The 137086-nt window shown below is 37.6% G+C and overlaps 19 protein-coding genes, 2 long non-coding RNA genes, 1 other non-coding gene and 2 pseudogenes across 30 annotated transcripts; 14 read left to right on the top strand and 10 right to left on the bottom strand.

Moving 5' to 3' along the window:
- Window positions 1-3410: 3410 nt before the first annotated feature.
- Window positions 3411-3492, top strand: TRNAS-UGA (transfer RNA serine (anticodon UGA)). The gene has a single exon. It is a non-coding gene; the product is annotated as a tRNA-Ser (tRNA).
- Window positions 3493-5569: 2077 nt separating this feature from the next.
- Window positions 5570-26491, top strand: LOC114737097 (probable protein S-acyltransferase 17). The gene is made up of 11 exons (XM_028924998.1): window positions 5570-5575; window positions 21931-22168; window positions 22274-22367; window positions 23381-23475; window positions 23577-23744; window positions 23829-23901; window positions 24005-24057; window positions 24663-24754; window positions 24842-24894; window positions 25032-25157; window positions 25953-26491. The coding sequence occupies exons 2-11, from the start codon at window positions 22020-22022 to the stop codon at window positions 26223-26225; spliced, it is 1176 nt and encodes a 391-aa protein (XP_028780831.1). The 5' UTR covers window positions 5570-5575; window positions 21931-22019; the 3' UTR covers window positions 26226-26491.
- Window positions 8430-11308, top strand: LOC114737094 (receptor-like cytosolic serine/threonine-protein kinase RBK2). Its single transcript, XM_028924993.1, has 9 exons — window positions 8430-8541; window positions 8787-8899; window positions 8978-9328; window positions 9460-9708; window positions 9805-9962; window positions 10383-10462; window positions 10554-10689; window positions 10778-10927; window positions 11030-11308. Exons 2-9 carry the CDS (start codon window positions 8797-8799, stop codon window positions 11201-11203), a joined length of 1401 nt encoding a protein of 466 aa, XP_028780826.1. The 5' UTR covers window positions 8430-8541; window positions 8787-8796; the 3' UTR covers window positions 11204-11308.
- Window positions 13639-14783, top strand: LOC114737100 (histidine-containing phosphotransfer protein 1-like). Its single transcript, XM_028925002.1, has 6 exons — window positions 13639-13750; window positions 13861-13991; window positions 14143-14211; window positions 14302-14373; window positions 14478-14550; window positions 14656-14783. Exons 1-6 carry the CDS (start codon window positions 13688-13690, stop codon window positions 14701-14703), a joined length of 456 nt encoding a protein of 151 aa, XP_028780835.1. The 5' UTR covers window positions 13639-13687; the 3' UTR covers window positions 14704-14783.
- On the top strand, window positions 17492-18372 carry LOC114737101 (histone H2AX). The gene is made up of 2 exons (XM_028925003.1): window positions 17492-17766; window positions 17918-18372. Exons 1-2 carry the CDS (start codon window positions 17566-17568, stop codon window positions 18137-18139), a joined length of 423 nt encoding a protein of 140 aa, XP_028780836.1. The 5' UTR covers window positions 17492-17565; the 3' UTR covers window positions 18140-18372.
- LOC114737098 (uncharacterized) lies at window positions 19016-21620 on the top strand. Its single transcript, XM_028924999.1, has 7 exons — window positions 19016-19318; window positions 19815-20033; window positions 20314-20400; window positions 20478-20624; window positions 20863-20889; window positions 20986-21081; window positions 21173-21620. Exons 1-7 carry the CDS (start codon window positions 19088-19090, stop codon window positions 21371-21373), a joined length of 1008 nt encoding a protein of 335 aa, XP_028780832.1. The 5' UTR covers window positions 19016-19087; the 3' UTR covers window positions 21374-21620.
- Window positions 26492-27994: 1503 nt separating the features above from the next.
- Window positions 27995-31406, top strand: LOC114737095 (cyclin-L1-1). 4 transcript variants are annotated; one of them, XM_028924996.1, is made up of 9 exons: window positions 27995-28183; window positions 28366-28534; window positions 28635-28716; window positions 28955-29095; window positions 29214-29383; window positions 29668-29941; window positions 30169-30601; window positions 30974-31009; window positions 31083-31406. In XM_028924996.1, the coding sequence occupies exons 2-9, from the start codon at window positions 28383-28385 to the stop codon at window positions 31142-31144; spliced, it is 1350 nt and encodes a 449-aa protein (XP_028780829.1). In that variant the 5' UTR covers window positions 27995-28183; window positions 28366-28382; the 3' UTR covers window positions 31145-31406. The 4 variants fall into 4 exon arrangements, with proteins under 4 accessions (XP_028780829.1, XP_028780828.1, XP_028780827.1 ...); XM_028924995.1 differs by having other exon boundaries at window positions 27997-28183; window positions 28374-28534; window positions 30157-30601; XM_028924994.1 differs by having other exon boundaries at window positions 27997-28183; window positions 30157-30601.
- Window positions 31407-33297: 1891 nt separating this feature from the next.
- On the bottom strand, window positions 33298-36182 carry LOC114737099 (trafficking protein particle complex subunit 6B-like). The gene is made up of 3 exons (XM_028925000.1): window positions 35921-36182; window positions 34966-35083; window positions 33298-34888 (listed from the first exon to the last, which is right to left on the bottom strand). Exons 1-3 carry the CDS (start codon window positions 36070-36072, stop codon window positions 34538-34540), a joined length of 621 nt encoding a protein of 206 aa, XP_028780833.1. The 5' UTR covers window positions 36073-36182; the 3' UTR covers window positions 33298-34537.
- Window positions 36183-37497: 1315 nt separating this feature from the next.
- LOC114737122 (vesicle-associated protein 2-2-like) lies at window positions 37498-41422 on the bottom strand. The gene is made up of 8 exons (XM_028925030.1): window positions 40580-41422; window positions 40133-40203; window positions 39939-40020; window positions 39328-39443; window positions 39042-39212; window positions 38464-38787; window positions 37979-38056; window positions 37498-37642 (listed from the first exon to the last, which is right to left on the bottom strand). The coding sequence occupies exons 1-8, from the start codon at window positions 40626-40628 to the stop codon at window positions 37532-37534; spliced, it is 1002 nt and encodes a 333-aa protein (XP_028780863.1). The 5' UTR covers window positions 40629-41422; the 3' UTR covers window positions 37498-37531.
- A 3613-nt stretch (window positions 41423-45035) lies between these two features.
- On the top strand, window positions 45036-47732 carry LOC114737111 (acyl carrier protein 1, chloroplastic). The gene is made up of 4 exons (XM_028925017.1): window positions 45036-45219; window positions 46431-46511; window positions 47172-47294; window positions 47440-47732. The coding sequence occupies exons 1-4, from the start codon at window positions 45148-45150 to the stop codon at window positions 47566-47568; spliced, it is 405 nt and encodes a 134-aa protein (XP_028780850.1). The 5' UTR covers window positions 45036-45147; the 3' UTR covers window positions 47569-47732.
- Window positions 47733-48423: 691 nt separating this feature from the next.
- On the bottom strand, window positions 48424-51377 carry LOC114737110 (transmembrane protein adipocyte-associated 1). The gene is made up of 6 exons (XM_028925016.1): window positions 50962-51377; window positions 49889-50080; window positions 49250-49412; window positions 49069-49171; window positions 48891-48972; window positions 48424-48773 (listed from the first exon to the last, which is right to left on the bottom strand). Exons 1-6 carry the CDS (start codon window positions 51208-51210, stop codon window positions 48696-48698), a joined length of 867 nt encoding a protein of 288 aa, XP_028780849.1. The 5' UTR covers window positions 51211-51377; the 3' UTR covers window positions 48424-48695.
- A 1621-nt stretch (window positions 51378-52998) lies between these two features.
- LOC114737132 (coiled-coil domain-containing protein SCD2-like) lies at window positions 52999-58266 on the top strand. Its single transcript, XM_028925040.1, has 19 exons — window positions 52999-53304; window positions 53420-53473; window positions 53562-53627; window positions 53748-54151; window positions 54469-54553; window positions 54712-54753; window positions 54856-54918; window positions 55136-55201; window positions 55342-55365; window positions 55542-55616; window positions 55746-55856; window positions 55944-56004; window positions 56173-56280; window positions 56414-56529; window positions 56738-56807; window positions 57079-57120; window positions 57411-57451; window positions 57889-58009; window positions 58112-58266. The coding sequence occupies exons 1-19, from the start codon at window positions 52999-53001 to the stop codon at window positions 58231-58233; spliced, it is 1977 nt and encodes a 658-aa protein (XP_028780873.1). The 3' UTR covers window positions 58234-58266.
- Window positions 58267-60232: 1966 nt separating this feature from the next.
- On the top strand, window positions 60233-63016 carry LOC114737125 (superoxide dismutase [Cu-Zn]). The gene is made up of 8 exons (XM_028925033.1): window positions 60233-60319; window positions 61223-61311; window positions 61440-61541; window positions 61648-61743; window positions 61870-61901; window positions 61997-62072; window positions 62430-62483; window positions 62620-63016. The coding sequence occupies exons 2-8, from the start codon at window positions 61236-61238 to the stop codon at window positions 62640-62642; spliced, it is 459 nt and encodes a 152-aa protein (XP_028780866.1). The 5' UTR covers window positions 60233-60319; window positions 61223-61235; the 3' UTR covers window positions 62643-63016.
- Window positions 63017-64085: 1069 nt separating this feature from the next.
- Window positions 64086-70499, bottom strand: LOC114737118 (sodium/hydrogen exchanger 1). The gene is made up of 15 exons (XM_028925026.1): window positions 70080-70499; window positions 69290-69610; window positions 68715-68833; window positions 68022-68119; window positions 67784-67843; window positions 67662-67708; window positions 67389-67583; window positions 67240-67286; window positions 66567-66633; window positions 66213-66313; window positions 65853-65954; window positions 65381-65519; window positions 65233-65295; window positions 65082-65165; window positions 64086-64702 (listed from the first exon to the last, which is right to left on the bottom strand). The coding sequence occupies exons 2-15, from the start codon at window positions 69461-69463 to the stop codon at window positions 64349-64351; spliced, it is 1650 nt and encodes a 549-aa protein (XP_028780859.1). The 5' UTR covers window positions 69464-69610; window positions 70080-70499; the 3' UTR covers window positions 64086-64348.
- A 5543-nt stretch (window positions 70500-76042) lies between these two features.
- Window positions 76043-84664, top strand: LOC114737115 (translation initiation factor eIF-2B subunit epsilon). 3 transcript variants are annotated; one of them, XM_028925022.1, is made up of 16 exons: window positions 76043-76379; window positions 76887-77153; window positions 77238-77468; window positions 77674-77988; window positions 78139-78246; window positions 78938-79127; window positions 79532-79794; window positions 80130-80241; window positions 81192-81271; window positions 81643-81891; window positions 81974-82050; window positions 82394-82485; window positions 83023-83105; window positions 83521-83592; window positions 84063-84188; window positions 84287-84664. In XM_028925022.1, exons 2-16 carry the CDS (start codon window positions 77019-77021, stop codon window positions 84326-84328), a joined length of 2175 nt encoding a protein of 724 aa, XP_028780855.1. In that variant the 5' UTR covers window positions 76043-76379; window positions 76887-77018; the 3' UTR covers window positions 84329-84664. The 3 variants fall into 3 exon arrangements, with proteins under 3 accessions (XP_028780855.1, XP_028780856.1, XP_028780854.1); XM_028925023.1 differs by having other exon boundaries at window positions 76882-77153; window positions 81195-81271; XM_028925021.1 differs by having other exon boundaries at window positions 76882-77153.
- A 276-nt stretch (window positions 84665-84940) lies between these two features.
- On the bottom strand, window positions 84941-86227 carry LOC114737116 (uncharacterized). The gene is made up of 2 exons (XR_003739389.1): window positions 85990-86227; window positions 84941-85897 (listed from the first exon to the last, which is right to left on the bottom strand). It is a non-coding gene; the product is annotated as an uncharacterized LOC114737116 (long non-coding RNA).
- A 2428-nt stretch (window positions 86228-88655) lies between these two features.
- LOC114737121 (uncharacterized) lies at window positions 88656-89608 on the bottom strand. The gene is made up of 2 exons (XR_003739390.1): window positions 89358-89608; window positions 88656-89057 (listed from the first exon to the last, which is right to left on the bottom strand). It is a non-coding gene; the product is annotated as an uncharacterized LOC114737121 (long non-coding RNA).
- Window positions 89609-90268: 660 nt separating this feature from the next.
- LOC114737120 (probable serine/threonine-protein kinase At1g54610) lies at window positions 90269-95091 on the bottom strand. 2 transcript variants are annotated; one of them, XM_028925028.1, is made up of 8 exons: window positions 94935-95091; window positions 94176-94814; window positions 93749-94033; window positions 93321-93638; window positions 92817-93044; window positions 91714-91814; window positions 91362-91476; window positions 90269-90951 (listed from the first exon to the last, which is right to left on the bottom strand). In XM_028925028.1, exons 2-8 carry the CDS (start codon window positions 94536-94538, stop codon window positions 90625-90627), a joined length of 1737 nt encoding a protein of 578 aa, XP_028780861.1. In that variant the 5' UTR covers window positions 94539-94814; window positions 94935-95091; the 3' UTR covers window positions 90269-90624. The 2 variants fall into 2 exon arrangements, with proteins under 2 accessions (XP_028780861.1, XP_028780862.1); XM_028925029.1 differs by having other exon boundaries at window positions 94176-94607.
- Window positions 95092-98340: 3249 nt separating this feature from the next.
- LOC114737128 (uncharacterized) lies at window positions 98341-114707 on the bottom strand. Its single transcript, XM_028925037.1, has 4 exons — window positions 114697-114707; window positions 105176-105180; window positions 98935-99828; window positions 98341-98858 (listed from the first exon to the last, which is right to left on the bottom strand). Exons 3-4 carry the CDS (start codon window positions 99801-99803, stop codon window positions 98780-98782), a joined length of 948 nt encoding a protein of 315 aa, XP_028780870.1. The 5' UTR covers window positions 99804-99828; window positions 105176-105180; window positions 114697-114707; the 3' UTR covers window positions 98341-98779.
- On the bottom strand, window positions 101637-113377 carry LOC114737126 (WD repeat-containing protein 48). Of its 3 annotated transcripts, none has more exons than XM_028925036.1 (19): window positions 113296-113377; window positions 112351-112457; window positions 111785-111943; window positions 110510-110575; window positions 110319-110408; window positions 109808-110113; window positions 109520-109617; window positions 109151-109186; window positions 108918-109038; window positions 108562-108798; window positions 108196-108291; window positions 108007-108072; window positions 107801-107839; window positions 107500-107634; window positions 106476-106834; window positions 105600-105693; window positions 104194-104361; window positions 103462-103579; window positions 101637-102218 (listed from the first exon to the last, which is right to left on the bottom strand). In XM_028925036.1, exons 2-18 carry the CDS (start codon window positions 112447-112449, stop codon window positions 103481-103483), a joined length of 2268 nt encoding a protein of 755 aa, XP_028780869.1. In that variant the 5' UTR covers window positions 112450-112457; window positions 113296-113377; the 3' UTR covers window positions 101637-102218; window positions 103462-103480. The 3 variants fall into 3 exon arrangements, with proteins under 3 accessions (XP_028780869.1, XP_028780868.1, XP_028780867.1); XM_028925035.1 differs by having other exon boundaries at window positions 101637-102201; XM_028925034.1 differs by having other exon boundaries at window positions 101637-102182.
- A 1032-nt stretch (window positions 114708-115739) lies between the features above and the next one.
- Window positions 115740-118024, top strand: LOC114737127 (uncharacterized; annotated as a pseudogene).
- Window positions 118025-119269: 1245 nt separating this feature from the next.
- Window positions 119270-122016, top strand: LOC114737129 (protein translocase subunit SecA 1-like; annotated as a pseudogene).
- A 431-nt stretch (window positions 122017-122447) lies between these two features.
- LOC114737117 (uncharacterized N-acetyltransferase p20-like) lies at window positions 122448-123258 on the top strand. Its single transcript, XM_028925025.1, has 2 exons — window positions 122448-122464; window positions 122721-123258. Exons 1-2 carry the CDS (start codon window positions 122448-122450, stop codon window positions 123256-123258), a joined length of 555 nt encoding a protein of 184 aa, XP_028780858.1.
- Window positions 123259-124226: 968 nt separating this feature from the next.
- LOC114737119 (serine/threonine-protein kinase EDR1-like) lies at window positions 124227-136731 on the bottom strand. The gene is given in 16 exon segments (XM_028925027.1): window positions 124227-124743; window positions 124836-125012; window positions 125279-125328; window positions 125423-125491; window positions 126164-126262; window positions 126347-126425; window positions 126658-126758; window positions 127123-127191; window positions 132911-132951; window positions 133327-134441; window positions 134622-134725; window positions 135226-135653; window positions 136200-136380; window positions 136382-136505; window positions 136507-136576; window positions 136579-136731. Coding segments are annotated over 16 exon segments (2868 nt in total). The 5' UTR covers window positions 136604-136731; the 3' UTR covers window positions 124227-124607.
- Between the last annotated feature and the right edge of the window lie 355 nt (window positions 136732-137086).

Raw genomic sequence — 137086 nt, 5'->3', positions numbered from 1 at the left:
TATGGGGATCCTTGACCGTTAAACAACTGATGTCGAAATAGTTTTAAAAAATATATTTTTAGTATTTAAATTAGCAGAATAAAACTAATTAATAATATAAATATGGAAACACTAATATAAGTCAGAGGCGGCATAATTTTTTAAAAATATAATTATGCACCAGCACACTAAATTAGAAGGTAAATTATAGGGAAAAATGAATGCAAAAGCTATTTAAAAGTAACCTCGCGTTTACTGGTATTTTGATAATCCAGTGGCATGAATTTTTTTCTCATGAACAGAAGATCATGATCCTCGAAAAAAAAAAATGCTATCTCATGTAAAAGGGTGATTTGCAGGTATATTGTTGGCGAGTTGTAAATGATGTTTGGGATATGAGTTTGGTTCTAATGAAGATTAATTATTCTTGAAAACACTTTGTTAATTGGAAATAAAGAAACAAAGGGAGGCTTTAACCAAATATTAATAATAAAAGAATGATGGCAAGCATTGCGTGGCGTGCGAGACGACCAAGTCTGGGGTTTGTTATGGTTTGGTAGCCAAAGCTGCGGGGGGCGTGTGGAGACCCGCGTCATGATTTGATTCGGCTAATCCAGCAGCAACGTTGTGATGCCTTTCACATGGCATCGTATCTAGAGAGGTGGGAATCAGGACCGACCTTTCAGGACTGACGGGTTTAAAAGGACCGGTCCTCTGGGATTACAATTTTAAAAATATCCCAATTTGCTAAGTCCGGCCCTTAAACTATAGGGCTCAAGACCGGCCCGTGGGCTTTTAGCCCGTTTAAGGGGAAAAAATATTTTTTTTATATTTATCATCTTTTTTATAAAACAATAAAAATAAACTAATGAAATTATTAAAAAAAACATAAATATGAATAAAATTAAGTCACAAATATAAAATATCATCATATATAAATATCAACATCCAAGAACATCTAAAACATTCATTAACAAGATAACAACATTCAAAAGTTTTGTCTATAGTGCAATTGTGTAATAAATAAATACTATCATTAATCTTTTGAAACTTCATCATCACTATAATTAATTACTCTTCTTCATAAGTATGCTTTTCTTTCGTAACAAAAATATCAAGTTTTTCTTCTTTATAAGAATTTTACTTTTAAATTTTACAATCTATCTATTATTTTACTTTAATGTGAGAAACATTGTTGTTGAAACTTATAAATTTCTAATTCAAATTATAGAATCACAAGTTATATAAGTATAAAAATACTCTATTATCAAATATATATCTAGTTTAAAAATATCAACGCATATAATAGAAATCAAATTATTATTAAAGTCCAAATTAACTTATTTTTTTAAAATTTAATTGGATAAATTATTGTCTAACACTAAATTTAATTTTAAAATGATAATAATAACTAAATATTTAAAATATTATTAACAATGTAAAAATTTAATAACATTAGAATTATATAAAAAAAATTAAAAAACCAAAAAATTATAAAAGAGCTTAAAATGGCCATATAAAAAAATTTAAAAAAAAAAATATAAAATGGCTTAAAAGGACCGGCCCTTTTAAACCCTCGGCCCTTCAGGGTCAGCCCTCCAGGACTTATTTTCCATTTGAAGGGAAAAATATCAAGTCTGACTCTCATAATTTCAGGATCTAAATGAGTTAGACGGGTTCAACCTGTTTTTCCGGCTCTACTTTCATTTGCATCTGCGCTTTTTTTTTCTTTCCCCTTTCAAATTTAACTTTCCCCGCGTATGGTCCAGTTAAGCGACAGCTAATGCTACTTTAATTACTCGTTTTGCTGGGTTAAAAAGTTATTGGTTTCGTGCGATCGATCACCTGACCCAACCGCAGCCAAAGATCATTGACATCAATGTTTCTCCAGTGGCGAAGAAGTAATATGTTTCAACCTGTAATTGGGTGCGCGCGCGTGATTAAAAAGCACCCAACTTTAGCCATTGCTTTCAACTGAAATCAGATCGCTGCAAACGTAATCCCTTTGAATCCTGAGGTAGAGGATTCTTGCTCTTGGAACCCCGAAAGTAAACGCATCTTCCCAGTTCATTCTGTTCTGCCCACAAGCTGCTCATGAATGATAAGTGGGATGACGTCAATCCTAGGTGGAAGCTTGCTTGGAATTGACCTGGTCCACAGTGTGTAAGAACTTTCCTCTGGCTGGTTCTATAAAACAAAAGTCTTCAAAGGCACGTGGCAAGCAGCGACATCTGTGAAGTCTGTAACAAAGCTAGAGAGGGCATAAACCGTGTTTTAAGATCATGCGAGCTAGCTATTGAATGCCGGAGACTGATCGTTCCAAACTAGCTTCTTCAACTGCTCATTCCAAGATTGGTTTCAGAATGACCTCAAGACCGGAGAAACGAATCGGCAATGGTGCACGACTTTCGGTATCCTATGCGGGAGGCTTCGGGATGCTACGAATAGAAAAATCTTTTGTGATGATTCTCCACATGCGATTCTTATTGTTAACGAAGCGCTGTCCTTAAGCCACCACAGTAGAAGAGCTGTGGAGTTTCGTCAGAGCATGCGAATAGGATAGTTTCTTCTGACGCTGTTCTGTTGTACGCTTCTCTTTTTTAGTTTTTCTTATCTCTGACCTTGTAAATGTTTTTCCCTTCTTTTTTTGTAAGTTATCTGACTCTGCAAATATTTAAGCAATAAAAACTCCCCTTTTCACTTGAAACAAAAAAAACGCCCAACTTTAACTTGAAACTTTTTCATTTTTATCAGTTCATTCGCTTCGAAAGTCAAATTTCTAATTTAATCTTTGAAGCTTGATGAAAATACATTCAAAAATATCAACGAAGAATTTTTTTTCCTCTTGTTTTTTTGATTTTATTGAAATTTATTGCCAGATATTTACGTTAATTTTCCTAAGGTCAGCTAAACATGAAAGAGATATTGATTATCACTTTAATGTTATATTTTATCAACAGATGTTTGTATACGAAAAGTTGACAGTTTTTGCCGGCTCTATCGTCTCTTTAATGTGAAAAGTTAGATGACTAATTTAAATAGGTTAAAAAAATTTATTCAGTTGATTATTTTTAATAAATAGCTAAAACTACTATTTGATAGAATATTTAATATGCGTAACTACTATAAGGACTATTTTAAAAAATAAATAAATATAATAAATAAGATAAGTTAAGATATTATATTTAAGGCTAAATTAAAAATTAAATTAACTCTAATAATAACCAAAGGTAATATGGTACATTAACGAAAACGTGCATTTTTTTTTTTGAATTAAAACTAGACAACACCCCTCAAGACAGGAAATAACATCAGGTTCCCTTGTCACTGTCGGCCTCTGAGCACAAAGGGTGGAGGTACACGAAAGATATAAAAAGAAATGCGGATATATTATGCGGAAAGCTGGAGGTACACGAAACATCAGCAACCCAGTCGATATGTCCGAGTGGTTAAGGAGACAGACTTGAAATCTGTTGGGCTTCGCCCGCGCAGGTTCGAACCCTGCTGTCGACGCATTACCTTTTATCCAACTATGCATGCAGGCCCCCAGCGCGCGGCCAGCGGTATTTAAGATTCCCAAGTTTTCGTTTCCTTTTTTTTTTCCCCCAAAAAGAATCTCAACTCAAAACCATAACTGGATCATGCCAGAACAATGCTGTGCTGCTGTCCGAAAGTGGACCTGGCTGGGAATTGAAAAGATTTATTTGAAGAGATTTAGAGCAGACGATGGGTGAGTGATGCATGGATTTGCTCCAAACTTCGACCCTTGGACTCCGGCACCAACATTGTGAAGAACAGAAGCAGTGAACCGCAAAAACTGGTGTATATGAAGAACTTCCCTGCCAATCAGACAACCACCTTGTTGATGCAACAGAGGGTGCTCGCAGGTTTCTTACGAGGAAAAGGATGTGGTAAGGCTACCTGTTGGCTCCGTTCCACCATAAAATAGGTCAACGTTAACGACTTCCCGCTAAAGCTTTTTTTATTTATATAGGATATATGAAAACCACAGCCATCATCGTCTCCTAATCGCGATCGGCTTATATATGCATGTATGTAGTCAGGATCTCTAGTCGACTCAAATAATGGTTCCACCTCACCTCGTCTTATAAACTATAAACAATATCTTATAATTAGGATCGAAAGTAATATTGAAAATAAAAGATAGGAACTGTGATTACCATTAAGAAAAATCATTAAAAAAGTGTTTAGCATAAATCATTATTTATTATATGAGATAAGGTAAACTCATAAATTAAAGGTGGGATTGGAGATTACCACCTCTGCCCATTCTCCTATGGTATTCTTCTATTCTCCAATCACACATACATGAATTTGTTTGATCTCATGTAATAAACAATCTTTTATACTAAACATTTTTTCAACAGATTTTCTTAATTTTGATCACACTGTCTACTTTTTATTTTTAATGTTCCATACCAAACGGGATCTATATATGCACTTGAGTAATGGCAACTGCTATTGTTCCAGTGCTGCTTGAGAATCCTATATAACAGAGGCATGGGCAAAGGCTTCAGACATGGTTTATTGATTCTTCAACATTACTATATGTGTCGTTACGTTGTGTGACATATATAGTTTTAATTTTACCAGTAGCCTCAAATATTGAGCTAACGTAATAGGAAAATGCTCTGGCCCCTCCAAATTGTTGCAGGCAAAGCAATCCAATTCCTACCTGAATCATATTAATTACAATACATTTGAGGATGACCCAAGAGCATACCACATCTAATTAGCTTTGAATGATGTAGTGATTTAGGCATACGATCAGTGACTGGGCATATCTTGTCTGAAACATTTCCCAAAATGTGGATTTTGAATGTTGTTCCACAGTTTCTGTAAAATCCTTTTTTTTTTTTAAAAAAAAAAAGGGACATGCCATTCGTGATTATATCAGAAAAGGCCATAAATGAATCAGGGATCATTTCATTACTTCAAACCTGTTAAACAAAAAATAGTCAATAATTAATTAAAATGAAGAAATGGGAACATGGTTACTCTCAGCTGCTTCTAGACTTACATATATCTGCAGTCTTTCCACTAAGCCGGTGAAGGAATGCTTCAAAATCATGTTTTTCACCAAACTTAGCCTGAGTGCAATTTGTTGTGGTATCGGAGTATTACAGAAAGATATATCTTGGACACTAGCCAGCAATTAAACCCTCATAAAGCATATAAAGCATTTCACTCATTTTTAAAGATTTGAAAATCACCACCCATCTAGGAGACTCTGGGGTGAACAGCAATCCCAGGGCTTACAATACATAAGGAATGACACCATTGAGAACTAATAAATTAAAAGAAGAGTAGGTAGGCCGGAGATTAGAATGTTGAAAAACTTAGTGAATAGGAGACTTAATAATGTCCTCCTCTGGTCCTATTTATAAGGTACTTCTAGCATGTTTTATACAGATTAAGAAAAACCTTAAATTTCATTAACTCTCATTTAAAATTTAATAACTTTTCAACTTTATTCCTATTCAGTATATATCATACTCCACATAAATAAAGTCAACACAATAATAAATGAGGAGTAAAATTATATATTCATACAAAAAATTTCTCTCAGTGTCTTGTGAATATGACCAAAAAAATGTCTTCTCTCTCTGCCCTGCAAATAGGACCAAGGGAGTACCTATTAGAGTCGGATAAGAGCCTTCCCAGGTTCAGCCCCCAGGAATCCTGTACACGCAGCAGAAACTGTGTGCGCGCATATAAATGATCAAATCTAGTAATAAACAGCAATTTAGAGATCCATCTGGAGAACCTTGGCGAAAGCTATTGCTAGCCAGCCTGCTGCCCTGCTGTGCTGAGAATATCAGCGAACCGCGTGGCCGGCTCTTCACGCAACAAAGTAACATTAATCATATGTACAAAAATATGTATAACTGATGAAGCGGAAGATCCACTTACACCTCTCCGCCCAAATAAATCCGCAACAGTGAACCGAACATCGAGTACTGCAGCAGATATGGAAGTTGGAACTGTACGCACGTGGTGAAGTGGAACAAGCTAAGATGGGAGATGGGAATACATATACTGAATCGCCTGTGTTTGATATAAGTCCTAAATCTTGCATGAGATTCTATGGGCGACGAGAATCCCGCCTGCAATACATAATTAAAGGAGCATCGATCACACACCCACATATACATATCATAATGCATATATATATATATATATATATGCGCATGAAGAGACGGTGGCACCCACGGCATAGCAGACGGAGAGGGAAGCCACGGAGGAGAGGGCGAGAAGAGGAGTTAGAGTGGACTTGACGGCATTGTTCAGATTTTTTTCCTCACCATTAATTAGAAACTCCCTCGCTTCTCCTGATTCCATGACTCTGTCCGTACGCATCTGTGAGCCTTTCGTCTTGCTTGTGCTAGCTCCTTTTAGCCAGTCTGTCATCTGTTTCTTCTATTACAAGAATCTCGTTATCGATCGTATTGTGCACATAGCATGCACACACATACATTAACTGGCCGTCGCATCCTAAATCTCGTAATAGTCATCCATCCTCGTGCGTCTTCCCCACTTGCTTTATTATATCTCCATTTATCCATCCATGCGTGCTGCCTCATAATATACATAAAAACCACCAAATGTTATAATTTATATTTCATTTCGTGTTTTGTTTACGAGTTGTACAAGTTAAATTAATTCACTTCGAATGGAAAATATCAGCACCCGATGGAAGACTTAGGTTGCTAATCTCGTAAATTCCTAAAAACCAATAATAAGTTGTCCAATAATATATCGCTTGTATATTGGGTGGCGAGGGCAACAATGGAATGATCGACTGGATTAGTCGGCTACGGGGGCTCTTTTTGGACATTAATTCCACAATGCCCAAAAATCGGTTGTCTATCAATTTAACTTTTAAACTGATTGCATCCATTTACAGTTCCTCTTTGAGAATTTACTCCCGAACTTATAAAAGAAATCCTGAACATACTATTGTTAGTCTGGGCTAAACAGTGGGACAGCGGCGGCCTCTTGCGGGCCTAATATTGTCCAATGATTGATTACTAATTCCCCAGATAAGCGACAGCACAGAATTATTTAATATTGCTTCACAACCGTACACGGCAACAGAACGTTATAGTTGCTTTGACTGACTGGAATTTGTTCAATCACAATTTGCTATTTTTGTTAAATTAGTTATTATTTTAGAATATGAGAAGTAATTTCGATATGCCCCTCAAAGTATTTTAGATAAAAATAATTATTAATTGCTTCTAGAATTTTTACTAATAATGTCTCTTTTTTTTGTTGTAAATAAACGTTTATGTGAATTGGATCTCAGGAACTTATAGGACTAGGACAAACATTTATAGATATAGTTATAGATCATTCACTAATAAAACTCTCATATCAGAATTAGAATTTGAACTTACGATCTTATAGATTATAAGCCGATCCTTAACAACGGGGTCAGCTCTTGTTATTAGTAATCGTGTCTTATATGTGGGTGACAAATTGTTCATATGCCCAAAGGAAAAAAGGGCCAAGGCCCAAAACTGAAATTGTCGTGACTACGGATGATGTCATGGTAGAAAACCCACGTTTCGATTTCTGACACCAAGAGGAGAAAGGAGGAGAAGAAGAGGAGAAAAACAACGCTGCCTCATGGCTGACACGTTACCTCGTGAAACGTCCTTACTTTCTGCGGAGGGCTCAAATATGGGAGGAGAAATCGCAGCCCAGACATTATTATTAGCTCCTCCCCGGAGCTCTGTTGATCACAGCAGCGATTCTTACGGACCCTTGCAACACAGGCAGAAATACCCCAAAAAAATAAAATCCTCTTGAAATTTTTCTCAGGCCAGCGGCAGCAGGTGCGTGTCAAAGACATGCTAAAGCTTTTTTGCGTTCAGCATCCCTGGTTTTGCAATCATTTGATTTCGTAGCTCATAAAAATCGATAGCTTTACCAGAAGAAGATTTGAAAAGAAAAAACGACACCTTTACCGTTGAGGCCAAGATAGCGCGACCGTTCTATCCGTAGGCTTTCTCTACCACATTGACCTCCTTCTTTGTTTTACTTATTGTGCAAGTTGTGAGCTTTCATGGCCAATGATGGTGACATGTGACCATAATTTTGGGTGCTTGTGGTATGACTCTGTCTTTCGACTCCGTTACGTTCCATTGTTTGGTTTTGTCTTATTAATGGGGGAAAACTTACATGCACCTCTTTCCTCTTTTATTTCTTTCTTCCCTGATGTTGATATGATTGGTGCGATATCGCGGATTGTGCAGATATATAACCCAGGAGTTATGAATCTGCAAGTTCTCGTTAATGCTACTTATGATTCGAAAGTATGAAGTTTTGCGTGTTTTTGAAGCAAATCTTTATCAAAACCTGGCAAGTTACCGAGTCTTAGCTTCGGGCTGCCGGTTTATGGTATTCGCATGATAGCCAAATGCCAAAGGGAATTGAAGAATCTGAAGCACGTTATTTTTCTCTGGTTTCTGTGCAATTCATAATTTCTAAACACACTCTATCACTCCCATAATTCTCAGCTTCATAATTTCAAAGGTACATTTTGCATTTACATGATTGAGTTTTTGCTAGTATTTTCTACGTTTTTGGCTAGTTAGTATGATCAGTTGCACGCAGGTGTGTGTAATGGAGCGAATTATGTTTCAAGTTTTGTTTTGTTATATTTTTACACTTCTTCAATCCTCCGCTCTATGGACAAGAAGGCAACAAATGCGCGTAAACAACTACAGGGATAGGTTGTTTTCCTTTGCTAAAGCTTTGAGATTGTATTCTTTATGCAGGAACAATAAAATGGATTCCGTCAACCAAACAAAGGTAGTCCCAGCGGATGACGCTCCTTTAGTCAAACATAAAAAACGAAGCTCTCTGTTTCGTTCCTCCACTTCTGCCCAAGGTTCTTGCACCCCTAAGATTAAACTACTCTTTTTTTTTTTTTTTGTCCGCCTCTAATACCATTTCAATCCTCTGTCAGACTTGAGACATTTTGAACTGGAGAAAGAGAAAGAAGATGTTTCATCTCCTAGAGGAGTGTTAGAAGCCTGCATTCGTGATTTTGATTCTTGTCTACAATCATCCGAAATGGAGAACGGTTGTTCAAGGTCCAAGGCACAAATTAGTTGGAGCAAATATTTCAAAAATTTGAAAAAGAGATCAATGAAGCGTCTAGCTTCCTTCCCTCCTCTTGGTGTGCCAACGATACCAAAAGGGAAAAGCAAAAGCAGTGGAGAAAATCCTGTTTTGACTAATGTATACAACTTCAGATCTTCGTTGGTGAATTTCACACTCTCTGAATTGAGAAATTCAACCAACAATTTTAGTAATGGTCCGTAGTCTGTTCTTGGAATTAAGCCCTTTATTTTTTACCCTACTCAAGTCAAGTATAGCATAATTTGATTGGAAAAGTACTCATTTGGAAATCTGTGCTACCTATCTAAATGATTTTAATTTTTGCAGAAAATTTGATTGGAAGTGGTGGCTATTCTGAAGTTTACTGGGGTCGTCTCCAAGACGGGAGTCTAGTAGCTATCAAGAGTCTGACTAAAGGGACTCCAGACGAGAGGACGGCAAGCTTTCTATCCGAACTAGGCATTATTGCTCATGTTGACCACCCCAATATTGCAAAGCTTATTGGATGTGATGTAGGAGGAATGCACCTTGTGTTCCAACTTTCTCGTCTGGGAAGCTTAGGATCTCTCCTTCATGGTTTGTAGCTAGTCTGCATTTTCCCTGTGGGTGAACTATTGCTGTTTAGGTGGATTTAATCAATTACTTCTTATATTCCTTGCTGACCTATTTCAGGTCCAAGTAAAAACAAGTTAGATTGGAGTAAAAGATATAAGATTGCTCTGGGCGTAGCCAATGGCCTCCTGTACCTTCACGAGAGTTGTCACAGGCGAATCATTCATAGAGATATTAAGTCAGATAATATCCTGCTCACTGAAAGCTTCGAGCCACAGGTAGTTTTCGTGTTTTCTTGGATGGAATGATGAAATAAATTTTATGCATTGATTGTTACCTTGGTACCTCAGGTTCAAAAGGCTACACATATTCATTCTTTGGCCTCCTTTGCCTTCACGAGAATTGTCACATGAAAATCATTCATAGAGATATATTAAATCATGAACATCATGCTCTTACGATTTCACATAAATCCATAGTTGTTTTGTAGCCAGTCGTATGAATTATAATCCTACCAAGGGGCTATCTTTCAAATTAGTGACTTTTTGGTTGGTGGTATTTTTATCTGTTTTTTTTATGAGTTTTCAATATCCAATGTTAAGAATAGTTCTCAAACAGTTACATCATCAAGGTAGCAACATGAACCATCTCTCTTTTATCTAATTTATCAGATCATGATTAGATGAGATTTTCCCCAGATTTGTGATTTTGGGCTGGCAAAATGGTTACCCAGACAATGCACCCACCATAATGTATCGAAATTTGAAGGCACATTTGGGTATGCAGCAAAATTTTAAAAAACAATTTACTCCAGAGTTTGAGGTTGTAATAAATGATATGATATCCTCCTCTCTCTATCTGCCTGGCAGGTACCTTGCTCCTGAATATTTCATGCATGGTATGGTGGACGAGAAAACTGATGTTTATTCTTTTGGGGTTATACTGTTGGAGCTTATAACTGGGCGTCCAGCTGTGGATCAAAATCAGCTTAGTGTTGTATTATGGGTAAATCATTTTCTCTAAAGATTGTCTTATGTTGCATCATCTTATTGTCCTTACATGAGAAACTTTGACTCATGGTGATTCCTTGTAGGCAAAGCCTTTGGTTGAGGATAATAATATTAAGGACCTTGTTGATCCTTGTCTTCACAACAACTTTGACCGTGAGCAGATGGATCGGGTCATTTTGACCGCATCTTTGTGTATCGAGCACTCTCCTGTCTTACGTCCCTGCATGAGTCAGGCAAGTGCATAACCTAGAAAGTTGAATTTCTACAACTGCTTGATTCAAATTCAGATCCTGCTCAATGACATTGTCATGAACTCATGTTTTATGTTGGGGGAGCAGGCTGCAATACTGCTAAGGGATGATGACTTTGTGAGGCAACCTACAAATGCAAGCCGGAGGCGGTCTTTCCTTAGAACATACTCACAAGAGCTTCTGGATGCACAAGAGTACAACTCAACCAAGTATCTAAATGATCTCAATCAACACAAGAAGATTGCCCTGGGATCTTGAGAGCTGTGATTGTTAGTACTCAGATGACGTACATAAATCTGGAGCGAGTCAGCTATTGGTAGTTTCTTACGAGAGTAAAGACTGGCTTTTTATAGTGTTTGTGCATTGAAAATGAAGTGAATTGTACATGACAGTATGAATATGCTACTCACATAACTGCTGCATCGAAACCTCTGCAGTAATATGTGGGTAGCGCATAACTCAGTTATGTAAAGTTTGGTTAATTATTGAAAAAGGTGGTTCCTTCTCCTGAATTTCAAATCCAGCGTCCAGCCCGTAATCTTTATTAGCGCCATTTTTCCATGCACAGTTGGTATTGACCAATTTCATTTTGCATCCAGAAACTGAGGATTTTCTTGCCCAAAGTTCAAAACGCGTCAATTTTGAGTGCATAAAATTCTTGAAAATTTGAACAGTTGGAAAACGATGTTCCAGTTGCCTTGATTCAGCTGATGCAGTGCTGTGGAGTCGGATAAATGCTTCATGTTCTACAGCAAAGTCGATGTATATGAATGAAAATGTATATTGCCTAAACTCTGGCGGGAAATAATGTGGGGATGTAGGAAATAATTTTGAAACATGAACGAGGTCTGAATAAATGGTGTTGCAGAAACAGTCATTGGCACATTAACATTCTTGCGGTACCCCACCGTTGAAAAATGTCACCTTTGAAAGCGAAAGCAATCAAGTGATTTGATTGGGGGCAACCGATGCTCCATTTTAACTTATTCCAATCGATATCAGCATCCTTATTTGAAATTCTGGTGGCAACAGCTAAGATCACACTTTGTGATACAGTGCCATTTTCTTTGTGGCTCCAAGAGACGCCCGCCCAAGACTTACTACTGTTTGCTCTTGTTCTTGCCTTTGGACAGCATAAAAAGAAGAATATGAATGAGATTGAAATAGATGAAATATTTTTGTATTTTTACGTTTGGTAGAGTGCTGATAATAATACAAAAATAAAAATAAACGTGCCCAGATGACTTTCGCGAGGCGACCGTCAATGATTAGTGATAACATGTTAGTTCATCAGGTCTTCTATCTTTTTATCATTGAGATTGTATTCCTCCCTTCCTCAATCTGGCATTTGAACTCATCAAACAAGATTTTTAGTTATTTTCATCTCACTCTCTTTTTATGAAAATCTTCCTTTCAACGTTGTCGATATTATAATTATATCATTTGTTTCCAGAGAATAAATTTTAAGTGTCGTTGTCCCCCCCCCCCCCCAACTAAAAATCATTTCGCATTTGACTTGGGTATAAATGCAACAGTTACGTCTAAGCGACCTCTATCTCCCGTGGTGCTCAGAGAGACAACTCGTGCATACTTAGAGCACGAGTACCTTCTTACTGTTCACAGATTGCTCCTACTGAAACGTCTAAGCTGGTGACACGTGTGTAAAAGCACCTCCAGGCCCCCTCCAGGAGATTTTCACTCCGATTCCCCAATAATTTGATTCCCGCCCCCAAAGAGAAAAACAATATGCAGCCACCAAGAAAGAAACGAGACACAATAAAGACACACACACACACACACATCTGCTTTTAACTATGGTAAATTGTTTCTCGTTTTCAAGAGATGAACCAGTCAAACGTGGACAGGTGCAAAAACTACAACAAAAGCGTCAGCGGTAATCTTAGAAATGATAGAAAAGCACAGGGGCGTGAGATAAAATGGGACAGCAATAAAAAAAGCGACAGCAGGTAACACAAGGTAATAACTCGACATGCTCTTGAATAACCTTGAGGCAATCTTGTACCACGCCTAGTTGCTGTTGTTGATAGAAGGATTTACCACGTTCTTTTTAACTCACTCTCCACTGTCCTAGCATTTCATTTGTCTCTTTACAAAGACGCAAAAATCGAAGGAAAATATCTTGGGATACTCGATGTAACAGTAATGGATGTCGTTTTTGGGTTATTTCCTGTTGAAGTTTAGCTCCATGACAATGGAGTTATTTGGCCTCTCTCGAAGGAGCAATGAAGCAAGTGCAGTGAGTTGGCACGAGAACAAACATGACTGTCACACCATAATTGACGGCTTCAATTTGTCGTCCGGGGGCCAATCTCAAGATCATCTCCAAGATTTTGTAAATTGTTTATATTTATTCGTTTTACCTCTATAACTGCACTGGAATAAGAAGCAATAATTACTGAATGAAAATGACCCAAGATAAGATGGTACGTGACATCGAGTCTTGGATCCTGCATTCCCAAATATTAGGTATAGGGTTGAAGTTCCTCGTAAATAATATTTGAGGAACAGAAACACCACAAAACACTTGGTTTTAAACTCAATTTTCGTATAAAACACCCCATCAGAGGTTAGCACATTTGGTCATTTACCAAGTCTCTATCTCGGAATCAGTAATTACCAGTCCAGAGAATAGAACTCGCAGTATATAAACTTGGGCGCGGAAAAAGGAAGAATTGATTGTCCAAGATCTAAAGTCAGGGGTTCAACACAGAGAGGGCAGCAATGGAAGGTGCGGTTAAGTTGCAGAGGCAGCTAGTTGATTATACCGCCTCCCTATTTCAAGAGGTAAGTATGATGTCCTGCTCAGTTAAATACCACAACACTATCTGGGAAGCATAATGGCGAGTTTATAATCTGTTTGTTGTGCTTTTCCATCTGTTTTCTGCTTTGAAAAGGGCTATCTAGATGAACAATTTATCCAGCTCCAGCAACTTCAGGATGAAAGCAACCCACAGTTTGTAGTAGAAGTGGTATCTCTCTTCTTTGAAGAAGCTGAGAGGCTGCTTGATGAACTGGCAAAGGGACTGTACGAACCCATACACTATTCTGACACCACAATTCCTTGTTTTTATGCTTTTGAATCAAATGCTGCTTCTTTTCTTTTTTTTTTTTTTTTTCTCTGTTCTTCTATGTATCGTCCTTAACTTGCTCGTTCAATATTAATTACTATAAAACAGAAGCCAGGAAAACACTGATTTTAAAAGACTGGATGCCCAAGTTCACCAGTTGAAAGGCAGTAGCTCCAGGTATTTTGTTCATGTGGCAAATTTGTCTCTTGCTGTAATGGTTGTTTAAATCACTGGACTGATGATTGGGTTTGATCTGAAATAACACAGCATTGGAGCACAGCGAGTTGGGAGAATTTGCATTACTTTCAGAAACTACTGCGAGATGCAGAACGTAGAAGGGTGAGAGCTTCTTGACCATCCCATGTTCGAACATAATACGAATTCCGTGAAATAACATGCATGTGGCGTAACGTAATTTTGCTGACTAGAAAAGCCTTTCTCAGGTGTCTGAACTGCTTGCAACAAGCAAAACAAGAGTATTCCTCGGTGAAGGGCAGGCTTGAGACTCTGTTCAAGGTAAAGGGGGTTTGGGCCTAGGAGTGTGTCACAGGCAAAGTTAATGTATTTCATTTCTGCATTTGAATTCAAGTGATATTATTTCTCTGCTTATCTTAATCGCAGATGCAGCAGCGACTTTCAGCCACCGGCGGATCGGTTTCTACACCTTGAAACTGACGAATGGTCACTGTGAGTACCCAGGACAAGTCCCGCCCCTTCTGTTTTTCATTTTCTCCTTTGGTTCCCCTTGAGATGGGTTTATCAACTGTGTCGGAGATTTGTTGTCGTCTTGCACTTTCATCTATTTTCAAGATGGTTTCGTTTTCTTAGCAATTTTCTTAGACCCCAATTTGCTCCAGATTTAGTGTGCCCAGGCACTGCACGAATTGATTTTCCTTGATAAAAACGCATATATCGAGATGCAGGACTTGAAAAGACCCAACAAAAAAAAGACTCTGATTTTCAGAGATAAGCTCGGATTTTTCTTCTTATTTTCTCTGGTTGCCAGCCATTAAAAAAAACAAAAGACCTTGGAATTTTCAGTTAAAAATGGCCATTTAAAAACAGTTCTTATTGCCGAAAAGGTATACTGGACGGGATGACCGGAAGATTTTCCAGTTCTTGCCTGACGCTGATGGTACTATTTTTGAAAGGGAAAAAAAAAGGATGATAACCTTCCTTTCTTTCGACATTAATTGCCCATTATTAGTTGAATTAATCAGCATCACATTAGAGGAACAAACTAAATTGTGGCGTAAATAGCAATACGTCTGATAAACTGTGTCATGCATCTATGATGCGGATGTCAGTTCCATTTTATGTTATTCGTTTGCTTCTATTTATATGGAAGAAATAAAGAACATTTTTTATGTTCTATTTATAAGGCAGCAGGAAATTTTTTTTATATACATATATAATTTTATCTTTTATTTATTATTATGTTGATTTTATTTATATAAAATATAATGTATATCAAATAAGAATAAAATTAAAGAGTTATGAATTTTAAATAAGAGTTGATAAAATCTAAAATTTTTATTGATGAGTATGAAATATATTGAAAATGACTTATATTTATAGATAGAAAAATAAAGTATTTTAAAGATAAAAAAAATAAGTTTGTCTGTGATCAGTCATCCTTGTTGTGTAGCGGTATATTCTTAAAAAAAAAAAAACAAGCACTAAATAGCTCCGCACGGTCCCTGACAGTTTGGTTCAACACTGCTTGTTTCCTATCGGTTTAAAATCTTGAATGCGAGAGAAAGGCGTCGCTTGCCCAGTTTTTTGTCTTTATAGTTTAACTTAATTGAAATTTTAATCTGTCAGACTAATGCAATTTCAATAAAGTAGTCACTGTTATTGAAGAAAAATGTGGCATACGAACCAATCAAAATTTCATAATATACAGGGCCATTTAAAATACCTCATAAGCAGTTTTTAATCGCAGTTTACAGACGAGTAAGTATAAGAAAATTTTTTATCTCCACTTATATTAAACATGCTTATAGTCAACAACCAAAACGAGCTCGTAGTCTTCTCTTGAGCTTTGAGGAGAATCGCTGTTAGTAACTTATTAATCATCATGAATATAAAATACCCAAAACATCTTTGACATACGTATAGGTGTGTTTGGATTAGTGTGTCTTGGGTAACTTTTTTTTTTCAATCTGAAGTTAGATTAGATAAAAATTAGATATGTAATGTAATTTATATTTGAATTGATTTTTATAAAAAATTATTTTGAAAAAATATAATTTATTTAAATGATTAATAAAAAATAAATTTAGATATAAAATGACAGAAAAGAATATAAATTTTATTAAGCAGAGTAATACATATTTAATATTATATGCATATAATGTGATAATTGTAAAAAAATATTAAAAATAAAAATAATTTATTATTTGAAATAAATTAAAAAAATACTAAAAATACTTAATTAAATATATTTAATGAATAAATATATATCAGAAATCATACAAACATGGTATTTTTAAAATAAATACCAAAAGCTTTTGGCTGTTTACTCATCCGTTTATTCCCTCAATTTCGTCTTTTCTGGCAAAATCCAAACTGCACCGTTATTCTCCCAGCGTTAAAAGCGAGATTCATGAGTTTCATTGCATTTTGCGTGTTTAGGTAAAAACCAAACTATGATTTTAGAAGTGATTTTATAGTATAGGAAGTAAATATGTGGAGGAGTTTATTTTGATTTGTGAAAAAATATCTTTTAAAAACACTTCTCATGCTATCCAAATCCATTTGAAACCCAAACATCAGATTGTAGAAATGTTAAATCAAAAGGCCTCCAAACATGATCCCAGGCACAGCCGAACGAAGTTTGTTGGAATTTGGTAACTTCAGAAATTGCATCCACCCAGAAGCAGTGGAACCAATCGTTCGTTTGCCTTCTTCAAAGTTGAAACTGGCCCACATGTCAAATTCAAAAAATATGTAATTTTTCATTTTCTACCTAAAATTTTCACTCTGCCGAATAGGTGCTTAAGCTTTTAATATAATTTTGCCGCTAACTGGGCAGAGAAAAAGGTTGAGGGAGGATTGAGGCCTTTTCTATGCCATAGACAAAACCACATTTCTTTTACTTAATTCTTTTTAATTCTAAATATAAAATTTATTTTATAGTATAATCAAAATAGTAATAAAAGTGTCTGTAGACCGAGAGCATTAAAGTTATTAGGGCATCGGTGATTTTTTTTTTCCTTATTACGTGAAAAATGAAAAAAAAAGAAAAAAGGCCAGTGCTTCGGTCGGTTCGGTGGTGTGGGCGGCGCATTCCCGGTTCCTGAACAGGCAGAACATAATGGCTCGCAAATTTTCGAAAACGAAAACGCAATTTCCCGCGAATCTCAAAATAGATGCCAGGCTGGCAATCCGGGTGGTTCACCATCGACCAATCAGCGCCCAGTCTCGGGGCCTATACAAACCCATTCCACGAGCTCCCTGCAATTGCGCTCTGGATTCCAGACGTTCTACTCTTCAAACTCTAGGGTTAGGGTTCGATCGGAGTGAGACATGAGTTCCGCCGGTGGTACGACTAAGGGTGGCAGGGGCAAACCTAAGGCTTCTAAGTCGGTATCAAGGTCGCAGAAGGCCGGCCTTCAGTTCCCTGTAGGGAGGATCGCTCGCTTCCTCAAGGCTGGCAAGTACGCTGAGCGTGTCGGTGCCGGGGCTCCTGTCTATCTCTCTGCTGTCCTCGAGTATCTTGCTGCTGAGGTTTGTTTAAAGATTATTATTTGGCTTAGGCACCTATGATCCAATTTTTTTGTTATCCGTTCCTTTAGTTTTAGTTCGTGGGTTTCTCTAGGAAGCGGGCTCTATTTGATAAGACTGGGGTTTGGTTGCTGATAATGGTGTGAATGTTCAGGTACTAGAGCTCGCTGGAAACGCTGCCAGAGACAATAAGAAGAACCGTATTGTTCCGAGGCACATTCAGCTTGCAGTGAGGAATGACGAGGAGCTTAGCAAGCTTTTGGGGTCTGTGACCATTGCCAATGGAGGCGTCTTACCTAATATTCACCAGACTTTGCTTCCTAAGAAGATGGGTCAAGGGAAGGGCGATATTGGATCTGCATCTCAAGAATTTTAAGAGTTTCCTAGCCCTCCCTCCATTTTGTTGTAGTTATAAAGCACATGTTTGTTTTGCTTTTCTTTCTTACAATACTTAGCCTCTAGTAAATTTAAGCTCAATTAATAGGATGATCCTTTTGCAAAGTCTATGATTTTCAACTTCTCTTTGCGTGTGCCCAATGCGATGCTCTCTGATGCGGTTCTCCATGTTGTAAGCTTCTTAGCATAACAAAGGCCGATGTAAATTCGAAATGGGCTCATCAGTAACGTTTCTAACTTCGGCCGGTTGTCCAATCAGGCGCTGGGAAGTGCGCCTTGGAGAAAGGCGGCTACAGTGTGACATCTTTGCGGTACCATGAGTGTAAATGAAGCCTGATAAATCATCATCAAAAACTTAAATGGCAATTGCATAGATAAAATTCGCTGTACCGAGTCAAGGGAAAATGGGAGTTCAAAGTGAATGGTTCATTTTATGGGGCCGAAATGTTGTAATCGTTCAAGCCCATGGGTTTTGATGCAAATACGCATGTTCATTAGCTGTCGAATTGGGTAGAAATGTTTTAAAAATAATAATTTTAAGTATGTGAAAATTGTCTTAATTAATTAACATAAAAAAATTCTTTAGAAGCAATTTTTGGAACCAACTCGCGAACATCCCCCGCCAATGAGTAATTACAGGCAAATGACTGCTCTAAAACGATGTCGTTTGTTTGCTTTGGATCGCGTGATCATCCTTCGTCAATATTATTTCTGTATTTTGTCTAAAATGTGATGACTCTATCGGTATTTTTTAGTCAAAAAATAGTCTGTATTTTTTTAATTTTCCTGGATGAGGCGGACAGTTGGTGATCTTTATTCTGTGGATAAGACAGAATGCTATAAATACTGGCCTCCAACCTTTTCCGGAGAAAACACTCCGATGTTGGACATGAGACAGTAATTTCCTCGTAAATAAGCTTTTCATCAAATGGGTACTCTGCAGTATGTGGGTGTGACCTTGTCATGTCCCAAGCGACTGAAACTAAAGGCCTTTGCATCAAGGGCAAGATGCTCCGCTGAAGTTGGGGTTTCGCGGCGACAATTACTCCAGCAATTAGACAAGGAACTTGCAAATGGGGATGATAGAGCTGCACTCGCACTTGTCAAGGATTTGCAGGGCAAGCCTGGTGGGCTTCGATGTTTCGGTGCAGCAAGGCAGGTTTTGTGCTTTCTGAATCTCTTCAAGTTTCTTTTGAGGTTTAATTGATCTTTCTCCTACGCTTGATGCTACCTCCTGTCAACTTAGTTGAAACGGTTTAAATCAAAACTCAGAAGGGATGCTGTGTTGTCTAAAAATTTCTTTTTTCCTTGCCCTATTGGCATTTGAAAACAGCAGTCATCTGCAGTTTGGAAGAAGTCCTAATTAATGGCTTTGATATTGTTCGTTCTATTTTATAGTTTCTGTCATTTTCTTTCTTTGCCTTTTGTTTGGTAGTCTTCGGCATCTTGCAAAAACGGAGGCGGGGTTAGGTGATATGCAGATTTATCTAAGGGAGCTTCTCATAGCTCTTTATGTGCTAAATAACTTGGTTCTAACAACATCCGGTCCTCTGTCCATTTGTAAAATTTCCCTAACATAGCGCCAAATGTCAAACCTTGAAAATATTGTCAGGACAGATTGAGGTCTGCGTCATGCGTTGAGTATCTGAATGCAGGTGCCTCAAAGACTTTACACCTTGGATGAATTGAGGTTGAATGGAATAGAAGCACCGTCTCTATTATCACCGGTGGATGCAACTCTTGGTTCTATAGAAAGAAATCTACAGATTGCTGCTATTTTGGGAGGGCTTGCTGCATGGAATGCCATTGGACTTACCCCGCAAGAAGTCTTCTATGCTGCGCTGGGTTTGCTATTTCTTTGGACCCTAGACTCGGTAATAAACTTACAATTCGAACGAAATTGATTCATTTCCCCTTGTAATTTGGCGGGACAAATCAAATGAATATGGATTTCCCTTATTTGAGATAATATAGCCCCATTGACCTAACTTGTGTGATCAAAATGGGGACAATGCATTATATCCGTCATTCATCAAATAATTGTTCCTCAGACATTACATTCATGCTGGTTAACTCACATGTGTCAACTCACAATGGAAAGATTCTCTCGTTCTCGACCATGCTACAGTCATATCAATTTGGTTGTTTATGTAGGTCTCTTTCTACGGAGGACTTGGAAACTTGCTTCTTGATACAGTTGGTCACACCTTCAGTCAGAAGTACCACAACAGGGTCATTCAAGTCAGACTCGTCCCATCTCATCCTGTAGAATAGTACTTATGAGCATTGGATAATCCTCAAAATAATTAATTATGCAGCATGAAGCCGGTCATTTCTTAATCGCCTATCTGGTAGGAATTCTTCCCAAGGGATATACACTTACTAGCTTGGATGCTCTGAAGAAGGAGGGATCTCTCAATGTTCAAGCAGGGACTGCCTTTGTGGATTTGGAGTTTGTTGAAGAAGTAGGTTGCTTTATTTATTCTTCTAATTCCCCATCTGCTTGCTTTAGAAGTCGCCAAGAAAGTGAGGAGGCGGGAAATGATTAACTGATTAGGGAACGGCCATTAGCCCATTAGTAGTCCTACACATCTGGCTTTTGGTCATTCGTTTATTTGTTTGTCCTGCGTTCTGTATTCCTACGAACTGAATTGAGTTAACAACCATCTGTTATTAATTATAAGTTCCTTTCATGTCATGCAGGTTAATACGGGAAAAGTATCTGCTACTGTATGTTACTGTCATATTGACATCTAAACTTTCACTGCTAATTAGTTTGCTTCTACTTGGCAGTTAACATACATTTTGACGGTTTTATATTGTCAGACATTAAACAGATTTTCATGTATAGCCCTGGCTGGTGTTGCAACCGAGTATCTTATATATGGAATCGCTGAAGGAGGTCTGGATGACATAAGAAAGGTTTATTCAGTCATGAACTACTACTTAATGAGCTGACCAAAGAAAGGGCATTAACACCACTAATAGGACTTTTTATTTTTAATGATGCTAGTTGGATTCATTGCTTAAAAGTCTGGGCTTCACACAGAAGAAAGCAGATTCTGAAGTCAGATGGTCTGTCCTAAATACGGTCCTGCTCTTGCGTCGACATGAAGGAGCTCGTGCTAAGCTTGCTGAGGCCATGTCCTCGGGAAAATCTGTAGGGTCCTGCATTGAAGTCATAGAGAATTCCATTGATGTCTCAGATATGTGATTGAAATTGTGTCTGTATGTAGTTGCAGCTGAAGGCAATTTCATTCAATTCAGTTACTTCTGTTGCAAGGTCTTATGTATGGATGGATCGCTCAGGGGGGAGGGTAGGCGATCGGATAGGCACAACACAATAGTGAATAGATAGCAGACTACATAAAATAGTTTCCATTTTGCATACTCAACCAGAAATGTAGATTTTCCTTTTTTTGGAATAAAAAGCTTACAAGATTTGAAGGAACAAGTTAAAATCATGTAAAATAAAACGAAACAAATCCAATCATGTGAATAATAAATGATAAAAAAAATGCATTGGTTCAACTATTTAATTTCGAATCTGCATCAAATTAATCGAAGGTGCCGTCAAGAGAAATAAATTATTATCCTTTTCGGTTTAATTGAAGAAATCATAACATTATACGAGCATTTTGACATTTGATCCATCACCCCCCGGACCAAACAAAAAGGAATATCTTTATTCTGATAATTTCATTTAAGTTCTTTTGCTCTTCTTACTCCCATCCACTAATTTTTAATTGATCTCCGTCGTGAGACGGCAAGGCAGGCGTCGGAAGACATACAGAGAACTCTGGAGACGCATACTTTAGTTGAAGAAGGAGTGGACTTGTGAGCCGACCAATCTGTGCGCGATGGCCGTGCAGTGGTTATTAATATGCTATGTGCTGGTGACTCTGCTCGTTGTCGTCTCCTTCCTCTGCGGTCAATGGCCCATCTTTCAGGGCACCTTCATCGAGCGCATGCACTTCTTCCTTACTTTCGGCGCTTACGATTACTTCCTGTACTCTCTTCTTTTCCCACTCCTTCCGCCCTGTTTCATTTTTTTTCCCGCCACACCTCTCTTTATTTTACTTCATATTTACTTGGTTTGCAACATCCTTTGCAGCCGCTTCGTTGGGGCCGTTTTCGGTTCCAAGTGCTCGAATGCTGTTCTTTCTGTGGAATATTATTGTTGCGATAGACCCAACCCTATCTTGCAGGTTGGTAAACCAATTGTCACCTGAGCGTGTCTGCATAATTTTGTATGACCCGAAGTTTGAAACGATCGGCTTCTTCTTCTTCTTGCTTGAAGGGTCATTATTATTGTGGTTCGGGGTCTGGACTCGTACGGTGGAGTAAGGGTTACCACTTACAATTATTTTGTTCAACTTTTTGGTGGTATTATATTTCGAGGAACTTGGATATTTGCGGATCGACGAAATTTTTTCTTAATTTAGCTGTTGTGTCATAGCATTGTCTTGGGAACAAATCCTTCCTTCTTTGTGGTAGGGAGTTTTATAGAAAGATCCGATTATCTCCCCTTGCGTGCGTCCAGAGGGCCCCGAGGAGCAGAAGAAACATGAATAAGTTTTATAAGTTTTATAGAGGATATAAATTTTTCTCGCCTGCAGGTCCGAGTTTGGTTTTGTTAGAAATTCGTAGTAAGACATTTGGCGCTTTAACTTTTTATTGTAATACGTTAGATATATAGGGCTCCGATGTGGTAAAATTGTGGAGCTGCGAATCCATTATAGACTATCTGGTGAGCAACTTCCTTTTGGCTGAATTCTGCGAAAGAAACACTGCTGGGTCTGGGTATAAGTGTCGATCCCACATAGCATCTCTATAATTGCTAAACTTCCCATTTTGCTGAGACTCTATGTGAGATGGAAATCAAGAAGAATTTACATGGAAATGGCACAATAATAAAACATTGAATGGCAGGAAGGGTTGATACTATCAAAGCAACTGTTACGAATTCAATAAGTTCAATCATAGTACCATCGTAACCAACTCTTCCCGCATGTGATAGGTCCCTGGTGTCTTCTCACTTTTCTTAATGGAAAATGTATTGAAATAGCATTAATATTCGGTTAGCTAGTTGACTGACCGTGCTTCTTTTACTCCCTCCTTCCCTCACTCCTTTTTGTTCGAAGCCCTGATCTTTTTTTCGCCTCTTAATTTGGTGATCATGACTATGTTAATTATCTTAACAAATTTCTGTTTGTTGCAGATTTTATATTTTGGGATAATCGGCATAACGTATTATTTTATTGTCAAATCATCCTTTGCCTATATTCCTGGCTACTATTTAAGTGAAATTCACAGGTATTTCATCAAAGAGCCAATAATGTTATTTTAACTCTTATGATTATCTCAGCATTATTCATTCTATCATGAATTTTGTTAGACATTATATGTTCTTTTAGGTACACGAGCTTGTTGGCAGTTGCTGTTGGAATTCTGCTCTTTCTTTTGACCAGCTTTTCTGATCCAGGAACAATAAATTCTGACAATGTTTCTCAATATCTCTTTGCATACCCCTATGATAACATCATCTATGCTGAGAAAGAATGTTCAACCTGTAAAATTCAGAAGTGAGTGTTATTTCCCTTCTGTTGTAAAATCTTTGCTGGCCTCTGATCAAGTATATCTATAAAAGGATCTTAATCTTGATGTAGACCAGCTAGGTCTAAGCACTGCAGCATATGTGACCGCTGTGTGGCACGCTTTGACCATCATTGTGGATGGATGGTTGGTAATCTAGAAATCCTCCCACTTGAAGATTACTGATGTCTCTCATTGTAAAGCATCCTCTATTGTGTTTTTGTTGTACTAAAGGTTGTTTTGCTTGCAGAATAATTGCATAGGGGAGAGAAACACCCGGTATTTTATGGCTTTTCTTTTATGGTAAGTGTTATGCTTAGTTCATTAGAATCATCTGTATGTTATAATAAGTGACATTTATTCTTACATCACTCTGATCAACTCAAGGCTCTTATAATAGTTTGGGAGGTTCGCATGAGTGGCAAGGAGAGATAACATTGTAACTACGTCACATGGGTCATGAACAACCCCCGGTGGGGGTGTCAGTTGGGAAATATTGGTGAGTGATGGTTCATTGAGGGCCAAGGGGTTAAAAAAATTGAGTGTTGTGGGAGAGACTCTAGAGTCTAGCCTCTCAAAGGCTACAGGAAGGTGTTTTTTTCTCTTATCATGTGTTTCTGTGTTCTTGATTATTTTCTGTATTTTAAGCTGCTTAGACCTCTACTCTGGCAGATTCTTGTTTATTTGAATTCGATCTGGGGCTTTCAGTTCCCTCAATCTATAATCTGGCTCAGGCTTTTGTGCTGCCTGAGTTACTTAAATGACTTAAAGAGGTTCCTTGATGCTTCCTGTCTCCTGCTGCTTCTATTAGTTACTTTGCTGACTTTAGCTTAACCATATACGGTAAAGTTTATGCATTTTTCATCTCTAGTTCTATTTATCTTATGCGATTCTTTGGTGTCTTGTAGGCATTTCCTTCTATGCTTGTATGGAACCGTTGCCATTGGATTGGTTTTAGTTGGAAGAATAAAAGAATTAAGAGTTTTATATATTCTTACAGGTGAAGCTGTCTTGAATGTTAGATCAATCATATGAATAAGTTGGTTCTTATATTAATATTGAGGTTTATCTCTTGTTTATTTTGCAGTATACTATGGAATAGAAAATTCTTTTCTGGGGTTAGCTCCGCATATTGCTCAGGTGAGGGATTTGTTTTTACGTCTTGCACTTTCTAATTGTTGACATGTTGACTCTTATGTGTCAAATTACACGTATGTGTTTCTATTTTACCTCCTACTCTCTTTTTTAATGTCTAGTGGTCTTTTGCTTTCACACAGTGGTTGTTAGGATCGCACCATACGCTGATCCTACTTGCGGTGTTCCTTGCAATTGTTGGAATGCTATTGTCTGGATTTTTTGGTTACCATGCAAAGCTTTGCCTCAGCAATACCACCACCAATGAGGTCCTCTCTGCCTCTTCTCTCAACTATCTTTCTCCATGTGCAATGATACCTTTATAAAAGAATGGATTGGATCATTTTCATAAGATGAGCTAAAGATGCATAATGCTGTTTAGACTCATTTAGGCTGTTGGAACAATTTTGAACTTTGTCATAAAAATACCCGAATGTGTGTTTTAATTGACATGATCAGATTAATTCCACTTCAGCCTATGGGGTTGTATGTCTTGTAAGATGAACCTGATTAGGTAGGGCTAAAGCTTGAAGCCTCTAGAATTGTATAACATGCTTTTGGGAAGTTCACTGGTTTCATGCAAACTTTCTGATGGGACGAGGATTTAGAGCCTACTTCTACTATACCATGGTGAATGTGGCTAGGTGGTCTTGTCAGTTTTCGCTGATCCATTGGTCGTTCTCCTTCTATTTGTGTTTGTTTCTGCTTCCTTGTCTTTGTTTTACATTTAAGATTATATTATTGATCAGTACAAGCCAAATCTGATAGTGAGGCTTTGACACTCTGACCTTTTCATAGAGTATTGGCTATTGACTGGGGTATGGTACTCAATACTTGCATTTACTCAGGTTTCATGTGAATTTTATTCGAAAATAAATGAAGTGGAGCCATATATACTGTTTGTGCTGGTTTTGTGATTGCGTGAGTGTGCAAATATTCCACAATATTTTATCATCAGTCAAATGTCTGGCAATCTGTTTGTCTGGAAAACCTCGTGCATTTATTTGTGCCACTGAGTTTAAGAAAGCTCGAATGAACTCATTGGTTTCTATTGTGGATCACAGACCTTCAAGTGGCAGGAGTACATGAGCTGGCAGAGGAAGCTAAATGAAGCAAAAGCCAGTGCTGCAGCCCTAAGAGCTAGTATAAGTGGGATGAGCGACAGGAAGCCCTTGCTGAGCAAATGGAGAGCCTTCTTACGAAGGTCGCCATTGGAGGACGTGGAAGTTGTCCAAAATAATGTTTATGATAAAGGATTCATTCACAATGTTCTGGAGGTTGTATACCCCCTTTCTTCAAGGCCATCATTTACACGAACCAAATTGAAGCCGACCTGAGAGTGCTCCTTGACGCACTTGTCTTTCTGAACACTGGAATTCCGGAGACGTGCAGGAGTCGGTAAATAGTTGCAGCATGAGAGGCTAAATGACAAGAGATAGTGAGATACAATAATCCTAAAGCAACTTCTGAGAGGGGAAAAATAAAATGGTACAGAGCGCTAGATTTGGGTGCTCATAGAGTGGATGTTGTGTGACTTCCGGATACGTGTACGACTTTTATAGTTCAACATGATTAAGGGCTATTTTGGATTGGAAATAGAAAAGGTAGCTTATTTTTAATTTGATTTTTAGAAAAAAATAGGAGTGGGTAAAAGTTAAATTAGATAAAGTAAATTGTGTTTGGATTGGAGTTTAAAAAAGTTAATTTATAAAATTGAGATTAGTTAAAGGTTATTTAGATTATGATTGAGTAAAAGTGAGTTTGTTTGAGTAAAAAAAATGAGACTCACATTTTGTTTCCCTCTCTTCACTTTTCTAACACTACAAGTTGTAATTTTTAGCTTTGGTTTAAGTATGTGATTTTGGTGTAAGCTCTTAATTTTTTAAACTCTTCTAAACGCACTCAAACATATTAAGAGTACTTTTAATCCTAAAAGCTATTTAAAAGCCACTTAAATGTGGCTCCAAACAGGCACTAAGTGGGTCCTTTGAATAATTTTACGCTTTTTTATTAAAATATCCTAATACCATAATCAAATTACCAACTATAGACAATTATATAAATATGTTAACTTCTTGATAGTAGTATATTGACTTAATCGGTTAAACTAATTAAACAAAAAGGGATAAATTTAATAAAATGAGAAATTGAAACTAAACAGGATATAAAATAAGTAATATATAATTTTATTTTGAAGAGTGAATATAATTCAATTTATTAACCGCTGAAATTTGATTATAAAAATATATTCATTTGAGTATGATTTTTTGGCCAACCATTTGAATATGATTTAGATTGTGGGCAAACAAATTGAGATGATTTAAATAAATTGAAATAAAAATATTCAGGCAAAAAAAAAATCATGAATTACAATCCGGCCTCAAACCAAGCAGGTCAAAATTTTGTTAAATTACTTGATATTCCTCCTATAGTTAATATGAGGCCTAAACATATTAGTTAAATTAGTCAATTTAAATCAATTAAAAATGCTAGTTAAATTAGTTAATATAATATGTTTTTTTAAATGCTCTAAGCATTTTTTTAATTTTTTCCTTGTCCTATTTGATTATTATTGGAAAAATATCAATGGATTAATTTAAAAAAATTGATAAACATATAAAATAAGTTTTATAAATAGAATTAATAAATTTTATATTAAGAAATAGAGGAGTAATTGAATTGTGACTTGATTTGGTTTATTTTGTTCAAGAGTCGAACCAAACGAACGAAACAGCTAAACCTTACTAGCTAAATTTTCCAAGTTGGCACATGTCACCGGAGATAATAAAGGAAGATGAGGGTATGTGAGTCATTTCATTTCTTGTTCATCCTTTTAGTCTAAAGTATACTTTTAGTCTTTTAATTTTACATAAGATTTTATTCTGATCTCTTAACTTTAAAAAGTAAACTTTTTGTTTTTTAACTCTAAAACTATTAATAAAAAATGATAATATTCTGTTCTTAAATATTGATAAAATATTAAATATTAACATATTAAATTTAAATTTTTTTAAGATTAAAAAACTAAAAAGTACTTAATCTGTCATTTTCAAAGGACTCTGGACTAAATAACTCTCTGTAGTGGTCTTTCAGACTAATATTCCCTAAATTTGCCCTCCCTCTCGACATCAAGACCTCCTCTATCGTAGGCTTCATCGTTCCTGGTCGCCCAGGACACTTCGGCGCCGCCGTCACAGACGCTCCTAGCCGTCTTCTACGTCGGTAATACAGTTGGTCTCCCTTTCATCGGCTCCGTGGACCATTGCGAGCCGCTCGTCGATTCCATCCACTTTAGGTGGCCCCTTTGCTTTCAATTTACTATTCAATACCATCGCGATAATTCATTAATAATCTTACATCATGTTTTTATTTTATGGCAAAGAGTTCAATATCATGTTAAATCATCAATGATATACATTTATCGGTGCTTTGGAAGTATAACTAGGGTTTTTGTGTATTTCTTCGGTTTTGTTGAAGGTACGCAGGTATAAAGCATGATCTACACTGCAATTGACACATTCTACCTCACTGATGAGCAGCTAAAGAATTCACCTTCTCGGAAAGATGGCATAGATGAAGCCACTGAAACAACCCTTAGAATCTATGGTTGTGATCTCATCCAAGAAAGTGGCATTTTGCTTCGGCTGTATCCTTTTTTTGGTATTCAATCTTCTTCACAATGGTGTCTGTCTAGTCTAATATTCATTTAGTTTAGAATTCAATTTGTTTCCTTAGTTTTCTGGCAGACCACAAGCAGTCATGGCCACTGGGCAGGTTCTATTTCATCGTTTTTACTGCAAGAAGTCATTTGCGCGGTTCAATGTGAAGGTTATTATCATCATCTAATAATATATACACTGTTTCCCCTTGTTATTTTTTTAATTCCAAGCTACTATCGAAACTGAAAATTTTAACCGGTTTTTCTCTGGTATTTTAATCTTGTCCTTAAAACTAATTCTTTAAAACTTTTAGATCCTTTGTGTACTAATGTTCTATTATTGTCTTCATCATTGATATTTTTTACTATTTTTCAATGGGATCTGATAGGCTTTTTTTTTTTTTTCAGAAAGTTGCTGCAAGCTGTGTGTGGCTTGCTTCAAAACTGGAAGAAAGTCCCAGAAAGGCGAGACAAGTAATTATTGTTTTTCACAGAATGGAATGTAGGAGGGAGAAATTGCCTATAGAGCATTTAGACTTGTATTCCAAGGTTAGAAGCTTTTCTTCTGTTAGCGTTTATATGTGTGTTTCTAGCATATATAATTCTTATTCTTCTTGCTAATTGATAAGTAATAACTTAATTGGAAATTTTTCTTTCCCATTAACAGAAATATGTAGACTTGAAGATGGAGTTGAGTAGAACAGAGAGACATATTTTGAAAGAAATGGGATTTATTTGTCATGTCGAACATCCTCATAAATTTATATCAAATTACCTTGCAACTCTCGAAACTCCCGAAGAATTGAGGCAGGAAGCTTGGAATCTGGCTAATGACAGGTAAGCAACTGCATGTATTACTATGGTTGTTCATCTTACCATAAACACTCCCTGTATTGTCTTGAGCTCTGCACTTTATCACCTTTGAGGATCCTCTTGATAAAGACTGCTCCAACTGAAAAGCATAAACAGTTAGTCGACGAGCCATGAGTATTTCTATTATAATCTCAAAGGATCATGAATGGGAAGGATATAAGGAGAGTGTGGTCGAGAAAATGCCATGGAGGAGTTCATAGATAAAATGATGTCATATACTGATCCTCTCTTAACTTGTTATGATGCAGCTTGCGCACTACACTGTGTGTTCGATTTAAGAGTGAGGTTGTGGCTTGTGGAGTTGTATATGCAGCTGCTCGCAGATTCCAAGTACCCCTTCCTGAGAGCCCTCCATGGTGGAAGGCATTTGATGCTGAGAAATCTGGGATTGATGAAGTCTGTAGGGTTTTAGCTCACCTGTATAGCCTTCCGAAGGCACAATACCTAGCAGTCTGCAAGGATGGTGACTCATTTACATTCTCCAATAAATCATCAGAATCACAATCTAAGGCTGTATCAAAGGTAATGTTTACCCTGAGCTCTATTGGACTATGACGCACTTCACTTTACAACATGTTTTTTCATGGTGCAAGAACCGCGTTAGTTGGCTGTGATGAGACAAAAGCATGTGACAGAGTTGTTGGAAACGCTTTTCTTTTTTCTACTTGAAGGTTTTTTATCTAACATATACCAAGCTTGAAGGTTTTTTATCTAACATATGCCAAGCTTAATTGTAGGACATTCCGCAGAGTAGCCCGCCGGCAGACACTAACACCTCTGTTTCAAAGGGAGCTTCAGCAGAATCTAATAATGAAGCTGGCAGTAGCAAGGGTGCATTGGTAAAACAAGCCATTGATAAGATGAAAGAGTCCAAGATTGATGATGATTCGAAGAGCATGGCTACAGAGGGAGAGGCAAGAGATGAACCCACACTCAAATCCAAATCTGATCGTAAAGCAGAGACCACTGGAGAGACACGCAGGGAAAGGGAAAGGGAAAGGGAACGAGACAGAGATAGGGAAAGGGAACGGGACAGGACAAAAGCTCGAGATCGTGATCGGGGAAGAGATTCTGACAGGGAAAGGGGAAGGGATTCTGACAGGGAAAGAGATCGAGAGGAAGCAGATAGGGATAAACTCAAGGATCGAGGTCACCGTTCTAGAGATAGAACAAAGGATTCAGGTATGGTTTTGATTTTAATTTTGTCAAACTGAAATTCCATTGTGATACCTTATGGATGGAGGAATTATCAATTTGGTGATTGGTTTTTAATTTAGTCTAACAAATAAAATCGTTAGCTGCACCATTCATTTGTCAACGTACCGTTAACAAGACTCTCTGCTCATCACATTTTATGTAGTAGTGGGTGGTAACTTGACCAAAAAAGATTGATAAGAGGACGTGAACAGAGTTTTATTTTGGGATAACTAGGGACCAGCTTGAGAAATATTTCGTTTGTGAATCACTTGAGATTTTGGTCTTTGTTTAAGGTTTGGCTGGTTATCTCTCGTTGAGTGTTTTTAATGTTGAAGGTTTTTTTCTTCCTCCATGCAGGACATTCTGAGAAATCGAAGTATCACTCATCACGAGGTATGAAACTGCTCGTAAGTTTGACCTTCATCTTAGTTATACGTATCCGTTTGCTAACATATTTGAATTTCAGATCGCGACAGTTATGGCACCTCGTACTCTTCAAGGGAGAAGGACCGACACAGACACCATTGACTTGTAGTGGCGAGTTATTAAGGATGACTGGTGGATATCTGAAAGCAGTGGGCTAAACTTGTAATGCTCCACAAATCGAACTGCCGAGTGCCGACCTCAGAGATTGTATTTCCATTTCTATAGGTTATTTTATGTAGAATGCGGCTCTACTTGTTCAACAAATTGTGGCTGGGCAATCTAGTGCGTTAAAGAGAAAGATTGCCACCTTCGCATTATCATTTGAAAAAATAAAAATAGGCAACAGAATACCTTTCAGCTTCAATTTGGTTCCTTTAAAAAGGCATATTTTTAATCTTTTAAATCTCAAAATTGTTGAAATTGAATTATGATTTATATAACAATTTAATTGTTTCAAAGATAACTTATTAACATCTAAGATTTTAATATCATTATTATTTGTTATTTTAAAATTAAAAAATTAATATATTTTTCAAAGTTAAGAATTAATTAAAGACTACATATAAAGTTAAAGAAATAAAAATAATAATAAAGTAAAAGTACGCTTTTCAGTAGACAACATGCTCCACCGCCAATGGAGATCGTAGTCAAATATCCACCACCAATGGGTAGGGGTGTTCAAATTGTCCCGTCCCGATCCCGGTCACTTCGGGACAGGACGGGATAAAAAAATTTTCGGGACGGGACAATTCCGGGACGGGACAAAACACTGTGCGGGACAGGACACGGGACTGGGTTGTCCCGTCCCGGGTATATAATTTAAAAAAAAAATTTGCAAATATAGAAAATATTAAGGAAAAACAAATATGCCCTTTTCTAAACCATCGGCCATTCCTATCTTCTTGAGTCCATCTCCCTCTCGGTGCCCTCTCGCAGTCTCCAGCCTCCATAGCTTGTCATAGTCCGAAATCATGTTCTCTACTTTTTCCTTTCTACTCTCCAGTTCTCCTCTTCTCCTTAGCATCTGTGCGTGACGGCGTCGACCGGTGGCTCCTCTCTCAATGTCGACGATCAACTCTTCTGGCTTGCGATTTGCATCTCTCTACAAATCGCCATCCACCACACTCCCCATTCCAGATCTAGTCATTCCACTCGGTAAGGTAAGTTTCTACTTTTCTGTGAAAGCCCTCCTAAATTTCTCCCCGCGATACACGTGTTTGCCGATCCCTCTCCCCTTGCCGTTGCGTCTGCTTATAATCTTTCTTGCGGATACACTCTGCTATCTAACTCTGATTGCGTCACCGTGAATGTCTCTCCCCATAATCCAACTCTGAACTCCCCATGAGCCCATCGCCGTGCCCGTGAACTTCTTGCCTCCGCTCTGAACTATCCCCATTTGGGTTCGACCTGGTAGCTTCCTTCCGTCTTTGATTTGATTTAATTTTAAATGAAGAATTATTAATGTGTAGGGAATTCTTCAGGAAGAACAGATGCTTACACTTTTTGTTTTTATTTTCAAAGCTGATAGTTGATAGTTCTGGGAACCAGGGGCGCATTTTATTCTGCAGAATTAGAATTGATGATCTGAAAGTGACTATTTGTAAAATTGTTGTCTTTTTTTTTTTTGTTAAATTGGAGCTGAAAAAGTGTTGTTTATTTTCAAAGGTCGAAATTCTAAAATAATCATAGTTTTGGAATCCAAATAATCTATCTAGGCCCAAAAAAAAACAAGAAGAAATTTAGAAAGCCCAAAATTTCGAAAGGCAAAAAAAAAAAAAGAGGGACGGGACACGGAACAAAAGTCCTGTCCCGTCCCTATTCACCGGGACGGGCCTGTCCCGGTCCCGTCCCGTGAACACCCCTACCAATGGGTACCTCTCCCAATATTTTTGTGATCCAAAGACCCAAATTTTTTCGCGCTTAAGGACGTGTTGGGAGTACTTGGAAAAACATTGAAAAATATATTTAAATTAGCTTTTTAGAAGTTATTTTAAATATGTCAGAAGAATTGCCTCGACTTTTGTAAGAATATTTTTTAAGTGCTTATGCACAGACAACCTTAAGCACTTGGGGAAAAAAAAATTCACGTAAATCAGGACACATAATTGTCTCACCCGTAAAATTACTTTTTGAAAAGGTGACCCAAAGCCATGATGCATAGTTAGAGTTTGGATGCTAATCGAAACCACGGATAAAATACCCCCCCTAGCGATTGTCCTGTAGCGACAAAATTATCAGAAATTACCTGTAGGACACGCATAATGTAGCATTTTGCGAAACATAAACCTGTTGTCACTTGTCACTCGCCATTTTCCCCTTTACTTCCCATGCCCTAGTAGCAACTTGACACGCGCATTCAACGAATCTCCTCACGGTGAATCTACCTTCTAAAGACAAAATACAAACTCACTTTCGAAAACTTCAAAGGAAGAAAGGTTCAAACAAATTGGCGGTCAAAGAAGATCCGAAGGATACACATTGAGAACAGCACTCAGTTCCATAGAATCCGAGTACTTGGCATCATAATGAGACTCAACATTCTTTCATATTATGACACATAATTCATGAGGAATCAATATATCACCGTGAGCTTGAACAAAACCTGCATTGGAAAGAACGAGTCCCCGGTGGTTCCTTGGAAGCCCTTCCCGTTCAACGAGTCATCAATATTCTACAATCCAGAAAACTCAAGGATACCAAAGCATTGTTTCAGAAGATGTAAATACTTCCAGGCTGTGCAAATGGATAGCAACATAGCTATAAGCTGTTCAAACTTTTATGCGGACCACAAATGAACCTGCTCAATGACACGAGATGATTAAAGCAAATCATGCTATTAATTGATCTTATCAATTGAAATTCATGAACGATGCCAAATTTCAAAAACTAGCTGAATCCTTAAGGTAGCGACTCAAGTTCAAGGTCTAAAGGATTGATTTAAAACAGGGTAGTCGGGCTAAAGACAGACAACTAAAACGAAGGCACCCCTGATGAAGCAAGTCACTAGGATTTTTAATTTCCTAGTTTATCCTTTGACTGTCTTATAACACTTGGGCTCGGCTTCTAAATTGCCCTTCTGTTCAAGCCATCCCACTAGGCATCTCAGGTGCCCGGCTAAATTGACGCCAAAAGTTCCAAAGGCACTGCTAGGCAAGCACTTGGCTAAAGCAAATGCTACTCATGACCCTTTGGTGCCTCAACCAATCGCCTTTAACTACACAGATTAAGGCACCTAAATGTTGGAAGCAAAACATGCAATCTGAATATCATCTAGCTGAACCTTCACCATTCTAAGGGTAATCAGTCACAGTTAAAGAATGATTCATCCAGTGGCAAAAGCATATAGGAAAGCTTGGAAGGAATCTAATAAAACAAACAAACACAAAGACGCAAGGCTTGATCCATTTCATCACATGCCATATAAAAACCTATAAAAATAAAAACCCCTCATAATGATCAAAGGATATAAATTGAACATCTAGAGAAGACACTTCATCAAAATGAGAGTCGTTCTTGACTAATTCTCTCTCTCTCTCTCTCTCTCTCTCTCAGAGACACACACAGATGCACGCATGGAGTGAGAGACTGAAAAATAAAATAATGAAGGATATCCATACATGCTGGAAGGCTAGATATATCTGCAGAAACTGCACAAGGGATTCCTAAATTTGAGAGAGCTCCTCTAATGATCCCACACGGGAAATAAAGATGCATGCTCATTGCTTGTGCTGCCTTGTTTTCAGCTGAAATCACAGAATTATCTTCAATTGAACTTCCATCAACGGATGGATCAATTGACATGTGTGCAAGCCAGCGAAATTTATTATCTTGCAACACAAAGGTACCCTGAGGCAAAACCACATATTGTCAATCTGCCAGTCATAATATATATAGCTCCGTTGATTTTAGCTCTGTCGACTCACCCTGTGATTAGTTTTCAAGTTGTCAATCTGCTTCTTAAAGAGCTCAGACCAGAAGTCCTTGCAGATGAATTTGATAGCCTCCAGATGATCACTGAAACGAGGCCGCTCCATGGTATACCTATACACAATTTTCTCAATTTAAATAAATTACAACAAAAGTAATTAACCTACCAACTAGTCAATATCACAAGATGATTTTGAAAGTTGCTTTTCACATTTGAAATTTATGATTGCATCATCCTTGTATTTGTTTTACGTTAGAGCTTTGATTTTCTTTCTTTCTTCCTTTCCTTTTAGGAAAATAGTTGTATCACCGCGTAACCTTTAGTTTTGGTGATGCTTGTAATAACAGAAATTCCATGACAAGAATCGCAGAAAAGCCTGATCAGGGTATTGAATCGGTCAAGATTTATCTCTAAAGAGAGATTTAAAACCATAACTATGGTTAAGGTACATGAACTTTTTAAGAATCTAGAATCATACAAATCAACTACAAAAGCCTTGCATCCAATTGAAACTGTATACCAAATACCCATAGCACAAGAGACTAGATCCGATAAAAGAATTAGATCCATGAAACAGAAATTAACAGAACGATCACTGACAAAAAAACCTAACACGACGCATACCAAAATTTTAATAAGAGTAATTTAATTCGACTACGCTTGGCAACAGTTAGAAACGTTGTGTGCCTATTCTTAACCTCGTTTTCATGAACGACTGATGCAGTTGCGAACTTCTGACTCAACATGAGACAAATCTAATTTGGGGGACTAATGTGTATTTAAAAAACAACTAATACCGGCTTGCTGCAAATTTTCTCAGATAATACAGGTTCATCCAAATGAACCTCTAGAATCTATGAAACAGAAAGCGGATATATTATTGAGAAACAAAATGAGCTCGCAATGAAGAAAAGCAGAGAAAGGAGAAGATAATGAAAATAGGGTTAGACCTTTCAGAGAGCTGGTGACCAACTTGATACCCAATGGCCTCGATCCTGCGGGCGGCGAGCTCAGGTTTATTGGCGTAGAACCGATTGCAATAGGATGCCACCATCTCCGTCAGTAGACTGTCCACGCAACTCTCCGACACTTCCCTTCCCATTTTCTCTCCTTTCTATGCCCCTGATTAGTTAATCCGACTACTCTCGCCTCTCCCGATCCAAGTCCAAACTCACCTGCGCCGGGGAAGGGAAATTTTCTTGTTCCTTGTCCTGTTGAAATTGACCCTGATGGTGCTTGGCGTTCGTACTACGTAATGCCTATTGCAGCACAAAAGGCCCAAGATCCCCATCCAACTGGGCTGCTTCGGCCCAAAATATTTTTTAAACCAGAACAGAGTTAATATCCCCAAAATGCTCACTCAAAAAAAATATCACCAAAATGCCTTAAATCTTTTTTTCCCAACGAAATTTTATTATAGTATATTGTGTTATAACATGATATAAATTTTTTAAATATATAAATAATAAGTTACAATGACGCGACAATGTAATTTATTCTTAATTATATATATGAATATATATAATATTTTAAAAGAAAAAAGAATGAAATGTGGGTTTTCTGTAAAATAATTATTAACATTTTCATCCTTCTAAACAAATAATAAGCTGACTGTTTCCCTTCTCCCCCACAATAAATCTAATCGTTTCTTTATGGAAGAATTATAATGAGATTTCAAAAAAGAAAAATAATCACCAAATAAATTTCAGAAGTTGTTATTTCTTACTCTGAAACTTATCATTACATGCTATTTTATTGAAACTTTTTAGTGATTATTTTTCTTTTTTGAGACCTCGTTATAATGCTCTCTTTCTTTACTCTTTTGGGTCCCAGAAGCAAACTGTTTCTTTAGTACCTCACTTTTGCAGATGCGTTTTTTTTTTTTTTTTGAAAAAGAGCTCTCTCGTAACAAAACCTTATTTCGTCACTGACATTGTAAAAAGGCATACGAAAGTCTGTTTGGGCCTTTGGGGTCGGAAAATATAGATATGATTATGTAATCACTGGGTGGCAGTTAGCAGTTACTTAAAAAAAACATCAGAAGGAAGGATTCTTTTTTTTTGGGGGGGGGGGGCTAGAAAAGGAAGAAGCTATGAAAGGAAACTTACATTTGCTGGAAAAATATACGAAAAACGTAATTGGTAGGAAGATTTCAGTCCCGAGATGAAACGTGAACTAAGTCAGTAAATCTGTGAAAGGAAAATAAATAAATGCAAAAAGCCACTCAAGGTGTGTTGCCAGATCTCGTGGCTCAAAGCAATTTCCTCTAGTCGCAGGAACCATGTGCCTGATTGATTGCTATTTATCTATGTGTCCTTTACAAATATTTTCATGCGCGTAATTTCGCATATACACAAACTATGACATTGATAACGTTGGACTAGATCGGTCAATCGCTCCCCTAGTGTACAAGGCTCAAATCCTCTTGAATACATAAAAATAGGGTATAACAATTTCTGAGCCTCATGTAAACCTGGAACATTTCTAAGCTTTTGCTACCAACAAACTCGAAGCTAAATCAAAAACGTTAGCAGCTGCATATACATTATGCTGAGCAAGTATCAAGAGTGAGAACGGTATCCAAGGAAAAGAGAGACAAGTGCCACCATACAGACGTATAGAAGGGGGAATCCGATTTGAACTTTCCTTGAACCTCTCTTACTCAATGCTGCCTGCACATATAAAACAAGCGAGTTTAACAATAAGTAAATGAAATATACAGGATTCCTACGCTAAAGATGGGATACAGGCAACCCTTCCCAACATCTCTTCTCACCAAAAAACAAAGAACAAGAAAGGAGAAATAGAGAAATTTATCCAAGTTCAGGCATATCAGAGTAGAGAGGAACTCTCAGTAGTTCAAAAAACACAATCTACCTTTTCGTCAGAGCAACATATAACGGCAGTTAGGGCTGGAAGACATAACTCCCTTGTGTACCTCCCACTATTTTTTTTTAATTTCTAAGAAAAAAATTTTGCCAAACGGAAGACAATATTGTTAGGCTTACTATTTTTTCCTGCAAGGCCTTAGTCTCTAGATTGCCTAGCCTGCTCTCCTCCGTTAGCTTTGATATCGTTGCTCCAGCCTACAAAAAGACATACTTGATCATTGATGTGGGTCGGATCGAGTTCAAGTATCAGCACGCAGTTGAATATGACTTAAGAATTGCAAACATCCATTCAAATTTCAGAACTTAAAAGTAAGAAACAGGTAGGACGGGAGCTCCAACCACTTGTGTACCATCTGTTCCGAAGAAACGGAGGGAGAAATCAAATTACATTAGGATCAATGAACATAATAAATCCATAATCATGCCAGAGTCTATGAAAGAAAATGCCATGATGAGGACAAGATGCCAAAAAGATGCAATGATGAGGCATTGATAATAAGCAAATTCTTATTATAACTGCTGGACGCCTAGTGCTTCGACATACCGTAAAAGCACATGGGGGTAGATAAAATATTTACAAATAAAAACGTGGAATGCCTGACCTCATTCAGCTTTGACTCAAGTTTATCAAGTTTAAACTTTATCTCTTCAATAGCTTCCATTAATTTTAGCTCCTCCGCACTCTTTGACACATTTAGCATGGCCACTTTTTCTGCCTTCGATTCCTGTGCATCCTCCGTTACATTGTAGAACTCCACATCTTTCGGCACTTTTAATTCTGCTGTTTCTGGTTTGAGTTCCTCCGCATCCATCATAGTCTTTGACCTTTCATCTTCTTCTGCATTCAACTCATTGTCTTTTACATCGTTTTTTTTTCCATCGTTTAATTCCTCATTAACTATCTCGTGCTCAACATTCTGGACCACCTAACATGCCCATGATAATAATGGCACTGTCAAGGAGTAAGCTAAAAACATACTCCACTAGAACGAATAAACCCAAAAAAAAAGATCAACAGATTGAAATGATTGAATTAAAAAAGTAAACCACATGATTATTGGCAAACTCTTGCGCAATTAACAAAATGAATGAGTTTCTAAAGAATTTAAAATGTTAAAATGAAAGCGACAAAAACGAAGGGGTTAAACAAAGTAGACAGGTCAATGAACTTATCTCTAACCATGGGTTCTTGGGAAACGATTTCCTCTCTGCCAAATATCTGATTCTTTTCATAAGCAAGACCACTATTGAAGTTTCCATTGATGGGAGAGAGTTCTGGTGAAGAGATAGGGCTGATCAGGGTCACTTTCAGCTTGTTTTCTTCAACACGTCTGTCATTATCCTTGGCAAACTGTCAAATGCCAAAAATAGACAAATAAATATATAAAATAAAAGCTACAGATGTAAATAAATATAGACGTTCACAATAAAAGCTCTCAGGGCAGAAAACCTCAACTTAAACATACCAAGCTGGAAGAAATATCTTCACTGGTTGTTCCAACAGGAACAATTATGCTCTGGATTAAAAACTTGTCCTTGCACGCCATGTCTGCTGGGGCTTCCTTTGGAGCTTGCATTGTCACTGTATGATGCAAATAGTAAAAGTATCGAAGATTAAACTTAGAGAGGGGGTAAAAAGAAAGAACCTCTGCAATTAGAAGGAATATTATGATATTAATTTAAGATTAAGTGTGTGGAATTATCTCCTATTGTAGTTAATGGACAACTGATACTCCTGATTGCCCTGAAGACAAGAATCAATACCCAAATAACTTTGAGATGAAACTTTTCATCGGGAAATCGCACCCTCAGTTTTGGTTGAGTTTGACCCACGCCTATTTACGATTGAAAAGACACGCAACGTAATTAAAAAAAATTCCTAAACATCAATCAACACTGTGCCAGTTCTGTCCGAAAATCAACCCAACCCTACTCAAAAACAATGAACCACGAATACCTCTTCCTAATATAAACCAGAACTGAATCTAAAACTAAAACCTAATTCGTCACTGTTCAGATGTTACCAAAGAATAACAATTAATAACAACAACACAACCAATGAATGATATAGGTATACCTACGAATTTACAAGCAGAATTTGGCATAAGAACTCCAACATTTGGTCGCACTGAATATTTTTTAGGTGCTGTCGTCTTGACCTGCTAACATTATATCTGTTTAGCTATGGAGCACAATAGTTTTTGATAAAAAGAAATTCCTGGTCTACAATTAGAATCTCAACGAGTGAAGATTGAAGCAAGCTGCTTGGACCTTGAAAGCGACATGATAATCGGTTATATTGGCCAGCTGAATGGAGCATGAACTTTGCTTCTTTAGTTGAACTACAGAGGCAAGCAAAATATTGAGGTATGTCAATAGGTTGGTCGTATAATTAGAAATTACAAATGAATGACTGAAAAGACAAAGTCATTATGAACAAGGAAATTACTTGCCTAAACTAAAGATTTCAATTTTAAAAAATATATAAATAAGAAGTAAAAGAAAATCACAGAGGCCATGATCAGGAACTAACAACAGCCAAGACTTGAGAGCGCGTGCTGGAATGTGTAAGGTAGAATCTAAATATTTTTATTCAAACTCCTCTCGGGAACAACTTCGTAAACAAGAGAACATATCATTTCAATCGTACAAATCTGATAAGTAAAAACGAACAAATCCAGAAGAATGACCATGGACAGTTTATAATCATATACTCACACAAAAATTTCAGTTCCTTGGGTTCGATTTCGAGAAGTTGATTGTTCATGATTGCTGCTCAGAAAAATCCAAAGTGGAGATATATCCGGTCAGCATCCAAAGCTAATGATTGATTCCCCCGCCTTTGAACCAGCATATCATAAAGAATGAGGTAAATGCAATGAAGACCTGACTAGCCAAACATGTAAACCTTCCTACTGAAATTATGTTCTTCTATAATCAACAGACTGACACCGCAATTTAACTTCTCTATTGAGTGAGTGAATGGAGCAGATTTTCAAGAGAGGAAGGGGACAGAGAAAATGATCCTAAAGATGAGCAACGCCTAAAACAACAGAATTCTCGGAGAGGCAAAAGACTTCGAGAGGGAAGAAGTTTGGAACGAGTCAGGTCGCCCCAAGCTGCACGAGTCAACTTGAGAGACTCGCACGCTTAAGGAGCCAAAAGCGAATCAGAGATCGCTGGTGAGGGCCTCAAATTCAGCGACACTATAATATATATATATAATATAGTTACTCTATATATCAACAAACTCGGTTTTCGACTCGCTTCCCAAGGCGGGAATCATCGAGAGACTCCCAGATGAAAGCAATTACGACAGCATTTAAACTTCATAGAACTCACCGGTACTCTCGCTGAGAAACGGGAGTGGAAGCGAATGATTACGGAGCATGTGTGGAAGTAAAAAAGAAAAGGAACTGGAGGGGCAAATGTGAATGACCCGGAGAAGAAGAAGAAGAAGTAACAGAAAAAGGGTGGCAGTCTGAGAGGGAAAGTAATTAATGTGAGGATTAATGGCGAGGGAAGGAAGAAACTAAGGGAAGACGGACGAAGGAAAAATTGGGTAGAAAGTAGCGGAAAATAGAACGCAAACTTAAAAGGGATGCTTTACCGGTTACTTTGCGAGGGGTAGCGTAGGCGTTGCGTTTCTTTATTTCAATTTTCAATTACGATTTCGCCCCTCAACGAGCACCACGCAACCCATGAAAGCGACGTGCGGATCACATTGATTGTACCGAATACCGGCCTCGTACCGACACGAAGCCGGCTTTGTTTCGTTTCACGGCTCGCCGGGCCGCTGAGGGCCTCTTAGCACGAACTTTTTTACGGGACCATACCATTGTTTTTTGTGAGCGCTAGCCAAGCTGTTGGCGCGGCTGGGAGGGGACGGCGCCTGACGGACGTGTGCCGCTGTGGATTTAAAATATCATTAATTTAGTACTGTTACTAATAGATTACTATAAGTTAAGGATTAAAAAAATTAGAGAGTTGATTAAGGCCGAGTTTTGGTGATGATTGAAAGCGATGCATGATTAACGCCCAGGCAATCTTCCGTCGATTTTGACTTCACATTGCAATTACATTCATCCCAACCTTTTCGCCTCCGGAAATTTAACTTTGACTTGCAGCTTCATCTGCGTCATCACCTTGACACACGCACACGCGCTTTCTCCACTGTTTAATTTATTTAATTCTGCCTGAGATATGCTCAGTGAAATACAGTCACTGCGTTGGTTTGTGATGTGGCCGGCCCGCACTCCATGCCTCCGATGACTAAATTATGCAGTTTACAAATTAATTAAAAATAATAAATAGTAAAAATTAAATATTTTTTCCAGATATATCCTTGTTTTATAAGAAAACAAATAAGAGAGAGAGAGAAAAATAACAATTATAGGATAAACAACGAAAAAATTAATTAACAATATAATTGATAAAAATATATTTAATATTCAGACAATCCTTCATAAGTTTTTATAAAAAAGTCTAAACCAATTTAAATTTTGAGATCTTAGATAACATTAAATTCCCATTTCTGGACATGCGTTTGTTTATTTCCTGTCCACCCCTGATATCCTATTAACGTTTATGCTCTGAATGCACAACCACGCGCCATGGAGCCTGGTTTATAGTAAGTTAGCTGAGGTGTTTGCTTTAAGTGATTTTTTTTTTTATAGTTAATATTCTTACTCCATCCGGTCTTAGTTATACAAGTCACCTGAGGTGTTTGCTTTAATCACATGCATAAGATTTTAACCAGTTCTGGCTTCGAGTTATATAAAATTTTCCTCAAGTTATTCATGTTGGTTGGTTGCAAATATAAAATTGGGTTTTCATCAATAAATTATCAATTAGATAGAATATTTTAAAAAAAACAACACGTATTATTTTAAAAAAATCAACATATATTATTATAGATAACTAATTTGATTAACTTTCTTAAAATCTGTAAATTAACTATCTAATTTCTATATTCATAATTAGAAAAAAGAATTTAATATTTAGATGCACACAATACTACCTCTAACTTTTAATATAAGAGTTCTATAAATAATTTACGAATATTAAAAAAATTAGTTAAATTAATTAATTGTTCATAATTAACAGGCAATCACCATGTATATTGGAAGTATTGTTTGATAAAAACTCTGTAACATGTATCATGATCACCAAAATTATTTATACCGATGATTATCAACTTTAGAGCGAGATGAATTCTCTTAAAGGGAGAGAACTTTTGGGCATGGAAACTGGAAAGGGCAAGATGCCACTGCCACCTTATTAAAAACAAATTCCTTGGTCCACTTCAACTCTGCACGGTATGCCCACGCCCACATAATCATGTCATTTGCGCTCTGGCAACAATGACTTCAAAAAGAGACGAGAGACCCGAGACCAGCACCTTTTACTAAAAAGATGGCAATTTTTTTTCCCCTTCCTTCAACCAGTATAAGTTTAGATATAAATTATTGACGATCCTTCATGTTTGTTACCTTGTGATTCTTTTTTTTTTATTTTAACGGGATGAGAGGTTGCATGTGGAAAAAAATACGTAAGGATAAATTAAGATTTTTCCTTCTTTTCTAGACGATATCAATAACTTAATCCCGGAAAAAATTTTAGTAACCTGACCAACTATTTTTAATTTTGGTGACGTGGTTAACTCGTACATAGGATTGAAAAAGGCATGAAATTAAGTTTTTACTCTCTTGGAGGTCATGCGCGTGCATCTCACTCTCACGTTTACGCATTACCATTCCCACCAACCCCCCCCCAAAAAAACGGAAAATTATAAGTCCTCCTCTCTTTAATTATGCGATTTTTTTCTAATTTTAATGTGGATTTTGAAAACTTGAGTGGTCTTTATAGGCACTGCTGTATTTTACCCTCTTTTTTTTAATCGGCCCAACATTGGAATATGACATTGCCGGCCTTATCATTGACGCGCACCCCAAAAAAAAAAAAGATCATTAGGGTTTGAGGCTTTGAGCGATAAAGTCTGTCCTAATCTTTGTACCAAAAAAAAAAAAGTCTATCTTAATCTCTATATCTGCATAATGATTGAGTCTGTCTGATTTGTTAACAATCATCATACATATGATTTAATCTCTTCCTCCGCAGCCGAAATTCTTGCCACGTTTTAATTAAACAGATCAAAGTTAGTAAGCTATAGACTTTGGCCCTATTTGTTATCATGTTTAAAATTATTTATAAACACATTTTAAGAAAAATGACAAAAAAATTGTCAAAATAGAAAAATTACAAATAAAAACCCATGATAACAATATCATGGATTTTGACAATAATTCTTGTAAACCGGTCCTGTATGTAATTTTACCATTTTGATGGTTTTTTTTTGTCATTTTCCCTCCATTTTACATGAGCTAAAACAAAATTTTTATCACATATTTACCTCTTATTTTATAAATAAACCATTTTAAATTGAATCTATAGTAATGATTGCTTTTTCAATATGGAAATCTTTTTGGGTGCAATACATAAATCACAGGGATTACGAACACATAAGATAATCAGATGAAAATGAAAGAAACCCCAACTGAAAAGGAAAGCTGAGATTTAAAGCCAACAAGGTGAGAGCCGCAAAGAAAACCACTTGCGACCTCTCAATCTTTAACCAACGGCAACTTTCAATAAGCCAGCCCTTTTTTCACTAAAAGAAAAAAAAAGAAAAAAGAAAAACGGATGCTCCGCAACTACCGCCACGTGAGACATCCCTCACATTAATTGCTGATGCCGATGCGCCATTTAATGGAAATAACGGTGGAGCCAAGAACATGCGTCGGTTTCAATAATCCTTGCTTATAGAAATTCTCTAGAAAGAATTTATACGCAATCAGCAGTATTGTTTTAAATACTCTAGGGTGAACTGCTGGTAAAAAATAAAAATAAAAACTCTAGGGTGAACGCACAACACACATCATCAGTAGCGACACTATTATTGTACTGAATTATTTTCCAAAAAATAAAGGGACCGAAATTTTACAGCAAAAGATTCATTTGGTAGAAAGCTGGGATTGAATATTTTTGGTGAGAAGTCTCCTTTCATGGTAGATTCGGGTCGTATCAAGAAGGGCTATTCAAGCCTATTTGGATTTCTGCCGAAACAGAAAAGCCCAGTTCAACATCACTTTTAGTCGGCCAATTACCATCACAAGTACACGTCGTCCTCGTTTTCCGCACTACGTCTGCGCTGCGCGTTCTCCGTCCCTTTCTCTCGCTTTCTTTCCTCTACACTTCTGCGTCTCTGGCGCCTCTGGAGCAGCACGATGGCGGCAAATTCACTTACGGGAGCATCAATCTCCATGCGTTCTCGCTTTCCACAGTCGAATCAGAGTCTGGTTCGTTCTATTTTCCATTTCGATCACGTCATACTGTGCACTTCGTTTTCCTTCCACACCCCATCTGCTTATGACACGTTTAGCTGGCCCCATCTCCTATTTTTTAGGCAGTGTTTGTTTGAAAGGAGGGGTGGGGCAGGTTTTAATGATCTTCAGTGAATCAGTTGGCATGGAAGACAAGGGGAATAATTTTAATAACTCTCGATGCAGGAGGAGGATAAACAAATAAATGTCCCTGTATTATTTCAATTCTAGCTATTTATAGCGGATTTTTTTAATCGCAAAATCTTATAACTCACTTATATCGATGATATATTCTTTAACATGCATGTTTTGATTAATTTTAACGTATTATCTTACTAAACAAACTTTACTTCAATGAAGAAAACAATTTTTTTTTTCACATTATAAAAGTCAATTTTATTATAGACGCCAGATGGGAATCATGCGAAAGGAAGAGAGCAGATAGGCAAGGACAGTATTTGGTAACAAAATTTTAACCTTCCCTCAAAAAAAAAAAAAAAACATTTTGAAGGGGAGAGGAGCTCCAAATAAACAACCTCCCTCCCCTTCTCCAAACACTGCCTTATTTGTCTCTATATTGTGGTTTTCCATACTTAGGCCTATGTTATTCTGTGAATTCTGGATGAGTTGTGTAAAATTTTTGTCTGATGCAATGGAGATAACATTTTCTAATGATGTATGTTATTTGCTTTTACCTTGATGTTTCATCTGTCACATTTAGAGCTATGTGGTAAACGAAGGAGAGGAGTTTGACTTGCTATATGGACACAATACATGTTTCAATAAACCCGCCCATCCTCATTCTTCCACTTTCCGGCGTTCTGTATTCTCTCATACCAAGTACATTGCATGGCTCATAGCATTGCGTAGATATGTCCATCCTGCAGCAAACTTCCCATTTTCTCTACATTCAGAGATTGATAAATCACGAATTCAAATAATAATTAGTTCCTTCTGCTTTATATTGTCTCCTTCTTGGTGAATGGTGCCATACTTCAAATTGAATTGAAACACTATATATTTCTTCATATTGAGTCGTGTGTCATGTTTGTATACTCATCTCTACTTCTTAACAACACTGGCCTCATTAACAGTATTCACTGTCTAGCATCTTGTTACTGTGTTTTCTTGTTTCATTTTGTTGATTATTCTATTATGAGGTTCTTATGAATGCATATGTTGAATAGGTATTGGATTCAGTTTCCGGGAGAAACAACGTTTCCTTTAGTTGGCAGCCGCTCTCAACTCGCCTTAGAGTCATCTGTGCTGTATGTAGTTCTTTAGCTTTCTTCTAATTCTAAAGATTGTAACTTCAGCTTTACATGGACACTGAATCATTTGATGTATCCTTCTTAAAACTACAGTTTAATAAGACTCTTATTTGCATTGCATGCTACAAGACGCAATTTATAACAAAGAGTTTGAAATCTACCAGTTTGAAGCAAAGATAATGATCGGTTGACGGAATTTGTGGAGTGAAAGATAACATGGTAAACATGTCAATCCCGACTCATGTCTCACTCAACAATTACTTGCTGGTCATAACGTGGAGGCCATAGTGGAGTTTATATGTACTGCTGTTAGATTTATGCAGAACGCTATCCGAGAATGGCTATAACCTTTGAATCAGAATATGCACATTAAATTTTCTGCATTCTGATTCCCTGTTTTGTGTAAAATTCTTGAGAGAATAAATATGATAGGTTGTGGACATCAGAGGTTGTGGACATTGTAATCCGAAACAAACATTTCATCTATCTACATAGATAGAGATGATTGATTTTATCCAGCAGCATCAGTCAACTTCAGGATTTCTGGTTGAATATACACTCTGCTATGTGCATGGGCGCCTGCATGCATGTGGCCTGCGAGTGCGTGCGCGCAAATGTGCGCTTGTTTATAATGCTTATGTTTAATTTCTTGAGCAGGCCAAACCAGAGACGGTAGAAAAGGTTTGCAAGATAGTGAAAAAGCAGCTAGCTCTGCCAGATGATTCGAATGTCACTGGCGAGTCAAAATTTGCTGCTCTGGGAGCCGATTCCCTTGACACGGTATTCACTACCCAACAATTGCAGTACTATGTGAATATTTAACATGCTCTTATTTAGTGATGGGACACTTCCTAGTTCGGTATGAATTGATGACTGTAACGGAATATAATGACATAAACTACGCTTACATCTTGTTGTTCTTTAGGTTGAGATCGTGATGGGACTGGAGGAGGAATTTGGCATTAGCGTCGAAGAGGATAGTGCACAGAACATCACAACAGTTCAGGAAGCTGCTGATCTTATTGAGGCGATCATTGAGAAACAAAGTCCTTAGACTGATCCATAGTTCATAATGTGGGACGATGTGAAGTCCCTCAGTGTGCTAGTTGTGAATTTTGACGTTGCTTGTTTCTTGAAGAACAAATTTATAATGAACAAGCCTTGTGCAGATGGAACTTTTTTGTGCTTAAGGAAAGGGATTCTATAGATTTTGGTTGAGTCGTGGCGGCTTTATTGACCAGAGAACTGGCCATTGAGGGAATTGATGCCTTAGAGTGACCACAGAACCTGGATATAACATGAACCGGATAACAAGAGTCAATTAGTACCGACCGATGCGATACACACTACACAGGTGACAACGAGTTGAAATATTATGGAACGGAATTCAAAATTATCCGCGAATAAATAACAGAATTTTTAAAAATTGTCAACTAGTATAAGTTTTGTTACGTGTAAGCAGTTGTGTTTTTTTGCTGGTCTTTTGAACTGGAGAAAGTGAATCAACTCCAGTCGGTGGAGGCATTTAAGAAAATCCGATGGCAATAATAAGGTGGCAGGCGACTAAAATGAAGTGCCATCCTTGTTTTCCAAAAATCTAAGAAAAATAAAAAAGTCAAAGGCTATAGTGAAGGTAAACTCGAAATCATTGGCAGAAAAATGCCAAGTACACGAAAGTAATGTCCTTGGATCTTATTTGTGAAAACCTATCCATTCATCTCAATGCAAGAAATTCTACAAAATTTAATGAAATATTTATGATCCATTTTCAAAAATTCCTTTTTTCCACCATTAGCTTTTCCATCATTCCCGTCTTTCTTTTCCAATTAGCCATACCAATCAAAGGGCCGTTTTGGAGACATTTCAACCCCCCCCCCCCCAAAAAAAAAAGTAAAAAAAGAGCAAGAAAAAAGAGCTCGAAAGGGAACAAGCCTCGAGCCAACGAGTAATATGATAATGAATGGCAGCCAACAAGATACATCCGTCATTTTCCCTCAAGGCCGTGGTCTCAGAGAAGGGCAGTCAGTTGACACATGACACCCAACAACAACTGACATGCTGACGAAAAGCTGAAAACTTGAAATCTCAAAATCTGATGTCTCACTGCCTATTCACTATTATGTACATGATGTCTTGCTATTAACATTGGTGCGGCATTAATTCAAAATAGTTGATAATACATCATTCCCAATCTGAATTCGAGAAACCAGCATCTTTCATCTCAGAGTAATACGAATTCTCCAAATGTAAATCATCCTCCTATGAAAATGGCCAAAGAATCAACCAGTCAGACAAACAAAACACAGCTTGTCTTTGATTAAAAATGGTATAAGCTTGAAAGTTAAGAACCCAAGGTCACCAAGTAAAGAACGGAACCTGGAAAAAGTCTGCTAGGAATGTTATATACAGAAGAGGAAGATAAAAGGCGTGGTAACAGACAACAGTGGCCTCGTACAACCTGTGAACAAGAAATAAACACAAAGCTTCAGCAGGATAAGCCATTGAGAAAAGCTCTTAAAAATTGTTTTTCTACTCGAAGTTGCAAGACTCTAACCAGAAACCAAAATCGGCACCAGTTCCAGTCAGGCCACAAGCAAACAGTGAAATTGCATTCAAGATGAACATGACGGTCACATACTTGTAAAATGCAGGTCTCGCTGCAGAAAAGGAAAGCAAATTAAGCAATCATGATGCTAAGCACCTGAATGACGTACCAATTCATACAGGTAACTCACCTGGTAACCTTTCCCTCCATCTGGAATGATACATGAATAATATGAAGGCATATACAGTAGTGAGCAAAACCTTATGGACGACCCACAAGTTCCATTTCACAGGACGGATTTGATCATTACTGTCGATGAATAAAGGAATCCCAAATCCAAATAGATAAACAGCCTGAAAAGGAAACAGGTGCAATGGATTCTCTTTAACACAATGCAAACCACTAATTTTGTAATTCCAATAGGAAAATTAAAAATGCTGGCCAAAAATAGGAAAATTAAAAGCAGGTAGAAATCCTCAATCTTTTTCAGAGACTTGTACTTTGAAAAAGAAAAAGGAATGAATGTGAAGAACTCGTGGCATTCTTAATTTCTGTTGCTGTGAGGAGCACATACATGGAAAGTACTTTTCTGAGAAACGAAGCTTGACAAAAAGAGTAAAAGCAATTCGGCTCAAAGCCTCACGTGAAAACACTTTTCTTTATAAACCAAACACCATATGAAATAGCAAAAAGAAAGCACCTAAACACAGGGTCTAAGCTGAGAGGAGAGAGAGAGAGAGAGAGAGAGAGAGAGATTGAATTTTATTTCTCGGTGAAATATTAAATTACAAGGAGAACAAGAGGGCTTCCGATAAAATGAATGAATTACCTTTAACACTATATCCAGACCAACAATAACACCGGAGATACCAAAAGTCCGTGTCAATGCTTCTAAGCCACTTACATTATTTCCCTGAAGTAAAAAGGCCAGCAAGCTTACTTCCAGGAATAGCATAGCAGAAGTAGTAAACAAGGACAACAAGTTCCATGCCATTTGTTTCCGAGGAGTGCATTCCCATGCCTAACACAAGAAATATTGAGGCGAATTTACTCTGTGTCGTGGTAATACCAAAATTCACAAATACTAGAACAAAATGAAATGAAGGTGCTCCAGCAATCATAACCAAAAAAAAAAAAAGTGCTCCAGTAATGATCTGTATGCGCTAAAACAACGCAAGCATCTAAACTAAGGTAAAAAAGATGTTAGAACAAGAAGAAATCAAACAATACACACACACACACACACACACACACACACACACACAAACCCACTTAGCTGGGAAAATAACACCATGATTTACCAGCACCTATCAAAGCATGCAAGAAATGAAGTCTACAGTAGCATCTAAAGATTGTTATGCAGTTAAAGTCACAATTTTTATTCCCAGTGTTTTGTATAGCTATGAACTTGTGACTTGTTCGTTTTAGGGGGAGAAAAACACGGAAATTTGATTCATAGCTAGACACGATTTTTTTAGATGGTTGTGTAGGTTAAAAGGCAAGAAGCGTGCTTTTTATTCTCGTAGATAGGGCGTTTGACACCAATTCTATGTCGCCGAGATTAAAGGCCGCCTTGTAAAGTTCACAAGCAGCGTATACGCACAGTAACAGAAAATTCATCAGTGGTTCTCATAAAGTAACAGCTCAGCCACAGAAAATCTAACAACAATCTATTCAAGTGCACTAGCCCTGTACATCACTATTGGCCAGGCCAAGCAAATCAGTGAAACATCGAAGTGATCTCTATATTATAACAGAACCTAAACAAAACTCTTATTGTTCATTCAAAAAGAATTGCATCAAACTTTGCACGAGCCGCTCTGTCCTATAACGCCCACTGACCATTCATTGTAATCCAGAAAGAAAACAGACCATGTAACCAATGAAAGTTAAAGAACGAACCTGAAAAAAACACCAAAAAAGATTGAGCACGCTGGCAAGCCAAAGGCATACGTAATACGATATAATAACATAAGAGCGGCCATGCGAGAGCTTTACAAAGCTCTGCTTGGCTTGAAAAGCCAAGTACAAGACGAAAACAAATGAGGCTATAACGGAACCCGCATTATGCCAGACGCCATGGCACTCAAGAAGCCAATCGAAAAATCTGTGATCAGAATTCTCTTGCGTTAGCACAGACCGTGAAATCATCGCTCGGAAAGCTCGCCCTTCGATCAAAGACTCAAAAGGATGCTGGCGCGCATAGAAATGAAACTATGGAGCGGAAATCACTCCATCAGGAACACAGTGGAAAACCCTAATCTAATTCGAACTGAAGACAACTGCGGAAAAAGGAACCGGAGACGAGCGAATATAACATAAGTAGGATCGATTTCTAGCAGGGACGTATCGAGGAATGCATTCTATGCGGAAGGTGGACTGGTAGTTGGGCAAAAATTACTAAATTATTGCATGCCGATTGCCCGTATGAGTTGATCACTATTTAAATTTTAAAATATAAGCAATTTATATATTTTAAATTATTAATTGTTAATTTTTAATTCATGCAAAATAACTTTAAAATGTATGGTTTTTCATATTAATATTTTCACTTAAAATTTTTTATCACAATTTATTAGCCTTTGTTCAATTTTCTTAAAAATTATATTGTTAAGCGATTCAATTAACAAATAATATTCTAATGTATGAATAATTGAACATTTTTAGTAGTGTTATTTACCCTTTTTGTTTACAGAAAACACATTGAAATACTGGTGTAATTCTTTCCTGACAGCCTAATAAGTGATTTACTGTGTTGTTCAAGTAATGGAAGTTGTATTCTGCCAAGGTGATTAGCCTTAATTTGGAAAAGAGGCAAGTGTTACTGTTGTTATTATCTTTTGCCAGAAAAGACGTAGTGTCTAAATGAACAGACGAAGTCCGCTTTTTGTTAGTTGGGTGGTACATGGAATGAGTGAATCAGCTGATCTAGATCTTGTCTTAGAATGATCACAGGATTAAGCTGAGTGGTATTTGGGAGTGAGATTAAAGTTAGAATAAGCCGAGCTCGCTTTCTTCTATCAAATACTACCTCCGGCCTCTAGTTTGTGGTACAATTTTAGGACCGAGCATGAAGCTCTGATAATGCAGCGCGCGCGCATATATAGGGGGATAAACTAAAGTGACTTTTAGTGCGTTCGTACTTTTACGATTACAATCTTCGATCAATCATTTTGTTTAAAGAAGCAGACCAAATCGCAGGACAATTAGGAATTAACTCTGTCAGTCTCAGAGGGAAGTTAAAATCTGGCATCAAAAGAAAACCAAGGAGGCAATTGGACAGCGGTCAGACTTGGCTATATTATATGATAATTTTTTCCTTGCTCTGGATTCAAAATTCTAAAAATGAAGTAGCTGATTGATTTGTTAATCATCACAACAAGCAAAATATAACTCTTAAAGAGTGGGGTTTTAACCCGTCCTCTTTCTGTTTATGAGCAATGGTGCTTTCGTTTGTAGGTTGATTCAGTGCTGTTGTAATGTTCATATTTGAGCGCGCCTTGGCTAGAAAGAAAATAAGAGAAACAAAATAAGGGCTTTTGCTCGGTCGATACAAATACGAAAAAGACTAGGCCCATGAATCACACAAAGTTCGGAGACCGTTAATTTTTTAAGAACAATTCGCGGTCCTGTCCCCGTCGCAACCTTCGACTTCGTGTTCTGTTCTTTCCCTCCCCTGCCCCCATGCCTCAACGAACGGATCCTTCGAGACTCCACCAATGCAGGGCACCACGAAACTCCCTTATCACCATTTCACTGTTCCGCAAATGATTTGAATCTAAATCACAATTTCGGGTTTAAAAAAATTTGAAGCAACCCTTTCTTAATCAGTAACCGGTATGTTCCGCCAACTTTTCATTTTTCTCCTCTTCTTTCGTAATAAATATTACTTATCTTCTACTTGATGCGTTGCCTGAGATCGCTGTTTTTGTCTCGTAGATGGAGCGGACGAGGATGAACGATAGGCAGCGGAACAGCACAGGGTCGCCGAGAGCGCCTGCGTCCCCGACGACGTCTCCAATGAACCGCCATGCTCAGACAGGTTCCGCTGCGGCGTTCAATATGCGGAGAGGGCCGAACAATGCGGCCAAAGCTGCCGCTCAGAGGCTGGCACAGGTCATGGCAAACTCAACCGACGAGGATGACGAGGAGGACGACCTTGCTCTTGATTATGCTGCGATTAGTGGCAGTGGAAGCATTGGACTTGGAGGCACCGGAAGAGCAACGCCTGCGCGTGCTTCCATGGTAATTGCATTCATGTCTCTCCAAGTGATTACATTTACTTCAGACTGCTCACTGTATTCCCTTTGAATGTGAAGAAACTACTTGAAACCTGAAGCTTCAATGTTGCTTTTGTTAGGCTGTTCGGCCTATTCAAGAACAACCGACATCTACAAGAACGCGCGTCCCAGTGGTAACTGACTTCTTCGTATTCGAGATAATTGGATTTCCCTTTAACGTGTAAGCTAATTCGGGCACTTTGATGATGCTGCTTCTTGTAGTCATTTCGGTCTGCTCAGAATAACAATGAACAAAATCCAGTTGCTGCAAGACCACGGTCCCCAGTGGTAATTGCCTTAATTTCTTCCCATGGCCTTTAAGATAATTTTGGCTTCTCTTTGAATTATAAGACGACCTACTCATGCATGCTTTCATGAAAGCTGAAATGTTAATGTTGTTTTCGTCAGACGGTCCGTACCACTGCGGCTCAAGAACAGCAACCTCCATCTGCAAAAGCCATATCAGGCGGTCGATCATCTTTCTCAGCTGTGAATAGTAGTGTTGAGCAACCGTTACCTCCGATAGCCACATCGGTGCGATCAGCCATTCCTGGCCATATGGCCGAGCAAGCAGGCACTACTCAAACAGTACCAGGGAACCGAACTCTGGAATTGTCTCCCTCTGCTCGTACGATAATAGTCACTCGGTCACCGCAACTCGGTACGTCGAATGATCAATCGCCGTCTGCTCGTGCTGCCTCCGCCCGTCCTAACCTGGGACCTAAGGCTTCTTCCGTTATACCTACGACACTCAGACAAACGGCTTCGGGTATTCCTTCAGAGGCCGCTCAGGAAATTAAAAGAGACAAGAGGTATGCTAGTTTTCCCTCCCTCGTATGCAACTTTCTCTGAGCATCGTTTTTATCTGTTTAATTCACATTCCTACTCGACTGAAAGCTGATAAAGAGAGAGCTTTTTAATTGCTCTCTCGTTTGTCTTTGTTCTGCTTTCTAACCTGCAAGTTTTAAACTCCCCCCCAAAAGAAAATAGCATTCCTACAATTCAGTATCCAAGTATTCACTGAAATTGGATCTTTTCGAATTTCGAGTTAGGAATGATTGAGATTCAGCAATTTGTTTCAATTTGTCTGCTCTGTATCTAATCCTCTGCACTACTGGTGAATACATAGATTGTCACTGGATCTCGGGAGCATGAACTTGAGAGACGGTGCGACCAATCGACGCCCTTCTTCTTCTACTGCTCTTGAGGATGAGGTATGGACTCTCAAGTAAAATGATGTTCACACTCGCGATAGCTTAGCACTTCTTGGTCACCTTGTTTAAATGTCACTCCCTCGTAAATCAACATTATTATGCCCTTGTGCTTCTCCTTCCTAGAAGAATTTACTAACCAGATGTAAACTTCATTGCAGCTTGATATGCTACAAGAAGAAAATGAAAGTTTGCTTGAAAAGGTGATGCAATATGTTCCACCGAGTGATATATTCTCCTTGATTTTGAGATCCCAGATGAGTTATTTTTTCACGGACACTTGTTTTTGATATGTGCATCTCCAGCTTCGACTTGCTGAGGAGAGGTGTGAGGAAGTTGAATCAAGAGCTCGGCAGTTAGAGCAACAGGTAATTTATCTTGTGCGGATATGTAGTGTGAATCAAATCATGTTTGTTTATTGATAGTGGAACAAATTAAAAATTGTCAAGGCATGATCAGGATAAAATAAAACATTAAGGTGAGCACGGGCCCGTTCCCTGCGGCTATTCTAGTGGAAATAACTTGGAGAAGGTGAGATCGGAAAACACCTGGTGTAACGGTCTCTTTTCATATGCTTTCCTGCAGATTGCTAATTTGGGAGATAATCTTGGAGAGGGTGTAAGTTTAGAGGCCCGCCTATTAAGCAGGCAAGTTTAATCTTTGTACGCATAGGTTTATCTGGAGTATATAAATCATGTTTGGATTAAAAAGATTATAGGAGCAATATAAATTTGATCACACCCCTGTTTTTCCAATTCTAACATATGTGGTTTGTTTTATTCTTCAGAAAGGAGGCAGCGCTGCAGCAAAGAGAGGTTTCTCTCCTGTTCTCCTTTTATTTTTTTCATCCTTTTGGTGCCACTTTCTACAGTCCGCTGTAGTTGTACTATGTTGAATCCTTCTTGAGATAACAAAGAGCTCTGGAAAAAAGAAAAAGTTTCTCAGAAATTGTGATTATGATTAAACCATGGTTAGTTATTTCTTTTATCAGGCTGCTCTGAGAGTTGCGGCACAAGCTCAGGGAGGTACAGCTCCGGACGTTGCGGCCCTTCGGGCGGAAGCTGAGGTATCTAGCAAGCACCTTTAGCTTGTACGTTTTATAGAGCTCTCACAAAATCCTTGCACATTTTAATTCACTGTCACATGTTGTTTACGTAATGTACGTAATTTACTTATATTATGGACTATGGGTTAGATTGCGAGGGAGGAGGCAACATCCGCACTAGAACAGCTACAAGAAACCGAGAGTGAATTAAAATCAATCCGCCTTTTGACTCAACGAATGATACTTACCCCGGAAGAAATGGTTAGCCCTTTAACTTTGATGATTGACATTTCATTTCTATTTCTTCTATCACCCAAGCCTGTGATTTTGATTTTCCGCCCTTCTTAGGAGGAAGTTATTTTAAAGAGGTGCTGGCTTGCTCGTTATTGGGGTTTATGTGTACGCCATGGTAAAGGCATCTTTTTTTTTTTTGTTTAGATCTTGAATTATGCTTTATCAATTGGCTGATGGGATTAATTTGAAGCTATACTTGCAACTTTAATTAACAAATGATTTTTTAAAATAGATTAATATTCAATATTCACATCCATTTTGAGGGCACTGAAATATTTAGCAGGTGTTTATGGCGACATTGCTGAAGCAAGATTCAAATTCTGGTCTTCATTTGCCCCGGATCCTATTGAAGTGGTATTAGCCGCTGGACAGAAAGCTAAAATGGAGCCAGGTATTTTTGCTTCGTAGGATTCACTTTTCCTCTCTTTTTATTATTCAATTTTCCCATCTTTCTGATACGTAGTTATTATTTTTATGTACCTTTGGAGGATAACTATCTTCGGCTTTTTTGTATTATACTGTAGACAATGATCTAGAGGTAAAAGATAATCCCCGCGACCTGAATGAACTATCTGGAGAGGGAAATATTGAGAATATGCTTTTTGTAGAGCAAGGTTTGCGGGAATTGGCATCATTGAGAGTATGTTTCGGAACTAGTCCTATTAAAATTCAATTGAATTTTAGGGACGAATCTTTTTCTTTTCCAAGTATGCTCGTTTCTCAAATCGTTAATTGTGAGAATATCAAACTGAAGACCCATGGTGTTTGAGCAGATTTTTCGTTATTTTTGTCAGTAGTTGTTGGTCATTAGAGTTTTCGTCATTTGCTTTCTTTTTGTGATTTTTAAGGTAGAAGAAGCATTGGGATTTATGATGGCGCAGCATAGGCGACCAAATTTACTGAAATCTGGCTTTTCAGGTACGAAGTAATGTAATTTGTGTAAATGATATGAATGTGTGGTCTTTAGTCTTGATTGAGCACTTGACCAATAGATCCTGAACTGATCACTGACCAAGGAAAAAGCAACGTACTATGAAGAAATTTGACTTTAAGTGAGTCAATTTCTTGTCTTTCTGGAAGAAATCATGCTTCGTCACTTGCATGTTTCTCTTCTTTGTACCTACTATGTTTTAGGTAGCTTGTGTGGCTGGATCTTGACTATTTTCTTCTTTCTTGATCTTTGGTGTAGATGTCGCAAAGCTACCAATTGAAGGGCATTTTGATGCATATGGTAAGTTTATTACATTTTGGCATCGCACTTATTTTCATATTGACGTGTTAAAATTGAAAGTAAGACACTGATAATGGTTTCAATATTACCTGTTTGTCTGATATTGACAAGTTCGTCGTGTTGCCTTCATTTTGTAGCTTCGTCACACTTTTTTACACCTTTAATCTTTTTTAACTTGTCTTAAACTAGCCTTTTTTAGGCGTTTTGATGCCACTTTAAGGAAACGATTTTCTTCTGTACGATTGATGAAGTGCATGTATGCCATTTACAAAGAAATCGTTTGCTTTCAGAACTTGGGCAAGACGAGGCTGAAGACGTGTCTTTTAAGCAGGTAAAGAAAGACAATAACCTCGGCAGATTATTAATTCTTTAGACAAAATATTATATCACTGCTCTTTCTTGGATTAGTAACTTGTTCAAGCTTCTCGTTTTAACGATTATACTCAAATTAAGGCCACTACTAGAAGACTTGAGCGTTTTACAGCATCTTTTAGGGAGTATTTGGATAAAAACCAAACCATGGTTTCAGAAGTGTTTTTACGGATTACGAAGTAAATATGTGGAGGAGGTTACCTCGTTTTGCGAAAAAGTGCTTCTGAAACCACGGTTTTGGAGCACCCAAACAGAGCCTTAGTCTTCCTTTTCTAGGAGTTTGGTTAATAGTGTCTAAGAAAGATGTTAACTATGGGTATTTAGGAAACTTGCTGGAGAGTTTTTGTTGGTCTCATTCACATCATCGTCCAATTCTGGTATATTATGTTTTCGCAGGCTTGGCTCACATACATTTGGAGGAGAGCTAAAAAGCATGGGATAGAACCGGACATAGCAGATGAGCGTTTGCAGTACTGGATTGATAACAAGGCGAATACTTCACATGATGCAGTCAATGGTACACTCCCTCTCTTCCGTTTCTGCCAATTTCGAGCATGCAAGTTTGTCACCATTGATTTATGGGCGACGATGAACTTGAAGTGATTCATGCATCGTGCAGTTGAACGTGGCCTGGCAGAGCTCAAGAGGCTGGGCATTGAAACTCAGTTGTGGGAAGAATCTCGCAAGGAGCTGGAAGAAATCATTGACGGTTCCAAGAGATTAAGCCGCTCTGACTTCTGATTTATATTGTCAAATTGACTGGCCGTTGCTTAGATGCCCCCTTTTATTAGCAAACTATTCCATTCATTCAATGTGATTCAAGCTGATGCGTGGTTATATATGCATATGACTCGAGGAGAATGACTAATGCGCAGATGTTGGAAATTCACATTAAAATAAAAACGTTGATCATTCAATGAAGACGTGTGGTGCACAATATTAGGAAGATGTGATTTCAAAGGAAACGAATATTGTTCTGACACAGAAATATAATAATTTATTTTATAGAGAAAATCAAGGAAAAAAACCGGATTGAACCGGCCGATTTAATCGGAAAACCGGTGAACCGGTCTCCAGTCTGGGTTGGTTTAAGGAAAAAACCAATCACCTATAGAATCGATAATTAACGGGTCAAGCCGATATTAAACCGGTCAACCATCCGATTTGGGTGGTTGATCAGTTTAATTTTTTCCCTACCCAATGCCTAAACGACATCGTCCAAGTTTTTTAAAAGAAAAAAATTTGCAAGCCCGGTTCAATTCCCTTCGTCCCTGTCTCCTCTCTTGGCCAGAATCCCCTTTCCATCTTTGATGAGCTTGACCGTTCTCCTTGCCCCAAATCCCTTGCATCACTGTCAAGTTACCTTGGAGAGTGGAGATAGCAGCGCGACAATCGACTTATAATGGAGACAGAGGCACGGTGGTTGACCAAGATTCCCATTCCCTTCTTCACTGAGTTCGTTCTAGTTGACCGCTCTCCCTGCCCCAAATCCCTTGCAGTGCCCTCGAGTTGCAGTGGAGACAGCGACGCGATGGTCGACTTGTAGTGGAGATGGAGGCACGGTGGTTGATCTATCGTGCATCGTGGAGAGTCGAGACAGAGGAGGCATGGTGGTTGCCTCTACAAATCTTGGATTTTCCTGCTCGCATGGTTCAAATTCAATCAATCATACCGGTTTTGGCGCATTGGGTAAGCTCGAAAAACATTCCCTTCCCTTTTAGCTAGGTTGTGATTTTAGGAATAAATTGACAAATATCTTTGATTTCTGCCTTTCTTCGCTGCCAAGAGGTTTGGGAAATGGGAAGTGAGGGGAGATAAAAATCTCTAGTTGAATACTTGAAGCCACTTGAGATGAGAGTTTTGCCTTTCTACTTTGTTTTTTGCCTTTCGAGTTGCTTCACTGGCCAAGAGGTTTGGTTATTTGAGTACTTGTAGTGGAGACGGAGGCACAGTGTTAGATGTTAGAGTTGCGTTTGATTGATTGTTTTTTGCTTTATCTGCTCTATTGCTGTTTAGGTAATAATCAAAAGTGATAGAAATTAAAATGATGATTTGATAATTGAATTAAATTTTATTATTTTAACATGACCTATCCGACCCTGATCAGACTAATGACCCTTAACCCACTATCTCGACCAATTTAGTCTTTGGTCCAGTTTTTTGTTCCTTGGAGAAAATTGGGGTAAACTTCATTAAAAGTTTTATAGGTAAAAATATAAAATATGTAAAGTACTAATATTTCTAGTGTATAAAAATTTATCATATTTTTATTATTAATAAAATTGTTAATCGGGGACTTTCTCGCAATTTTTCACCTGAATAATCATTAGAGTTTGCTAACTTTATTTTTTTAAAAAAATAGCTGGCACAAAAATTATTATTAAAAAAATTAAGGATTAACGATTAGTGGGAGCTGTGTTTGGTTTTTTGACCAGGGGGCGTTGTGTTTGGTTGGCATCAATTATGGATTACAAATATTATTTCTCCTGGAAAGTCATAAGTTATTATCATCGTTTTAATTCAAATTTCTTCGCCATCGAATTTAAAAATTATTTTTAAATTTAGTAATTTAATTTAATGTAATTAATTGATAGTCACATAACAACACGTGGCTCTGGCTAGTCGCATGTATGTGCAGCGTGGGTCTCCCAGATCTGATGTTACCATTTTACCCTCCGGCCCAGACCAGATGGCAAGAACTGTGCCGGTCACACTTGCGCGCTTATATATGGAGCCCATCCGCCTCTTAACTCGTGCTTCTAGGTTGTTCCTTGCCTGTGCTCTTCGTCTTCACTCTCTCTGGTTTTTCATTTAGGGGTGGACTGAGGTAAGTTCGCTGCTTCTTTTCTTTGTTTCGAATCTCTAAAGAGTAAATATGGTCTGGTTTAGCTTTCGATCTGATTTCCTCTGATTTGAACGCCTCAAAGCAGCATCAAGTTCACCCCTAGCTTTTACCAGTCTGTTTCGTGTTAAGTTTCTCTTCTCGTCACGAATACCTATCTTATGATTCTGTGTGGTAAAACCAACTGGAACGTTCTTGATCGCTGATGGAGTCAGATCGTGAAAATTCCATGCTCAGGGTCTTCTCATCTTGGTTACTGTCACTGAGCTTACCATTCGTCTTTTACTCCGATCGTTAATTCTATATTTTTATTTGGTTATTACTTCGGACTGGACACTTACAGAGGAAATGATGTGAAAACTTGAAAACAACAGGGAATAATTGGTCAACGGCTGACAGTTGAATTCCTTTTATGTTCACTAAGATGCTGGTGAAGGAAATTTTACTTTAGGGCTGTTGATAGCTGAAAACTTTGGGCTGACCATTCTTTTTTATTCATATTCTATGTTTCATGAACATTATCAAGTGAACTGCCATCTTCTTAGCGTCTTGGAGTTTTTACAGCATGCAAACCGCGTTGTCTTGTAACTAAACAATTTGTTATAAGAGTGGCCTTATTGTGCATATACTAATGCGCAGCTGTGAACTGGAAGTATGGGCTGATATTTATTAGTTAATTGATTCATAATCTGGATTGATGAAATTTAGAGAGTTTGCGCGGTCTACCGTTTGTGTTCCTTTGGTGATAGATACCATATAAGGAACGTGCATTTGATTGACGTTTTCTTATTATTTTAGTCAATTTTCTATCTTTCCCCTTCCGAGGTGCTTGCTCACATTGTCCTCTGTATTTGTTCTAAATGGCTGTTCGACTGTTCTACTCTTCAGATCACATAAAACAATGGTGAAGGCTGTGGCAGTTCTCAGCAGCAGTGAGGGTGTCACTGGAACTATTAACTTCAGCCAGGAAGGGGATGGTAATTTAAATTGGCACTAGATCTTCCTGAAGATCACTTTTTATTTCTTTCTTTACTTCCTTTTTTTGGGGGAAAAAAATTTCCCTGTATTAATCAAATAACGAATATTTATATTGTGAGTTGTCCAGGTCCAACCACTGTAACTGGAACTCTTGCTGGCCTTAAGCCTGGTTTTCATGGATTCCATGTCCATGCTCTTGGAGACACCACAAACGGATGCATGTCAACTGGTATAATTTATCGATAATTATTTGTATCCTTTTTTCGCCTTAATACAAGTCTGAACCCAGTAAATGGATGGCATTTTGTTAATGTTAATGCGGATGGTTATGTTAGGACCGCATTTTAATCCTGCTGGCAAGGAGCATGGCGCCCCTGAGGATGAGAACCGTCATGCTGGTGATCTGGGAAATGTCAATGTCGGTGATGATGGTATGGCCTTGTTCCAGTTATCCTTACCCCTTTTTTAACATCCCCAGGGAAGTCATTGATTTTGCCCATGTGACAGTATGGCTGTATGGTCCTTATTGTTTTTATTGATCTCATTGTGTAATTCAGGAACTGTTAGCTTCACTATTATTGACAATCAGGTTTGTGATCTGTCTTCTTAACATCTTTGACGGTTTATTCTTTCATTACAATATAATCTTAGTTAAATCTTGATTGTTCTGGTTTATGTCTACAGATTCCTCTCAGTGGGCCAAATTCTATCATTGGAAGAGCTGTTGTTGTTCATGCAGATCCTGATGATCTTGGGAAAGGTACTTGACAATGCTTGTTTATAATATGGTGGGCCTTTGATTATTAGAATGAGCCATTAATATTTCTTCTTAATTCTGATTGAATTAGGAAGAATCAGTAACTTCATCTATTTTGCCTCCTTGAAGATTCTTGCTCTTTCAGAATAAGAGACATTTGTCCCTAAGTATTTAAGATCTTTGTGATTTGTAGCTAGTTTTATGCCGGCAGGGATTTAACTTAAGGATGTTCGTTTTGAGGCACATGATTTTGTCTTTTGTTTAACGACCTGTGTGTATCGGAGCTGCTATTCATTCCGTCTGAAACTATTCTGTTGCATTTATGTTTCTTACTCTTTTTATTCTGCGTTCTGTATACAGGTGGCCATGAGCTCAGCAAATCTACTGGAAATGCTGGCGGCCGAGTCGCTTGTGGTGAGTCTAATGATCCAAACCAACCAGTAATTAGTTGTTAAGCTAGTAGATTTTTTTTGTCCAAATGTATTCTAGTTTCTCGTGTTACCTGGTCCTGTTGACTGAAACGCTTGTTCCTTTGGCTTTATCCGCTTAGGTATTATTGGACTGCAAGGATGAACGACTCTAAAGCCTCGAACCTTGGATGACATGAAGTTGTGTGTATGCGCGTGATGCTTTGGAACTCTGAGGAATAAATTTGAACTAGTGTTATGCTCTTGTGGAAATCTAATTCTTAGTTAAGCTGTTACTTTTGACGCTTGAGTCTTGGTTCGTTGGCTTGTGGTATCGATGTATGATGCATCTTCTGGAGAGACAAAAGGGGATATTTATATGGTACATCGTGACCCCAGTATATAACCGTGTCTCTTCAGCGTGTGAAAATATTTCGTTGGGGGCAGCTGCAAGAGGTCTCCCTTGTGCGTTACTTCCAAATTTCCGAGTGTTCCATCCATTCGTTTTATCGTCGATCAACTATTTGAAAAGCCCTGAAACACAGCTAACATGCAGTCGTTGCTATATTATGTTAACTCGGGATGCTCGTTAATCGTCATTAATCAGTTAATATAGGGCAGTACTAGCACCGTAGGACGTCATAGAATGGCGTGTGCGCCCTAGGCGTTTCACATCAAATTTCCCATTCATGCTTCATTGTTCGGTTCACAACCTACATTGCTTGAACTCCGCGGAACTAGCCGACCTCTTGTGGGGGTTGTGTCTATAAATTAGGAATCGATCATGTCAGGTATTTATTCTGATGATTAGATTCTGGTGGTCGATTTCTGTAGTATTTGTTGATTTGATGCAGTACTACCATGTGCTCGTGCCAATATTCAGTATTGTAGTACTTTAGTTCTTAATATTGTATGACGTTCAGGCCGGTATTACACTTAACTTTAAAGAATTTCATTTATTTTAATGAAACGTTATCCGATTTGTAAGTCTATTTTTTGTATAGATCCATAAAAAATTGTGCCCTTTTAAATAAAATTAGTAGTCGTATCTGAATATATTTTTTGCTGGTCATATCTAAATATTTAATGAGAAGCAAATTCTCCCTGGTCATATTTTGGGTATGGCCATTCAATATTCGCCGCTTAATGATTGTGAGGCGGCGCTAACCCTACTCCTTCCTTCCCCCCCCCCCCCAAAAGTTTGTTTTGGGAAATGTTTTATTTTGTTGATACAACGGAAAGAATTGTTCTACGAAGTGTTAACTTCTGGTTAATGGAGAGTACATTTGAATGGAATCACAAATAATACGAGTAAATATTCAAAAAGATTAATGGATGAGCGGTGATCCGTCGACGTTTAAATTGCTGATTGGGTGCCATGTTCCCCGCTGCGGTTTCACGAACATGCCATGCTACCTTGAATATCCCGTAAGGATGTATTACGAAACAAGCACGAGTTCAACTGCTATTTGGCGTGAGAAACATCGATTCGATTTTTCCTTTTTCTTAAAAGCATCACCCTCTTCCATAGAAAACTGAGACTGCGTAACACGGCATGTACGCTACCTGTTGGCTTATTCTGAATAGCGGGATTTTATCATGTGTTCAATGGCATTTGAACCAGGCAGGCTGGAATTTCACCTTTATCTCACAAGAAGCACGAGCAACACATTGTAATGTGGCGTGTACAAACCACAGATTTCGCCAATTTATGATAATATGTAATAACAGTAAAAGAAATATAAGCTCAGCTTAACGGGATTTACAGAGAGGACTATGGTCCCCTATCCCTAATATATTCACATCAAAATTCCTATTCGTGGTTCAGAACATGCATTGCTTGAACTCCAAGGAATTTACAGAACTTACCTTTTAGATGTTCCTTTGGTTATCTTCCCCATGCCAGTGATAAGGACCCTTGCTTTCAGTTGGTGAACCCGGCTCCACAGGAACAAAGCCCCTCCCACCAAAAACTGGACGCATGAATGCATCATCAAACTTTCGCCAGTAACGATGAACAGTGTGTGTTGGGGTGCTTAATAGTGCACGAATGCTGCTTGGACGATGAATATGGCCATCAAGATCAGCTTCAGAATCTTGGGGAGCTCCAAGCAACGGCGCAGTAACTGATTTTGGATTAGATGGATCTGCCCTTGTCATGCTGGCAGTATGCTTGGGATGAGGCAGCAAAAACCTTATGAGTGGCTTAGTCAGCAAACCGAACAACTGAAAATTTAACTAGAATGTATCGGTGCCATGACTAAACAAATTTTGATGTGACACTACATCATATACCTCATTTGTACAAGATCTGAATAATGATTAGTAGTCACGAGGCAAATATGCAAATATTCATGGACTCATGCAGATTGACATAACAGGGCGATTTATTTGGACCATAGGTGCAAACAATACACCAATGCCTTCGCTGCCACTAATGTTAGACGTATATAAGCAGACCCATACACTTAACAAAATCTGGCCAAAGTTGATGTGCTGGTACGAGATATTATGTTTGACCTCAACAGTTTATCCATCATAACAAAGTAGAGATCAGGGGCATGAAATTTGTGTAGGATGCCCAGAAAATTAGTAAACGTCTTACCCCAGTGCTGAAAAGCACAACAGTAATGGTGCTGGTGATCATGATTGCATTGGCCCGCTGTTGAGTATGACCAGACATGGTGAACTGCATTTTAGAAGTGTATTAGTTTTTTGCAATAGTCATACTTTCAAACAAGCCAAGTTTTCCCTACCTGATTATAGGCAAGTGCCATTGAAACGGCACCCCTCATAAGACCGGCCCACCAAATGATCACCTACAATAGGAAACTGTCAACATAATTTCGTTGCCGAGGACATCTAGAAAAATGATATTCAAAGGTTACAGGAGTGAAGCCATACTTGCTGCCGGAAGGAAATTTTCTCATTTGGTGACTTTTTAGCCAAATTGGATAAGAAGGATAATGGAAAAACAAAAGCTGCTCTCCCAGCAAGTACCAGACCCAGCAATATCGAACTAACTGCTACTGATGTGCCAGGGCTGCAGAGAAAATAAACCAAGTGGGGTACATATTTTGTTCCTTTCTAAAAGACAAGGAAGTTTTGTTGAGAGAAAAGAAAACTTAAAGCGTGAATGATGAGATGTCCATAAATATAAGAAGAAACTCGAAGAAGAGGACAAAGCAGGCCGAAGATCTCTTTGAACAAAACTTTGGATGATCTCAACGTCAAGTAATATCCACTAATTATAGCATCGGTTGTTTCACTATAGCAGCTACATAGTTACATATTTCAACAGTTTTTTTTTTTTTTCCTAGAGAGAAATGACTGATAAGAAGATGACACATTGATTATGAAAGATCATAGAACATACCTATCACTGACGAATCTCCACTTTTCAATGTCCAAGGCATCCATACCAACATAAAGAAATAAGAAAGTCTCAGCAACAAACGACAATGTTGCAAAAGCATGCCTGTGATAGCCAGTGAAAAATATTCAGTAAGAGGTATATAAATTGACTCATGACTGCAGGGCCCTCCTACTAGAAAGGAAGACATGTAATAATTAATTATAGAAAGACCAAAAAAGTTATGTTGGTCTTTCCTCACATTACTGTTATATCACACGACAAGATCCAAATTCATAGCAAGACATTCACATACATAATTGAACTGTCCTACCACCCCAAATAAATTCATATAATTCAGGAAAATTAGTTAAGAATACATACTTTGTAGTGACTCTCGAGCTTTCAGTCACATTATGCCAGGTATAATGTGACATCACAATCCCACAAAAGAATACAGTGAGGATGCCACTCAGATAGCACAACTGCAGAAAACCTATATGTATCAGCATCATGCACATGAGTGATACCGAGAATAAAAATTACATAGACTTAAAGGCCAATGAAGACACGCTCCATCCTCCAGCTAAACATTCTTAAAACTCATGAAATCTTACTTCAGCAAGCATGTATGAAAGGTATGCCATTAGCATCATAAGAAAATTACATAGACTTAAAGACCGATGAAGACAGGCTCCACCCTCCAACTAAAAATTCTTAAAACTCATGAAATCTTACTTCAGCAAGCATGTATGAAAGGTATGCCATTAGCATCATAAGAGCCACCTCACGATCCGTTGAGTGCCTAAAATTTAGAGAGAAATTTCATGAACCTCGGTAAAAAGACTGTCATATGCCCTCATGATTAATATGCATGTAGGAACAAACACACACACACACTATGAGTGATAGCAAAAGACAAGTCATGGCTAACAAACAGAGGAACATGAGGCACGAGTCATGTACATGTCACCCGCAAGTGGCCCTTGACCCATGCCCTTTGGTAGCTACATACTTCTCATTCCTATCATTAACCCCAAAGAATTTAGAGACAATAATGAACTATAAAGTGTTTATTTATTAAACTAGATACCCATAGTTTAAAAATCCCATTGCTAACAAAACCATGCTATTTCATCTTTAACTAAAATGTTTTCACGCATATAACTGTTTAAATCTGTTCCTTTCATGTGGTATGAAATAATTTAAAGCGGAAAAAAATTATATCCAGAACCAGTTAATTAATCAAACCCCTGACACTGGCCTCACGCCAGAATGGACCTGTTAAGCAATCAAATTAGGTGCTGTTTTATCCTCTTCAGCCGTAGACTTGGCGTATACAAATACAAGAAATGATACCATTGTCATAAATGGATAGCACATAATGGCAACAATCCTGTCACAAAGATACCTGCCAATATACAGCTTTTTGATAACGTACGCACTAAGCAGACCAGCCTGCAAGGTGATAGGGATATATTAGACCATACTCACCGAAACACACACATACACACAAACAAAATGAACACTGTGAATGCATGAGAGGAATTCAGGGGTTACCAAAACCCCAAGCATTGTGCTTGCAGCAAACAGATACAAGAAATTGCCCAAAAAACGCAGTGCAGTTCTGAGGTCAATATGATTGAGGTCAAAGCCGTGGATTGCATTGAAAAGCACCACTGACGTAGCATCATTAACAACTCCCTCCCCAAATACAAGACTGTAGAGTAAAGGAGTCTCATCTTGATTTAGCACCTGCATCATTATTGAGTTCAAAATTAGCATGGCAGCCTTAGTTGCTAGAAAGACCACAGGTAACACATTGCTCCTAACCTGCAGCGTGCACACAGAATCTGTAGCAGCAAATATTGCACCAATTGCTGAAAATTTTTCAAACATAGAGTCAGAAAAGGAATGATGAGTTGCAGAATAGAGTAGAAGGGAAAATATAATACCAAGATATTCCCCTATATCCATTGAGCCAATATTCATCCATTTAAAAGCTTCCGTAACACCTACAACAACGCATTAAAATCAAGTCAGAACAAGAGGACTCTTGCACGGCCAGTTTACTTAAAGTGATTATTATTCTATCTCTGTGGAGGGATTTTTACCGTCAAAAGCCTAAATCTAACAAATACAGTTAGAATCAAACTAAAAATTGTTCAGGCTGGAAAAATATTCTGGACATACCCAATGTTATGACGGTACAAGATATCAAAGTACCAACAGCACCAAACAACACGATGGTGATAAAGTTTTTAAAGAACTGCTTCTTTTTCACCTGAAACCTGGCATAGAATGCAGAGAAGTTTGTAATAAAACATACTAGAATATAATGTAAAACACAACTTTACCTTTTTTGTAATCATTCAACCACTTGAAGATATATATCAGAAAGGATTATATAATCCCAGTAATCCAAAAGCAAGATTCAAGAAGACCAAGTTGAATTAAAGTTATATCTTGTATATCTTTCAATATTGTAGAGACTGGAAAAGCAATGAAATCCACCAACTAAAGATGTAATAATCCTATCTTACTTGTTCTTAAGTCAGTACTTACAAACAAGTGAATAGAGTACCAGCCAGTTTTCAAACATCTTGACTCAAAGGATGCCATACATTTCTAAATACTCTGCTAAAAGACATTTCTTCTGAGATACAAAGCCAGAATGTACATCACTCATTAAATACACAATAATATAAGTGCATGTGAGGGTCTATAGACTAATGTAATATTACCGCATTGGACTGTCTTGAGTACAAATCTTCATTTTATCAATTAATGATGAATAGTTCACAAGAAGCTAGGTCATCATAATGACAATTACAGTGTCAAATATGGATTACTAATTTGTATAAATCAATGGCACAAAATGCTTACCCGGCATTGAATATAATAGGTGGCAGAATGTATATGAAGAAAAGATCTTCACTGAAAACAAGAAGATGTGAGCTTTTGCCACCACTAATCAGCAAAATTACTACACCAGTGCCAAGACCCTGAAATACATATGAAATTCAGTGCTTGTCCAGTAAAAAGTAAGCAAGGAAGAGGAAAGGCTACATCCATTATAGCTCAGCCTAGGCATTTTTAATGCATATACAATATTGCCTCTTCAAAGTGAAATTTTCTGGGTGTGATGGATCTATAACAATATAGGGTTTAGAAGTCAGTTCCTTCATAATAAATGTATTGCCAATGGCATCAATATAGGGTTTAGAAGTCAGTTCCTTCATAATAAATGTATTGCCAATGGCATCATAAGCCTCTCAAAGAGGCAGGTTGCAAGTTCTAACCCTAGGTGGGTATACCCTTTTGCGGGAGTGCGGTATGTGTTTTTCCTTCATTATGGCGGTAGGTTGTAATGGGTTGGGGGGTGTGTGTAATTCTCCCTTCCCAACCAAAATAAATAAATAAATGTATTGCAAACAAGCTATAGAGAGGCCAACACTTACAATTAAAAGTGCAGTGATGGACTCATTCATCCACCGGTTCTCCTCAAGAAGATGGCCAATCACGATGCAAGCACAGAGCAGTGCCACGAATAGGTTCATGGAGACGACGGAGGCATGATCAGATGTGGATACCATTTGCAAATTTGAGAGTACTGAACTCAAATCATAGGCCATTATGTTCACCTCAAGAACAATCAATTACAGAACCAGAGATTATGAACACGATTATGGTTTAGTTGCTAAGCTCAAAATCACTTGAGAACTTTCTGCCTCCAAGTGGCACGTACAATTAACCTTCCGATGTTAATAACGAGGAAGTCTCTGCAAGAGCAAGAAATATGAAAATTAAATGGGCAAAAACCAAGAGAAGTACTAAAACCCAGGACCCACTTTGGACCATATTTTCCTTCGAAATCAGAATAAGAATCGTTGCAGGATGGAAGCAGGAAAAATTCGAAATGGGCGAAGAGTTTTTCGAAAGTGCACAAACGCTGGTATGCCAACGTTTATTTTTCAGTAGAGAAAATGGATCACGAGTCGCATTGAAACCAAGTATACGGGAACGGATCAAGGTAAATGTTTGCTTGAGATCGAAGCATAGAAAGCAAAATTAGTAACGAGAGGAAACGACGAAACAAAGATTCACAGTTTCAGCAAGATTCACTCGCCTTATGATTATATGCTACGACCATGGAAACTTAAATTCCGCTTCGTATGTCAAAACAAGCGGGGAAAAAGGTTGTGACCAAATAATTCATCTACGTATCTGCATAAAATACAGCAAACTCACCAAAAGGGGCTCCTGCTGGCATGCAGAAGAAGGAAATTTCAAAAAACCTTCGAAATTCTTCACTTTTATTATTCTTTCGTGACGAATTTCTTCACTTTGTTTCCGGAAACAAGAAGCCGAAGTCAACAGAATTGGGACAGAGAAAGCTAACTGATGAGTCTCTATCTATTTTGCGCGATTCCGCAAACTCCGGTAAGCGACGGAGAGGGACAGAAAGGAACAGCGTCCGGTTAGGATTCAATGTGCAGCACAAAGGAGGCGGTTGGAAAATCAAAGAACAAACGAGAAGGTGAAGGGTGTGTTCTTTAATTACAAGATACTTGTGTGTCAAATAAATTAGGCGTATTTGGATGTTGAAATCTCTGGAAATAATAGAAATATAATGGAGGGCAATTGATATAAAGGACGGCAATAGTTGAGAAGAAGAAGTGAGAAAACCGTGGGATGCTGGGCAGGGGACGAAGACAGCTGAGAAAGCGAACAGTCAATTAATCATTTCCGTTCATCTGGATGTTTGTCGTCTTTCGTCTTTTCTTAGAGTCCGATCATACCCCACGTATTCCCTTCCGACTCGACTTACCGTGCCCCTAAAAATTTATTCAAAGGTCAGATAAAGTATTCAGATATTAAAAATTCTTAACGTTATCCTGCTGAATAAACTCTATCATCATTAATTTTCTGCCTGAATTCCATAAAAAAAAATTTAAAATTATTAAATTTTAAATCAAATTTAGTACAATACTTTAATTTAATTTAATTTAATGGGTTTTGATAATACTAGATTTACAAATAATAATACATTTTTGTAAATAAAAAAATTTGTTCAGGATATAGTAATTTGAAACTTTTTGCGAGTTCTCCCATTGTGTTTATGTCATTATTTTCAACATAGAACATATATGAAACAAAATAAAAATTAATATTTCACAAAGAATTTTTCTTTTTTTTTTGTTCTTTTGGTAAAGATTTTTTTTTTATGAGTTTCTGTGAGATAGGGTAAAGCGCTTTTTTTTTTTTTTCAATGACTGTTTTTGCTTTTGGTGTTTTTATTTGTTTGAGAATTTTTTATTCATAGAATAGATTTTGTTTTGGCCAAAATAAAAAATATATACTACTTTGATTCTAAATATTACCTCCGGTCTTTAATATAAAATCTCGTTTGATTTTTATTTTAGTCATAAATATAATATCCCAATCCACTTTGTCTATCATATTTATGCATTTTTTCTCAAGATAGTCCTTCTAACAATGATAATTCTAACTAATACACTTGATTAGTAAGGATATTTTAAAAAACAATATTTATTTATCACAAATAATTAACTTAACTTATTTTATTAATCTCCTCAAATTAGTCAATTAGCTTTTATAATTAGGACCAGAGGTAGTATAAGATCTATTTTGTAGTGTAAAAAAACTCATTTCGTAGTATAATTTATATTACGAAATGAGTCTTATATTTAGAACTGTGGGAATAAGATTGAAGTCAAAGGTGGTTATTGATTAATACTCATTACATTTTTACTTTTCATTTAAAAACTTTTAGTTAATGGTTAATATACGGAGTTAAATAGGTATTATGTCCAAATATAAACACATAAATTTTGTTATAATTTATAAACGATTGATGGAATTTTTATTATTGACATTTCCTTTGAGTTTTATCCGTCATTGGATATCTATCTATCTATCTATCTATCTTTTTAGGATCTGTTTTGAATTATTTATGAGTAGTTTTTTCAATCATGATTCACGTAATATGAGGTAAGTATGTGAGATGAGTTTTTGTTTCAACTTATGTGAAACATATTTAGGACTTGTTTGGATTTGCGGTCATAAACATTTATTATAAGCATGTTTCACGCAAATCAAGATAATATTCTTTTTACATATTTACTTTGTGTTTTAAAAAGTAATTTATAAACTACTCTAAACGATTTTTTATAAATGATTTCAAATGCAAGACCATAATATTCTTAATATATAATTTGAATTGACCTTACCAGGTTTTAATATAAAGTTTTAGGTGAACACTAATAGTATAAAAAGAGTGTTTGGATGTAGACCAAACCATAATTTCAGAAGTAATTTTACCTACAAAATAAATATATAGAAGAGTTTATTTCGATTTGTCCCGAGTCTTTGTTCATATTGTTTACTGTAAAGCAAACGTATAAAAATAAAATAGCAATAAAACAAACAATTGAACAGTGTATACATCATCCAGTGGACGAATGTTTGTTGTGGGATGGGCCGAGCAAAGAATCCGCAGGTGGGGGCGAGATAACATCTGCGAAGCCGAGCTAGCAGAAAGAAGGCAGACAGTAGTACCTCAGAAAGAAGGTAGATAATAAGAGAGGTAAGATATTATTTGATTTTTATTTTAGTTTTAAATATAAAATTTTAATATATTTTATTTTTTATATTTATATTTTTTTAAAGTAATCTTTCTAACAATGATAGTTATAACCAACACATTTAACTAGTAATAATATTTTAAGAAAAATAATACCTATTTATAATAAATAACTAATTTAACTTTTTTTAATTAGTTAATTAGTTTTTATAATTATGACTAAGATAGTATTAAATAAAATATCCCAAAATTCAACCTCTTTTAATGAACACATATGTTACAGAAAAAATGAGTGAAGTCAGTGGTTAGGCTCATAAATGAAATGACCCGTGAGTCAACCAAAAGAGGTCGAATCGTGAGGGGAAAGGCAGAGAAGCTGTGCCCAACATTAAAGTCAGATGCACAAATAAATAAATAAAATGAGAAAGATGTTACTCTTTTTATTTTTAATTTATCATATTTATCAATTTTTTTAAATTATCTCTATAGATATTCTTTTAATTATAATTAAGTAGAAGAGGAAGAATGGATATTGAGAAATATGATTATGGTATTTTAGGAAAAACATGTCATATTTTTTATAATTAACCAAATTACCTAACTTTTTAAATATAATCAAATAAATTAAATAGGTCTTATATTAAAAATTGAAGTACTGTTTTTAAAGAAAATTTTTATCTCACAAAATAGACCGGTAAAAAGCCACGTCAGTTTTTTTTTGGGCATTTTTTTAACCAGCAGTTTTTTGTATTTAATTAATAGAAGCGGACGATAGATGAGATATGAGGAACGTCAGATTAAATATTATCACGGCAAGTGGCATGAGATCATTAGTTTGATAATCTTTGGCGGCGAAGAAAATGACATTATTATCGTGAGATTTATTATTAATTATTAAACCTCAAGACTAAAGAATTAAAATTTGACGTCGTCACAAAAATCAGAGCTACTTTTCCTAATAATATAATAATAATAATATTTGCATCCTCGGAAAATAGATATTCAATCCACATACAACATGCACGCTATCATCGTCGTCGCGATTGCAAAAAAAGTGCATGATCGGGTGCTAACCAACCGACATCTCGTAAATTATCCGCATTCCCTTTAAATGATCTCGGAGCGTCTAAGATTAAATACATAAAAATAATTTTATTTTATAAAATGAAACAAGTACTTGACCTTCCAGCTTCCAAGCAACCCCGATTTCCCTCACTCTCATTGCCGTCATGTGCCTCCAAACCTGTCAGGTTTGTTAGACGCGGCAGCGAAAAAGGAATCTGCACCTTTTTGGCTTGTTTTTAATTCCGGAGGAAAGGGATCTCTACTTTTTCTAATGGCTCCAGACTCCGAAACTGCGTGGTATGGCCTGAGCACAGCTTGTTCTTGTTTTTCTCTCGTAAATCATCCCAGCGGGAAAACCAATTCACGTTTAGGCGTTTAGCTACACCTTTTTGATTTTTCCAAATAAACACTAGTACGTAGTATAATTTTACTCTTTTGGCATAACTAGTTTTTGCATAAAAACTAATGGTATTAATAGAGTAAAGTTACATAAGATAACGTTGCTAACAGAATAAGATTAGAATATTTAATCAAGAGAAAAAACAACGCAGATATCAAATTAAAAATTGAGGAAAATTATATTACTCCTCCCTTATTATGAGATTTTTTAACTAAATTACACGATTTAAAAAACAGTTAAAATTAATTAAAAACAATTAATATCCAGCAAATGCAGTTTTTTTTACAAATATACCTCTATACATAAATGAATAAATGTGATAGAGTAATAGTAAAATAAATAAAGAAAGAAAATGTGTTAAATATATTAAATTAGAGATAAAATGGGTAATACTGCAATAAATGTTTAGACAAACTTAAAGAGGATCTTATAAAAAGGGATAAACTCATTCAAAAAATTGAATCTTATAATAAGAGACGGAGGAAGTAGGTATCTACGAAACAATTTTTCTTATCCCTTTTCCCTATATATTTTTAACACTCACAATTTATTGTGTTTATATAATTCAAACATATAGCCAAATTATTGAAATTCAATCAGTCGTTTGTTAAATTCAATAATTAATAGGGCAATTTATTTGCTGGTAAAAAATGGCAAACTTATTTGAAATCTCAGGATCTTAAATGCGTTCTATCCGCGAAGGTAAAAGAGATGAGATTACAAATAACAGATAAATATTATTGACGTGTGAAAAAATATAGAGAAACGGTGATGAAAATAATCAATTAACTATCTCTTTTTAAACCTTGAAAGAATAATCAACTCGAAACGCAAGCAGATTTGAAAAGTTAATTCCAAAAGTTAAAATTCTGGATCAAATAATTTTTTTGAATGAATAGGTGCTGCTATAAAAGGAAAATCGGTTCATGGCAAGGGAAAAAATTTTAGTAAAAGAACGGAGTGGTAAAATTGAACGCAAAAAATGGTCATCGGTAGTGTCAAATAATGATAATGATGACAGGAGTTTAGCAAAAATTGCATACCTCAAATTTCATGTAATGAAGCATGATTCCATCCTTAGGTGCTTATGGAAGATGTGAGCTGTGAGATAATTAGATCAAGAGCTGTTTTGTTCGAAACATTTGCAACGTGTAAAGTAAATATATTAAAAAAAAAAGTTTGTCACGATTTACATAAAAATATTTTTTAAAATGATTTTACTCGATGCCAAATATCTCATAACAATCACAGTCAAGGATCATGTCTAATGCAGTCAAGATCTTGACGTGGGCGCACGCATAAACGTGTTGTTTTCTGAGGATGAGATGAACATCAGGATGAGGGCCCCGTTTGGGATGATTGAATCTAATATTTTAAATTTATTTATTTATTTTTTCTGGTCATTCAGAGGGAATTAAAACTTTCTTGGTCAACAACAGAGAACTACTGTTGAAAACACGTGCGGGGAGGTTCAAAGTCATTAAAGGAAACAACTGAATGAACTTCTTCTTTTTTTTTTAAAATCAGCAGAAATGAATGAACTTTTTGATGATGACCGTGGTGGAAAATTATAAAAAGTGATTAAAACTGAAGTAATCTAGGGGAGTGTTTGGATAGAAACCAAACTATGGTTTCAGAAGTGCTTTTACGGATTACGAAGTAAATATGTGGAGGATGTTACCTCGTTTTGCGGAAAAGTGCTTCTGAAACCACGGTTTTGGAGCACCCAAATAGGCCTTAGATGATTGATCTTTGGCCAAAAAAGATGATTGATCCAACTGTCCCACAAAAAAAAAAAAAGATTTGAGGTGGCCCATATACTTATGAATTCAGGAAAGGCCCGTTAGAGGCAGCGGGGAAGTCGTGTTTTACAGGCCAGGGTAACGGTGATTAATCCAGGATATGAGCTGGCCCTTGCTGGCAAAAACACAAAAGATATGAGCTGGGCCTTATAATTATGAGTTCAGGAAAGGCCCGTTAACTGCAGCCGGAAAGCCCTGTTTAACAGGCCAGGGTAATGATGATTGATCCAAGATATGAGCTGGCCCTTGCTGGCAAAAACAACGGAAATTAAAGCTGGCCCATGTAATTATGAAATATGAATTCAGGACAGGCCTGTTGGAGGGGCATGGGAAGTGCCCCCTCCTTCCTCGCCTCACCTCACTAGCTCTCATTGTCATCTCCATTCTCCAATCCCGCCATCTGCTTCTTTCTCCGAATCTCATCTTTGGAGTCTGATTGAAGCTCCGTCGACCTTTCTCGCTCTTGAAGACTCCAACTTTCGCCGTTGTGAGTTGTGACTTGCCTAATCTCTGACCTCGATTTCAGTTCTCACGTTCCCGTTCTCCGTCTAAGGCGAGGTGTGAGGCAAGCGAAGCTGGGTCTACATAATCTTGCTGTCTCGCCGTCTCAATCTCAGTCTCTGCGTTTGTATGCTTAATCTCGCCGTGGTCGCGTCACAGTCTCGGCCTCAGCTAAGGTATGGTCTAAAATTCATTAAAGGTGTAGCACACGCTGCTGCTGAGTGCTGAATTTGTTTCGTTGAACTCTGGGTTTCTACCCATAGTCTTTGCCTCTACTGTCAAAATAAACGGGACTTGCTGCGGATTCGGCATCATTTTCATTCCTTTTTGTTTCATTAATTTATGACTTGAAGGTCTCTTACTGATCATATTTGAATTATCGTGGTGATTATTATTTGATGCATAACTTTTATCTTTGATTAAACGTCAAGTAGTTTTATGATTAAGCATTTTCTTTTCAAAAGGCAATGCACCATGAACCCGCGGGGCTAACTTTTTGTGACTGTTGGCAGCACCTCTGTCTGTGTTTGTAATTTGCAATTTTATTGTTTCATTTTCATCTTTTTTTAAAAAAAATGTGAAAAATATTTTTCTTTTTTGCGGCCGGTATCTGCGAGGGCCTATTATATATCAACAACAACGATATATCGAGTTTACTGTGCTTGTTCCCCATCACAGCCCAGAAGCCGGCGCACAGCAGCGCCCCGCCATTGGACCTATCAATTCCTTCGGGTTTCAGTTTTTTGCTATTGTTGCTGCTGAATTTTCCTGAAATTTCGTTGGGAGTGGCTTTGAGGAAGAGTCGGGAGAAGAAGATGGGTGCACCTAAGAAAAGCGGCGTTAAGATTTCGGAGGACGCCGAGGAATTGGCTCGCGTCCCTTTGCAAGCAATTCTTTTGGCTGATAGTTTTACTACCAAGTTCAGACCTATCACCCTTGAACGTCCAAAAGTACTTTCTTCTCTTAATTGGACTTCAAGATTGTCGCTGAAGTGTTTGTAATCTTACTCGATAGTTTGTTCTTTTTCTTCATAGGTTCTATTACCACTTGTAAATGTTCCCATGATAAATTACACGTTGTCGTGGCTTGAATCTGCTGGCGTTGAAGAGGTTTTTGTTTTCTGTTGCGCTCATTCGAAGCAAGTGACTTCCTATTTGAAGAAATCTGAGTGGCTCTCCCAACCAAATTTTACCGTCTCAATGATAGAGTCGCATCATTCCGTTAGTGCTGGAGATGCTTTGCGCCTAATATACGAGCGCAATGTGGTATGCCTTCTCTTTACATCCTTTCCTGCTTTCTCATTGGCACCACTCAATAGTGTTTCCGCATGCGCTGTTTTGTATATCATTCGGAGGATAAGCAGAAGTTCAGAAACTTATGATTGATCGTTGACGTATTCTTTATTAGGGCCCAGAGTTGAGACCTAGTTTAATAGAGTAACATTTTTTCACATGTTTTGATGTTTTCAAGATACATGGAGATTTTGTCCTGATCAGTGGAGATACCGTAAGCAACATGTCACTTACTCAGGCTCTTCAAGAGCACAAGGAAAGAAGAAAGAAAGATAACGATGCAATAATGACCATGGTCATTAAGCGATCAAAACCTCATCCAGCCACTCATCAATCTCGGCTTGGGACTGATGAACTTTTTATGGCCATTGATCCCGCTACCAAGCAACTTTTGTATTATGAGGATAAGGCAGACTATTCCAAAGGGATTCTACATCTCGATAAATCCTTGCTTCTTGATAATCCTTCCATCTCTCTGCACCATGACAAGCAGGTTCAAGCGTTACTTCAGTATATTTATGGTTTATTTTGAGATTTATTAAAAGAGCTATTAAATTTCTGACACTAATCCCAAAAAAACCATTTTAAGGTACTGCTTTTTAACTAATAATTGTTCCTGCGATCAATAATATCTTCTCTGCAGGATTGTTACATTGACATCTGCTCACCGGAGGTTCTTAGCCTATTTACAGACAATTTTGACTATCAACATTTACGGCGACATTTTGTTAAGGGGTTGCTTGTTGATGATGTATTTTCTCATCCTTATTCTAGCTTAGGTCATTTTATTTTATGTTACTCTAATTTTGATTATTTGTATTTCCTGTTCCTAACTCCTTGGGTTTGCATGCCTACTTATCTCTATGAAGTTCTTACTTTAATTGAAGAAATGGGCTATGTTGCTATAATCACATATGCAGCTTCAATAGTTCTTTCGAGGCTTCTATTGATATTAATGGTATCTGTATTTTTGAATGGTTTGATGAGCATTATGTACAGATCTTTTGTGCCTGGAAAGCTTCAGTTCCTTGGTCTGGGGCTCGCTGGATAAGTCTACAGAACTTTACATATGTATAAGAAAAGGTTGATAACATGTGTTGGTTGTAAAAGTTGTCTGAACTGAAAGGGGAGGGATGGAGATATAGATCTGCCTCACACATATGAAATATATTAATCTTTCGGAACATTGATTATCTTCGTTTTTTTATTTTAAATTTAAACCTTTATCATGTATTTAAATCATATTGTACTGGATTTCCCTGAATTTCTTGATGTTGGCATGAAAAAAGCATCTGAATTGGTTATCATCCTGTTGGTCATCCATCACATTTGTCATGCTAGCTGGCCTTTGCATATTTGTGTATTTTCTTCTTTGGCCCATATGCTCTTGGTTTTGCATTCTATAGCACATTCCTTCTAAGATAACTGTGTCTATCTTTCAGATTATGGGATATAAGATATTTACTCATGAAATTCACTCAAGCTATGCTGCTAGAATTGATAATTTCCGCAGCTATGACACTGTCAGCAAGGATATCATTCATAGATGGACATATCCATTGGTGCCAGATGTGAAGTTTTTTGGCAATGCTGCAACAAAACTTGAACGACAGGGAATGTATCGTGCATCAGGTAAAAGGATGAGAGTTTCTGTGGTCATGATAATACGTCATTAGTATTGATATCTCCCCCAAGCATTAGCCACGTTAGTCTTTTTAGCTCCAGATCAGAAGCTGAATTCATTTGACCACCTAAGATAACGCGTACTTCCAAATCATATGTAGTCAACTTGAACAATGTGTGGTTAATTTTACTAGGGTTAACATGGATTCATATTCGATTGAGCAAAATAGATTTAGAAACACTCAGAGCTGTATCAACACAGCATGGGGTATTGGTGGTGTTTAGGTGTGATAAAGATTGTTGGCTCGTAGCTTGTGATTTTTACTTCAACTTTCCTTATTATATTAATTCGCTGCACTTATTTTCTCAAATAATAACCTTTTGATTTGCTGATTTCTTTTTTCCCTTTCCAGAAATATCACAATCACATTCAGCAGTTGTTGGCCCATTTACAGTCATAGGATTTGGCACCAAAATTGGGGATAACACCAAAATTTCGAATTCAGTTATTGGAGAAGGATGTACAATTGGCTCAAATGTTCAGATAGAGGGATCCTATATATGGGACAATGTCACCATTGAAGATGGTTGTGAACTTAGGCATGCCATTGCATGTGATGGGGTGACTATCAGGTCAGGAGCTGTTCTGGAACCTGGTGTGGTTTTATCTTTCAAGGTTTGCATCTTTGAACCATCTATACCAAGTTTGAGGGGCAGGGGGAAGAGAGATTTGGTGGTGGCTTTTGCCTGAGTATGAGTGTATAACCAAAGCCCTTAATTTTTTAGTATGATTATGTGCTTTATTTTTATATTTGCTATGCATTACATATATTAAAGTTCAGTAATAATTGCATTTATCCAGGTCCATTAACTTGTTAAAGAATTCTAAAATTCAATTTCCTATTTATTTATTACTTCATCTAGCGATTCCTATAAATGATTATGGAGGATTCGTCTTTTGTCATGTCAATTATACAACTGTTGATGGTTTCAGGAATTTTATACTTCCAGGTTGTAATCGGGCCAGAGTTTGTTGTTCCTCCATACTCAAAAGTATCTTTATTTCAGCAGCCAATTGAGGAAGACAGTGATGAAGAGCTGGAATATGCTGACAGTACTGGTGGTATTGTTAACTTTTCATGAAACTTCTGACTTCCCAGTGTGGTTCTTTATCTTTTTAGTTTCTAATCCTATCGTAATTGCGTGACATGAAATCTGTAATTGAGAAACCAGTGTGAAGTAATAATTTTGTCTCTCATTTTAAATAACTAGCATGCCAAGGTAGTATTAGACTTATTGCTGAAAATCTACATTGATAAGATAGTAGTTTGAAACATGTGATGTTAGGCATTCAAATTCATGTTAGTGGCTGTGATGAGCACCAGGTGCTCTCTGCAGAAAACGATGCTGTTATGAATTTCAGCAAATGGGGAATAACATATTAAAAAATGGGAGAAGATTTGGAAAAGATGAGAATAATGGGGAATAACAAACGGCCAGGATTTGATTTTACTTGAATGGGTTCAGATAGCACCGTGATCTGGAAAACGACGCTGTTTTAGTGACAAGCACTTTGTGCCCACTCTCGCTGAGCATGGAATATGAGCGAGGAAGATTGAAATATTTTCTTGATTCTTATTGATCAATATTGGGTACAATAGATACACCAAGCAGCGCACCAATAAAATCCTACCTCTGATTATTTACTCATTTGTGAGGAGAAGGATAAAGGAAATAAATAAAATCACATTAATGCTAATTAATCTGGAGATTTCCACTGAACTGAATCTTCTTTAGCCTTAGATGTATATTTTAGAGATCTAAATTTGAATGCAATTTCATTTGATGTCTATTCTTTGTAAAGCACGGGCATCGTTGCAGTAGTGACTTTTCAAGAAACATTGATTTCTATATTCCTTGTGGGCCTGAACAATTCAGCTTTTTTAGGGATTAGCTAGATTAACTTCTCTAGGTCAATCGTTTTCATCTCAAAGTTCTTGACAAATCTTGATCATATTACTCTCTCTATTTTCTAATTGCGTTTTTACTTCAGCATTAGTTATTTGTATGCAGCAATGAATAGCTTAGTGGATAAGTATGGTGCAGAGGCTGCATCGCAAGCATTGGAGACACAATCCCCTTCTGCATCGGAGGTTGGTTCCTAGAGATTTTTTGATATACTGCACCCATCAATTGTGTTAAGTATGACTTGACTTTTTGACAGGTCGTGAAGATTTAGCTCAGATGCATGCAGTTATCTTAAAGTGTTATTAGAATATTTGACAAATTAGGTCTAAGGATTTGCTTGAGAATTAATTTTCTTGTCTTAATATGTATTTTCAGCACATTAGTGCCTAATGCTTTCCTACTAACAAATTTTGTCCATTCTTTCCACTTCTGCAAATCAGCACCATCTGCAATTTATGACCACTAAATCCCGCAGCTATATAGTTGAAATTTTAGGTTTTGTTACAAAAGATTTGGATCTAATGTTTTCTTATCGTCATGCTCTTTTGCTGACCAGTTAGGTGTGGGTGGGGCTGGTCATGTTTGGTCAAAATGTGATGGAGGCCACGAAGAAGAGTGGAGGCATTCAGTGGCTCCTATTCCTGCAGATAAAATTTCTGAGGCAGTGGAAATTTTGGAAGGTGATCTGGATTTGGCTCATGATGGCAGTATTCTTCCACCTTCTGGAGAGCTGAAACCAGATTCTAATGAATCAGATATTGATGATATTGAATATTCCAGAGATGATTCATACTTTGAGAAAGAGGTGAGATTTGAACTATTAACATGTGCTTATAATTCAATCATTTTGCAGATAGCCCATTTTAAGTAATTTGTTGGAGCTGCAGGTCGAAGCAACTTTTCTCAGGGCTGTGCACGAGAACATAAAAGAAGACCATGTTATTTTGGAAGTAAACTCCCTCAAGTATGTTTTACACGTACACACACATATATTCTTCTTGAACCATAGGTTGTGCGTGTTTATATTCCTCTTGAACCACATGTAAAACCGAAGTAGTCCGGAAAGTTGTGCATGAATGTTAAACAAAGGAGCAAGTCTAGTAGTTTTGCATTCCCCGTAAAGAAAGATGGGAAAGTGTGCATATATACCATGCAACCAGACTGGTTTAATTCTCCAAATCTGTAAAATATATGCGTGACTGTTGGGACCTTGGTTCTCAACATATGCTTGGATTTTATCTAGTTTTATGATGTTTTGCTATGTAGTTCAGTTTGCATTATTGCTGTTAGCTTTCTTTGCATTGCAGGTTGTCATACAATAAGTTAGCCGCTGATTGTGCTGGAGCTATTTTCCATGCCATGATGAAATACGCTTTGGAGATCCCCCATAGTTCAGCTGGTGAGTGTTATCTATTGCTATTCCTTTTTTATAAATATTTTCCAATTAATTTTATAAGCCATCACTTTCTTGATGAATAATTTGTTTAGATTTATAATTGCAATTGTACTTAGAAGACATGCGACCTTATCTTGTTCTAGAATCTGAATAACATTATCTGCATAGTTATAAGGAATCCCAGAATATGCTAAGCTATTCTGGGCCTCTGCGGTTTACAGCCTTGCTTTTTAATTGCAAGGTTCGGGAGCCAGCTTCCAAAAAAAAAAAAAAAGCAGGGCCAATAATTGTTAGCATTGTTTTGGTATTGAGTTCTGCATTTGGAAACATGGAAGAATAAGCTGATGTGTTTCTCTCCAGTCCCATGAGCGATACTCTTGATTTTTGCCTTGTTTTCTTTATTAGGTGCAATGACTGGACGGTGACTCAATTGATAGTATTTTAGTAGCTGATATTGCTTTTATTGACATTTGCAGGAGAATAGTCATGTGCTATAAAGTCCATAATTAAATATTTGTTGTTTTTATTTTCTGTGTCCAGGTAACTTGGTTCAGAACGTTGACAGTATAATAACGACATGGAGAAAACTTCTAACGTCCTACCTTGCTGACATTGATGAGCAGGTTTGTGTCTGCTGGCCGCCACCACAGTCCCCCTTTCAAAAAGTTCTTCTAAGCTGCATTGAAGAGTTTGCAGTTTTCACTTCTGTTTTCATTATTGTTACAATGCCAATTGCGCCTCATGAAACAGACTTTTTCGTTGATGGTTATAACTCATGATTAAAGACCTTCCAATATGGCTATAATATAAGCAACATGAACATCCTTCTTTTTAGAGCTTTCTAAAGCACATCTCTTGGCACCGGTTCATAAGTTTTCTCTAGGTGAATAAAAATCATGTATTAGCCTTTTCTTTTGTTTTGGTACTTCTCTGTCAACCTTTTTAAGATATGGATAGCCTCCGTTGTTTGGTATGATACAGTTATGCGTCAGATGCCCTCATGGTCTGTCATTGACTCATTCGTTATTTTCACTTCAGATTGAAGTGATACTGAAGTTTGAAGAAATGTGCCTGGAATCTGCTAAAGAGTATGCTCCATTGTTCACAAAGGTATGGTTATCCTCCTTAAGTTTGGATTTGTATTTGTGTCTCTGTTTGCATGCACCTCGGAGAAGATGGTTCTCTGAACTTTGGTAACGACGTGTATATTCTTTTAATTTACTTTGGTTTCATGAATTGTAATTTATAAAGGCTGTTACTGAAAAAAGCCGTTTGATATAAAAATTTTGCACCGCCATCCTTTCTAAATCTGTTGCGTTAATAATATGCTGAGATGGGTTTTAACACATGAGGAAAGGTTACTGGAATTTCAAATTTTTCTTCTTGGGCGTTTGTCTAGCTCTTTCGTTGGCAATGAACCAACCCGAGATTCTGGGTTTGAGAACGTTCTTGATGCTAGCTTCTTGTCCTGCTTACATTCAATATAGTTGTAGTTAACTGTTCGATGTGCTCTCACCATATGTTCCTATTTTTGTTCCCCCCTATTATGACATCTTATTTTTAAATAATTCTTTATACAGATTTTGAGTATTATGTATGACAAAGATATCATACGAGAAGATGCCGTTTTAAGTTGGGAAGACGAGAAGAGAGAGGCAGATGAGACGGATAAAGTTTTCGTTAAGCAGGCCCAGACTTTTATTCAAGTTAGTATCATTATTACTTTAGCCGCGCATGTTCACAACCTGTGGTTAGCTTTACTTTTTTTCTGAAAAAAATGCAATATCTGTTCTTTTTGGTCCAGTGGTTACGAGAGGCTCCTGAAGAAGACGATGATGAAGAATAGAAAACCATATGGCGAAGTCTTGTTTGGGCATGGCTCTTGGACGTTGTAACATTTTAGAACATTGAACTTTTGTCAGACATCCCTGGCCCTAGAGGTGAATTTGTGCTTTCATCCACCCTGGCAATGAAATTAGTAGATACGCTGAAATCTAAATGTCACACCAGTCATAGCATAGGTTCTCAAATTTATACGTTTATGATTTCTTAATTTTATCCACTGCGGTAGTGCTTGTGCGAAATTTTTTACGCCAACGGTCTCAGCCGGTCACATGGCCTTGAATGTAGATTGAATATAATTTTTAAATCTCAAAATAAGTATCCTACTGCGATGAACACACGTGTTGCCTTGTTTCATGGAGGTAAGAAAGGGATTTAAAACTTGGCACGTATTGTAAATTGTGATAGAAATTAGGTTAGAATGATAAATGGCTTGCAGAGAACTGTTGATGAATTGAACTCGAAGGCCTGTCTGGTTCGCTGGAATTTGGCTATAGGAAACGGAAATAGAAGCTGAAATCCCTTTTTTCCGTTGTATGGTTTAAGCTCTTAGGAAATGAATTTCCATGAAAAATCAGGAAATTGGGTTCCCACCTCCCCTAGTGGGAATTCCATATTTTCCCATGAAAATAATTTTGCCAGCCAAAACAATAATGCCCTCTATCATTTTTCAAATTTTCAAGATCACTCGAGAGCTGGGTTCAGCATGGTAACGGCCACTGGATTGACAGCGACTATGATTGGATTGAATGGTCTTGTCCTTCATCCGAGCTCTCTTCCTTCCATCCTTTCTCAGGTGGTTGAGCACCCCAGTGGCGACGGCGACCATGTTTAATGATTCCAATTCATGCTTGGATCCGGGTTGAATGGGTTGCAGTGATGGGAGGCGTTCTTCCACTTGGATCTCTGAACCTTCCTCTCCACGTAACCTTTTTCAATGCTTGATAAAGAACAAAGCTGAGCTCAACCCTGTGACGGCTCCCAATATCTTAAACGCGACAGCTTTCAATATTGTGGGTGGATGGATCTCCTCGTCCTTGTATTCATCCCAGATTTGAATCTCCTCAGATCTGTTGGGTTTTCATCGGTTGTATGCTTAGACGGGGGGTCATTCTCATATCCAATTTCATATTCAAAGGTCATAAATATGAGTAGCTTCTATTTTATGGGGACATTTTGATCTTTTTATATGATTAATTTCCTGATCCACCTTTTAATTCGTATTTACCAAACAAAAGCCATCTCAATGCTTTAGGAAAATTTTCTATCAGCCTGTCTGCAAACATCTTCCTTACAAATGGCGTTGTTAGTCTGTCCGTCTACGCTTAACGCAATTACAAGACTTATAAGGCTGCCATTTGAAGGGGGATTATAAAGTATTATTATGAAGAAATATTACAGTCAACTCACATGGCGGACCAAACTCTTAAGTAGTTGCACAGATAGAATACACAAGTGTTACAAATCATATTCGGATCAGAAGGGCGGTCCGGGGGGTCCAGGCGGAGGACGTCCACCGAACAATGGTCCACAGCAGCTCTCGAAGAGGCAGCAGCAGCACAGAATATAGAAGCTGGCAAATCATATTTGAGTTGAAACATTAGCACCCATCTTTAACTCTCCTAAAATATGTTTTTAATTCGTAAGAAGAAAAATTGCACTCACCAAGAAGAGAAAAGGTTGCAGATGCCATCACAGAGACCCCCGCAGCATCCGGATGGTCCCGGCGGGCCTGGTGGCGGTGGACCCCATGGCGGCGGCATTTCTTCCTTTCAGTTGCTCAGCTTCCCTGTTTCTTGTTTCTCTGTGAACGCAGCCTGCCTGTTCTCATATATACATATATAGACACAAACACACTGTTTGACGTAGCCAGAAAACTTAATCCACAAGAATTCGTGAAGCTTCTTGGACCCCTTTTGACTGGTAAGTGAAGCATCTTTTGACTGGTAAGTGAAACATCTTATCTTATTGACGTTCTGGTATTCTTATCATCATCATCTGCCATTCTTCCAACCTAAAGTTCAACCAATAAACCGCCCAAGAGCACCACTGCCCTATCTATCTGATGCTGTACCAGCTCAGATTCCCTTTTCCCCATTTTCTCCTCTCCTTTTTCAAGTTTATTTAAAGGTCTTTTCTTTTCCTCTTTTTTTTTTTTTGTGGGGCCAGTGAATTCATAAAGCAACTCAATTTTCGGTGAGCTGAGGGTCTTTCATTTCGTGCGCCAATCAGTTGCTCGGAGAATGAAGAAACCAAGCCTCACTTTCAGGTGGTACTTTTCAACGGATATATGATTCTTAATTCTCTTATTTTATATCCGTTGCTGCTTTTTTTTTTTTTACCAGCAATATCCGTTGCTGCTTTGCTACAGCAAATTTGGATAGGACAGATTAAATTTGGATTTACATATAAGTATTTTAGACCATTTTATTTTGTTTTGTTTTTGTAAGAAACATTACATAAAACAAAAATAATGCTTTAATTATAAATTTTCAAAAAAATCAAAAAAAATCAAAAAAAAATGGGAAAATTGCAAAAAAAGACCTTGAAATTGTAAAAACGCAGATAGGGACCTTGACAACTTCACTTTAGGTTTTGACAAGAATAATATGCCCTGAAGTTGTCAAAACCCAAAGTGAAGTTGTCAAGGGTCCCTATCTGCGTTTTTGCAATTCCAAGATCTTTTTTTGCAATTTCCCCAAAAAAAATCGTTTAGCTTCAATATTGACAGACGGTTCGGAAAACAAATAACATCTAAATAAATCTAAATTATTAATCATTAATTTGTTTCTGCCACTTCAGAATAATTCAAAGTGATAAGATGGGATGGTATGTTCGCATGGTTAATAGAGAATCATCGATCACTTATTAATCGGCGGCTTCGATATTTTCCTGAGATGAAGCTATTCATCTCAGAAAAATATAACTTTATTTTTGGGTTAACATAAATTTATTTATATTTAAAAAACATTCATATAATAATGTGAAATTGGTAACCAAAACTTATCGCTAGAACTAAAATTCAAGATTACATAATGAAACCGAGCTGGAATTTGATCTATGGGTTGGAGTCGTTGGTGAAAAATATAAATGTGGAAATGATATACTCCTCCGATCCTTATTATAAGACCCAATTTGACTTTTTATTTGGTCCTAATTATAAGACCCAATCCATTTTGTCTCTTATTTATGCATTTTTTTCCAAGATAATCCTTCTAATAATGATAGTTTTAGCCAATATACTTAATTAGCAAGGATATTTTAGGAATGACAACACTTATTTATTATAAATAACCAACTTAACTTACTTCCTTAATCTCCTCAAATAAGTCAATTGGGTCTTATAATTAGGACCGGAGGAGTATTAGCGAAGATTGGACAGAAACGTGCAGGATCAAACACTGGGGATAAGGTAATGGAGGGGATAGAAGATATCCTCCATGTGCTTTGTCATTATCTTTCAGGATGGTTTTGCAGTGCTGGCTTTCAGATGGAATTTTTTTTTAACATAAAAAAGTTTAGATGAGTTGTTTCTAAATTTAAAGAGCTTTTACAAGGTATTTACAAATTATTCACCAACAAGGTCCCTTGTATTGGCAATGGGATTCAACTCATAATCTTGTAAGTTATGAACTAGTCCTTTACCAATTAGATCAACTCCTGTTAATAACTCAAATGGAATCTTAAAACACACTGAGAATGATTAGGTTATTTTGCACGTACCACTCCGTTGGCTTATACGGATTTTTGAAGGCAAGCACGCTACTAGTGAAGGAATCATGTCCCAAACTCTAGGAATCAATTGGGACAGTCGTCCGCCCTGTGCTTCGGGGACAATGGGAGGTCAAAATGACTCCTACAACTAGGAACCACCAGCTATATGACGGAGGATTTCTTGCCTCCCGTTTGATACAAACCATTGAAAATAAAGAAGAGAGACTAAGGTTGTAATTAAAAAAAATCACTAAAAAATATTTAGCGAGAATAATAGTTTGTTATATAAGATTAGATAAACTCATGAAGATGGGATTGAGAAATATTATTTTTTTCTATGGTATTTCTCAATCTCGCACACATGGGTTTGTTTAATTTCATATAATAAGTAATCTCTCATGGTAAACTTTTTTTTAATAAACTTTTTCAATTCTAATCATAATCCCTACCCCTCATTTTTAATATTTCATGCCAAATGGGACCTCTCTTCCCCGCTTATTTCTTTTGCTTCCCTATGATTGTAATGTAATAATCCTAATCAGTTCCTGGGCTGATTCCATTCTTGTTTATAATAAATAAATAAAAAATAAAACTTGCATTGACTGAACAACTTGCGATTGATGTAAATGTGGATAGATTTTGAATTGCGCCTGGAGGATGGCGTCCTTGAAGCAAGAGTGCAAAACAAATTTTTTTTTTTTTTGGGGTTAATAATGCAGAGGGCAGAAAGCCCTAAAAGACAACTAGCCCGAGTGGCGATTGAACCCCATACAATCATTATTGGAATACAACGTCCTCAGGTGAGACAGATTTAAAGAAATACAAGCGAATCAAACTGTCTAAAGAACATGAAAATCATTACAAACCAAGAGGCACAAAGGGGCAGAGCCCTAATTAATGTTACAGACCGCAGTCCCAGTTTGGGAACTTGGAAAAAAGGGGCTTATGGAGGACCAGGTGGACCGGATGCACCTCCGAAGCAGTCTTCTAGTAACCAGCAGCAGCACAAAAAGCTCAGGCTGTCAACAAATACCATGAAAGCATAAGGATCAGAAGTAGCATTCACAGTGCTAAACAAAATCAAGGAATAACGAATGTCCATGAAAAGAAAAAAAGTGTCTTTTTCTTCTTCATCTGGGTTGTTATTTTCGAAGCATCGATTAAAAGATATCCCACCTTTATTTCAGCTTTTTCTTTGTCTAACAAGTTTTAGGCCAATTGCATCGTCTAGCAATTCAAATGCTATATATCGTGGTGAAAATTGGCAAAAATAGTGGTAAAAAATAAAAAGAGTCAATGGTGGTTTGGAATCTACTTACCAAGCACCGATAGCATCAAAAAGGCCACCGCAAAGCCCCGATTCTTGCTGGGGCGGTCCCCAACCAGGCGGCCCTCCTGGATCCATTACTATTTAATTTATCTCCAAAGGAAGCAAAATCTCTGCAGCTACAAGATGAAGTATGGAACACAAATGTGAGAGATGGTTCCTCCGTTGCTTCTGAATTTATAGAATGCCTAGAGGGTTTTTCCTAGACTTGAAGCATCTATTTCTCTGCGTGATCATACCCTCTTCCCTCACCTGCTCTTCCGGTGCAATCTACCCTTCAAAGCAGTCCTTGCTCGGAAAAAAAAATTTTTGCCCTCCCTCTTCAAGTATGCTCAAATCTTATCCATAGGGAGTAGAGTAAATTCACCGGTCAAAGTTTTGGCGCGCGTTAAAACTCGAGACAAAATTCATACATATACATATTACGACTCAGCTTTCGTTTCTAATTAAGATTCAATGTCGTTCTTTCATGATATGCAAGATTATGATACTGACTTTTGACATTGGCTCCTTACAAGATCTGAAAGCAACCAAATAATTGGACAACAGGGTCAACAATGACAGAGAATAGGTGGCAAACATTGGCTCATCGACCTGCGGCTACCTAGAATATTAATGTCCAATGATTTTATACCGAGCACCAATAGTTCACAAAACAACTCGAATTCGTGAACGCCAGAAACCATTTTTAACTTGAATCATGAAATCCACAGAGCGTAGCGACTGAAGGCAACGGTCATGGCTTGGCAAATCGTCGCTCTTCATTTGAGGAAGCTTAGTTGCCACTCTTCTTTTTTCCCCTATTTTTAATTTCCTTTTTGGTGTGTCACATCTACATTTTTCACTCTCAGGAACCAGGGCAGAACAGCTCGAAAACTTACAATTTTCAACAAATTAGAAAGATTCCAGATATTGACACAAGGGTCTCATAAAAGAACCGAAAATAAAGTCACAATATACATTGTTGAGTAGATTCTTTAATCCTTGGAACAAATTGGGCACAAGAATGTCATATATCCTTCTAGAGAGATCAATACATAAAAAATTATAAAAAGTGAAGGAGATCAAAAAAATTGTCTTTAAAAAAAAAAAAAAAATCCTTGCACTTTAACGAAGCAATGTACTTCACACTCAGGGGCAGCCAGCAAGGCAGGCAGTTAAAAGATGACTTCACAGCAGTTGACCGCCGTGGATGATGTGGCAGAGGCATCGGAATTACTTGAATATATTTTCTCTATATGAATGAATGTAGTAAATAGCTAGGCTTTGATTTTCTTTCCTTTAACCTTATCCTTTGTGCAAACTCTGTGTGATTTTGATAAATCCAACGTATCAGCTGCTGTGTGTTTCTTCTTCTTCTTTGGTGCATCAATGGCAGCAGTATTACCTATGGGACCTGACCAAGCTTGGAATGGTTCCTTTGAATAAGTAAATGAAGTTGAACTGAAAGCGACATCAGGAGGAACAATGTCAGGATCTATATGATTCGAAGCTCCCAAAGGATACCCAAGTTGTCCATCTTGATGTGGCGGAGGAAACTTTTCACTCTTGCTCTTGGCATTCGCGTGGCTGATTAGACGCCTTCTCTGTTATTCAGAAACATAATAAATTATGATTAACAGTATTCATAAGCATGCGGATACATGTTTTCTCTTTTCAAATTTACTTATGAAAGATGGGACTCCCGTACACGCTTAAGATTATTAATCTACTCTCACTTGTACTTCCTAAGACGAAGTAGTGCAAAAAGCTTAACAATCTAATGTTAAAACCCATCATTATTGCTCAGTCAACAATCCTCCATGAGAAACGTCAGTAAAGTAGAGTTGCCAAACCCTAGCATTTTTTCCAATTTAATTTCAGACGCTTTACTTAATTATGCATTCTTGGAGGATATAATATCCTCAGCTTCTGCCTATGAATTGACTACATAATATAAGCATCAAACACATAACCCAGGAAATGAAAAAGTACTTATATGAACAATTGAACATACGTCAATATTAGACTGAAGCTCAGCATTGGCTTCAGGGGCAGGAATAGCTTTAGCACGTTCACGTGTTCGTGGTTTCTTTGCACCATCGATCTGAGCTTTGCTTGCAGCTCTCAATCTGAACATCCATGTCAAAGATTCATTCAAGAGTTGGTCAAAAACAATACAATGACTACATTATAACTAGCAGAGACAGTGACCCCAAGAAATTGGGTGGGTGTGGATGAATGTAAGACAAAGTGAGCACCCCGTTATCCACTCACCAACTCAAGTAGTGCACACAGCCATAAGCTTACAGCATAAGAAAAATGTAGTTAACCATATAAAAAGCAATCAAATTTAAGAGAATGAATACCTCCTTGCTTCATCATCTCGTCGTTTAGCATCCATTTCCTTGCTTGGGGGATATTTTGGAAGACTAGGAGGATCACAAGCAAATGGTTCTGTTGTGAAGAACTGCAAGACAATAGGAAAAACAAGTAAAAAGAAGCAAACTCATCAAGGATAATATTTTAAGCCAGATTCAAGACACTTTACTATTTCATACAATTGTAACGTGCCATCCATACGTGTAAGCACTATATCAACTTTTACACCCAATGAATACACAACAAAACATATTCACTTCAATGGCAATCCAAACACCCACCATGTTAGTACTGGGTAGAATAAGCTAATCCTGTTCAACACGCAATTCATTTTTCACCATAGGCATGGCTTAAAATTTGAAAGGCTGGTACAGAATGAAAATAACTATTCCCTTTGAAACAGCATGATCTGATTATTCTCAACCATCCTGTTTGAACACCTACGTTCATGGTTTGTAAATTACTCTCTTTTATTTTAACTTGTAAATAACTTACTTTAAGATACAAAAAATATAACTTTTTTATAAATTACTCTTTCCTCCTCGAGATGTTTAAATTATGCAATCCATTACTCTAACATAAAAATACACACAAATTCTTTGAGATTAAAATATAACTAAAATACCCTCAAGCATAATATTGATTAGTTATATGAAAAATATAATTTCGTAGAAAAATACTTGTGAATTTAAAAAAATTCATTTTTTTTAAATTGGTCAAATACATATTAATCACCCATTATATTTATATAAATAATAGGCATAAAAGTATTTTGGGCACATATTTTGGTCACAATGGATGTAATGTAATTGTAGCTTATCTTTTGCCAAAAGGTCAGTGCAGCACGCTTTTTTGATTCAAGGGAGGGAAGAGTATTTTTTGAAATAGAGGAAGGGCCTTGCAAATTAGACGCCTCTAGGAGAGAAGAGTAAATTATAAAATTATCCTCTTTTTCCCCCTGATGCACCAACAATTTCAAGTTGAACAAATATTCAAATTTCATTTATATGGAGCTGAAAAACAACATTGGCAAAGCAACACAAATTGAGAATTCCACACTGGGTTTTCATTGACAAGAGGATCAACCCACCTCACTTTTTAACGCATCTGAGGCTGTCTTCCTTTCTGCTGGATCAATAGCAAGAAGAGTATCAATAAGGGGCAGAGCAGACGGTGGAAAATCCTTAAATGTCTCCCTTATGCATCTCTTGTATGGCTCACGAGGTTTAAATAAGGTAGCATGAGGCAACTTTGACTTCTTCCAATACTCATCAGACGGGGAGCCACATAATCTGTATATTTTATGCAGTTGCTCTACCTATTTAAGTATTCAAGAAAGGATATGAAAAATGACCATTAATCCCAAAGAGACACTAAGATAATCAGAAATGTAGTAAACATCAAAATTATTAAGCGATATATTATTTATTAGTCCACATTCGCTAACTAAACAACTGAAGGCAATGAAATTTTTCTACCCGCTTCATCAATAATACCTCCTATTCTTCATTAGCAAATGCTGACTATAAAGAAGTGATAAACATTGCAATTAGCATTTGCTTTCCATCTAATATGACAAAAGGTTTCTGGTTACCTCTGTACGACCAGGCATAATTGGCTTCCTGGCCAATAACTCCCCTAAAATACAACCTGCACTCCAGAGGTCAATACCCACACCATAATCCGTGGCACCAAGAAGCAACTCAGGAGGCCGATACCAAAGTGTAACTACACGACTAGTCATGGGGTGTTTGTGGTTTGGATCAAAGAAAGAAGCCAGTCCAAAATCAGCAATCTTAAGTACTCCACCATCATCAATAAGAAGATTTGATCCTTTAATATCGCGGTGAAGTATGTGCCGTTCATGACAATGCTCAAGTCCAGAAAGTAGTTGATGCATGTAACATTTGACCTGCAACAAGAGCCACACGGTATTATAAAACAGTGAGTGTCACCACTCCAAAAGAATGCACACTGACCGAAATCCATCATCTCAAAATTGCAAGGCAAACCTGATCTAACCTGAGGCTCTGTGAACTTGATTCCTGGGCTTGCAGCAAGTCCAGCCAAATCATGCACCATGTAATCAAATACCAGATACAAACTACATGACATCCTTGATGTAACTAAACCTTCCAACTTTACAACATTGGGATGATCCAATCTTCTGAGAATAAGAATCTCTCTAGCCATGAACTTTACACTCTCAGGCTCTAAATTGTCGAATCGAACCTTCTTAAGAGCGACAATTTTACCCGTTAACATATCTTTAGCCTTGTACACATTGCTATACGTTCCTTGGCCAATCTAGCATGAAAGGAAAACGATTAAGAGAGAGTATGAGAACAGAAATAATTAAAAGCATATGAGGATCACAAATTGAACAGTAATACATACTGAGTTTTGATAATACCATTCTCATATCAATAAAAGGCGAAAACAAGCCTACCTTGTCAATTTTCTCAAATGTGTCAGCCTTTCGGGGAATCCATCCACTAAGCGCTTCACCACAAACAGCCGTAAGCCAGGGCGGCCATCCAGCTGCTACTTGCTCTCCTCGCACATGTTTGGGAGGATTACTTAGCCTTGGATTTGGCTTTGATCTTCTCCTTTCACCCCTTGGCCGTTGGGCCTGGATCCCTTCATCACCACCACCCTTCTCTTCTTTTTGTTTCCCACCGTTCTGAGCCTCTACCACGTTCTGAGAAGAGGTTTCATCTACCTTCCTCCTCGAATCGCTACTCAAATTCTTCTCCTCTTTCACCTCAGAGATTATTCCCGATGACACTTCTCGACTAATCACACACCCCATTTCTTGAATCTAAGCGTCATTTCTTGACATGGTCTATCTTTCGGTTTCTTGCAATTATCAATAAGGGCGCTACAATACGATCAGAAACGCAAGCACAAAAAAGTAGATAAATACTTATTTACTTCATCCTCGAAGATGCATCATGTGATGCGCAGAGTTCGAAATCGGAAAGTAAACTTCCAAGGTTTAAAGATTAATGAGCCACGAAGCAGACCACGAACCGAGGAATTTCAAATTGAGTCAAAGGAAGCAAGATTCAGTAGTTGCGAGAGTGATCTGAATTGATAGGAAGTGAAAACGAAAGATTCTTGGATAAGGAATTGGACGGGTTTAGACAGAAAAAGTTACCCAAAAAACAAAAAAAAGGTTGTGCTGTATCAAAGATGGAAGTCTTACAGTAATAGAAACAGAATATGGGTTAGTCGGGATTGTTGTCGCTAGTACTTGTGAGCTGCGTTTGTTGCTGTCTGGTCCTTGTACTGTTTGGCCTTTTGCCGTCTTTTCTGGGTGTGAGACTAGGGAAGCAGTAGTCACGCAGGGGGAGGATCGGATCTTCCCATTTTCTCATAAAGTCAAAGCCCCAGATCTCTGCTTTTACATGTCATGATCAGATCGCATTCCTATTCGCTAAATTGACGGCCATTTTATTACTTACTGTCTCCAAAGGCACGGGTAATAATATATCCCATGAGTCCATGACTGATTTTCAGAATCTCTATGGCTATTTCCTCCATTAAAAAAAATAGAAGAAAATATTATTTTTCATAGTCTTTCTAATATTTCCTTCCATTGAAACCAAACCTTGAGAAAAATTAACACCCAACTTCAAGAACTTGTTTGATTTTTCTCAGTCATAGAATCCTCCTTTCATTCTTTTTAAGCCTTCTCGCTTAATTTACGTAACAGCTTTAATCAGGACTTACTTTCAAATGTAATTTGATCAATGTCATAAAATGTTCATGCAGTTTTTTTGGGCTTATACTTGTTGAGCTGCAAATTTTTTCAAAAGTGATTTACAAACTGGGAACCATGTTGTTGGGTCGGTCAAAGTTTTAGAATCATCCAACTCTGTAATTTGTCGTTTTCTGTTAGTTTCCATGTGCAATCTACTTAGATTATTGTCTGCAGTTTATTCATAAATATTGACTGAATCCCTTTATTTCATCACTATGTGTAAATGGAGTCGTTTATCAACCGACGGTTCATAATGACAACAAACTTACAAAATTTTATCCGTCATATGACGCCAAGTTTTTCAATGGGCTGCCAACATTTTTCTGGGAGCAGTGTCAGAAAGTATAATTTCAATTTTCAAAATTTCAACAGGACTTTGGCTCTCTGTATTTGGCGAGAAATAAGTCTATTCTTCCGGGAGAAACAGATACTTTTGTTTTAGTCTAAAATTTGTTTATTGATGTTGAATGCTAATCACATTAGATATTTGTCCCATTCAAATCGGTAACCCTTTTTTTGGGTGAATCAAGTCAGTAACCTATATTTAAGTATATGGTTGTGTAGGCAAATCCATTAAGAGTGTTTAGAAGTAATATGCGTACACAAGAAGTAAATTATCCTTTTTATGTCAACTTTTTAACAATAAGATAAACATAAATAATAATTATAAAATATTATAGACGTCGAAGAGAAATTCTCCAACTTGTAATGCCAACTTCAAGCGAACGTGTCCTAAGAGCCAGTTTGGTATGGTGGAATTTTGGGGGTGGATATGAAAATAGAATTGATTTCTACCACAAAATTTGTTTGGTACAGAAAATGGATCATGGAATTGGATTCCATGTGAAAGCCAGTCCCCTCAAAATTGATGGAATTGGCTTCCATCAGGTAACCCACGGAATTCTAGTTTTGCCCCTCATCCTTCATTTTGTTTAGATTTCTATCACTTCATCACTAACCTATAGCCTACCATGACGTTGACGGCAAACCACAACGGTGATCTCCGGCCACCCTGACGACGACTCATCTTCTTCCCATATCTCTGACGAGGCAACAAGATAAACACCTCCTTCGGAGATCTCTGCCTCCTATATATCCCCGCCTTGTCTTCGACTTCTTTAGCTCTATCACCATCATCGATGGCGAGATTGACGGATCTGCAACGTTCTAATCTAGATCTTCAATTCTTCCCGACCTTCGACTTCTCTACCTTCTTCATCTTCTCTGCCTTTGACTTCTCGAGATCTTTAATTGTTCGTATGTTTTTTTTTGCATTTGATTTGATATTGCTGAGTTTGATTAGATCTAGATTGATTTTCCGAGAAAGGTGATGATGTTTGGATAGTTAGTGGAGTTTCGTCTTCTTCTCCACACATATTTGAAACTTAATCTGGAACAAAATAAGAAAATCCATGCTAAAAAAGGAAAGAGTAACAAAGCAGAAGAGGAATAAGAGATGAAGGAGAAGGTTGATAGTGGTGGCAGAAATCCATGATAGTGGTTGAAGCTCAACAGTAACTCATTCCAAAGCATCACGATGGCCAAATCTGTCTTCCCCACTTTGTCTTTATTCATCACCAAGTCATCTTTTATTTTGTTCTTCAATTTCAAGCAAGACGTTTTCGTTTAATTTGATTCTACACATGTTTATGAATGGATCTTTTGTGTTTGATTGGATATTGGGTTTGGTTTTTTAACGAGGATGACGATAATGTCAAGGGTGGTTTCGATATTTGGGTACTGTTAGGATTTTTCTCGACAAGGACATCCTAGTACTTTCACATTTTAAAATATAATATTTAATAAAAATAATATCCGAATTCCATGTGATACCAAACATGATTTTAAACCTCATTCCCATATCCATTTCCATGTCCATGTCTATATCCATTTCCATCAAAATCAATTCAGTGTATCAAACGGGCCCTGAATCTCATTCAATCGTCCATTTCAAACAAAGCTTTCAGTTTTGACTGATAATCGAGGAAACAAGTGTGTGACAAGCGATAGAAGAAACTGACACCGACCTGATGTCAAGCAAGGGTCCATAATTATCCAGTCGAAACGTCGCACGCAAAGTTGGCCCTTCACCATCATTAAGAGTCAAAACAGCCAAGTGGGATATAACTATCACTTACCATTATCATTTATCGTAACTCTATGAACATTGAATTGGCCTCTTTCCTGATACATGTGCGTGTATAAAAGGAAAAATTGTAAAAAAAGACTTTAAAATTAGAAAATTACATGCAGGATCTATTTTACAAAATTATTGCCATTTGCTTATCAATCTTATCAATTATTTCTGCTACTCCATTGAAGGGCCCCCATAGTCTGCTCTATATTATATTTGTACTATCAAATTCACAGCTGAGAATGGTATTTTGAAAGTTTATGTTGTGTAACCTTTTTTGATTTTGTCAGGAGAAGTCAAGTTTTGAGACGAAAAAACGCCTTTCAATTGTGAGACCTCCGATCCAACGTATCCAATAATATGGAGACACAAGTTTCAGAAATTGATTTTGAAATTACTAAGTGGGTCACCTTATAAAATAGCCCAGGCCATTTCATAGGCGTGTGTTTGAATTATTATTTTAGATTCCTTGTTCGTCTATTGTTATTATGTTCTCGCATGGATTGATTATTTATCCATAAGTTCCTCATGCGTTCTGGCAGGCAGAGTAATATTGTGTAATCTGTCTCAAGTTTTATGTGGAAAAAAACCACGACTTCGGATTCTGGTTTAGAGCAACACTACTTCCCCTAACTTGATATGCGTCAGAGACAAATTTAACCGGCCTCCTAAATTTCCCATTTGTTTGAAAAAATAAAAAAATCTCTCGCCAGCTAGGTAAAGAAGATAGTATAGATGTTTTGACATACTATAATAATTGATTTATTTAAATGGCCATACTCATCACCGTCTTATAGAATCACTGACGTAAGAGGCTGGCTCTTGTTCATAGTTGATGCAGCTATCCTCTGTCACCTCAGTTGGTTTCATGCACCAACGGTGACAAAACCTAAAGAAATCACCAGATACAGACTAAGAGATAAGCCTAAAAGACAACCACACAGAGGAATTCCTGTGTGCGTATGTGGTGTATCTGAATGTAACACTCCAAATGTAAGAGACTAGAGATTTGGGTCATTACACGTACACAAGAAATATTAGACCACTTATTCGAATTAAGAGGATCCGACCTGGAAGATTAGACTGGCACGCAATAGTATTTGTTGGCTAGTAGTAATTAACTAATAAACTCATATCTGCATGGAATTGATTATCAGATGCTGGCCCCGTTGTACTTCCTCTGAGCCTGCCAGTTGTCGATGTTGTTTCCATAGCGCCTTTGATCCTCCCACCTGTTAATAGTTCCTATTATTAAAAACTGAGGGTAGTGAAGTGCGTGTTCGTGATTTAAGGTTCAAGTTTCCATACCGCCTTGCATGGTCTGTGGTGTCCACGGGCTCTCTGTAGTGGTAGTCATCCTTGTGCTGCTTTTTTGGCTCACCCAGAAGCTTATTCTTCAGAGACTTCAGCCTGTCAGCTTCCTTCACCAGCTCCCTCGCCTTTCCCACTTTACTCGGCTCGCGATTATGAGAACCGCCGTTACCGGGTGGCTCAGCCCATATTGACGGGTTTGGCCTGTCCGACCCGTAGTAGCTCTCGTCCTTTGGCCTTCCTCTGTTGCCGTAGTCACCATAGGCGGGGGATGACACCTTTGCAGCTTCCTTCAATAACCCCAGGGCTTTTCCGATATCACTGGTTGGCTCACTCAGTTGGGTCCCGTTTCTGGGTGGTGGAGTCCAACCTGAAGGAGGCCTGGACCACCCATTGGCAGAGTTTCTGTGTGGTTCGTAGGAACTGTAGGCGTCTGCAGGCTGATACCTATCGTAGCTGTCGTTTGGAGGGTAGCTTCCGATTGGCTTGCGGCGTCCGCCGTCGTTGTAGCCATCATAGTTGCCATAGCCACCACCGTGCCTGTAATAGTTGTCGTTTCGAACGGGACTTCCATGTGCAGAGGGTCGGCTACCTTCATTATGGACGTGGATCAGGAACTCGTCGACTTTCTGCTTTTGTAAATAATCATCATCGTCTCTGATGGAGTGACCTTTGGTTGGAGAGCCATGTGTGTAGTAGTCATCACCATATGGTCTGGTAGCCACTGGTACGACTGTTTTCCTACTCACATAGCCTTCTGGGTCACGGTTGGAGTTGGGAACAAAAGGAACAAAGGGCCTTCTTGTTGCAGAACCATAGGGTTCATCTGTCTTGTAGGGGGAGTAGTTCTGGTACGAGTATTCCATGGCGGCTTATCTCACACCTTGCCCTCTTCTGAATAGTGGAGGAGTTGTTAATTTAAAGCCTCTCACGAGTTCCTCTTATATAGAAAAAGACTCTGCCTTCGGACTCTCTTTCTCCCCTCCCTTCAGGGAGAGGCATAAAGACGAAGATTCAAACAGGAACGTTGCTTTGGAGAACCGTATGCTAACAACTTTATGTGAAATCTGAACAGATATGGATTCTGTTCATGTTCTCACGTTGATAGAAATAGAGAATCAAATTCCGCCCACGAGTTGCATGCTTGTGGGCTTGCGAGGGCTCCTTCGTTGATGTTGGAACCCGAAGAATCCATACACGTGTGATAGGACGCCGGAGCAACAGTGGGGGGAATATGGCAACCAATGGCGATGTTTCCATCTGTGATTCTCCGCGGACGAGTATGAATTCATTCTCCCCCTTTGTCCTGTGATCCACCGAAGTTCGTTCTTTCAACTCTCATATTCTGCTTAGTGACAGCGATCCCCATTTCTTCCACAACCACGTAAATCTCTCCCTTGTCACTTTTTTATGTTCGAATTTCTTATCTTTTTTCCCTTTTCTCGTCTCCCATTCAGTGTTGGCCAAATAAAAACCGGAATACCTTCCTTATTTGCCAGCAATCTCTCGAAACAGAGGATCGTCTCCAATGGTTATGATGACGTTAGCATGACTATGTTCACCATTTATCAGGGGGTTTAAAGCTGGAGATTCATAAGGATAAATAGCCTGATACTACTTAATATCAATCAATTTTGATTTGTTCTCGATTTCAGACTCGCCCTACTGGTTCTGTGCTGCATCGTCTCTGTCATTTGGCATCTTAATTATTTGATTATTTTGAATATGTAATTGCTCATTTTGCGCTGTCATTATAAAATATGTACTGTGAACAAGAATTCGTAACACTAAATTTGTGAAAAAATCCCTTCAGTTCACATCCCTGAAATGCGATTTTCCATTGATTAATTTTTAGACCTGAAATTTGCCCGAATCACATCACTTGTGAAATATGCCAACCGACCTTTTCCTCAGAAATGACTCATCGAGACTGAGTATGAACGGGCATTCCGCCATAATGAAAATGAGGCAGAGGGAACTAACAAATCATTAATACCATCGGTCATGGCACCTTCACAAACGATTTTATTGCCGTACAATACCTGACGAGAAGCATATAAACCTGCCGGTAACAACTGAGAGGGAGACCTAATTATATACACCCGGCTTCAATTTGGATCCTGATTCACACTTAGGGCCTGTCTAGTCGTTAGAGTCTAGGTTAAAAGAATGAAAATGAAGTCTCTATTTTAGGATGATGAGTGAGTTGTGCATTTACCACGACACCATCCTTCTCATGAATAGAAAACTAAATAACACATACAAGGAAATCACCACAACTTCCACAAACCTCATCTATCCTGATTTTCGGGGGATGGAATTTGAAAAAAACGTAAGTGAGATTAGCCATGAATAGTATCCTCGTGCCCCCGGTGTGCGCGAGCAGAGACTTCAGGCGCAGTGGCACCTGTGGCCTTCTGACCCCTCCCGAGACTTGTGTCAACCGGTTCACAGGTCGCGCTTTCACTTTGGCATCAACAATGATCCTTCCGCAGGTTCACCTATGGAAACCTTGTTACGACTTCTCATAAGCTAAATTACCCTCTCCCTCACGAAGTTGACATATCTCCCCTCCATATTTTAATTATTTCATTAGTTTTTTATTTCTTCAATCCATTCCATTCTAATCCTTCCCAGCAACCAAACGGCCTCTTCGGCACTAAATGAAATTGAACATGAAGAACAAGAGCCAAGAAAAGAGGGTCAACGAAAAGAGTGTAGATTGGAAGTCTGTAATTTGAAACAAATGTGAACATATATTATTTGCAATCTACAAGATATTAAAATAGCAAGATCAAAAAAAGTAGAGCGATGACTATGAAGATCCATCTAGAGAAAAGTTCCTATACCTTAGATATTGAAGGCACAATTCAATTGTACAACGATTTTGACGGCATCTCTAAACTGATTGACTACCTAATTCCTAGAAAACATTACAGTAGGCCAGTATGATTCCCCATTGATTCTCAACAGAGTCGAAAAGAATAAATATTTATCTTGCTAGGAGAACCCTTTTACTCTGCCGTGTCCAGTGTTAAGTGTGCAAGCCCATGATACTCGCTGCAAGACCTCTTCGATAAAGAAAACCTATCCAAGATTCCAAGCAGGTTTGGAGAATGCCAGTAGATTTGGTCCTCATTGCGATTTTCAGAATTTACAACATATAATGCCACCGATCAACACAAGCACTCCCAAAGAATCAGTGCTCGAGTATTTTATAGCAAGTGTGTGGACCTTGCTGAGACCTGAGACAACAAAAATCAACTGCATATTTTTCCCACCTAAGAATCAGTGCATTGCGAGCAATAAGCATTTTAAACAACAGTCAATACATCATATGTCTACAGCAATTAACCAATATCATGCAATTTTTCGCTCCGGAAATAACAGAGAGAAGATTAAGCAACATCGTGGAATTTTTTTTTTCCCTATAATTCTGGAGAGCGAAAATTTTGGTTTATCACTTTACTGACACTTGATGTAGCAGCCCAGCCAATAAATTAGCCTTAAAGCCTTCTCAGTTCGGATAGTTTTGCTTTTCTTTTCTTTTTTTTGCCGACGGATATTTATACTTATACTTGTATCAATTACTGAATCACATTATAAATACCATTAATTCACTTAGAAAAAGAAAAGATAAATTACTCGGCCAGAGAAATGCTCAAATTACACCATCCTTCCCTTCATCATGAAGAGATGGAAGTATGCATAAAACTCACCAGAAGTTGAAGGATAATTGAAAATTTGAAATGCATTAGAAATTATCTATTTTTTAGTAGAAGAAAGTATATTTCTTTTTATATTAGTATCATCTATTTTGTATTGAAGTCATAATAACATAGGGCCTGCTTGGTTTCTTGTTTTGAAAATAATTTTTAGTTTTTAAAAACAGAAAAACAAAAAAACTGATTGGGTAATTTGTTTTTAGTTGCTTGTTTTAAAAAACAAAAAACAGTAACATGTTTTTAAAAACTAAAAAACCAAAACAACTTTCATAAGTTTTCTTGTTTTTGTTTTTGTGTTTTTTATTTTTTGTTTTGAAAAATTCTGAAAAATCTTCTTCTCTTCTCACCTACTATCCACCACTTATCATTACCAGTGACAGCTATCACCAACCAAGTGTGATTTTCTATGATTTTTTTCAAAACATGATTTTTAAAATTATTATCCAAACAAATTCTTTTGTTTTTTGTTTTCAAAACTTATTTAAGAAACAATTTTATAAAATTGTTTTGAGAATAAAAAAACAAAGAACAAAAACAAAAGGGCCCATAGTTTCTGGCCAACACTTGGTATTTTGGTCAATTCAGGTGAAATTGTAACTTAGTTTTTTCCAGGAAGACCGAGTATACACTCTCCAATTTTAAGGAGAATGTAATTTTTCGAGATATAGAGGTATGTAGTTTGGGCATCTCTTAGGGAAGGGGGAATAATTTACCAAAAGAAATGAAGAAACCAAAGACACAAAAGCACGAACATCTTGTAACAGATAAAGCTAAGCATAGGTCTTGGTGCCATACCCACCTTTTTGCACAATCTGCCATCACCTGCCTTGAACCACCCTGTAATTGAGGATCAGATCATCTGTTTTCTTCCATATATAAGCACGCACTGTCGCTAAGCTCATTTCAGGAGACAACATCTGGAAACATAATACCAAAACACTACAGCTAAGAATACAGTCACCCACACCATGATAGTACTACAGATGAAATTCGATAATTGCGATCTATTATGTTGAATACACTTGAGGCATATAAGGTCTGAATTACACTTTCATAACGAAAATTATAACATATTTCTGGAGATATTGTTCTTTCAAGTCTCAGTTTCAACTCATCTTGCCATATCCAGTAAAGTAAACCCAGACAATGATAGAGGGAGCTTCCACAAATTGCTGTTTAAATTAAAGCAAGAATTTCAAGGTCCATAATAATTAAATTTTATGATAATATAGTCTGTGTTTAGTATGCCCACATTTGAACTTAATGACCATATTAATCAATTTTGCAGCATGTTCTCTGGAAGAAGGTCAAAGTGGTAGCTTTGCAATTTATACCAAGACCAAAAGGAAGACCACAACTCCGTAAGTGTAATAAATGACCTCAATGTCTTGTGAAAAACACTGAAATGAGAAACCAAGGGAAGCAGTAAAGGTTTCAAGAGGCATGCCAAGACTAACTCAATTTTAGCATCTAGACAATGGTATCATATGCACTGTCAAGAGACAGCATTTCAAACAATTTATAAACTTGCCTGATTGTTGCACAATATTTCAATAGAAGGTTTAAGCTTTGGCCAAGACCTCAATCCAGATCGAAAAGATCCATCCCCAAGTGCAGATCCAGCGGTAAAACTACCTTCGGTATTTGAGCTATCCAGTGGCTTGTCAAGGACCAACTTTTCTATTACATAATTAATAACCTAGACAACAGAAGGGCATGAAAAAAAGGAGCACTTAACTTCTCCAAAACACAGCATCTACTAGAAAGAAAGTCAGGATGAGTACAGCTTTCAATCAAAACCTTTCCTTTTTTGGAATTTTTTTTTTCTTGGGGGGGGGGGGGGGGTGGTGTCTAGTCATCAGAAAACAGAAAAACTGATAACATACGACACGCTTTCATCAATTTTCGGTGCCTTCCCTGGCCTTTGCTTCAGCTCATATAAGGATGTTAGGCCATTTTCGCTCTTACAACTTTTCTCTCATTTAAAGTGTCTCAACAATAAATGACAGCTTTATATAAAAAGGACAAACACCTATAATATAGTTTTGAATCTCATAATTATCAACTAACCGTCAAAACTTTATCAATTGGCCGCTGAATATGTGTCCGTATAAACAAAAATCTTACTATCTCAATACTTGCACAATTTTAAATAAATAACAAAAATTAAGGCTCAATCATTTACAAAAATTTAATGAAAGAACATTATAATTTAAAGGAGAAAATATTCTTTAATGATAGCTACTCTTCTCTTATTTGTTCAGTACTTACACAATTTTAGATAATTAGCCAAAATTAAGGCCAAATTCATTAACAAAAAAATTAATAGGAGAACATATAACTGTGACTCAGGTGAACTGGGTCCCAAGGGCTCACCAGAGCTAGAGCATGTTTTCAGACTCAAAGAGCGTTTACAAAGATACTTACAAATCGCCCACCAACAAAATTCTTACATTGGCAATAGAATTCGAACTCACGACCTTGTAGGTTATGAGTAGACTACTTAACTAAACCAACTCTTGTTGGCTAAGAACATATAATTTAAAGAACAAAATATTCTCTAATGATAATTGCTTATTGTCAATCACATATAACAACTATTGAAGAAAAGAAAAGATGGGGAGTAACATGAGTCATGAGATAATAGTTCCACAAGTAGAGAAAATTGTCGCGGCCAGCTTTTTTGAATATCGGGTAGGTGTATGACCCCTCACAATTTAATGTTAGTGTCTTTGACACCCAAAAAGACGCAATTCCACACTACATAAATCAAGGTGTATCACATTGCTCTCTTCCTACATGGCATTTCATTTAATATAGAGACAGCCATTGCTATAAGAGAATGACTGCTTGATTCATAAAATAATGCTTTCCCAAATGTCAATAACTCTGGGATACGTTGTACAAGAAACATTACTATGAAATACCGTTGCTTACTTTGTGAATTCTCAATATACGTGGAGCACTTAGTTTTCCTTGTGTATGGATCTGGACGGTAGAACCTTCAAATGGTTGCAGGAAGAAACTGCATCTGCATGGGTTTTACAAAAGAATCTATAATATAATTGGGAATTTTACATAATTGGTTTTAGCTATTAAGCATTCATAATTATGAAAAACTCCAGAATGATAGGATTGTCACTGTGAGTAATAAACTCAAATGCGAAATGACAAAAAAAGACCATGGAAATTACAAAATTCCAAATAAGGTATTTTTACAAAAATGTGTTATTATTTGTAAGTCAAGTGTTGTCAAAACCTGTTAAAGTGTGTAACGAATCTTGATTTGGAATTTAATAATTTTCAAGGTCTTTATTTGTCATTCTCCCAACTCAAATCCCTAAGAAAACTTTGTGGTTTTTTGTCCAATGGAAAATAAAATATAATAAATTCAATCTATTAATGACAAAACCTAGAGAAAATTCAGCAGCAGAAACAGGCAGCAGGGACCATTGCTGACCATGTAACTCTCTAGAGTGAACTTACCATTGAGAAAACAAGGACAACAGCAACTATGAATGGACAGAATATATATTTCAATTAAGGCTTTAAGTTATTAAAAAATTGACCAAAAAAAATAGATTCTATGCAGCATCAGCCAACTAGTATGAACATCTTATGAGCATGGTTTCTTTACTGAAGCCTTGGCCATAGTCAAAACGCAACCACTTCAAAAAAAAGAGGGATCACGAAACAAAAAGGACAAAATGTTATTGGGCATTTTCTCCGTAAGGTAACAGGTACACGGTCCAGACACTGTCAGAGGAAGTCTTGAAAAGAAAAGGGGGAAATGCAGAGAAGACAAGAAGTTACTTAGTATTTTCTCTTGCAGGCATTCGATTATTCAATACACAGTCCAAACACCAGCTGGGGAAGTCTTTCTCGTTCTCAGTTCCATCTAAATCAGTAATTTTCTTCCTCCATGGACCTCCACGTGTGCCCTCAGTGATAATGGATGGAGGGGAAACAAATGAAAATTCAAATGGAGGATAAACCTTAGCATCATTCTCGGTACTGCAATCAACCTCAATTCTTGAATGGATAAGACTTCTTGTACTACTTTCCTTTCCAGGTACTACTATTTCCCCATTAGCTTGAGATCCCACTCTTTGCTTTCGTCTCACCAACCAATGAGCCAAGAGCCCTTTAAGGGTTTCTCGAGCCAAATTAACCTTCAGAAATATAACCAGACTCATTTAATTCCTTTCAGTACATTTATTGAAACATGAGATTAACAACGGATAGTCAATGACAAATTATTGTAAGCTCCTCATGGTGCCATTGGAAGCTTTAGATATGGATACAATAAAGCACTACAAAATGGATAAACGAAACCTACTTCTGGATATTCTAAAAGCACAAAATAATACTCAGCCTCTGTCAGCTCCACAAAAATAACTGTCCTATTCACTCTGATAAATAAAGTAATCATTCTTTAGACCGAAGGTTCTTGATTCAAATCCCAATTAGAGCCAGAAGAAAGCAAAAACAAAATCTTCAAAAGATAAAATTTAAAAATGTCAATTTTGATTTTATATCTAATTATTAGGATGTATTATTTAATCAACTTCATATTCATTCCTTTAGATAAATAGACAAGTAGTGTGACTGGTGTAGAACAAGGGAAAGCAGTGCCTTAATCAGACCAAAAGAAAAGGGAGCAGCAGCATGACTGAGAAAGTTAAACAGAAGAGCGGGCAACAAAAAGTTGCAGCAATCCTCAGCTTTCTTGCAATAATAAATAGATAGATCAAAAGATAGATATAATAGAAGCAAATCCACAAAGCACCCTTAAGAAATAAGCAGGTGAATTGATTATGAACAGAGTTCCATTTACCTTATCATCTTCAGGCTTGTTGGCAATATTAAGGTCTGCTGAATACATCTCTGCAGAGAAGCATTGGGGAGTGTCCATATGGATTGACAAACTTCCAAGCCTGGTATCCACAGTGAACCATGCAGGAATGCTAACCTAAGGCAGTAGGAAAAGAAAATAAAAACCAGACGGAAATAATAAGCTCTGTAGATTGTTCATTTTGTCTTTTTCTTTTCTTTTTTTTTTTGGGGGGGGGGTGTTGCGGGGATGCATCAGTAACAATAAAAATGATTGCTACAATGTTGTCAATCTGTAATCATACCATCTCAAACAGCTCTTCCTTTATCTCGTCGAACGAAACCTAAAAAGTTGACATTCAAAGCATGAGACATTTTGAGTTAGCTACAGTTGAAACTTGCAGATAAGAATCAGTAAGCAGACTAAGCTCCTTCCCCAAAAGTCAAGATTTCCATAAAAGATGTCTCATCATTCCAACTACATACGGAGAAAAATCCAAATAATGGTCACCTTTCCATAATCTTTGATCACAACGCCCCTTGTAATCTCCCACAGTTTCACTGAACCAGCAGTATCCTGTTAATTGAGCCCTCTATTAGTTCACAAGATTACAGACAGAAACGGTAGCAATTAAGCAGCAGAATAAGTAACACCACCAACAGTCACATGTAGCACATGTACAGATAACATCAACATTACCTTTGTCAGAACATGCCTCCTATTATTGAGCACTTCATGCTGCACTATTCCAGGGGTACCAGCAATAGTTAAGGTTGGTTTTTTATAAACAGGTGCCTATTGAGATGGAAATTTTCGCAACAAAAAAGATAGTTAGTGCCCACTACAGAGAACTACATGAAGATTAAGTTCATAAGTTAAAATCATTGGAAGGCAAATCCTATCATCCTAAATAGAACATGATACGTAAACAATATGCTCCTTCTTCACGAGGTGCATATCATGCAACTGGCATTATGAGCTCCCCTAGCACTACACTACTCCATAGACAAAGCAATATTAACCCTAAATCAAAAGATGAACCTATGAGAAATGAATGTAGCATACTGGGGAGGATCCTTCTAGGGACACCCTTGCCCTGGAAAAGGACAAGTTTCCAGCTAAAAAGGAATTGCCCTTTTGGAAAATCTTTTGAGGATAATGTCCTTCAGCAGGCCATCTGTGTACTGAAGAATTGGTAGATGCAACCCATATACTATCATCATGCAAAGCCAATTGCAATATAGGGTCTTCGCCAGTGCAAAGCAGAAGACTCTCTCTTGTTTGCAAGTCTGTCAAGTATAACTGCAAATAAAAAGGGCATTAAAAGGATAAACTTAGCAAGTTAGACAGAAGATGTCACATAAAGTCAAGTCAAAATAATAATTAACATCAACGTTATTTTAAATGATAGCTTCACTCACCGAAAGGTCTCTCCCACCACTATAAACATGACTAAATGATGGGCTGGTGGCCAGTGCCCAAACAGAATCTGTATGAACAGCATATGAATGTACACATCGCTGCTGACCTAGATCCCAAAGTCTATGAAGAGAGACGGAAGATCAGTCAACCATATAACCCTAAATTTTAGTGCTTATGACATCATATACAAACTTTACCCTAGCTTTCTTTTATTATTGTTTAAAAAAAATACCTGATCATAGAATCAGATGATCCTGATAAACAAAACCTGCAAAAATGAATGATTGAAGTATCTCAGATGACTAGCAGCAAAAATTATTAATGACCAAATTCATTCTTTCTTCGTCTGCATTACTGAACCACAAAAAGCTATGTGGCATATAATGTCATTTAAGTCATAGTTATATGTAAGCTGGAGGAACCTACAAATTGAGGGAAGTTTTAAGATACAAATAAAAAGACAAAAGCAAGCTCCAAACTCAATCACTTGTAAACACTGCTTCTCAACAGCAGAAGAAATATTTGGCACGCAAGGGAAAGGAAATAGCCATTAGTTGTTAATTCAGCTGCAAATTTGATCCTAAATTTCCACCCAACAAACCTGCCAGTAGAATCCAGAAGTAGAGCCCTAATGTTATCCGTATGCCCCCTTAGCTTCATAGTCTTTGATCCAGATCTTGGGTCCCAAACACGCACAACCTTGAGGAAAAGGAAGGCATAAATAAAGCACATGCCAAAGGTCAATGACAATACCCTGCAGGCTATCCAATGAAATTTAAGCTATGGTAGGTTCAAGAGAACCACTGCAGCACTGCTTTTAATTAAAAAGACAATAACTCAAAAGAGACCTCAGAAAGGGCATAAAAATGAAATCATTGCCATATTGTACCTTTTCTGTGCCACCAGAGACAAGAAGTGTTCCACCTTCATTCATTGCTAATGCATAAACAGACTCCTTATGGCCTTTGGCTGCAATCGGAATATACCCTTGACAATGACTAGTGGGTGAGGAAAGATTGTTGTTTGAGCTGATGGTATGTAAGCCTGTCATTATTAGGGAGTTGCCAGAACCATTGACACCATTTGAACAATCATCATCCATAACTTCATGGAATTTTGAGATTGGGGTGATTGAAGCTTCAAGATTCCAAATGAAAACCTCTCCGCCCAGGCCACCAGAGGCAACAATATTGCTCTAAAATGCACAACACTATAAAAAGATTAGAAAATGAATTTGATAAAGATAAAAACTTCTTTTTAATCAAAACTATCTATGACATTCAATAAGAAAAGCTATCTTTCAGATTTGAAGTGAATTATATGAAACATAAAATTGGGCCTTCTTACTCTTTTGATGGACTTAATAATTGGATATGGCACATAAAGTTTGGATACATTACATTTTTTTCTGCAGCCGCAAGGCAAGTAACATAATCAGAATGTTGGCTGAGAGTCTTAGTACAAGCTCCATCAGATAAGGCATCCCATGTCTGGCACCCGACAGGAAAGAAGAAAAAGTAAAGACAATAAAATATTTAATGGCAACATGGAAGAAGAATAGAAAGAATAAAATAATTAAGGTGTGACTAACCTTGAGGGTTGCATCTGAAGAACAAGAAACAAGTGTTCTATCACCCACGATAACAGCATCATTCACCTGCAGAAGCAAAATCAACTTAATCATGTTCCAGGCAACTCGTGCATGAATTACGGATTGTGCATGGGCCACATTGCAAGAAACTATTTGCTCAACTTTCTGCGTAACATAGTGTAATTAGACAAGGTGAGCTTAGCTTAGAGACACTTCAAAAGATTTGGCTTTTCTAAAGAAGAAATACTAATGAAAAGATGACCACAGGAGAAGATTAAGCATTCAGTGCCCATGAAAGTTGCCTCAGATGGCGCTCACCCAAAGCGTCGATAGGCAATCAAATTTCAATGTGATTTAAAATTTTTGTGCAACAGAAATTAAGGGCTGTGAAATGCCGTCATGGTCTAATCCAGTCTTCACGATTTTTCCTCATTATGGATTCTAATTCCAAGAAAAGAAACCAACGACAGTTAAAAAGTGCAAATAAGAGTGTTTCCAACAAAATGCAAAATAAATAGTAATTGCATATCAATACAGCAATTTCCAACCTCCATTGCAAATGAAGACTGAAGAAAGTTAATAATCATCATAACAATATATCACTTACAAGTTCCACATCAAGGAGCGATCTGTATGCATCACCATAGGGGGCACTTGCTCCACCAACAAAAACGCTAATATTATGTATAGAAGTTGTTCATGAGGGGGGGAAAAAATTACACATGAATTGCCCCTAAAAATTTCAATTGCCCCCTCTGACAAATTTCATTTGTCCCTCACCCAAGAAAAATTGTGTTTAACTCCATTTAAATTTTTTTGAAATTCTGAAACATATATACTTAAAATAATAATTTTTCTATTATATTGATTACAAATACATATTGTTTCTTTAGTAATTAATGATTTTTATATCAATTTCGATGAGTATTTGAAATTATAGCTCCATATAGTATTAACATTTATATTAGGCACAAAATTGGCCCCCACTAACTAATTTTTCTGGGTTCATCCCACGAATGAGAAATATTTAGCTAATTGCATAGCTTACAATTTCCCCACCTCACAATTTTGGACCTAACAATTAAGGTTGGACGTTTAATTTGACTTCAAAAAAAAAAAAAAGCACCTTAATAATTAACAAGAAATCTCTTAGTTTTCCATTCAACAAAAGTCCACTAGATGAATAATTAAACAACGATGCCTTCCCAAGACTGACAAATCCGTCTACAACCTAACAAGTGAAGCAGGGAGAAATTTAATAAATAAAGAAGCTACCCAATCAACATGAGACTCAAAGGTAGCAGAGCATGTTGCAGCATCTTCAGCCAGTGCCCATCGTTTCAGTGTGCCATCACGGCTCCCGGTGAAGAGATAATCAGGCCCATTAGAAACAGAAGACTTGAGGGTAGCCAAACCATTTATGCCTGCACAGTGCTGTAGAAAAGGAATAAATTTCAAACAAAGAAGGAAAGAGCAACGTAAACAAAATTCAAGGGGGGATTTCTGACCAAAATCTTTGAGGGATGAATAAAAAGCACCTGATGAAGTCAAATACCAGGTGCAAATAGGAGGTAGTGTTAAATATTAAGAAATAAGGAGGGCAAATATGTATACCGCTGAGGGCTGCTATTAAACAACAGAGAAATTTTATTTTCATCTGACTACACAAAAGATGTACATATATTACTTCTACAAACAACCTAATCAGTCCCAGGGAATTGGCAGGTTTTGTAAAACAATATGTTTGAATTTAAAATGGTCAGCAGCACAAATTACAAGAAACAACCATGACATTTAGATGTTTAGATACAACAAAAAAGAAAAAGAAATGATGAATTCACCTTTGTGTCATCAGAATCACTCAAAACATATGTTAATCTCTTCTCTTTACGAAGCCGACTTGAATTGTTTGTGTTTCCTGTGCTTCCCACACGATGCATTGCAGAAACTATGACAGTACATAATTCTCGAAGTGTCAATAAAATAAAGGAGTTAACAGCAGAAAATGCAAAGGAGGCATACAAGATCAAATGATATTCGTCCACCACACTAATTACTAAATTTCAAACACAGAAAAACAACCCAACTTCTGTCTTCACCGATATAAAGTGAAAGTGAAAAATTAAAACGTATACGTAGAACCCGTTGACAATAATTTAATGTTGACATTCTGTTCAGAAGTCTAAAACTCCAAAAAATTCGAGGGGCATTTCAAATTACCGAAGAAAAACTTTCCATTCATGGGGACAATAGTCTCTATTAAAAGTAAGACTCAGATGAAAGCATTTGGCACAGCCCAGGAGCCCATAAACCACTTAAATCCAGATCATACAATTATCCGTGAGGGTTGCAGAGGATAGCATCAACCCAAACTCATTCTTTCCACAATGCCGGAATAATCAAGCAAAAGATGTATATAGCATATCGAGTTTATTGGGGGGGGGGCCAAAAAGCGAATTAAGCAAAAACCACGATCATCAAAATAAACCTAGAAGAGACAACAGATTAAACCCCCTGAAGCAATCACATACTTCAACATCCTGATAAACAGAAAAAAAGCGAAGAAATAAAAAAAAATGCCCCAACAAGGACTAACAGCAAAATTTACTAAGCCGATCATCGGGTCAGGCATTCAAGGGCCCGCGGGAACATAACCAACCATGTTGATTGTTGTAAGATGCAGAGAGTTATTTTGCAATAGAAATTTAACAAATAAGAATTTAAAATTTAAAATCGAGTTAGAGAAAGAAGAGATGTAAAGGTAGAGAAAATGGTGAAGTCCTAACCTCAATCAGTAAGAATTCGAAGCTTCCTTCAGCTTGTCTCCTCCCACTGCCGAAGTTTCAACGATACAGGGAGCCTTTTCCGAAGAGAGAAAGGAGAGTGAAAATTGGGCTTCGATTTTATTGCGGCAGGTCCTTTGACTGGGTTTGTGTTTTTTAATCGAGGACAAGATCGTCCTTGCACGTCTAAGAAAAATTCCAGACTGGAAAACGGAAAATCGTTACTTCTTTTTTACCGAGGGAAATCGTTCCCGATAGTTCGGGGCCTGCGTTAGCTTTTCAGCATTTGCCACGGTCGCATTTTTGAGAGAAGCAGGTTTCGTGATTCGCGTCTGATTTTTATGGCTTTAAGCCGGGAACAAACAAGCGACGGAGTCCGTTTCCCTCCTTGCCTAATATTTCATTCACTCTCAGATTAGTTCAAAGTAGTGATGGTGTATAATTTATCGATCATTCATGGTCATGCTGTTCTCAAATTAAAAAATCAAATTAAAAAATGTTTGGGTGAAACACTCCTGGATTTTTAAAAAATTATTATTTTAAAAATAATTTTACAATATATAAAATAAATATGCAAGAAAAATTTTGTTTTGACTTACGTTAAAGTATTTTTTAAAAATACTTTTTAGGTTAATCAAACACTCCTAGATTTTTAAACTTATGGTGGCTTTTGGATGATTTTTTTAAATAGGGTATTTAAATTTCAATTCTTCCAACCAAGAAAAATTTGTTTTTATGAAATTTTTTAAAAGAAATAAAAATAATTGTGGGGAGTTCAATATGTGCAAGTAAAATAAAATAATTATTATATCCTTTGGATTTTTAATGTAAAACTTAATTTGAGAAGTGATGTTAGTCCTATATATAACACATATTTTACATACTTATCGATTTTTTTCAAATTAATCATACTGATATTCCTTCAATAATAAGCAAATAAGAGAAGAAAAGAGGAAATCAAAAAAGATTATTAGGGCGCTTTAAAAAAATATATTAACTAATTTAACTAATATTTTAAACTATTTAAATTAGTTAATTATGAGTATTATTTATGATTTGCAAACAACATAGTTCTTATAGTTGCTAGAATGATTCTATGCATGCAGTTATTTGATTTCTATAAATTAGCCCGGGGAACTGTCTCCTAAAGATAAGTGATTATGGATGTTAGCATGGAATATAAAACCTAGATTCAATCACTTTATCTATAAATTGTCATGTGCTATGTCTCGGTAACTGACATAAGAATTAGTTGGCTAATTTGACTACATCAAGAAACTAATTAGGTTAGTTAGTTGTGGTAAATAGATATTGTTCTTCTTCAAATATCATTGTTAATCACGCGTATTAATTAATATTACTATTTATAAGACACTTAACACGTACAGTTACTGTAAATACTACATTCAGAAAAAATAAATAAATATGATAGAAAAAGTTGATTGAAATATTATATTTAAAATCAAATCAAACTAACTCTTATATTAAGGATGAGGATAATATAAAAAATATGTGTGTTGGCCAAAAAATAGTATAAAAAAAGTGACTCAATTTAACGTGACACGCGGCCAATAATGGTTTGATTAGAAAAATTATGTATTGTGTAATAATGGTTTGTTTTTATATAAAATCTAATTTGATATTTAATTTAATTATAAATATAAAATCTTAATTTACTTTATGCTTTGTGTTTATATACATGATTATTAGCAGGGGTATTTAAAAAAAATAATACTTATCTATTTCAAACAATTAACTTAACTATTTTTTTTATATACTCATATCAGTTAACTAGCTATTATGTTAAAGACCAGAAATAATATCAAAACAGCAATACCAATAACGACAAAGTTAAAAACATATTTAAACAAATACATGCAATACAAATAATGAGAAACCATAAGAGAGTCCAAATTGAAAAAAAACATGTTTAGTTGGTAAAAAAATTAGTTTATAAATCAAGATTGTTAGTTCAAATTCTAAGGCCAGGCATTCTTTTTTTGGCTTTACAATCTAGTGGAAATTTAGATTAAAAAAAAACACATATACACAAAGTTCAAATTCTCAATTGCCCACATTTAATATGTAATATTACGAGTTCAGAGATATGTTATCCGTGGACTATAAGCTGATAAGCGGGGAAGATGACATAAACACAGCCCCCTAACATGAGTCTTACGTAAAGCTATAAAACATGAGCGGTATCGGATTTTTGGCTCTCAGAAAACTAATAAAAGGCTCACAACAAATACTCTTATTGCGAGCCACTTGGAGCATCGGGGGAACTAGGTCAGATGTAGAGCTTAAAAATAAACTATGGAGTAATTATCACCCACACAGTGGATCGTCTGTTTAAGAATTCTGCTTTAATGTAAATATAAAATACCCTTTTTTGATGGTGAGCCTTGAAACGGTGTCGTTGACGTGCCCGCAGGTGCCAAACAAAACCCCTTGGCGATTATTAACCGCAACTGGGAAGATCCGTCACCGACCCTGATCTAGAGTCTGCCTTACGCAGGCGCTGAGAACGGGATAAATCATAGATGGCACTCTCATCGTCGCCGGCGGCGTCGAAAGGCATAGTGGTGACAGTGCCGGCTCTGGTTCTCTCTGCCTTGGCCGCCGCTATTTTCCTCCTCTTCCTCTTGTCAACGCTCTCTTCTTGCTCTTGCCCTTCAGCTGCTGACACACCTATTTCCAGTGGAAACGGTTTTCGTGATGATATCTCCGGGTCGGGTAGCGGCAATATTCCCTTTTCGACAACAAAGGAGGACGTAGAGTGGGTAAAATATCAGATCCAATTGAACGGGCTTCATATGCATGACAATGTGCTCCGCAAGGGCATTAACCCTCGCACTAGGGCTCAGCAACTCGAGGATCTTAGACAGTAAGACCCGTTGATCCTGTTCTTGTCCATTTCCTGGGTATAGGCTCCTTTTTTTTTTGGGTCTAGTAGCTGCTCTGTTCTCATCCGAAATAAACCTTGCCTTAACACCAAGATATCTCCCTATTCATGGGCGATCCTTTGATCTCTAGCTTCATATTCCTCTCAGTAGTTACCAACAACATTCGTTCGTCATACATATAATTGAACTGAAACTCTAGCTTGCAAGAGAGAATTGGAACAAAATGCAAATAGATTAGAAATCGAGATCAATGATTAGCTAAATGAATTTAAGGGATATATTGTAAAGGCGCATGATACAGCAAGACTGGAGAGATTTAATGAAATGGAAGTGGGAGTTTTAGGAAATTTGCTTATGCCGATATGCTGATTTTAAACTGAGTTTAGTCTGCATGATTTTGTTGAATTTGTCTGGTCGCCAAGATGTATATTTTTAACTGTGCCCCCTCCTCCTTCTTTTTTTTTTTTTTTTGAAATTTGCCTTTGTGCTCATTTTAATACTGCGATTCATTTGTGTATACGATTCCTTTCTTTCTGATGTTGTTTTGTGATTTGGAAGATGCGGAAATGATCTGTCTGGTTTCCAATAATGGCAGAATTTGTTCAAATTAAACACCAGAAAGCACCTACTTCAAACCTCTATGCTGTGTCAATTTAGTTTGATACAAGACTCTTTTTGGATGCACCAATTTCATCATCGCACCCTTAGGACAAACAATGTTCTTTTTCATTAGATGTCTCTAAAACTGAAAACCTGCCCTGTTCTGTTTCTCTTAGCATACTTATTCAAAGACATCAAAATGTTGTTTTTGCTTAGTTCATTTGTGCACAGTGATGCATTTTGTTGTAATTTTAAGTTCAGTTTGTTTGGCACGAACTATATGGTATTTCTGCTGCTTACAGATTTAAGGGCATATCACACTATGAGGGACCTGAATCAGATAATCACACTGCACTGCCTTGCCCGGGGGAACTCCTGGTTGAAGAGCACCACAGCAACTATGGTGAGCCCTGGGCTGGTGGAAGAGATGTGTTTGAATTTCTTGCTCAGTCCTCAAAACTCAGACCAGACTCCCGTGTCTTAGAGATTGGTTGTGGTACTCTTCGAGTTGGCTTGCATTTTATTCGGTTCTTAAATCCAGAGCACTTTCATTGCCTTGAAAGGGATGAGCTCTCCCTTATGGCTGCATTGAGGTATGAGCTTCCCTCCCAAGGCCTCTTGTTCAAACGCCCTTTGATTGTGAAGGGAGAGGACATGGATTTCAGTAAGTTTGGCTCTGGAGTTATGTATGATTTGATATATGCTAGCGCCGTATTTCTTCATATGCCTGATAAGCTCGTTTGGGTTGGGCTGAAGAGGCTAGCCAGTAGATTGAAACCTTATGAAGGACGAATCTTTATATCACATAATATCAAGTTCTGTTCACGATTGCGGGGAGAGAATGCACAGAGAGACTCGCGAGTTTGGGGCTTGAGTATATTGGGAAGCATACTCATGATAGTTTGCTATTTAATCACTACGAGATATGGTTTGAATTTAGGCGTTCGAAGGCTTAATTGTAATAGAAGCTCAAGAAAGTAGCTCCCAGTGGTCTCAGTGCACTTATTGTGCCTTTGCTCTGAATGCCTCTTTTTGCTGGGTAGTTGAAAAGTTGATCGAGTCTTTTGATCATTGGCACATCTAATTGTGCAGGAGAATTAACGTTTTTGCAAGCATCTAGACAGAGAAGGATCATCGTGATTTTTGACGAAGACTCCAAAGAAAGCAGGGAGAGTTGAGTTATAAATTGAGGTGACATGCTGGAAAGGCTAGCGTTTTTTTTTTTTTTTGGAATTTTTTTTTTTTAATTCTATTTTGAGATTGATGTAAAAGATGTAATTTAGTTTTCATTATATTTTGCAACCAGTAGTTGTTAGTTCTAAATGGGGTAATGTAGTGACATTGAATGAGTTACTCCTCCGGTCCTTATTATAAGACCCAATTTGACTTTTTATTTGGTCCTAATTATAAGACCCAATCCATTTTGTCTCTTATATTTATGCATTTTTTTCCAAGATAATCCTTCTAATAATGATAGTTTTAGACAATATACTTAATTAGCAAGGATATTTTAGGAATGACAACACTTATTTATTATAAATAACCAACTTAACTTACTTCCTTAATCTCCTCAAATAAGTCAATTGGGTCTTATAATTAGGACCGGAGGAGTATATCCTAGTTGTAACTTCTGATTTTTCTCAGCGTGGATGTTTCTAAGTTCTGCTTTCACCCCCTCTGCTTCTTGGGTGATAAATTGGGCCCAGCAGGCCTAAAGAAATTAAGCAAAAAAAAAAAAAAAGCATAAAAGGGATTTATAATGACACATTGAATATGAAAAGGGGCAAAAACTGCTATGTGTCTGGTTTACTGTTTATCAAAAGTACATTCGTTAAACTGACTTTTAAAATAATAAAAATAACTCCCACTCGCCTTCTTTGAAATTGATTTTTAAGCTACGTAGATGGGCTCTAAAAAAAATTAAGGTCCTGCCTCTGAAGCCCGAAATTGGGTTGGGTGAAGCTCAGGACACTTAAATAAAATTGACTTTTTTGGTATGCAGAAATCTCCGTTGGGAGACTCACCCATCACAGCCAAGTGCGCGACGCGGGTCAGATCCAGATATAGTCGGAACAAAACTCCGGTGAACTGGGTGGGCAACCAAAAAATAAAAAATAAAAAGTCTGAACTACCCATTACTTAGTACTGTTTGGTATGAAGAAAATAAATGAATTTTTTAATAAGTTTTATTTGAAAATTGGAACAATAAGATTTTAAAATTTTAATAAAAAATAAGTAATATAAAAGAATAATAAACATTAATTAGAATTTTTTTTTCATTTTTTAATTTTTAAAGTAAATTTATTAAAATTTTGCTTGTTTTTTATTTTCTTTTATTTTTCCCGTACCAAACAAACCGAACCGGGAAGAGCAAGTAAACGACGCCGTTGCTTGATGGAAATCCAACATCAAACATTTCAGGGGGAGACTGGAGAGAATGAGAAAATGCAAGATCGAACGAAGTCTGCGTAGCCGCGGAATCAAGGATGGCTGGAGTTCGCATCTTAAGTAAGTCACTGTGCCGCTCAATCTTCTCCACAGCGCAGGTCCATGCCTCCTGGATGGAGAAGGTCAAGGGCGTCTTCACCGGCAAAAAGACCCCTTCCGATTCCAACGAATCCGAAATCAGCTCCGATTCGTTCACGCTTCTCCGTGAGTTCCATTACCCTTCTACCATTTAACCTCTCGCCCCTAGCTATCTTACGTAATTCATGATCACATTTTTTTAACAGAAAACCGTCCTTCAAATTTATGTTTTCCCCCTTTTCTGAAGGATTTGCGGATGAAATGAAGAAAGCAAGAAGAGTAGGGGCGTTCAAGCAGTACGTAGTTGGTCGAAGTAGTGAAGCGACCTTTGCTGATGCGTTCGAGAAACAGGAAGCGATAATTCGATGTTTAGCAGGTTTTGACCCCACTGGAGAGGTTATTTCTCTTCTTTTCCCTTTTTTCCCCCTCAGTAGCGACGCCGCCTTCTTAATACCTGTATCTTTTAACGTCGGGACCATCAGCCTTTTAGCCACCGCTTATAGTTGAAGTTCACGTCAGTCATCTTAGTAGGTGCCTGGGAATATTGTCGTTTGTTCTTTTTTCCCCGAATTTGTAATGCACTAAGACAGAATAGAAAATCTGCTAAATGATATTAACCCTTTAAGAAACCAGCCATAATGACGTATGAAATTCATTGTCTAAAACTTTTTGGGGTGTCCCCATCACTTACTTGCCACCTAAAATGTTCCTCGCTCCAAACACCATGTTTGAGCTTTTGGCACTATCTAATTGTCTTATATGATCGAAGTTTATGTTCTTGATGAATTTCTGCACTGATTGTCTATCTGTCTATATTCCCTGACAGTTCTACTGAAGCTAACTGTAACCTTATTATTTCTCATTTTCAGAATCTCCAGACCCCTCAAAAAAAGAAGCAGCAAAGCATTGTAATTGCACAATTTCTGATGTGGAAAATGCACTTTCGAAGTTCACTTGGGCTAAAGAAGCACAAAAGAAGATAGAGAAGCTCAAGGAAGAAGGAAAACCAATGCCAAAGAGCATTGCTGAGGTAGTATAACATGCTCCAAATAAAAAGAAACAATATAAGCCTTGGTGTGTTTTTGGTTTGCACATTATGATTATTATTGTTGATATGTGTGGGGAATGGATCGATCTTGTGTACAAAATTAGCCACAAAAATATAAGTGCTATTACATGTCAGAATTTGTTAAGGACGATCTCGTTTGCTTCTTTGAAACTTGTTGTGACCCTGCTTTAATGCTTGATAAAACAGACAACAAAACTAACAGTAATGAAGCAGAGCAGCAATAAGTGAGGAAAATCCTGAGGCTTTGATATTAATGTTCTAACACTGAATCGAGATACAGCAAGCTCCCCTGATTCTAGCTCAAAGCCCTATTTCCCCCTGATTATCAAAATAGATCACAGCAGCAACTTAATAGCAAAAGGTTACACTGGAACTAAAATGACAAAGCTTTAACACAGCAGCTCCCCATGGCATTCGAGAGGCCAGGGCTCTCCCTCAATACTCTCTCCCAAAAATTACCTGCCGTATGTTAGTTTCATTACAAAGCAATATATAGTCTCCCCAAAAGTAGTCCTACCCACCCTACAATGTTTAAGACCCATACGGCTAGTGGTTAGCTGCCAATCAGAGTTGTTCCTCATTTCCTGGAGCTCTGGAATAATTGTTTTGATCAGTGGATTTAACTTCTTCCCTTGGTTTTCTTATTTTTCTCCCATATGTCTTCCTAATGCCAGCGGTTATATCAAAACTAAAAAATTTTAAGAAAAATGTGGAGGTGATTCTTCTGGTGCTAGTATTGATGCTGATTTTGAACATATGCAAAATATGTATTTTATGTTTTTTTTTTTATTTAGATACACCGGAAAATAATATGCATTTTATGTTGTCTAGGTGCAAAAGATGGTCGGTTCAACTCCATTGGATTTGGCCAGGTCTAATTTGGCCCAAAGTGGACAAGTGAGTAGGAATGCGCTCTGTCCATGTGGTTCCAAGAAGAGATACAAACGGTAATTTGGCCCTGTTTTCAAATTCTCTGCGTGATAAAGGGTTATTCAGATTTACATGTATCTTAATTCTCGCGAAATTGAAGAAATTAAATTATGCTAATGAAATAATTTTGACTATCTTTCTTTCTATTTTAATTGTAATATCTCTTCAGAGTGTAAAATGCGTCATCTAATGGTATATGGTAAGCTCTTGGACTAAATACAAAGGCTATGAAAGCAGACATCTGTAATAAAATCTGATTTTATTTCCAATTATTTAGTTCTACTTGGTACTGGAAAATAAACACTCTGTTGGACTTGATTCAATATTTCCATGTGAATATATTTTCAAGATTGATCAGCTGCTATTGCTTTATTGATGAAGGTGCTGTGGAAAGGATTAAAGTGATTCAGAAGTTACCTATTCAACAATAGAAGGGGCGGGTCGCCGGGTTCTGGTTGTTGGGATCCCAAAATACTAGAATCAATATGCCCTGGTGCTCTGGTTTTATTGGTTCAGTTGGACAAACTACCGGATGCGCAGGAAAATGATGCGGCGAAAGGATCATTCCTCAAATAGATGCTTACCCTTTTTTTTGACGTTCACATTGGCGGCTGTGAATTGATTGAAAGCGAATTCGTTGAGTTAATTCCTGGTTCCCTTCTCTCCACTCTCACTCAAAAAAGTGGGGATTAATTATATGATTCTGAGGATATTTTCATTTGACTGAAAAATAGAGTACCTTTCATTTCACCAAAAAAAAGAGAAAGAAAAAGAGTACCTTTCAATATTGACGTGGTCATGAGTTTAATTCTTCTAATCCCAATGGTTGTCATCTCCTTGCATTTTCATTCAATACATGAAGCATGAAAATATTTAAACTAGCAAAAATATTTCCCCCCAATCGTACATGTTGAAGACAAATACTAGCTTATATTCTAAAATCAAAATTCTCCCATGCCAATTAAATCAAAATACCATTTTGTATGTCAAGCACAGCTCTTCAAGCTAACTAAACATGATTTCTCATTGCTACGTAGAATCTGAGATAACTTGTATTATTCATACTTTATGAATAGTACAACTTATTATAACTTCGTATTGGGTGGGGGGGAAAAAAACTTTGTATGGATACAAGGGGCTCGTATGACGGCAAGTCCAACTCCACCGACACATAAAGGCAAAAGTTAATTGCCGGAAAGCACGGTGAAAAAGAAAAAACCAGAGTGGTGAATTTGGAGAGCAAAGCAGAGCAAGTCTTTTTTTGACCCGAGCACTTAATCATACGGCTCTTTTTCGTGCCTCTAGTATTTGACCGACCAGCATCCATTTGATATAATATTCCGAAAATGTTGGCTATATAAAATATGCACAAGGGTACGGCAATGATGGAGACACAGCAAAGCAATTACGGCAATGGATATGTCAAGGATCTCGCTGCGGCCATTCAAGTTGACCGACGCCGACGACTTCTTGTCATGGGCAGGAGACGATCAAGTGACTCAGAACCTGCGGTGGAAGACTTGTGGTTCTAAGGAAGAGGCATTGGCTTTCATCAGAGATGTTTGCATACCTCATCCATGGCGACGCTCAATATGCCTCGATGACCGTTCGATCGGCTTTGTTTCAGTGTTTCCATGGTCTGGCGATGAACGTTGCAAGGCGGATATTGGTTATGCTATAGGAGCCAAGTACTGGGGCCAGGGGATTGCCACAAAAGCAGTGAAGATGGCTGTGTCACAAGTGTTCAAGGATTTGCCTCACTTGCTAAGGCTACAAGCTTTCACTGTTGCGGAGAATAAGGCTTCTCAGAGGGTACTGGAAAAGGTTGGGTTCCAAAGGGAAGGCCTGCTCAGGAAGTACACTTATCTTAAGGGCAGTGTCAGGGATCTGGTCATCTGTAGTCTTCTATCTACTGATAATATCGATCATTCATAATGAATTAATCATCCGTCTCGTGTAGTTAGACCACTATGGTTGTTGTATCTACTGATATCTTCAGGCTCGCAATCCCAAGAGCATTTCGAAATTCAGCTTTGTTTTACAATAATCTTTAGCTTTTTAAGAAAGAACTAATTACTTTCTAAAGTTTAACCCTTCATTGATTGGGAAATATTCGTTTGGAGGCTGCAATAACACATTTTAACAAAATACCATCACATTTTGTTCAACTTCTGGCCTATTGGTTCATTATTATTAGGCTTTTACCTTTAACCCTTTGCTTAGAGTGAGAGAAAATTAGAGAAGAGAGAAAACTGGAGAGGAAAACATGAGAAAAGACAAGATTTCTCTTAATTGAATAGGAGAGAAACTGTAGGAAGAAGAAAAAGGGAGGAGAAAATAAAATGAACCTCATGTCTTATTTTTTTCTCCAAATTTTCTCTCCATATATGAAGAGATTTGAAAAGAAAAATAAGATTTTTATGATTGCCCCTCTTCTCTCTTCCTCTCTATATTTATTTTCTTCTATTATATTTAAAAAGTTATTCACTTTTTATTTTTTATTATCTTAAAACTATTTTTATTAAATCATTTGGTTTTAAAACATAATAATCTGAAAATGTATATAAACTAAATAACTTGATTTTAAATTATTTGATGATGCTAATGTTAGTAAAATTTTTCTATTGCAATGTTTAATTTAATTCAATTTTAAATGATATATCTTGATAAGGATATTTTAGTTATTTAAATATTTACTAATTTTTTTTCTTTCTATTTTCTTTCATCCATCCAAACAAAAAAAATGGTAACAACTTCCCTCTACTTTTTCCTTCTTCCTATTTTCTCTCCTCTTATTTTCTTTCTTCTCAACTTTTCGCCTAAAAGCACTTGGAAAAAATGCTTAAAATTGCTCATATACTTACCCCGTACATTATAAAATTATTTCTAAAATCCATTATTCCTTGTTTCATTTCCCTCTCTTCCATCCAGTTATATTGATAAGCAATGACAATGAATTATTGAAAGGGTCCGTTGTTACATCATGAAGTCATGATATAACGAAAAAATTATCCTACATGAATCTGGGTAGAATCTGCTGCTCTGACTGAAACGTTGAAGATGACAGCAAACTCACTTGAGCGACATTGGGGAAACTATGAATATCTATACAAAATGGTTCTGCAGTCGTTTGAGCTGCAGCACGATTCTTATATTCCTCAACACAAACATTTGCCGTACAAGCTTTGGTGTGATTTTCACTTCTCTTTTTTCCTTCGATATATATTCACAGAAGTAAACTATGCAGAGAGCCTCCGTATCCACACTTGAGAAATAGAGACAATTCAAGGGGTAGAATTTACAGAAATCTCCTGCGCCAAATGTGTAGCTGGCTGATCTTGATGAGACGGCATTACCAGACGCTGCAGGGGCTTTAGCGCTACCGTGAGCTGGGCAAATGAGGGTCGAGAATTGGGATCCCTGGGAAAAGGAAATTTTCAGACAGCGATTTTTTTAAACTAATGTTGTAAAAAGCGTTACGCCAAATAAAACTGAAAACACACAGCGCTTACTGTTGCCAACATTCCCAGATAATTCTTGCAACTAAAGGATCAACTTCTTTGGGGATATCTAAACGACGATTTTGGAAACCTACAGCACCAACAACTTGCATAGGATTCATCCCACTCCACGGCAACTTTAGAGTAGCAAGCTCCCATAGAATGACTCCGAAACTGTATACATCACACCTGTGCATTTGCGCATGTTAGTTGGGATGCATCACACCCTTCAGCAGCCATGTTTTCCGAGCCTCAAGCCAGAGGAAATATAATGTGAATTGGTGATGGTGAAATCCATAGACGGACTTTTCAATACTTGGTTTTATTGCTATCATACTATGGCATAAATACTTCTATAAACAGGGATCCCGCATAAGACATAAAATTCAAATAGAAAACATTTACTGAAAGCTGAAAAATAGAACGTAAAAGGGTTTAGTTAGAGAACAACTCACTTCTCATTTGAGGGTTCATTGCGAAGAACTTCAGGAGCCATCCATTCAGGCTGACAGGTAGAAGAAAAAGTCAGGGTTGAACATAGAGACTGTGGATAAATAAATGATCACCCAGAATAAAAGAGAATTGTTTCAAATGCTCACCGTTCCAGCAGTTGACTTGGATGATAAAAACGTGTTGTGCTTCAATCTTGACAAACCAAAATCACAAACCTGCGGACATATAAAAGAGCAGGCTGTCAAAGTACATTCCTCCATAAAACCCACAACTACTGACTGCAGATGATTATTCCCCACCCCAGAAAAAGGCCCAAAAGAAAGAAGAAAAGGCTCGGAAAGTTTAATAAACACAACCTACAAGATTTGTATATTCATAATATTATTTATGTATAGAAATCGGCAGAGCATCTAGCAGATGTAGCGATTGCAGTAGCAAAATGAAGAGTAGAACACAAGATGTAAGGTTCTCTAGCATTAAAAAAAGCTAGAGACTCTCCTTTAAGAGAATTCTTCATCTACGCCCTCAGACCGCCACCCAAAAGCTAAAGCTCAAGAGAATATCTATGGCTAATACAGTGTTGTCAAAGGCAAAAGGCGCCCTCAAGGCACAAGTGACTGTAAAACGCCCTGTCCCTTTAAGCAATATAGCTATTGCTAGATAATTCCTCCCTTGCCCCTCCTGCCCCCTTCATCCTCGGCTATTTCTGTCTGATTCTTACCACGCCCCCAAATCCTTAACACTTTTGGCCCAATAGCTAGGGGTCCACCACTAACAAACATCTAATTTGATGGGTAAAGAAAGAATTCGGGAATAGGTATAAATGGGGCGGGGGGGGGGGGGAGCTGACAAGATACACTGATAATGCATTAAGTTTCAATATACACCTTAACATTCCAGTTCTTATCAACCAAAAGATTTGGTGACTTCAGATCACGGTGAACGATCGTAGGCGTGCTGGTGTGTAAGCAATTCATGCCCCTAGCCTGCAACCCAAAGCAATCAAAAATGAAAGACGAACAATGAAAATGTTGGTCAAAGAAAGAAGGATGAAATAAATTATTTCATACCACGTCCAGAGCCATTTTAATTCTGCGTTTCTCATCAATCTGACAATTAGGACGATGAAGAATTCGGTACAAGCTTCCCCTGTTAAGTGCAACATCAATAACAAAAGAGCTATAATTGTGAAAAGAGTAAATAAAATTGCTCACCTCTTCCCACAACCTTCTAGACTTTAGGGACCAACACAGATATGAAGTGTGGGCCACTATTGTTTTGCATCTTGTTGGGACAAAGAGGGTCATAATTTTGTGACACAATAATGACAGTATAAACTCTTGAGAAATGCCAAAAAAGAAAAGATGGTGCACAAATTTACCTAGGAAGAAACTCTGTAATGATTGAGAGATTAGGAGGTCGAGTAACAGCGCCCATAAAAAGAACAACATTCGGATGCCGCAGTCTACGCATTATCCTTACCTTACAGAATACAAAAGGAAAAGGGATTAGCATATCGGCCTCAAGTAAATAAGGATAACAGTACTATTTGTTATAGTCTTATGACTTATAAACCAAAGTTTAAACATAAGGCCATTTGTCCAGTCCACTGTTTCAGTTGAATATTAAATTTCGACCTGCAGTTATTCTTTTTAGAAGCAAGAATAACGAAGGCAATAAGTGAGTAGATGGTACATTATGACCATCAGAAGTTCAGAACCATTTTTCATTAATCCCCACCCTTATTTCTATAGAAAACCAGCATACGTTAGATTCTTCTTAGAAATTATCATTTAGATCATCATTAACAGTGACTGGATGCACAAAAACACAACTTAATGCTTACTTCTCTTTTGAATTCAGCCAAGGCAGCACCTGAGAAATCCTGATCCAGAAACTTCTTCACAGCAACTTCCTGGAAGTTAACATCATCAGTCAGAAGGTAAGAAGTATAATTAATTCCATTTAGGGAAAAAGTCTAGGAATAAAGCAAAATGAGACAATTCTGAGACTATACTAGTCAAGCAAGACTATCCAAACAACTCCCTTACTACTTGGGGTAAGGTCACCATTTTATTGTGCCAGTTGATGAAACTCCCATGAAAAGGCAACAAAACTCCAATGGCAGATATTGCTAACTTTGCAGGAAACATAGAGCAAATAAAATGCTAAGAAAGTCCTTCAAACTCATGTCAACAGGAGAAAGAAAATGGTAGCATGCAAAAACAACAACTGAGATACCAAGGCTGGGTGAGATTTGACAGTAACACCACCATCTTATTTTATAGAATATCCAACACACGAAATATGTCCCTCAACCTGATAGAGTTCCGTTAGTCTATAAGAGGAATAAGAGTAGGAAGGCAGTTAGATATTGACTAAGTCCTAGTTTGCTGAGTCAGATTTCTTTTATTATTTAATATTTCCAAGTCAGTTAGCATAATTATCGGGATTGGGATAATCCATTAGAGTCTGTTATGCTGACTTATCGAGTCCTTAGCATTATGGGTCAGTTTTTTTATGCTTATTCTGTTGTAATTCAGTTCTATATATATGTTGGCTGTAATTCAAGCTAATATATCAGAATTAATATCATTCCATTCAGTATTCGGAGATTTCTCCCGCTTGGCTATTGAGCTTATTTGAGTGAGATTCTTGCTTAAATACAGCCTAGTAGATTTTATTTTCCCGAAACCACTCTCTGCGCCTACCATTTTGGCATCAGAGCCCCGTTTTGATCCATCATGGTGACCACCCGCTCTTCTCACATCAATCCCGAGACTTCCCAAGTTAACCCAAATAGCTCAAGGAACTCTGTAGAAAATCCTATTGCTGCTGAGCACCTTGCTACCATAGCTTCTAAGCTCGAAACCTTAGATGTTATAGCCGAGAAAGTTGCGACCCTTAAAGCTTCTTCGGCTAGGAATAATCGAAGTAGAGGCCAAGGACGAAGGAGATGGGCTGATGACAGTGATGATGATTCAAAATCATACAGACGAGGACCTAGACTTCCCCACACAAAAATTGAATTTCCGAAATTTCATGGAGGAGACCCGAGGGGCTGGATTCTCAAAGCTGAAAAATATTTCAGATACTATGATACCCCAGAGCACTTGAAAGTAGATGTCATATCCATGTACCTGGAAGGTGATGCATTAGACCTTCTTTCTTAGATCAATTCAAAGAGGACTCTTCTGTTTTGGGATGAGCTTGTCAAGGCTTTGCAGGAGCATTACGGTCCGCCGGAATACCAGAATCTTGATGAGCACTTATGTAGCATCATGCAGACTGGAACAGTGCAGGAGTACCAACTGGAATTTGCAAGGAGGCAAGCACGCGTCACAAACTGGCCAGAACACTGCTTGTTGGGCGTGTTTTTGAGCGGCTTGAAGGAAGAATTGAGGGCAGAGGTGCGTATCCAGAAGCCACGCACGGTTTATAGGGCAGCAAGTTTAGCCCTAGCGTATGAAAAAAAGATGTTACTCATAAGTGGGCCCAAGTCCAACTCCTTCTCTGGCCAATGCCGAATAGCCTAAACCCATTAAGTGGGAAATTTTTCACACGATAGATCTGCCATAATTGGGAATCCAAAATTGACGACACCAGCACTCATTACTCCAGGGGCGTCGTCCCTAAATTCTCGGCCTGCAGGCTCCTTTCCGCTTAGACCTCCATTGAGGGATAACGAACAGTAGAGAAGAAGGGAAAAAGGCCTCTGTTTTCGATGCGGAGAAACATTCCGCCCAGGCCACCGCTGTTCTGCCTCATTCTCACTCATGGAAGTCGATGAAGATGGGAACCCATTGCCAAACTTGTTAGAAATCGTTGAAGAAGAGGAAGAAGCACCAGAGACTGCTGAAATTTCGTTTAATGCCATTCTGGGCAGAACTACTGCTGCAACCATGAAGTTACAAGGTACTATAAATGGCCGAAACGTTTTGCTCCTCGTCAATAGTGGTTCCACACACAACTTCATTTCCGAGACATTGCTACGTGAATTGATCCTGCCTACTTGCGATATTTCATCATTTGGGGTTCAAATTGGAGATGGAAGCATAGTCCGCTGCAGTCAAATCTGTAAGGATGTGGAGGTGAAACTTCCTGGGTTGGCCATTAAACAAGATTTCTATCCGTTTTCACTGGTTGGGTCAGATTTGGTTTTGGGGATAAAGTGGTTGGCTTCCCTTAACACCATTCAAGCAAACTGGAATCAAATGTTCTTGATTTTTTGGGTTGATGGAAAAGGATACAAGTTACAGGGAGTGCCCTGTACAGAGCCGAGAGCTAGTCTTCACTCCATGCAGTCTCCTGAGTCATGAGGGTCTACCGGTGCTGGGTCTTTGAACTTGGAGCAACTAATGGTGGAATTTGATGCTGTGTTTGCCGAACCCACTGCTCTTCCACCTTTCTGAGAACATTACCATGCCATTCCTTTGCTTAAAGGTGCGTTGCCCCCTAACTTGAGGCCTTACAGGTATCCTTATTTTCAAAAGAATGAGATTGAGCCACAGGTAAATGAATTACTTAAAAAAGGATTCATTCGGCCTAGTTCCAGTCCCTTTGCTAGTCCTGTCTTGTTGGTTAAGAAGAAGGATGACTCTTGGTGAATGTGTGTCAATTATAGGGCACTCAATAAAATCACCATACCTGATAAATATCCTATCCCTAACATTGATGAATTGTTAGATGAGCTTTATGGTGCAGCCTATTTTTCTTAGATAGATTTGCACTCCGGATATCATCAAATCCGAGTACTACCTGCAGACATACACAAGACTGCTTTCCGGGCCCACTCCGGCCATTACGAGTATGTGGTAATGCCTTTCGGCCTTACAAATGCCCCAGCAACTTTCCAAGCAGCCATGAATGATCTCCTGAGGCCTTATCTGCGCAAATTTGCGCTTGTCTTTTTCGATGACATACTTGTCTACAGCCCGACTCCTCAGCAACATCAGCACCACTTGCGAACAGTCCTCCAAACCTTACAAGAGTCTTTTTATTATGGAAATTTAAAAAAATGTGCTTTCAGACAGTCTAGAGTTTCCTTCCTGGGTCATCGGGTTTCTGCTGGAGGAATGGAAACTGATTATGAGAAGATAAGCACTGTTCGTGAATGGCCAGTACCAACAAATGTGACTGAATTACGGGGGGTTCCTAGGTCTTACAGGCTATTACCATCATTTTGTTCAAAATTATGGTATGATTGCTCGACCTCTTACTGAACTTACTAAGAAAAATGCTTTTTGCTGGTCTGCCAGTGCACAATCAGCTTTTGAAAAGCTTAAGTTGTCCTTGATTTCTGCACCTGCGTTACAACTACCTAACTTTAATTCTGAGTTTGTGGTTGAGTGTGATGCGTCTATGGAAGGTGTCGGTGCAATTCTTATGCAACAAGATCATCCTATTGCTTTCTATAGCAAAGGATTGTCTTTTCCTAACAGATTCCAGTCAGCATATGATCATGAGCTGTTAGCTTTAATATTGGCCTTACAACATTGGCGCCATTACTTGCTAGGATGCCACTTTACCGTAAGGACCGATCACAGCAGCCTCAAGAACTTATTAACATAGCGAGCGGTCACTAACACTCAACAGCGTCTCATTCTTAAGCCCCTTCCATTTGATTTTACTATTGTGTACAAAGCTGAAAAGGAGAACATAGGTGCTGATGCCCTTTCAAGAAGGCCACAACATGCAGATTTCCTCCATCTTGTTGTTCCATTGCCCCTGGATTTCTTAGAGTTGGAGGAAGCATTACTGGAAGACCCAATTACAGCCCTAATCATTGCTGCATTGAAAAAAGATTCACATGCAAAACTGGATTACTCCTTGGTGGAAAATTGGCTATACTTCAATGGGCATTTGGTAATTCCCCGAAGCTCAACTCTACGGGCTAAGTTAATTGAGGAAGCACACATTACACCTTCTGGGGGTCATGGTGGGTTCTTGAAAACATTGAAGCGACTCTCAGGTACTGTTTTTTGGCCCAAAATGAAATCTGACGTTAAGTCTTTCATACAACAATGTTTTATTTGCCAAAAGAACAAGTATGAGACCTTATCTCCAGCGGGGTTGTTGCAACCAATATCGACCCCTTATCAGATTTGGGAAGACATCTCTCTTGACTTTATTGTGGGGCTACCTAAATCTGGAACTTATGATACTATCCTGGTAGTTGTGGACCAGTTGAGCAAATATTGTCATTTTATTCTGCTATGCCATCCGTATACGGCAAAGACTATAGCTGCCAGTTTTTGTCAAGATATTGTTCGTTTGCATGGAATACCTCGCTCGATCATTTCAGATAGAGACCCTCTTTTCTTAAGTGCATTTTGGCAAGAATTATTCAAGTTGAGCCAAACTCGTTTGAGGATGAGCACCTCTTATCATCCCCAAACTGATGGCCAGGCGGAGGTGGTCAACCGTTGCCTAGAAGCTTACCTAAGGTGTTTTGCTCATGAACAGCCTCGCCTTTGGAGTAAATTTCTCTGTTGGGCAGAATATTCTTTCAACACCAGCTATCATACCTCTACAAATACCACCCCTTTCAAAGTTGTGTATGGTCGAGATCCGCCTCCTCTTCACCCTTTTATTCGAGGAGAAACTCATATTGCTGAACAGGCTGACCAGCTAGAAACTAGAGATCACATGCTGCAGTTGCTTCAAAATAATTTGAAAAAAGCCCAGGATCGGATGAAGAGCCATGCAGATCAGCATCGTCAAGAGCTACAATTTGACATTGGAGATGCAGTTTTTCTACGGATCCAACCTTTTAGACAGCACTCTCTAGCTCACAGAAAGTATACTAAACTTTCTCCACTTTTTTGGGCCTTATAAGGTTTAAAGAAAGGTTGGTCCGGTACCCTATGAGTTAGAATTACCCGAATCTGCCAGAATTCATCCCATCTTCCATGTTTCCCTGCTGCGTCTTGCTTTTGGACAAACGCCCTCTAATCCACCGGCTGAACTACCTATCTCAGTTGATTTTGAATTACTGTTGGAACCAGAGAAGGTGTTATCTCATCGCTGGAAAGGACCCTGTTTGGAGTTACTCATTCAATGGCAGTCCCGACCAATGGAAGAAGCAAGTTGGGAGGATTATGAACTGTTGCAGCAGCAATTTCCAAACTTCCGCCTTGAGGACAAGTCGAGTTTCAAGGGAGGGAGTAATGATAGAGTTCCGTTAGTCTATAAGAGGAATAAGAGTAGGAAGGCAGTTAGATATTGACTAAGTCCTAGTTTGCTGAGTCAGATTTCTTTTATTATTTAATATTTCCAAGTCAGTTAGCATAATTATCGGGATTGGGATAATCCATTAGAGTCTGTTATGCTGACTTATCGAGTCCTTAGCATTATGGGTCAGTTTTTTTATGCTTATTCTGTTGTAATTCAATTCTATATATATGTTGGCTGTATTTCAAGCTAATATATCAGAATTAATATCATTCCATTCAGTATTAGGAGATTTCTCCCGCTTGGCTATTGAGCTTATTTGAGTGAGATTCTTGCTTAAATACAGCCTAGTAGATTTTATTTTCCCGAAACCACTCTCTACGCCTACCACAACCCTTTCCCAATTAAATATAAAACAAGATTCTTTCCAATTAAGTTCACAAAGCAATTATGATACTCACTGTGCCATTCCAGTCAGCATGATATACCTCGCCATATGAACCTATTAAAAGAAAACATGAACATTAGAAGATACTCTGAATAAGCAGTTCATCAAAACACAAAACTTAAACGACAAAAGATCTACAAATATTCTTTGAACCCTTGCAAAAGTAATATGATATCGAAAATTAAGTGAATTTGGGTTACTGGAGCCCACCACAACGTTACAACCATTCTGGCATGAATAGAACTAAATCATCGTTTTGAAAGTCACATGATCCCATAAGAAGTCAAGTGACCCAATAAGTAAATATAGGTTAACAAATGCTTGATTTGCAACGGTTGTGAACTCCCCTTACACCGAGCAACACCACATCAACCTCCCAGTGAATAACAGCATTCCATAAAGGAAATGAAAGCGAGTGATTCAAATTACCTAGACCAATTCTTTCACCAAGAACCAGATCCTCCCATGGAATTTCACATTCACCCACATCGACATCATCCAAGATTTGGTCAACCCTATTTGTCATGGAATCAATTGACGAACTAGGGCTCTCCGACTCTTTTAGTTTCAAATTGCTCGTCATGAATCTGTCATGCGTGCTTATTCTCCGGTCATGAAATCCAATTTCACAGTTTTCCTGTTCTTTGACAACATCTACTATGTTGCTTTGAGATTTTTCGACATTCCCTCTGTTCCATTCAGCACTGAAATCTTCAACCTTGTTCAGATCACCAGAACCAGTCGCTGACACTGTACCAATAACTTGCTTCAAGCCCCTATCTTTATCTCTATGAACATTTGCATAGTATGATGAGTTGGAACTATTGACATCATTTTTTTCTGATACAGAAGAACTATTGGAAGCTAATGAAGAAGGGTTATACTCATTAGGATTACGGTTAGGTTTCCTGGGAACTTCATTGTAAACATACCGGTTCTTCCACATCAAAGGTACTGGGGGGCGACCAGCAAAATTGTTTTCTTTAGTACTATGAAGTTCGGGAGCCTTATTTTCCACAGGTTTGTTATGTACAGCAGTCTTGCCCGTTCCTTTTATCAGGAATGGGTTAAGATCTGCAAAGAGATTCCCAGAGTCATCTGGACCATTCTGACCATATGGTACAACATTGACATTCAGTCTAGTCCCATCACCAATAGCATTCATCCCTCGAGTTCCCTTGTACAGAGAACTACTGGCTGATGGAAGAAAATTGTCCACTTGGGTAGAAGTAGCTTTACTAGGAACTTTGGAAGGACCAATGCCAGTTTCTCCACCCAAACTCAAGTTTGGAGACATATAATCAGGCTTCACAAAATATGGTCTTACATTCGATAATGATGAATCACTTCTGATCGCAGAACTTTGACTACTGCCTTCACCATCAGATGGCATAGGCCTTGAGTAAGGAAATCTACTTTCATTTGTGGATTGTAAGGTTGGAAAATTCTTGGGATTGTATGGCTTAAATGAAGGGTCATTAGGATTAAAAATATCAGTCGGAATAAGTGTACCAGGAGCAGCCATAAGATCAACCAAAAACTCCCTGTAAGCAGAAAAGGACGTTTCAGTGCCACAGAGAACGAGATCAACTGCAGAAACAGCAATATATATTAAAGATAGACAACAGCACATCATGAAATAACAGCACAGACATTTGTTCATGTGCATGGAAAACAAGAACAGTAAATAGACTTAGAAATCAAAGAATAACAAACATTATGACCTTTCATCCTCCAACTTTATAATGTTGACAGCATCATCCTCAACACCAGTGTAATGACTACCTTTTACCAGTCTACAAGGCATCTTGATCTTGTCAGACAATACCTACATGCACAAAAACAAGTTGCATCATGCAGCCAACAAGTCAAAACGTGGGGTGTTCAAAGGACTAAGCGAACAACCAAAGATCTTGGTAGTATTAATAGGGAACCTTAATATAATCATCTAGGACCCAAGAACATAAAATAATTCAAAAGATTTATTCTCCAAATGCTAGAACAAAAATAGTTTTACCAGAAAAAATAACGAGCTTACCTGACCTATAATTTGATTATTCAAGCAAACTTTATGTGGCAGAACTTTCTCAATGGGGCCTACCAGAGTAAACTTTACTGAATGTGACCATTCTAGTCCAGATTAATAACAATTTTTTTTTTATCAATTCCATTATTAGTTTATTTTACAAACTGTTTAAAGTAAATCGAAAAGCAATCAGAAATCATCTTCAATAAATTTCAATAATATACAAACATCTAGAATAGTAAATCACCGCATATCAAATTATGGCTCAAGAGAATTCAATCACAAACAGCCAAAATGCTGACCTTGAAAAGCAAAGCACGATGCCTGGACAGGCCAATATTTATGGACCCTATAGGTAATACACTTGTGTGAAGAGATGTCCGTAGCTCAGTACTTCTTTCGGTCCATCTTGCTAATATAATATTAGCATCCTTTACAGGGCCACCCATATGCCCTGTAACAAGTTCAGCCAGTCTTTGCACCAAAACACCAACATCAGTGACAGGACAATCTAATGCTACACACTGTGCAATTTGCACCAACTCTTCCAGGGCAGGATCAATTGCCTGATTCACTATGACAACTTCAAAACTTGAATTTCCCGCATTTGCTTCAAGGTCTTCCAGAGAGGGCATCTTTCCTTGCATTGATGAATCAGTGGAAAGACCATACACATCATAAAAACCATCAACTACTTTCTCCTCATAGTCAAGCACATTGTATTCCTGATCAAGAGAAAGATGCATGACAACCCAAATGAGTATATGGAGAGGGGGCACCAATGGCGACAGATACAAGTAGCAAGCATTCTAGGCTCACCCATTACACATTTTAGCCAATTCAGTCAACAGTACTACATGGAGAATTCAATTCTAAGTTCACTTACACTAGCACAACAACGTTAGCTTGTTGGGTAACACTACAATTTCAGAATTTTAAAAGGCTGGAACGAAAAAGTATATCAATTTTCTGACTTTTCACAGTTCTGTCAGCTTTCTTTCTTTCTTTCTTTCTCGCCTAAATAATACATTCAGCTTTCTGGATGCACCGAATGGTCACATACAATCCGTAATCCGCAGTTCACACTAATCGCCAGCCTTACACTCACTAAATACGGAAATGTAAGCTACACTAGACAGCTCACTACATAAGAACACGATCATAGGATTCAAAAACCCTAATTAACATCAATACAAAATCATTCAGCATAAACCTTAATTCATGCCATCATTTCAGTTACCAAATTGAATTTCGTGACCAGAACCGAACTTACCCTACTGTCTGGACAGCGCCTTCGCCACATCATCATGATTCCTTGCTGTATCAATTCGATGGCCTCCCAGGCTCAGTAGCGTCGCCGCTCGGATCTGATCCTTCTCAGGATCATCCCGAAAATCAGACTTGGAGGCGCTGATGGCTAGGGCAAGCTGAACCTGATACTCCTCCTCCTCGACGAAAATAGTCTTGTCGATTGGGCGTAGCTGGTGGGGGTTGGGAAGCACCGGCCGCTGCCGTAGAGGGAGACAATGAAGGGGGACTAGCCGGAGACAGGCAGAGTTTTGAAGGGGTGCAGTACGTTGATCGGAGGCACCGAAGGAGATGTGACAGAAGCCGGTGTTTCATTGGATCGATTAGGGTCGTGATTGCTCCCTTGTGAAGCTTCTTGAAAATGTTCTTCATTTTGCCTCAGAATTCTCTCCCTCACTCAACGGTCAAATGAGCCACTTCCACTCACTGTGCCTTCGGTTTAGTAATTCATTTGGAACTCTCGCCGCTTCCGTATTCGTTCTTAATTTTGTTTATTCTGGCCTCTCGAAAAGATGAGTCAAGGCTCAGACTAGAGAGGAAACTACGCATGGAGGAAAAGGGAAGGCTTAACGCGGGCAGAACAAGCGTGGGCATCTAATCAAAAGGGTCATATATCTCCTCGGAATTACGGAAATGGCATTCTCAGATGGATACAGCGCGAAATGAACCCACCAGCTACATTTTGCCACGGTATTTGTGGTCCATTTAGGAGGCGGATGACGATGTCCCGCATACGAGCGGTTTATATCCCCATTTTTTTAATTCCTATTTGAGAAAATTAAAAAAAAAAAAAAACTAAACATTTGTGAATGTCAAATAAAACATGTTATCCTTTGCAAATTCAATATTACGAAT

The sequence above is a fragment of the Neltuma alba genome, unplaced genomic scaffold (assembly GCF_004799145.2).
Source record: "Neltuma alba isolate B1F8T4 unplaced genomic scaffold, ASM479914v2 tig00013410_pilon, whole genome shotgun sequence".
NCBI classification, from domain to species: Eukaryota; Viridiplantae; Streptophyta; class Magnoliopsida; order Fabales; family Fabaceae; genus Neltuma; species Neltuma alba.
Note: the sequence above shows the minus strand (reverse complement) of the source record. Positions and strands in the feature narration are given on the sequence as shown.

Coding starts and splice junctions, on each gene's coding strand:
- LOC114737128 (XM_028925037.1), bottom strand. CDS start 99,803: ATGGAATACTCGTACCAGAACTACTCCCCCTACAAGACAGATGAACCC. Junction 98,859..98,934: donor ACCACAGACCATGCAAGGCG/GTATGGAAACTT, acceptor AACTATTAACAG/GTGGGAGGATCAAAGGCGCT.
- LOC114737099 (XM_028925000.1), bottom strand. CDS start 36,072: ATGGGAAGGGAAGTGTCGGAGAGTTGCGTGGACAGTCTACTGACGGAG. Junction 35,084..35,920: donor GGTCACCAGCTCTCTGAAAG/GTCTAACCCTAT, acceptor AATTGTGTATAG/GTATACCATGGAGCGGCCTC. Junction 34,889..34,965: donor ACTTGAAAACTAATCACAGG/GTGAGTCGACAG, acceptor GTTTTGCCTCAG/GGTACCTTTGTGTTGCAAGA.
- LOC114737120 (XM_028925028.1), bottom strand. CDS start 94,538: ATGGGGTGTGTGATTAGTCGAGAAGTGTCATCGGGAATAATCTCTGAG. Junction 93,045..93,320: donor TTATGCCTGGTCGTACAGAG/GTAACCAGAAAC, acceptor ATACTTAAATAG/GTAGAGCAACTGCATAAAAT. Junction 91,815..92,816: donor CAGATGCGTTAAAAAGTGAG/GTGGGTTGATCC, acceptor ATTGTCTTGCAG/TTCTTCACAACAGAACCATT.
- LOC114737098 (XM_028924999.1), top strand. CDS start 19,088: ATGGGTACTCTGCAGTATGTGGGTGTGACCTTGTCATGTCCCAAGCGA. Junction 19,319..19,814: donor GTTTCGGTGCAGCAAGGCAG/GTTTTGTGCTTT, acceptor ATCTGAATGCAG/GTGCCTCAAAGACTTTACAC. Junction 20,625..20,862: donor ATTTGGAGTTTGTTGAAGAA/GTAGGTTGCTTT, acceptor CATGTCATGCAG/GTTAATACGGGAAAAGTATC.
- LOC114737111 (XM_028925017.1), top strand. CDS start 45,148: ATGGCGGCAAATTCACTTACGGGAGCATCAATCTCCATGCGTTCTCGC. Junction 45,220..46,430: donor CACAGTCGAATCAGAGTCTG/GTTCGTTCTATT, acceptor TATGTTGAATAG/GTATTGGATTCAGTTTCCGG. Junction 46,512..47,171: donor GCCTTAGAGTCATCTGTGCT/GTATGTAGTTCT, acceptor TTTCTTGAGCAG/GCCAAACCAGAGACGGTAGA.
- LOC114737101 (XM_028925003.1), top strand. CDS start 17,566: ATGAGTTCCGCCGGTGGTACGACTAAGGGTGGCAGGGGCAAACCTAAG. Junction 17,767..17,917: donor TCGAGTATCTTGCTGCTGAG/GTTTGTTTAAAG, acceptor GTGAATGTTCAG/GTACTAGAGCTCGCTGGAAA.
- LOC114737126 (XM_028925036.1), bottom strand. CDS start 112,449: ATGCATCGTGTGGGAAGCACAGGAAACACAAACAATTCAAGTCGGCTT. Junction 110,114..110,318: donor TTGCGGCTGCAGAAAAAAAT/GTAATGTATCCA, acceptor TGTGCATTTTAG/AGCAATATTGTTGCCTCTGG. Junction 106,835..107,499: donor ACAAGCCTGAAGATGATAAG/GTAAATGGAACT, acceptor ATATTTCTGAAG/GTTAATTTGGCTCGAGAAAC.
- LOC114737125 (XM_028925033.1), top strand. CDS start 61,236: ATGGTGAAGGCTGTGGCAGTTCTCAGCAGCAGTGAGGGTGTCACTGGA. Junction 61,744..61,869: donor TGTCAATGTCGGTGATGATG/GTATGGCCTTGT, acceptor TGTGTAATTCAG/GAACTGTTAGCTTCACTATT. Junction 62,073..62,429: donor TCCTGATGATCTTGGGAAAG/GTACTTGACAAT, acceptor TTCTGTATACAG/GTGGCCATGAGCTCAGCAAA.
- LOC114737094 (XM_028924993.1), top strand. CDS start 8,797: ATGGATTCCGTCAACCAAACAAAGGTAGTCCCAGCGGATGACGCTCCT. Junction 8,900..8,977: donor TTCCTCCACTTCTGCCCAAG/GTTCTTGCACCC, acceptor ATCCTCTGTCAG/ACTTGAGACATTTTGAACTG. Junction 10,690..10,777: donor AGCTTAGTGTTGTATTATGG/GTAAATCATTTT, acceptor GATTCCTTGTAG/GCAAAGCCTTTGGTTGAGGA.
- LOC114737122 (XM_028925030.1), bottom strand. CDS start 40,628: ATGAACAATCAACTTCTCGAAATCGAACCCAAGGAACTGAAATTTTTG. Junction 38,788..39,041: donor TCGTTTCCCAAGAACCCATG/GTTAGAGATAAG, acceptor TGGGCATGTTAG/GTGGTCCAGAATGTTGAGCA. Junction 38,057..38,463: donor TTGAGTCAAAGCTGAATGAG/GTCAGGCATTCC, acceptor GTCTTTTTGTAG/GCTGGAGCAACGATATCAAA.
- LOC114737100 (XM_028925002.1), top strand. CDS start 13,688: ATGGAAGGTGCGGTTAAGTTGCAGAGGCAGCTAGTTGATTATACCGCC. Junction 13,751..13,860: donor CCGCCTCCCTATTTCAAGAG/GTAAGTATGATG, acceptor TGCTTTGAAAAG/GGCTATCTAGATGAACAATT. Junction 14,212..14,301: donor TTGAAAGGCAGTAGCTCCAG/GTATTTTGTTCA, acceptor GAAATAACACAG/CATTGGAGCACAGCGAGTTG.
- LOC114737115 (XM_028925022.1), top strand. CDS start 77,019: ATGGGTGCACCTAAGAAAAGCGGCGTTAAGATTTCGGAGGACGCCGAG. Junction 83,106..83,520: donor TTGCTGACATTGATGAGCAG/GTTTGTGTCTGC, acceptor TTTTCACTTCAG/ATTGAAGTGATACTGAAGTT. Junction 83,593..84,062: donor ATGCTCCATTGTTCACAAAG/GTATGGTTATCC, acceptor TTCTTTATACAG/ATTTTGAGTATTATGTATGA.
- LOC114737132 (XM_028925040.1), top strand. CDS start 52,999: ATGGAGCGGACGAGGATGAACGATAGGCAGCGGAACAGCACAGGGTCG. Junction 54,152..54,468: donor GAAATTAAAAGAGACAAGAG/GTATGCTAGTTT, acceptor GTGAATACATAG/ATTGTCACTGGATCTCGGGA. Junction 55,617..55,745: donor CCCTTCGGGCGGAAGCTGAG/GTATCTAGCAAG, acceptor ACTATGGGTTAG/ATTGCGAGGGAGGAGGCAAC.
- LOC114737097 (XM_028924998.1), top strand. CDS start 22,020: ATGGCCGTGCAGTGGTTATTAATATGCTATGTGCTGGTGACTCTGCTC. Junction 23,902..24,004: donor ACCATCATTGTGGATGGATG/GTTGGTAATCTA, acceptor TTTTGCTTGCAG/AATAATTGCATAGGGGAGAG. Junction 24,058..24,662: donor TTTATGGCTTTTCTTTTATG/GTAAGTGTTATG, acceptor GGTGTCTTGTAG/GCATTTCCTTCTATGCTTGT.
- LOC114737110 (XM_028925016.1), bottom strand. CDS start 51,210: ATGATTTCACGGTCTGTGCTAACGCAAGAGAATTCTGATCACAGATTT. Junction 50,081..50,961: donor TTTTTTGGTGTTTTTTTCAG/GTTCGTTCTTTA, acceptor TTCTTGTGTTAG/GCATGGGAATGCACTCCTCG. Junction 48,774..48,890: donor TCCTAGCAGACTTTTTCCAG/GTTCCGTTCTTT, acceptor CCATTTTCATAG/GAGGATGATTTACATTTGGA.
- LOC114737118 (XM_028925026.1), bottom strand. CDS start 69,463: ATGGCCTATGATTTGAGTTCAGTACTCTCAAATTTGCAAATGGTATCC. Junction 67,844..68,021: donor TTGTACCGTCATAACATTGG/GTATGTCCAGAA, acceptor GCGTTGTTGTAG/GTGTTACGGAAGCTTTTAAA. Junction 65,520..65,852: donor TGGAGATTCGTCAGTGATAG/GTATGTTCTATG, acceptor TTTTCTCTGCAG/CCCTGGCACATCAGTAGCAG.
- LOC114737095 (XM_028924995.1), top strand. CDS start 28,383: ATGATCTACACTGCAATTGACACATTCTACCTCACTGATGAGCAGCTA. Junction 30,602..30,973: donor AGATAGAACAAAGGATTCAG/GTATGGTTTTGA, acceptor TCCTCCATGCAG/GACATTCTGAGAAATCGAAG. Junction 31,010..31,082: donor GAAGTATCACTCATCACGAG/GTATGAAACTGC, acceptor TTTGAATTTCAG/ATCGCGACAGTTATGGCACC.